The sequence below is a fragment of the Camelus ferus genome, chromosome 25 (genome assembly GCF_009834535.1).
Source record: "Camelus ferus isolate YT-003-E chromosome 25, BCGSAC_Cfer_1.0, whole genome shotgun sequence".
Lineage (NCBI taxonomy): Eukaryota > Metazoa > Chordata > Mammalia > Artiodactyla > Camelidae > Camelus > Camelus ferus.
Window position 1 is genome coordinate 25326078 of NC_045720.1, and position 123187 is coordinate 25449264.

The window sequence follows — 123187 nt, forward strand, 5'->3', positions numbered from 1 at the left end:
CCTCACAGAAATATATTCAGATGTAGCATTACTCAAGAGAAAAAAAAATCAAACTTAATCAGTACAGAACTCTTATTTCCTAGCAAGCAGTTTAATTTCTCTTTTCAGATTTTGCAAAATTCAGTTTAGATTTTGTCATTAATTTGAACTCTTAACTTGATACATTGAAGAAGTGTGAAATGGAAAGAAAGTCTCAAACCAAAGACTTTTTGTGGCTTATAGCAAAATTCCTTCTCAGTTCAAGGTGGTCTGCTCTTCTTTGACTTATGTCTTGAAGTTTATGAGTGTCAAGACAGAAACGTAGGTCAAGAATGCTTTTGTAACTTGACATAATAAAAGGATTAAAAGATTTGGGAAATGATCAAGATATGGATTTTACAATTCAGTAATCCCAAGTAATTTTGATAGTACGGGAAAGATGATGGTAGATTTCCTTATACACAGGGAATGAATGTGTCAATATTTTCATATTTTTAATTTGTCTAAAGGAAATAAATATTCTTGGAAGAGTGCTTGATATGTTATATACACACACATAAATGTCTATATGACAGAAATAAATTTAAAAGGGAAGAAAGAAAGAGAAAGAGGCAAGAGGCAAGGCAGAAAATATGGATTCAGATCCTTTTCCTTTGTGCCAGGGTTACCAGTTGATAAGACCTCCCTGGAAGGAGGTTTCTGAAAGGCATTCCAGACTTTTACCAATGACTGATGATGTTATAGAATTCAGGTTTAACCAATTTTCTGATGACATGAAGTAAAAGAGGCTATCTAACCTATTGACCATCTGTCAGATCTCTGTTTCAGCACTCAAAAAAATAAAAGATAAATGGGGTGAGGAGATGAATTTAATAAGATGTAATTAAAATTGTATTTTAAATATACAGGGACATAGTCACTGTAAAAAAAACAATTTAGAAAAATAAACAGAACAGAACAGTATAAAATAAAAATTACAGGATTCTCTCCCATCCTTCCCAACTCCTGCTCACTCCTCAAATATAATCACTCTTCAATGTTTCTTGCCTATCCTTTTAGACATTTTTATATGAATGTAAGTATATATATAGTTACATAAATATGTATGTATACATATGCACTCACACACTTAATTCTTACTAACAGTTGTATAAAAATATATTAAGTAGGGTCTCTTTAATTTCCTATAGATTGCAATTCAATTTGCTTATATTTAATGCTGAAATAAACATTCTGATACACAGATCTTTGTACATTTATGTAAACTTTCAAAAGTGGAATTATTACATCAAAGGTAAAAATATAGGTAAGCTACTAGAAAATCCCTAGAAATACCCCAATTTAATTCAGCTTAAAAAAAATTCCATGCAACAAATATGGATCTGAATAAAGTACTCAAAACACAACACAACACAAATATAAAATGGAGGTAATGAGACAGAGAGGACACAGTGAAATAGTCTAAAATGTTATATTCGAGAAGCAGAAAAATTCAGAGAATATGGGAGAGGCAAAAGTTGAAGATAAAATGGCTGAGAAAGTTACAGAACCAGTGAAAGGTATAAATGCTTAGATTCAGGAAAGACAGCAAATCTACAACTAGGGTTATCATAATAAAACTATAGAACACTAAATAAAGAAAATTTTAAAACAAGTAGAGAGAAAAGATGAATAATATAATATTGGAAGTAAAGTTAGACTGATGGTAAACATCCAAAAAGCAACGTTGACAGTAATGCTGAGAATGGAAACAGAGCACAGGTTTAAAAGCACAGGATTGCACACTGAGAGTAAACTCAATGTTAGCCAAAATTAAGAAATGACTTTTAAAATACACCTACATGAACTTAGACCTTATTTATAAAAGCATAGTGATGATAGTAGAATAAAGGAAAAAGGTTTAGAATTGGTGTACACATTGGGAATGTTAGGCTTAGCTCTGATTCTATCTTTAAGTGAAGAAACTCGAAGTTCTGTTATCCCAGGAGCAGGTGACGGAATTGGGGATGTTTAATGGAAGTAACAGCTAGAGATCATGCTAGTTATTTTTAAGTGGTTATCAGTTTGAATGGCTGCCGCACAGAAGACTGTTGGGATAGATCTGAATGACTGCCACACAAAACAGTAATTAACTATGTCCTGTACATGGGTACTACATGTGCATTGTTATATTTTGAGGGAAAATGACCTGATTATTAGAACTAGGCAAAGATGTTCATGGGAACTCTTTCAAAAGACAGATTCCTATCATTGCAGATATTCAAAGGAAGAGCTAGAAGATACTTGGCAAGTAGAGAGAATTCAAGACATGTATAAAAAAAAAATAAGCTTCAAGTTTTGCATTAGTTGTCCTGGAAGGATTTGAGCATCCACTGAGGGTAACTCTCTGGAGGAAAAATTAGAAATAATTGAAAACCAGCTTTCATAAAGTCCCATTTTACCCAGCAAAGACCTCAACCTGGCTACACCATCAAATAACAAATACTGTCAAAATGCTACTGTTAAATATTGGCCTCTTTTCTAAGCTTAAAAGAAAAAGAGTTCCTCCTATTTATGTGGATTTTTAGTTTTTAAATCTGTTAGGAACATTTACTCAGTTTTTTTAGCCCTATGAGAAGAGTCAGAGAAAAAACTATCAAAACTATCAAGGCACCAATGGCCAATGACAGTATTAAGAGTGCAGATTTCCATATTTTCAGTCTGGTGTTCTCTATTCTACAGTACATTATTTCTTTTGATAAAGGTAAATAATTTAGTGGAGCAGAGGAAAAGGCACTCTGAGCTACTGAATCAAAATTCTATAAAGCAGAGATGGCATTAAACTCAGGAGGGCTGCCCATCTATGGAATCAGCCCTGAATTCAGGCACTCACTCTGTCATTTATTAATTTACTCGCTGTGTGACCTTAAGCAAGTTCCTTCACTTCTCTGAGCCTCAGTTTTCCTGTTTATAAAATGAGGATCACGGTAACTACCTTGCAGGGTTACCGGAAAATTTAAATAAGAGGGGAAAATCCTAGCTCAGTCGTAGTACAGAGTAATTGTTATGTGTCTTTTTTTTCTTCAACTAATTGGTTATTAATTTGTTCATTTCTTTTCAAGCAATAAACAAAATAGTTTCATAAAACTAAGTTGAATGAGAGTAAAAACCAAATCTGGTTGTTTATCATTGAATTCCCAGGGCTTGGCACAAAGTAGGCCTTCAAAAATAAGCTAATACTATAATTTACAACATTTAAACTACATCATTAATTTGAAAAAAAAATGTTAAGATTAAAATTTCCCTGCCACTTTGTAATTTAAATTACTGTGCTAAAGCAACGATGCTTTCCCAAAATTAGGGGGGAAAGTAACTTTCTTGGACTTTTAAGTACTAGGTCTCTATATTTTCTTATCTTCCATTACAAGAAGCCAAATACACTGTAGGACAGTTCTTGGGACAGCCCAAAACCCCAAAAGCCCTAACATCTGACCAACAAAAGCTGCCTTTTAAGTGTGTATTTGTAGATGTCATTTACAAAAATCAACTTCCCATTTCAGCATGAGTCAAGGACCACATTTTCAACAAAATCCATCTGGTTTGCATTTCATTTCAGAATTTAAAACCAGGTGTCTTTCATGTGTGTGTTCAATTTTAGAGGGAGGGAGTACCACAAGACATGGAATGATTTGAAGAGGTTTAATAATACAGATAAAGGATACTCTGATATTGTATTGCCAAAATACAATTACTCCTTCTTGTTGCTCTTATTGTTGTTGGTATGGACTGAATTTAAATTTTCTTTCAAATTGTGAGCCTGGGATGTAAGACAGTAAGCCTGATGTGTTGAGCTCACATACATTCATAGATGATTCTCATTGCACTCAATGAGAATTTCAGAAAGTAGATTGAAAAAAAAAAGAGAGAGAGAGAAAGAGAGAGAGGAGGAAGGAGGAAAGAGGAAAGGTGGAGGCTGAAAGAAAGATCCTTCACTAACATCTTTATCAAACAATTAGTCATCCTTGGGGAATGTGGTTCAGTTTCTTTGACAGCGTGAAATTTAAATAAAAGGGTAAGTATTACACTAGTTACAGAAATCAAGCTATCTTGGGGGAAAACTTTTGATTAATGAAAAGCAATTTCATCTCCTTTTATACAGAGTGCTATAAAATGATTTCCACTGGGAGAATGAGTCCACTTTTAATTAAAATAGAGGCCATGCTATGAGTCCATACACAATGTTTTCACTCTGCCTCCCCAGCCCCATCGTCAGAAATCTATCACTAATCATATACAACTCTCCTAGTGTTAACACAACATAAGACATTTTATTTGTTCAAGCAAGTAAATACCACCAAGTAAGTGACCACCAGAGAGAAATTCCTTGTTTTGAAGAATCACTAACACTCAGAAATACTTAATTTTTCTTGAAAAGGTGAATCAATAATACTTCTTGAACATCCTAAAATGGAAATTGACATGGACATGACAGAACAGACATCTATGATCCATGTGGAATTAAGACAATATTAATTAAGCCTATTTTAACTAATTAATGGCTTAATATATTTTTAAAAACTAGAAGTATAATTTATTATAGGGCAACCAGCTCTGAATCTGAAATTTCTGTTCAAAATTGTTTTGAAACTGTATGATCTATTTTTAAGAGGCAAGCTTTCCAGAAATCCAGTCTTTAGTTGGCAATCACAAACCCTCTATCTATGTTTCTTTGTTGAAAAATAACCCTTCCCAGAAGGCAAAGATACAAAGGTCAAGTTTAGCAGGTATAATGACTCACGTCACGTTCTAAATATCTCTTTTATTTTATTATATGCTATATAAATACTTAATACAAGAACATATTTTGTGTTCAAGATAATTGTGCAGGAAAAGCTCAGATAGCTTCTTGCATGGAGTGACTCATGGTTACAGGGCTGGTGGGGGGTTGGAGGGGTATGAGAAACCTCTGGAGCCACCTCTCGGATGTATCCGGCAGCTTACGCTCATAGGTTAGAGAGGTGTGCCTATGCATTAGTCCTCTATCTGGCAGCCTTTCAGGGGGCTCAGCTTTGTGTTCAGCTCATTCATGCAATGCCAGCCCCATGGCTTAGTAGGTACGTGACACTGAGAAATCACTTCTTTGAACTTCAGTAATAAGTATTAAATACAAAATGTATTAAATACACTTGGCTCATTGTCTGGTCCGTGGTAGGCAATCATTTTGTTAGTAGTAGTACTATTGGTATTATTTTTGTTAACCCCCATCTCAAGGGGAGGATTATTGCTTAATAGGGCCTTATCAGAGTGCACAGGCTCAAGTATAAGCATTGTCAACCAACAAACTCAGACATTTTCAGTCATGTTGAAAGTACAGAAGAAAGAAACACACTCCTACAAGCTAATTAAGATTAAGGGTCACATTTTCCCTTAAGAAACACAAAAATAAATTGGACGTTTCTGCCTATCCCAGTTTAAAGACTATTAGCCTTATTAAAAACACAGTAAATAATGGCTTTTCATTAATTTGATTTATTCAGATGTAAAGAAACTGGGGAAATGCACATCCTGAACATATTAAATATCCCAAACTCCTGAACTACAGAAAGAATGGAGTAAGTAAGTATATAGTCCATAGTTCAGAAGCAGAAATCAATGTTTTAAAGGTTGAAACTATTTCACTTAAACTAACACATGGGAAGGATTTTTTCCAGATACACTGCAAATACTTAAAAATAAAGACTAATAATAGAAATGCAATACAACCCTAAGGTGAACTTGGTAGGTAAGCCAAGATTCGAGGGCAGAGAGTAATTTCCTTATGAGCAGTTCCTCACCCACCTCAGTCCCTTCAGTATCTGCAGGGCTTGTGGTAGGCAGGTAGTGGCAGCTGGCTTGATTAACAAAGACTCTAGCTGGATAAACATCCATTGAGTCTCTATTATATAGCCAGATGTTATGCCAGACTGTAGAGATACAAAGATGGCTAAGATGCTTCTGCTGCAGCCACCACTGAATTCTGCAGCTTTCAGTGGCCCTACAAACATACAAATGACGAGTTACTGTATCGCATGGGAACAAGATTTCTCAAAGAGCTATTGAAATGCAAGATGCCATGTATACCTACAGGAAGGGGCACTCCAGTCTACCCAAGGGACAGAAAATATTTCACTGAGGTTTTAGCACTCGAACCAGTGGATTTGGAATAACTGTCTATGAGAGTCTTAGGGGCAGCAATTTGGTCACAAGAGGCTGGCTTGGAGTTTTATTGCATAGCACTTTATAGACTGATAAAATGTTAGGTGTTCATAAGAGGGAAAATATGGAGGGGACATGACCAACACTGGGGAGTGTGCCAAAGTAACTCCATCGCTTTCTCCCCTCAACTAATTTCAGCTGAGTACTTACAGATGAACAGAGATTTCCAGGATTGAATGATAAGCAAGGGCATCCCTGGCAGAAAGGCAAGACAGAAAAAGAGAATTCAGGGAATTACAGTAGTTTAATTTGGCAAGAAGTGGGTCTCATTCTGGCAATACATTAGACTCCTTTGATGGGTTTTTTAAAAATACCAATGTCTAGGTTTCACTCAAACTCTTAGGCTCTGGGCATGGGGTCTCGGCATTGGTCTTTGTTAATAGCTCCCAAGGTGATTCTAATGTATAGTCAGACCCCAAAACTGTTGCTCTAGCATAGTGCACGTGGGGTGGAGAAAGGGGTGCAGAGGCAGCAGAGAGTGATGCTGGAGGTGGGCATTCCACGTTCAGATTTTCAAATGAAAATTAGGTCTCATCATATAAGCAAAGTAGAGAACACATCAGGAATTTTTAATGGGGGGTGTGATAGAATGCCCATCTTCTGTCATTTTGGAGGTAATGTGAAAGTTGAATTAAATGGGAATTGGATAGGAAAGGGTGACCAGGGTTTATTGATTCCAGCCAAGGGAGGATACATACTGCAGTGGGGGTGCAAAGAAGGAATAGATTTTAGAGATATTTGGGAGCTCAGAACCCATGTGCCTTGGAGTGTGAAGGAAAGAAAAATCAAGAAAAGAAACTCATTTCAGGTTTGGGCAATCTGATAGATGAGTGTTTTTGTTTTTGTTTTGTTTTTAATTGCCAGGTCACTGCGTAAAGAACAAAATCAGAGGAACTGGTCTGGAGATAAAGAGGGCGAGTGAGGCACTGGACAATTTGAGTTCCAGGTACATAAGGAATAACCAGATGGCATTTTTCAGGGCATGTGTGGATGTCTGGGTGGTGCTGAGAAGAAAAATCTGGGTTGGAGACCTAAACGTACGGAGATCTCAAAATCAGCAGGATAGCAGTGAAAAACGAGTCTCAGGTGAGGATGACAGCCCCTGGGGTGAAGGTGCGGTGAGGAGAAAAGAGGGCAGAGAATAAGCCATGCAGAAACATGGCTTTAAATTTCTTGTTCAATTAAAGAATGGCTCAGGGCCATATAATACTTCAATTTAAGAGCCTTATTATATAAAATATCATAGTACATAAAATGTTATCGGTTAAAGACTGGACATTGAAGCACTGCAAATTAGAATCAGCTCCCTTTTTAATCTATGTGACTAACCATCACCACCTCTCCTTTTAAATCTGAACTGCAAATATTTTTCTCTGATAGCACATCCTTATTTACAACTGATAGACTTGGTAAAACAATTCTAGACAGCATCTTAGAGGAATGAATCAAGAATCTAAAAATACAACATTATTTCTTTTTCTCTCTCTCTTAAGAGATGATTGACATACAGCACTGTATAAGTTTAAGGGGTAGAGCATAATGATTTGACTTGCATACGTCATAAAATGATTACCACAATAAATTTAGTGAACATCCATCACCTCATATAGATACAAAATAAAAGAAACAAATGTTTTTCCTTGTGGTGAGAACTCTCGGGATTTACTCTCTTAACTTTCATATGTAACATACAGCAGTGTTAATTATATTTATCACGTTGTACGTTATATCCCTAGTACTTATTTATTTTATAACTGGAAGTTTGTACATTTTGACTGCCTTCATCCAGTTCTCCCTCCTCACCCCCCACCTCTGGTGACCACAAATCTTATCTCTTTTTCTACGAATTGGTTGGTTGGTTGGTTGGTTGGTAGATTGATTTTTGAAGTAAATTGATTTACAACATTATGTTAGTTCCTGATATACAACATAGAGATTTGATATTTCTATAAGTTTCAAAATGATCAGCATGAAAACACGACTCATTTATTTTGTAACTGGAAGTTTGCAGCTCTTAATCTCCCTCATGTATTTCTCTCATCCGCCATTCCCTCCCCTCATTACAGGTAATCTAGCCTGAGGAACAATTATGAAAACACACAAAGGCCTTTATTAAAAGGATATTTAATTCACAGTAACATTTACTGTATGCAAGATATTATTTATAATAGTGAAAAAATCAGAAACAGAAGTATCTGTCATTTGTGCATTAATTAAAGATGCTGAAAATGGCATACTTTATATTTTAGTAATCAAGAGAACAGGTTCTGAAATAAGTCTTGGCTGCCTGTTGGCTGTGTGACTGTGGGAAAGGTTTAACTTCCCTAATCCTTCTTTACATTATCTATAAAAAGAAGAAAAGTAATACCTATTGCATAGACTTGATGTGAAAATTAACTGGGGAAAAAATAAAAAGTAAAATTGCTGACATTTATTGAGTGTTTACAACAATCCAGGCATTCGTCCAAGTATTAATATTTTACACATATTTTAAAATTTATTCAGTCCTTTTGAAACCATAGTAAAATCCTTGTTTTTAAAGATGAGGAATCTTATGTGCAGAGGGTTGAACAAGCTCACACAGCTGATAAGTGTAGGCGTATGGATACTTACCAGGCAGATTCCAAAAGCCTTGTCTTTAACTGCTGGGCATCTGGCATCTGGAAGGACTCAATGAATACAGATGATTATTACTATTATTAATTTAAAAGATCATAAACACATGAGAATATAAAGAGTGCTTGCCTTTGGGTAGTGAGCCTATATTTGCTCTTCTACTATTCTGTATTTTTTTTTTTGTTTCTAATTATTAACTCTTGACTTTGTAGTACAATAAAATAAACTTGAAATAAGATAAAACACAACAAGAATCTGAGTTCTATTTCTGCTTCCACCACTGTCAAAGAAATTTTACTGAGTTGTTCATTTGAGTGGTTCTTCAGTATTCTTAAACATAAAGTAGAAATGATATTTAACAATGACTTTCAGTATTTTTAAGAAAATCTGTTTTAGAAATCCAATCTGGTATACAAAGCAGCATATAGTTTCTCCAACTATAGTAAAAGAGATAGGAGGTTTAAAAAAGGGAAACATAGATTATGGAGGCCTGAGCTACCTACTCCCATGACACGCACACACACACACTCAGGGGGGCTTAGTTATGCTGTAGCAAGTGGTCTCAAATTCTCAGTCACTCTGGTCAGCAAGAGTTTTCTGCTCACACTGTGTGACTAAGACAAGTAACCGGGAGTGATGGGATGAGGAAAAATGGAAGCAGTGGATTAAGCTCCTCACAGTCACTCTGGGATCCAACTTTAAGGAGAATTCTCCATCTCATTACTTTGATTTCAGAAGCTCATGGACTTCTTGATTCAGAGGACAGGGAAAGAAAGAGACTGGATAATTTCATAGAGTCTTTATTCTATTCTCATTTACCAGGAAGTGAAATGTGTCACTTCTGCCCACACTTCACTGGCCACTACTCATCCCAATGCCCAGCCAGCAAGTGAGAGGACCAAGAAATAGAATCTTCCACATGCCTGGCAGAACAGGAGAAGCGGTTATTGAAGAAACCCAGCCACGTCCACCACACACATCAAGGGGGTTGGAAAGGGTCCTCAGAGCACAGTTTCAACACATCACTCGATGAGGTATTTAATTGTGTCTCTTTCCTCAAGTAGTCTGTGAGTCTTTGAGACCTACAAAGACTTTCCATAACTGCCCTTTCTGAACCCTGATGTTAAACAAGGGACGTGAATCTATACCATGTTGCCTCATTGACCTTTCCCATCCTTGGGTATAATCAGATGTCCATTTCCTTTCTTCATGTGAGCACAACCAGTAATGTGGTTCTGCACTCATTCAGTATCATCTTCCAAATGAAAAAATGATTTGATAAGGACAAAGAAAAGTCTAGGTTCAAATAAAATACTGGGTTTAAAATTAAATCAGTATATTTATTGCAAAATTCCTTGCTTTTAATATACTTAGTATAGTTGTAATTTTCCATGAGATGGTTATAATATGCAGAATTTCCTAGTATCAAAATACTTTTCTCATTGAACCATTATCCAAAAGTTTCAAAAGTTATGCTCCCTAGAACACATATATTGTAAAAAAAAAAAATGTTATCTACAGCACAAACAATATTATTATTCTCCTAGATGTGCTGTGAACCATATTTTGGCTCATCCTATTGGTTCTAATGCCTTCAACAGCCACAGGAATGAGGTACTGATAGCCAAGTCCCCAAATCTCAAATCCCACATAATAGTGGTTATGAAGTCACTTAGCAACAGTGCCCCTGACCTTACTGTAATGGTGTTACACCAAAAATCTGTGTGTGGTGCTATGTTACAGGGGATCTAGTTTTCAGCACCAACCCTAATAAAGAAATGAGAAATTCTTCCCATCTAAGGAGGAGAATGTAACCATCACCTGTGTCAATAGGGCATATCCAACAAAGAGTAGACAAAAGGAACAGAGTATTAGGGCCACAGAGAGCTACAGATCCAAGCAAACAGGCAAATACAACACCATGCCTGGGATTAACTGGCAGAATTCAACATTTTGAAAAACATTTTCAAGGTAGCAGTCTGAATAAACAAATTGATAAAAACTGAGGGACTTTTTCAAGTATAAAAATGAGGCCAGAAAATAAAGGGTTCCAAAGGGAGAAGTTACCGTGGTAACCTATATGGTGAAGTTTCATGAATTAAGAGCATCATTATGTTACTCAAAAAAGGTTTAGCAGAATTCAATAGATTAATACACTTTTGGCCAGAGCATCTTTCCTTAGATGGACTGACCAAGGGCTTCTGCTAATTTATTTGTGAGAAAAAGGCAGCAGTTTTATCAGAACCACCTCTGAGACAAAGAAGGAAACACAGCCAGGATGCAGAAGTGCCCCATCCTTGACCAGATGCCTTTTTCCAACACTGATCTTGGGAAGGATACAACTTGACACTCTGGGCAGAAATACACTTTGTTACTTGATAAGCATTAGGCCCAAGTCTCTCGTCTTCTATGCTACATACCAGGCTGGCTATTGTGAGAGACACATGGTTTCCTTTTGACACTCTTGCTTGAGGCTTGCATAAGCAGACTTGTTAGAACCTTTGTCTCAGATCCAAACTTGTTCTTTCTAGTCCCATTGCTGTAAATGGTAAAAGTCATGGAAAGATGAACCCAAAGGAAAATGAGCATATTTTCCTAAAGTCTGGGAGAGAGCTGTCCAAGTTTCTCTACATGCCTTCTTTCCTGTCATGGGTATTAAGAGGGTTAGAGAGAGGAGTAGGAGGCCCTTTCTATTAATGCGATAATGCCACCATTACTCCCCAGCCCTGTGGAGGATAGGACCCCTCGGGTATGAGTGTGTGACGTCAGACAGTGGATGTATCATATACTGGGCAGCCTCTACCTCCTATGAGATACAATGGAATAAATTACTTAGATAAGCCACATCTCCCACTCCTTCTCCTCAGTACTCCCACACATCTCTCAGCATGTCAGTAAGAGAACAGAGTATACGTCCATCTAAGTTCCAGTATGGCCTGACATGATGGTACCTGAGCTAGGAATGGTGGACTTCCCAACACTGGACCTCAGAATTAGTCAGGTTTACCCCCCGTTGTGGGAAGTGTTGAGCAACCTCATAACTCCCCCATAGCAGAGGCAGAACCTTCTCCTCTAAACTCATCCCATTGCTGAACACACACTCTCAATAGCCAGGATAGTCCCAGAGAGAAAAGGGAGCAAAAAGGACAATGTTACAGAGAGTCAGTCCTTCTCAAAAATTCTACAGTTAAGTCACCATACATGGTAAGAGGAAGAGTGAGTCAGGGAACAGGGGGAGGACTGGATGCTACCAAATGTAAAGAGAAAGCAGAGGGAAAGGAAGCTGCTCCATCCAATGCTACACACATTTAAGACTTAATGATGTCCTTTGTATTTAAGGGCTAATCAAGCACAAGTGGTCCTTCCCCTCCCCCCAGAGTTTGCTACTCACCCCTCCTATTGCCACTTCTAATTGCAATTACCTCTATATGGAATCTCATTTTATTGCTCTCTTACCTTGTCTGAACCTTTTTTCCTTCTTCTCGGCTCATTCACCTCTTGTTACTTCTCTCACAAGCCTCCCAATTAATGCATGAAAGAATGACATTTATTGACAACACCAACCAGCAGAAAATCCTTTCTGCATGGCAGCCTGAGTAAAGACAGGCCCTGAAGGTTTTCTTTGCCATTTAGGGCATCTTCTTCATAAGCATAGAAAGACTCATTTTAGGAGGCCGCTTAAAGGCTGTAACTTGTTAAAGAATCCTGAGCTTCCTGGAGAGACAATTCTTAGATAACAGAAGTTCCATGCTAGATTCAAGGTTAAAATTGATTCTAGTTTATAGTCAATTATGTATGTTATCAAGAATCTTCAGAGTGAGCACTACCAGGGTTCTCCAACAGGTGTAAGGGTCTGAAGGGTTTTACTACTATAGCTTACTTACAAAAACATATGGTCAACCACAGTACATAATTGACCTGTCTGTTCATTTGTGAATGAGAAGTGGACCTTTATAATTTTCTTCCCAAATCATGTATATCATAATTTTCATGTCAAATGATTATATTTTTGAAAATACAAATTCTACTTTAAATATTTTAGAAACTATAAATTTTTTATTATTCCTTACCATTCAAAACATTTGCTCTCAATGCCTATGATTTTCTTCAAATCACCTCTAATAATATATGTTTGAATGTTTCAAATATGATGAAATACAGCTACATTGAGAGATAGAGTGAGAATGATAAATATAGATACAGCTTCAAACAGGAGCACAGTTTTCATTTCACAAATGCTGATATAATAACATATATGCTGGCTCCATGTGGGCAGAGACCATGTTTTTCTTGCTCGTCTAAAACAGGCCCTATAGTAGATACTGAGTAAGTATTTGTGAATTGCTTAAGCAATTGCCTGTGAAAACAGAGACCTGGAATATACTTTTTTTCAGTTCGTCTCTACAGAATCTCTGCCATCAAAGATAAGCTGTTATTAAGAGCTTGGAGTGACTCAAACTGCTTTGATTCAAATTCTAACTCCACTATTTAAATAGCTATGACCTCAAGCCTTAAACTTACATTCTTTCTACTTCAGTTTTCCTTGCCTTTACAGTGAGGGAAATGGTAACGCTAACTTAGAGGGTTAGAATGAGGATTAGGTGACTTCACATGTTTAAGTATTTCCTGAGTAAGCCTGGATAAATGTTTCCTACTACCACTCCTATGATGACAATGACGACTATTACTTCTTTTTTCTATAAATTGCAGTTTCCTCATTTATGAAACAGTGTGTATGGGTGATGAATAGCTTTCAGATAATTTTAATATACCTGCTGTGGTTCTGTTAGAGAGGCATACGTCTTGAAATGATATGGAATAAGGAACTTATTTTTGGTATTATACTATATACAGAGGTGTGATTTGTGAAGACCTGTGCAGAAGGTGGTTGCATCTATGTCTGGTAATGGGTCTGAAGTCAGCAGATTCAGCCTTTCTGGGGAGAAATCCTGAACATGAAACAGAGAGAGCATGCACAAACTGAAACTCTCAAGGACAACAGAAAGCTGTGGGGTCAAACTGGAATTTGCCTCTGCTTCTCACCACCTCCACCCATGACTATGTGGGTGACCTGCAGAAGAAACTGGTACCCTGCACCATAGGAGGGTTGTATTGTGACTGGCAGAGGACACGGAGAAGCTAAAGGAGCTGGTGGACCACGTGCATTCATGCAAATGAAAGAATCTGTCAGGTCAGTGATGATGTGCATGAGCTAGCCCTACACTGAACTTCAGGGCATAATTATACCTCTCTACGTGGCTACCAAATCTAATGAAGACCTCCCTTGTGGCCAACACTAATCTAGAATCATACAAGGAAGGGATTGCTGGAAAATGTAGTTCTGGTTAGCTCAAGTTGACATAGTATAAAACCACTGCATTTAGCAACAGTAGAATATTAAAAGTCCTCCAGAAGGACCTGCAATATGAGAAAACAAAACTGCTTAGCTGAAAGAGGCAAAGGCCAAGAGTCCTAAACCCTTTGGCTTTTTCCTTATATCTCTCCCACAAGCTATCCCCTCCCCAGAGCTCTAAACAATTTGAAAGCTATTTTCAGTTGAGCTGTCTTTCTTTGGAAAATACAGATCAGTGTGTAAATTGTTGGATATGTCTTATCATATCATAGAAGTATACGATTAGGCATCAGACTGTTAAATAGCATATAATTGGATTTCCAGTCAAGATAATACAAATTATTAAAATTAAGTTAAATCTAGATTCCATCATTTTTCAGTAACGATCCAACATACCACTCTAATAGTATCAACCATCTGACAACAAATGTCCTAATAATGACTATATGATGTTTTAGTCCAATGGCAGGGAATGAGGAAGGAGAATATAGATGTTCACATATCAGTAACGTTTGTGACCCAGGATTTAAGTATATTTAACCCATGAGATTTATATTTGCACAATAGGTTGTCTTTAGTTTTTCAGTTTTTTTTTTAAACTGTCATGATCTTGATGGTAAAGATGGAAAATTGTTTTCTTAATAATTTTTAAACTTGAAAAGATATATTCAAAATGTAAAGTGATAGTTCCCAGGAATCAAAGTATTTGGAATGAAAATATTTTCACAGGACACACACCCAGGGTGCATTGTGTGTGTGTGTGTGTGTGTGTGTGTGTGTGTGTGTGTGTGTGTGTGTGTGTGTGTGTGTATGCACTTTAGTAGCCATCTGGGATTTAGAGGTAACTAGGTAACTATCTCTGGAGCCAGCAAACTTTCTGTAAAGGGCCAGATAGAGAATACTTTAAGCTTTGTGGGACATATGATCTCTGTCCCAACTACTCAATATGCTGTTATAGTGCAAAAGCAGCCATGGGCTACACATAAATGAAAAGACATGCTATATTCCAATAAAATTTTATTTATAAACACTAAAATTTGAATTTCAGATAATTTCCATGTGTTGTAAAATATTGTTCTTTAAATTTTTTTTCAACTATTAAAATGTAAATATCATTCTTAAATCACAAGATGTACAAACACATCAACAGGCTTAATTTGGCCATAGTTTACTAATTCCTGACCTATGTCAATAGAAGTCATTAGCCAATTAAGAAAACTAAAAAGTTTTGATGAACAAACTGCAAATATTTATTGAAATTTTCTCACGTAGGAGTAGATTTAAGAAACTTGATTTTTTTAAAAAATCTAATTTTGTGTCAGTAAAACATAGTGACTAAATACTAAAATCCATTTGGATACTCAAAATTGCAAGGTTTCCTTTCCAGCTGTACCAAAACAGTACATATACTTCACATGCATGTTGTTGTGCTGAAGAATCCATGATTTCATTAAAATAAGAAAAATAAATTTTTGTATTTGAGTTTGTTTTTAAATCAACGCAGGCCTTTAACAAAGTTAAGATTACTTCTTGGCTGCATAGAAGCATGTCAAGAATAATTAAATAATCTCTTGTCACATCATCACAGCTAGTCGTTGAGTATTTTGCTTTTTCTATCTTATGGAAAAATGAAAACCTAAGCATTCTGCCAATATGTTTCTTTCCCTAGTGCTTCAAAAATTTACAAAGCCATCAGTTGCCATAGAAACAAAAGAATATAAGTTATAACACATAAAATATGTCCAAACATGGTATGGATTATCAGATCAATCCAGTGTGTAAGAGAGACCTTCGCAACCCTGCCAGCTGATCATGGGTTTTGCGTCCCACGAGGGACAAGCTTGGTACTCCATGAGGAAATATCACATTACTCTGCTGATTCCATTGTGTTTATCTTCAGCAAGCGTTCTGGGCAATGTTATCAGAGACAACAATTTTTAAAAAGAGATTTCAATCTCTTCGCAAAAAGTCAGACTAAAAATAAATCAAGGTTTAGTTTTTTGTAAAGTGAACCCAGGATAAAATTTAATATATATTTCTAGGGAGAAATAAAACTCTCTTTTAAGTTCATGTTAAATTTCCTTTGTCCTTAGCCATGCATTCTAAAATTTTGTTGTTTATGTTAAATAAATAATAATAATATACAATGCAAATAACATAATTTTCCAAATAATTCAATTATTAGTATACAATTTCAGACACCAAAAATATTCACATTATTTTATTTTATTTTTCCCAAACTCAAGTAAATAAGTATTTACAATTATACATCTCTTGTTTTAATTGGAAACAAGCTGCAAAACATTAATTCTTATCAAATAATAGAGAAAGAAATGAAAATCCTTAGGATTTAAAAATAATACATCAAGTAGTCAGAATGTTCAGAGGGACTTAAAGTTAAAAGTGAATAAAAAGATATTGCAAAAATACAACATTTCAACTCATCCATTACAAATGAACTAAAAGTTGATCAATAAAATACGACTCTTTAATACTGTTCTAAATTCCTTATTGTTATCCAGTGAGTGCTTCTTGTATGGAGGAATATATGATAAATGAAAGTATATGCTTTCACTATTAAGTGTGATGTGCATTTATCAGAAATTCTATAAGGATAAGAACATGAAAGAAGGAGAAAAATTCTTTTTGAAAAAATAATATAACAGAGATGAGAAGTTACATAATGACAAATGTAGTCCCCAGATAAGTATTGTTCATCTCCCCCAAGCATGAATATATCTGACACCTCGTTCCTAATATGAAATTACCTATCTGTTGCCATCTTTTTTTTTTTTTAAGTAGAAAAGTCAGCTTATTTCTTTGCTAGGCAAAGGAGGTCACAGTGGGCTAATGCCTCCAAGACTGTCAGCCTGCTGGGGAGAGAATGTAGGGGGCTTATAGAAAAGTTCGGGAGGGGGGCGCTGGTTTCCAGAGGGATCAACAAATTGTTGCAATGTTGTTCTTGTTTTTGCAGATGTAGCGGTCCCCTTCCTTCGGCTGGTATATAGTTTATGTCCAGGTTTGGGAATCTCCTAACATTTTTGTTGTTGCCATCTTTCTTTCTACAAAGTATTATTAAATGACTACTTATTTTCTCTCCATAGAAAATTTAGTCAGCCATATTGATGTTTTCATTCTAACATGTTTGGTGTATCATCTGAACTTCAGTCTCTTTATTTGCAAAAGGAAGATAAGCACATCTACATCATCATACTTGGGGAGAATCAAGTGGGAGTATGTACATGAAAATATTTTTCAAACTGGAACACACACAGAGTAAATCATCTATTACTTGTATGATTGCCTGTACATGTAACATTTCCAGTTTCCCTTACTACACCCACTCCCCATCACCACTCTTTTGGCATGGTTAAAGTAAGTGAATGATGGGGAAATCCAAGCCCCCTTAATGCATTGCATTGTTAGCATTCTTTTGTGTATGTTTTTATCCATTTTGATAAAACCAATCAGGGAATCTGGGACCACATCCAGAGGGTAGCAATGATGGAGAGGCACGGCAGGCAAGTAGAACTTTCTTAAGCACATACCATATGCCAGGCATTTTGTTAGAAATGTTCACATATTTTTTCATCTTTGGGGCAACACATAAATAGAAGTAGTATCTCCATTTTAAAGATAGTCAAAGTGCTGCGCAAGGTTCAGGGTTCGGGGTGCAAGGTACAGTGCTATCGCATTGGTTCTGCCTCTTCCACACATTGGATAAAGAATTATTTTTTAACTCTTAACCAACACCTACCAAAAAAGTCCCTCTGTTGATAACTGCCCACCTAAGTGGAGGAATCAGAATGCCAAGTGTGGTTGTGAACAAAATCTACCTCGTGACAATCAAAGGGGCTTTTTATGAGGATAACACTCAGTGAATGAGTCCACAGTGATTCAGTAACTAAAAGAAGGGGGTGAAATATCATTTCTAAATAGCACTCCCCCTCACCCAGAAGTTAATTCCTTTCCAAATCCTTTTCTTCAGGCAACTCTCACCTGACCTTAGCCTTGCTCATACATACAACAAAAGTTCCCCTTTTTCCTCCACATACTGCAGATACTTATCTTTCATCTCCAGTGGAATGCGTTATCTTTCAAAACAACATAGTTACTGTAATAAAATGGCCATGTGGTTAGGTTAACACAGAGCATTTTTGTGAAGAATAGACTTACTTTGTTCCTATCTATTATATAACCAACATTCATTACCAAAGCCTTAAGTTTACATTTTAGATACCTAAGCAAAAATTTCAGAAAGGGGTTCCTTTATCTGTTTTGTCCTTATTTTTAATTTCCCTATGCCTTTCTAATTGAAAAATGAGCAGGGCTCCATAGGAGAAGGCACTTTCAGTTTAGAAAAAGTTTGGTTTTTAACAGAGCACAGGCTTTGAACTCGGATCTGCAATGGCTAGTCAGTATCTGTATGATCTTGGGTATAAATCTTAAATTTTAAAGCCTCAATTTCCTTATGGGAGTAATAATGACAATCTTGACCAACATCATTGCCGGGACTGGCAAATGGGAAGCATATGTGAGAAAGTCCTCTTTAAATGGTGAAGCCCTTACTTTTGACTCTCTGCTATGACTTGTTCTCATTCAGCCATTTGCTCACGGAACAAGAAATATTTCTGGAGTGCCTACTATGTGTGGGATATTGTACTACCTGCAGCGAATGATAACGTCTATTAATACTTGGACAAAACTAGAAAAAGAGAATGTGACATAGGGAGAGGTAACTGTGAGCTGAAAACTTAGCAAAGGACACAAGAGGGATATTTATATTGAATAAATAAAGACTGTGAATATGTGTTATGATATGAAAGGAAATGAAAGCTTTCTTTTATTTATATATATTATTTAGATTATTTTCCATTATAGATCATTATAAGATATTGAATATAATTCCCTGTGCTGTACAGTAAATCCTTGTTGTTTATTTTTTGTATATTGTAATGTGTATCTGCTAATTCCATACTCGTAATTTATCCCTCCCCTCCCCCTCTTTCCCCTTTGGTAACCATAAGTTAGTTTTCTATGTCCGTGAGTCAGTTTCTGTTTTGTAAATAAGTTCACTTGTATGACTTTTAAATCCCACATATAAGTGATATCATATATTTGTCTTTCTCTGACTTACTCACTTAGTATAATAATCTAGGTCCATCCATGTTGCTGCAAATGGAAATATTTCCTTCATTTTTATGGCTGAGTAATATTCCATTGTGTGTGTGTGTGTGTCTGTGTGTGTGTGTATACCACATATTCTTTAAGGAAATGAGTTTATTTTTATATTTATTTATATTCAATATAATTGACTTACAATGTTGTATTGGTTTCCAGTGTACAACAAAGTGATTCAGATTTTTTTTCAGATTCTTTTCCATTATAGGTTATTATAAAATGTTGAATATAGTTGGACTTCGCTGTTTATCTATTTTATGTATAGTGGCAAATATCTGTTAATCCCAAACTCCTAATTTATCCCTCCCCCACTTTCCCCTTTGGCAAACATAAGTTTATTTTCTATGTCTGTGAGTCTGTTTCTGTTTTGTAAATAAGTTCATTTATATCACTTTTTTATATTCCACATATAAGTGATAGCATATGATATTTGTCTCTCTCTGTCTGACTTACTTCACTTCATATGATAATATCTAGGTCCATCCATGTCGTTGCAAATGGCATTATTTCTATCCTTTTTATGGTTAAGTAGTATTCCATTGTACAAATATACACACACACACACACATCTTCTTTATCCAATTATCTGTTGATGGATATTTAGGTTGCTTCCATGTCTTGGCTATTATAAATAGTGCTGCTATGAACATTGGGGTGCATGTATCTTTCTGAATTAGAGTTTTATCCAGATATATGCCCAAGAGTGGGATTGCTGGATCATATGGCAACTCTATTTTTAGTTTTTTAAGGAATCTCATTACTATTTTCGATAGTGACTGCACCAATTTACATTCCTACCCATAATGTAGGAGGGGTCCCTTTCTCCACACTCTCTCCAGCATTTATTATTTGTAGACTTTTTGATGATGGCCTTTCTGACCAGCATGAGGTGATACCTCATTATAGTTTTGATTTGCATTTCTCTAATAATTAGTGATTTTCAGCATCTTTTCATTTGTCCAATGGGCATCTGAAGAAATGAAAGTTTTGACAGAGTGAGCAGCATCAGATATGTTCAAGGACCACCAGACTTGTTGTATCATGATTATAGTGATTCCAAATGGAGTCAAATTATACAGAACACTGAAAATCAAGCTAAGGAATATAGGCTCTACTTTAGTAGGAAATAGCCAGTCTCTGACAATTTTGAATGTAATAATGACATGATCAGAAATAGGACTTCCAGGATGGTAGTGCAAGGAACTCAAGGGACTCTTTGCCCAGTAAAGGATACAGTTAACTGATGAAAATTACAAGTGATAATTTTTTAAAAATCACTTGTCTGTGGAAGTTTTAAATATGGAAATATTTATTCAAGAAACTCTACCAACTCTTAGTAAGAAAGTGAGAGCCTGTGGCATCTTAGTTACAATCTACTCCCACCCCTCTTCCTTGATCAATGTAACAGAAGCTCCACACCAGGCAGGGGTGGCCAAGAAGATGGGGCTCCCTCTCCCCCCAACTCCTAGTCTAGGACTACAATTTCACTTCAGGAAGGGTTGCCACCCTCTCTCATTCCTGCATCCTCTGTTGCAAAAACTCTTCCAGGCAGGCACAGCAAAGAGAACTGAAGCTTGCTTCCCTATCCAACCGCACTCACAGGGCAGGGTCCCTACCTGGAAGTGATTGGCTTGGAAGACGAGGCCTTGACTGCCTCTCACAGGGTGGAGGATCCACACCAGAAGGGTAACCTGAGAGAACACGGCTGCCTCCCCATCCAGTCCTCCCTACTGGAAGAGCAGAGCATCTTTAGGAAAGAAGCAGGCCTGCATCCCCAGGCCCTGCTCCATTGCTGCGGAATAGAAGTTCTGCCCCAGGACTATGAGTTAATCAGTCCATAAGCTCAGAGAGCTCCGAAGTTCTCCATCTCTCTAAGGAAGCAGATTTCATTTGGAACAGAGCATGGGGAAGTTTATGCCTGAAGGAGTTGCAAACATTAGTGACCTTCGTCCTGAGCAGTTGAGAAAAAACTGCTCCATGATATTAGTAGCAACAAGGAAAATGGTAGATCAGCTTAAAAATAAACAGAGAGAACCAGGGGAAGAGACAGCTAAGAGGAGCCCTGCTGGGGTAAAGCACGTCTCAAAGTCTGGCAATACCTTACCCCTACAGAGGGCAGGACATTAATTGGATTAAACTGTGAAGTAATTTATGCCCCACGGCATTGTCAAAAACAATAGAGCAATTGGGTTAGCAGTTAGTAGAAGTCAACAGTCAGAGGTTATGTTGGAGATCCTCAAGACCCCCTCAGCCCACAATTCACTTGGACAACCAGGGGACGCAGCAGACAGTTGTATTTGGGGCTATAATTTATTGCAGTGAAAGGTGACACAATAAAATCAACAAAGAGAAAAGGTGAATGAAGTGTGGCACTGAGGAAACTGGGTACCAGCTTCCAAGAGTCTTTTCCCAGTGGAGTTACACAAGATACATAATTCTCCATCCACAGGTTGTAGCAACACACATGAAAGTTGTCTAGCTGGGAAGCTCTTAAGAGACTGGTTTTTATTGGAGGCTGGTCACCCTGGCTTTCTGCCTCACTTGTACAAAAATTCCAGAATCCCCAAAGGAAAGCAGAGTTCAGCATAAACCACATCCTTTGTGCAAACAGTTTAGGCATAATGAACCATTCTTATCCATTCTGCTAACGATGGAAAGCATCCCTTAATTCCAGGTTCCCCAGGGAAAATCCCATTGCACTAAAGCTGTTTAAAATGATGTAATCAAAGATGAACTTCTGAAAGGTTAATGCAAACTAGTCATGTAGTGCAGGAGGGACTAGAATGCAGAAAAACTGAACAGAAGAGAGAGTTAGTGGGTTTCTGCATTAGTCCAATCAAGAAGTACTAAGGAGCCGAAGGGCAGAGGAAGATAACCATCACTTACTGAGCATACGTCATGCTTGCTATGGCCCAAACCTTTATTCACGATCTTCTTTTCCACCACGTCTCTTCACACATCCTATACTGCAGCTAAACTCAATACCTCCCTTACTAAGGTGGTGACAGTAGGGATGGTAGAGACAATCACAATGAAGAATGTGCACTCAGTTTTACTTTTTCCATTTTCTGATGAATGGGATGACTGAACCTGATACAGCTTCAGCTACTGAAATGGGCTCGGCAAAAGATGTGAATGAAGAGCATGGCCCTTCAGAAACGGCAATAAATGGCCCAAGTAGTGCTTCTGGCGATGACATTTCGAAGCTACAGCAGACTCCAGGAGAAGAAAAGATGATTGCCTCAGGAAGAGGAAAATACTCAAGAAGCAGCAGTCCTGAAGCGTGTTTCAGAAACTGTAGAAGTTCCTAGTTTACAATTCTTTCACATTACATTTGACAATAGTGTTGGTACACAATTGCCGAAGACAGAATGTGGACCTCCAGTCTTTACCTCTCAAATCTCAGTTCCTCTATTTGCAATTCAGAAAGGAGAGGGATCCTGAAGAAATTGCATGTTAAACACACTGGGACACCAACTGTGTTATAAACTATGTCATCAGATGTGCCTTGAAAATAGTATATGTAACATTAAAAACATTGCTGGCTATAGGAAATGTTATTTTGTTTTTAAAATATGAGAGAGATGGGGAGGTGGGTGGAGTATGAAGGCATGAGCCACTTTTGTTATATTTTTAATAACATGCAACCACTTCTTCACCTGAGGAAAACTAGAAGGAAATACAGTCTAAGATATTTTGCACTGAGTTGTGATTTCTTCATTAGTTTAGTCTGGAAGCTGGTCTGTTTGAATGTGTTTTTTAAATGTTGTATGTAGAGGAAAATCTGCAGACCACTGGAATACATTTGTTACACTCTCATCTGCAGGGATATTGGGTTTTACTGGCAGTGACTGTTCTGTGTTGAGGCTTTGTTTAGTTTATTTATTAAAGTGTGCAGTATTTAAAAAATCAAACATAGTTTTAGTTAAAACAGTAAGCTGACTAAGTCATGCCCATTCGGATACAACCTGAACTACTGAAAAGATCAATTTCTAGAAGGTTTATGCTGTATAAACTATAAGTTAGTCTTTAGTAGATTATCTTTTCTTTATTTCCCTTTTTTTCTTTATTTCTCTCTCTTTTTTTTCTTTTGATTCTTTGATGTGTAATATCTTTTTTATACAGGTAGTAAATAAAATTTGATCTTCTACTTGCTGAAAAAAAAACTATATTTAGTTATTCAATAAGTTTAAAAAGCCTATCACCAAGTATTAGATGGGCCAGATTATGCTCCTGCCATGGTGTTCAAACTTTAGCTTGCATAAGAATTTCCTGGAGGGATTTTTAATATATAGATTTCTGGTCCAAAACCTCAGAGATTCTGACTCAATACTCTGGGGTGGGGCCTGAGAATTTGCATTTCTAATAAGCTCCTTAATGAAGCTGATGCCCTTGGTTCAGGGACCACACTTTGAGAACACTTGTGCTGTTTTAACAAATATGGCCCCAAATCCCTGTGGTTTACCACAACAAAAGGTCATTTGTCACACATGCTATTGGTCCAACACAGGCCGTCTGGGGTGGGGTGAAGGTTGGGGGGGGGGTCTCTGCTCCATAGCCACTCAGGGACACAGGCTGGGTCCATCCCTGTCGCTGCAGCATCAGAAACCCCCACAGCAGTGGCTGTTGAAGCAGAAGAGGGCCACAAAGGTCTCACAGCCAGTCTCTCATGTTTGGCCTTGAAGTGACAGGTGTCATGCCTATTAAGGGCCTTTTGGCCAGAACTAGTCATATGGTCCCTGAAGTCTTCAATCTGCCCAGAGTGACAAGAAAATTGGATATTGGTGAGGTCCAGTTCTCTAATATTGGAGTTATGTGTTTAGAGTAATTAGCTTTAGCTAAGTGAGCTCAGTGTTTATGGGACACAAATGATCTACTTATATAACAAAGCTGCTGACCCTCAATCTTATAGTGGCTGATTAGAACCTAGTTGTATAAATATTAACTTTCTACAGTAATAAAAAAAACTGTGATACTGGCATCACAATGGACATACAGACCAATGGAATATAATAAAGGGCCCAGAAGTAAACTCTTGCACATTTGGTCAAATCATTTTCCACAAATGTTGCCAAGACCATTCAGTGGGGGAAAGAATAGTCTCTTCAACAAATAGTGCTGGGAAAACTGGAAATCCACATGTAAAAAAATGAAGTTGGACCCTTACCTTACACCATATACAAAAATTACCTCAAAATGGATTAAAACCTAAGAGTTAAAACTATAAAACTATTAGAAGAAAACATAGGGCAAATCCTTACAACCTTTGATTTGGCAACTGTTCTTTAAAAATAATGCCAAAAGTTCTGGCAACAACAACAACCAAAAACCTTTTGTACATCAAAAGCTGCAATTAAGATAGTGAAAATACAGCCCACAAAGTGAGAAAAATATTGGAAAATCTTAAATCTGACAAAGATTTTATATATATAAAGAATTCCTACAACTCAACAACAGAAAGATCAACAGCCCAATTTGAAAAAACATGCTGAGGACTGATACAGACATTTCTTGAGAGACGGTATGTAAATGACCAATGTGCACTTCAAAAACCTCTTCATCAGTCATTAGAAAAGTGCATATTGAAATCACAGTGAGATACTACTTCACACCTACTAGGATAGTTATAGTCAAACAAAAACAAACCCAGAAAATAAGTGTTGCTCAAATACGGAGAAACTAGAACGTTTGTGCATTATTGGTAGGGGTGTAAAATACAGCTGCTATTGAGAACTACTGGAAGTTCTTCAAAAAGCTCAAAATAGAACTACTATATGACTTAGCAATTCCAAAATAATGAAAACCAGGGGCTCCAGCCAAAACATGTGTGTCAATGTTTATTCAGGCATTATTCACAACAGTCAAAAAGAGTAAACAACCCAAGGCTCTTCAACAGATGAACAGATAGACAAAATGTGGTATATACGTACAGTGGAATATTATTCAGCCATAAAAAGGGCTAAAGTTCTGATACCTACTATAATATGGATGAACTTTGAAAATATTATGCTAAGTAATATAAGCCAGTATAAAAGGACAAATACTATATAATTCCACTTACATGAAACATCTAGAATAGGTAAATTAATAGAAACAGAAAGTAGTTTAGTGGTTACAGAAAGAAGTAATAGGGAATTATTGCTAAATGGGTACAGAGCATCTTCTTGGGGTAATGGAAAATTTTAGAGATAGTGGTGATGGTTGCATATATTGTGAAAATAATGCCACCGAACTATATACTAAAAAAAGTTTAAAATGGCAAATTTTATGACATATATCACGGAAAAGAAATGCTAATATTATAGTACCTATGGATCATAGTAAAAATAATAATAGATGAAATTCTCATATACCTCATATATCTCTCTTATTGTTAATAAAATCACTTATCCTATTCTTTTATTATTAATGATATTTAATGGTACCATTAAATATCATTTATCTGTAATTTAAGTTTTTTTGAGAAGATGGAGTCAAGTAAAGAGCACAGGCCTTGTAGCTGGAATTCTCTGGATTGGAATACTCCCTCTGCCATTCCTTGCCTGAGTGATCTCTGAGAGGCCTGTGTCTCACTTTCCTCGTTTTGAAATAGAGCTAATAATAGTCCCTAACTCTTAGATTGTTTTGAAAATTAAACAAATTTAAAACTTACAAAGCACATAAAACAGTATCTATTTCATTGTAAATGTTATGTGTGTTTGTTAAATATGATAACGTTTCCCAGCACAGTAGGGTTGAAAGATTTAATCTGGGAGAGCCTCCAGGTTCCCAAAGTAACACTGATGTTGTGGCTGTAGTGGTACTCCACAACCCTTTACTTGAAAGAGAAATTTCTTGGAGGTTATTACAGTTTGACAAGTTTCTGTGTGGCAGTGGTACAATGTAATCACATTTGGTGAAAAGAATAAAACGATTAAATTATGTTAGGCCATCTCTGCATCTGAGATCCAAAGAAAATACAATTTGCTCTAGTCCTTCGCACTCAGATGGAAAACGATGCCCAAATCTCTCTCCTCTCAGGGGAAGGGGAAGAGGGATCGCAGTCCTTCCCGAGGGTTTTGCTGAAGACTGAAGAGACTGAAGAAGGAGCCTGGACACTGAAACCCCTCGTTCCACCAGCTGAAGCTGAGAGAGATGCTGAACAACAATTAGCTAAAATCTATGGGGTGGGAGTGGAGAGGGATCGCCACGGACTCCAGAGCCAAAAAAAGTGAACCTAAGAATAACAAGTCAACTGTTAACAGCAAAAGAAGTCTGAGTCAACGGCCTGTAATTTTCCTATTGCCTAAAACTTTCCTTATGTGCAAACCGCAGTCCTGAAACTAGGAGGCAGATTTGGTCATTTGTTCATTCAACAAGCACTTAGACGCGTACTGTACCCTGCTCTGAACACCGCACTATACATGAAATGGGATGTGGAGCCTTCAGACACACTGATGTATTGTGGTTAAAAAGGAACCACCTTTGAGACTTAGGAGGGACCTGGGGGAACACTAACATTATTGCTGTTGTTTTTAAAAGGAAGTGAAAAAGGATACCCAATATTTCTTGCATGATGTCCCAACAAGGAAATTCTTACACCTAGTTTAAAAAAAAAAAAAGAAAAGAAAGAAAGAAGCAAAAAAAGGAAGATTAAATCAACTTGGGAATAAAGCCCTTTTGACCTGGTGACTTATTGAAGCAGAAAGTCGCTTCCCTTGACGGTAGTTGAGATGCCTTGTTTGTACTCACTTGATCCCTGGTCTCTTTTACCCTGCCCTCAATTCCCATTTGCCTGAAAACAGTTAAAAGGCAGAGCAGTAAATCAGGAAGTCTCCAAACACAGCAGGGTTCAGTTTACAGTACTGCGGGGTTAGGGCTGAAAACTGGAGTCGTCTAATTCCATTTTCAAAGCTGAACATCTAATGGTGGATTATCATTAATGACAGACAGCGTGGTGTCAAAGGGTTGTGTCGGGTTCCAGACCTTTTCATGCTTTAAATTCCGATGTTTAATCAAAGGTTAACCAAATCATTGCTGGTAGCAAACTGCAGCTTCAAGGTACTGTGGGTGGCCGGTCCTTGCCACTGGCTGATAAGAAAAAGAATATTCAGATATACACATTCCTGGATGTTTACCACTTTTACAAAAACTGTAACAATCAGCTCATGAGAAATTGGGGCTGGAGAGGCCCTCCCATTTTATCTATGATTGAGAACTTATTTAACTATTTGAATATATGATTGTTAATTTGTTTAAGAATTTCTTTAATTTGTTTTGTCAAACAGAAATGTGTCCAACACATTTTGCAGGGGGAAATTTCTCACTTCCTTCCCAGACCTAATTTCAGCTGCTTCTCCAAGTTACTGATAACTTTAAGGAGCTTCCAGCTAAGCTCTTTGCTGGGCGTCTTTTTGAAAGTAGGAGAAAGTTCCTTAAATCAGTCTCAGCTGACAGCAGAGAGGAACCCTGGGCCGATTTACGCATTATGGTTTGCCTGGTAGGGCAGCAATTTAGGAGGTTGAATTATTTGAAGTGGCAAGAACAAAAGATGAAATTTTCCTAAATACATAGCAGGAGGTGTTTTAATTCTGTAAAGGTAAGGAAGCCATAAACTGCGGTTCTCAAACTTTGGAGCTTGTAAGAATCACCTGGCTGCTTTTTAGAAATGCAAAGTCCATGTGTTAACTCCTCGAGGATTATTTAATCCACCCCCTCATTTTAACAGGTGCAGAGGAGGAGACGGAGTCAAAGAGCCAAGGCACAGCCTGAGGGCACCCAGGGTCAGCAGAGCCAGGACAGCAGTCTGCGTCCCACTCTCCGATATGGGTAAGCATTCAGAGTTGAACGTGACAAGATTCCTGTCCCAAACCTAGGCCAACATATAAACAGAGCATTCAGTTCATTGCGACAGTTATTGTATCAGTTGGCTGAACAGAGGGCTTCGGGGCTGAGGAGAGAGTAACTGCCCGTCATGGTGAAGGTATGTTGAGGGTGGACTTGAAAGGAAAGGTACAGGTTTACCAGAGTGAGCGTAGTGCAATCTAGACAAGATCGTAGGGACACTAACACAAAAGCAAGGATGCGTTAAAGAGTTTGGCGTGGTCAGGAGACTCTGAAAATTGTGCGTTGTCTAAACTGTGTGCTCGGTGTCAGTTGGATTGTGGCCAAGGCAAGGGCTGAAGCTGGGGAAGTAAATTAGGACTAGACTGTAAAGAGCCTTGTATGACAGTCTAAGGAGCCATCACCGTGTCCAGTGAGTGCGTCCTTCTCCACTTCAGCGTGCATGAGAATCACCTGGATGGCATCTTTAAAACACAGCCCGCTGGGCCCCACCTGCTCTCTGGTTAAGCAGGCCTGGGGGGGAGGGGGGGCAGGAGAGTGTGCGCATTTCACAAGTTCTCAGGCGATGCTGATGCTGCTTGTCAGGGGATTACACTTGGCGATCTACTGTTGTGGGGATCACAGAGCCAGAAGCTGTTTAGAAAAATAAAGAATGTGATAGCATTTAAATTATAGAAAGAAAATTCAAGGAGGGAACAGAGAAATTAGGGTATATTGGTTGCAGGGACAGAAGAGGCCATGTTGTCCATTTATTGCCACTTACCATGTGCCGCATTCTGTGCTAAGAGCTAAGTTTCTAGCTTTCATTTAGCGTACGTGAGCTATGCAACTGCTAAGTCTAAAGCATAAGGCTTTGCTTGGTGTTGAGGCCTGGGATCAGCTGTTAGCTTCTGGGCAGTGGGATATTTCTACCGGAGTGAAGGGAGTGTGGGCACAGCTGGCCCTTCATGACGTGGGCAGGGACACTGCCCCGCCACCCCTTACCTCTTCTAGGCTCCCATGCTCCTCTAAGTCAGGGACCTTGGAGGCCTCCATCAGGCCTCACCTTCCAAACATTAGGGCAAGTCACCTGGAAACAGCTTAAAATCTGAACTCCTCATCCCAGGTCCCCAAGTTCTCCTTCATCGAAATTACATTAGCTCCCACAACCTTTAAACATACACCATTTATTCGTGAGAGCCTGGTTATCTTACTAGACCTCAAATATGTCATTTTTAATCTAATACTCATGTCATTTCTCATATTCATAATGCCTTTCTCCTTCCCTATCAAGTCCAATCCTACCCATCCTTCAAAGCCCAGCTTGGAGTCCTCTTCCTTAACCCCCACCCCCTGTACTCTTTTCTAGACTGCACTGATCCTGCGAATTATGAAATCCTGCAACCACAATAGACTTACAATTCCCAACTTAGTCATGAGCTATGCATACGTCTGGTCCCTTCTTAATATTTCTTCATCAGTCTTAGTTTCTCAGCCAGACTGCCAACTCCTCAAAGTCGTCTTCTCGCTACCCAGGACACTAGGGAGGTGGTCTGCACAGAATAGGAGAGTTCGATTCTCAAGTGCTGACCCACAATATCAATCCATAATGTTACTGTCATCAAGTACAGTTAAAACCTGAATCAAGCATACACTGTAAGTCGCACAGTAAGATATTGTAGCAAATTGCTCAAAATTAAAAAAAAAAAAATTTTTTTTAATAGTGTAGCCTGTTCAGTAGGCTCCAGCTAGACCAACCCTGTCTCTGTATTTCTTATGACCCAAGCTCCTTCTCCCCTCCAAGCCTCTGCGTGTAGTGTCCCCTCTGCCTGGTGTTTGTTCCTTTCCCACCCATACCCACTCCTGGGCAATGCTCCCCACAAACTAGATCTGTTCTGTGTTCTCACAGCATCGTCTGTCTTTCCCTTTTTGCATCCATCACAGTTTGAAATTACACATATGTTGGTGTGATTGTTCGATGACTTACTATTAACCGCACTAGGCTGGCCGCACCTTGAAGGCAAGAAAATGGTTTCAGTCCCTTTGCATCATCAGGTCATAGCACAAAGCCTAGGCACATAAGGTGTTAAGTATGTATTTCTTGAATTAAAAAATACGTGAACAAAAATTATTAAAGATTAAAGTGATGAAATCTATCTGATGGACATTCCATTCACCCTTTCTCACTGTGCGTGGTCTTCAGTAACAGCTCCATTTTCTGTTTGCATTTGCCTGTTCTTGTGATCATTTGTCTTCTATTCATTTTTGGTTTTGTTGTTGCTGTCATTGTTTACTTTTGCTAGTTTTCAGCTTCTGAAATGCAAAAGCCCTAGCCATAGGGAGAAGGCAGGATTAGTAGAATCTTGAAGCTCTAGCTCCAGAAGCGTGCCCTGTGCAGTCTCACCCCCGCCGCCCTCTCCCCGAGCCCGGGACCAGCTCTGCCTTGGCCTGGCTCCTGGAATGCATGACCCAGACCACCCGTCTCCCTGGCAGACTCCTGCGCTCTTTCGGCTACAAGGGCGTGATTTTGCAGATCATCCCCAGATCTACCTTTCTAGGCCAACCTTCCTACTCCTCCTGTCCAGACCTACACTTACAAGCTTTCAGATGCTTTTGCCCACACATTTCACAGCTTGCAAACCTATCATCATGTAGACAAACATAGTACTTGCTTTATCCCCCCAGGCTGTGCTTCTATCTTGCTTGTCTTCATTGGTAATAAGAGGGTCACACCCTTGCAGTTCTCATCGGCAGCCAAAGTGAGGGTCACTGAAAATACTTCTCTTGCTTCATTTTTGTCTTTCACATTTTGTCCGTAATATTTACGGCATATCCACACTTGCTATAAAAGAAGAAATCCATGCCTTGCTAATCACATGGAAGAATTATGGTAACACTGGACTTCCCTTTCTTTTGTTCATTTAATTGGGATTGATTTTTCTGTCCACATTAAATGTGGTTGTCAGAGATTCTAACATAATTAATGCACACACATACACACCGTTTCTCTACAGAATATTATAAACTCTTAAAAAATCGGTACCTTCAAAGGTGGCCTCATGTGCATCCTTATTTACACTCTTTGTCTTCTTTCTTCTGACTCCTGAAATCAAGATAGATATTGGCTTCCCTTCAGCCCTTTCATTCTGTAATTATCTCTATACTTTCTCTTATGACATCCTGAAATCTGATTAATTTTTCCCAGAGTTAGAAAGATTTTAGGACCCCTTGTCCAAAGATCAAGAATTGACCAGAGCAGCCTACTTGCAACACCAGTCTTAAAGGGATAGGGAGGCACATTGATTATTTCTAACCTGCCATTAATAATCAGCCTAGATGAACCATCCATACATTGAGCTGAATCTTTATTTAGATTCTGGCAGAAACTTCCTTTAGATTCTGTTGAGGGGGAAAAGAATCATGGGCCAGAGTCTGAAAACTTGGAAAGAGTTATCTTGAGATAATGGGAGAATGGATAATGACAAAAAATAATTTTCCTTTTCATTTCTTTTTGTGTTCTAGCATCTCTCATGGTCTTTGATACATAATAAGTACTAAATAGATATTTGTAGAATGAATAAATAAACATGAAAACAATACATGGAAAGTCATAGCATGTGTTCGTACTGGTTCCAAAGTGTGCAATGTTCTCAATTCAATATACTATAGTTTAATTTCTATGTTTTGAAAATAACACCAAGGATGCAGCCAAATACATCATATAAACTACATTTTGAAAATCTTATTAATTTATGTTTCATTCTAGAAGAATGGAATTTCTAATTTATTTCCCAGAGTCTTATTAAAGGGTGGTATTGATTATAATGTTTTATTTATACCTTGGAAATCTCTCTAAGGTTTAAACTCAGCTTGAAAGCAGGGTCATGAATCTGTTCTTAAGTAAGTATTAGACAAAGTTGTTATAATCAGATAAATTTAGTATTCACAGTAAAAAAATAAAAATAACATTGAAGTCATTTTAGGTAGACAGTTTGTGATGGTTCCCCTGAGTCCCCCGAAGTAATTTTACATTCTGAGATCTCCGTAACTTTGACTGATGCATTGATAAATGCTTTCTTCTGTTTTAGATAATAAAGCAACCAATGACTAAAACCATAGCCAAGTTTTGCCTTTAAAATATCCCCCAGAGAATGTCAAACTATATCAAAGCCTAATTCACACTGCAATGCCTATCATGAATATTGTACTGATCGTAAATTCCGACTTTAAGTCAAGATCTTATAAAGACAAGTCTGCTTTCAAAGAGTTATATTGTGGGTGAGATCTCTCTGAAGACTGACTGCAGGGATTACAGGGTCATCCTTGGTTCTAGTGAATTCCATAAATTTGTGAATAAGAGCACTTATTTTTCCAGGGTTTTAAGTGTCATGATAAGGAATGGAATATGTCAATAACCTGCTCTGTAGGTTTCCTGTCTTAGATGTCTGGATTTGATCACATCGCAGGTAATAGTTTTACCCCATAATTACTTAAGGTGGATCATTTGGAAACATGGATGACTAGAGTGACTCAAATAATATTTGAAGTTACTTGGAACTCATTAATCTCATCTACTGTGTTGATTAATCTCAACCCCAGGATAATCAACCAGAGTTAGTTGATTTAGAGCACTTCCTTGATTATTCATCTTATTATTAATGTTTGTTTGCCTCAAATTGTTCTTTCATAGGTGAGCTTTAACTGATACTGAACCTTGAGTCTTATCCAGATTGCAGTAACTAAATACACAAAAGCTTTCTCTGCATCAATTCTCTGGTTAGGAAACTTGAGTCTCTCTCTGTCTCACTACAAATGCCACTATTCCTAACCTAAGAATAACTGGTCCAGGGACACTTGAATGATGTCCTCCTTCTCAGCATGGGAAGCTGAGTCAGCCTTACCCTTTGGTGTATGTGCTTGACTCTCCTTGTTTCTGTGCCCCCTGCCTTCAGTGCCTTTCCTTTCCCTTCCTCAAAGCAGAAAAGCCTTTCCTGACAGTCTCAGCTCCAGGGTGCCGATCCCTTTATTTTGAGTTTCCTGACCCTTTTAGTTATTTGTATTACTCTTTATTTCATGTGTCACTGGCCTGTCTCTCATTCTCAAAAAGCCAGAAACAATGTGTTTCTTTCTTTGGTGTTTCACCCAGAGCCAAACTGCAATACTCCGTGTACAGTAGATACTTCAGATTCAGATTCAGAGAAGGGGCATCAGTGCAATTTGGGAAAACTGTTCAAGGGTATTGTCTCATTCCCTCAAAAACTCTTCTTTGGTTAACCCTTCAAACTAACTTTTAAACTATTTGAAAACAAATAGAAACATGAATTATTATTATTATATCCTCTCACTCTCCTTTCTGATCATTTACAATAGAAACTATCTGGAAGTATATTACCCATGTGCACGAACTTGGAGAAGAAAAGGAAGAAATTCAGGAAAATAGCTCATCTTCAGGCTAATGATTCAGGACTGGTCTTATTAATTAGCAATCATAATTTGTTATGGAGTTCTGATATTACAAGAGATCTTTTAGTTAAGACACATAGATTGAAATAAGTTATCCTATTTATAAAATTGTAAAAAGTAGGAGTTAGAAAATTGTGCCTGCCTGGTGTAGTTTGTTAGAATTTTCTAGCTAAGTCATTTCTGAAATAATCTAAATATGCAGAAGTCTAGTTACTCTTCTGTCTGATGTTATCATTTCTCAGACCTGGTAGCAGAGCAGAAGCAGGCTGCTGAATTAAGTGAAGCTGAAACCAAGGGCCTCCTACACCACACCTGTTAATCACTGAAATGAAAGGCCAGTTCAAACATTGCTGGTCATCAAAAACTGCCTGTGTTACCGCAAATTCACTTATGACTCTCTAGGGAGCATCACTGCTGTGAAATCTGTAGAATGAGAAACTGCCCCCAAATTCTGCTCAGCAAAGAATGCAAACATTTCACTCAAATGGCATTTGTTTGTCAAATGAGCGAGAGCAGGGAAATTGATGAAGGTACTAATTATTCTTGAAAGAGCCAGAGAGGAGTGGAGAACATGCAAAGGCTTCACAGTGAAGCGAGGAGCAAGGGAATGAATTTCCCCAAACTTTAAAAGGCTTCAGATCCACAGACAGCAGGGCTGTCTATGAATTAGAAACAGGTCTCCTCCTCTATTGCAATCCTAACATTTCCCTTGTGGATTAAGGCATCTGGAGGATAAATTTTTGAAAATTGTGAATATTTGTTTTCTTTCCAACACTGAATATCTATGCATAATAGGAGGATATAGACCATAACCACTTTGACTCATCTTTTGTCTTTGTGGGTTTTATGAAAATTAATGTGTGTTTTTTTTTCCCCTGAATACCAAAAAGGAACACCATGATAGTTCAAATGGTGAAGCCTTTCAGAGAAAGGCTCAACTACTCACTATCTAAGCAAACTATGCAAATGAGCAATCCTGGGCCTGAGTGAAATTACTCTGGACTTTAAAAAGGCCAAGTAGAATTTGGTTTTTAACCCATAGATGTGTCAAAGTTACAAGTCAAAAATTTCAAGAAGAGTAGAGCGACTTCTTTGACTTAATACACTAAAACAAATTGGCAACTATTTTAAGCTCCATGCAAGGGACAATGAAACATCCATGTTATCTTCTGCATCCCTTCTCCAGATAACAGATAAAGAAGATATTAGAAAGCAAGGACCTGAAAAAGAGAAATAACCTGGGAGAGCGGGCACACATTGCCAGAAGAGGAAACCTTGGGTTCACTCTGCCCAAGTTCACTCTGTATTTACATTTTTAATTAGACATGGTTAAAGACTGAGAAACTTTCAAGCCTAAAGAAATGCAGTTTTATTCCTGAGAAGTCCAAGTAGCATGACTGATATTTAAGATGGAAAAGATTTAAATGTACACCAGAGAAGGATGAGCTGCTTGAATCCCAAATTCATGCCAGTGAGTTAACAAAAAATTTTCAGTGGAAGTTTGCCATTTGCTGAGTGCTGTTATAGGTCCTTTGTCAACTTGAACTTGCCCTCAAATTTCTTATAATTCATTAGTGTCATAAGAGACACATGGCAGTCTTATGAGACAATGTTTAGTTTAAGATACAGCATAGAAGGAGATGTCACATGAAATTATGAAGTTCGGAGAAGCGATTCTCCATGCTGAGGTTGTGGAGAAAAATGCATGGTAATAAAACATGCAGTTACTTGCTTTGCCTAATTGTAGAAACATTCCTACTGGCTGAAATCTGATTTTCTGCTTTTGAATTGACCCTGTAGTCTTTCATTATTAATTTAATGGGGGCATAAGCAATCCTGAGAAATTCTCCCGTTTCTCACCTTCTGTGTCACCTCTTGACTATCGTGGTCCTCTCGCAAAGGGTGATTGATATCGTAAGAATCAGTTTAGCACGATGGCCATAACTTCTTTTCATCCACTATAAACTACCCCAGGAACTCAGATAGAACTGGGTATATCCAGATAAAAAGTAAGGCTTGGTTATCAAAAGATACTACCATGAGGAGTTATGGTTGGATGACCCCATTTGAGGCAAGGAAATATGTTGGAAATACGCTCAAGTAGGACAAAAAAAGACATGTTCTTCCCAGAGGCTTGCCAAAGCTTGTTCTAGGCCAATACATTTGATCTCAGCGATCTCCCACAACTAGGACTGTGGCTCAATAAAAAGGAGTGATGTTGTCCTTGGTTTCTGAAAGTAAATACAAAGAATGGGTACCATCTGAACATGCAGGTGCAGCTGAGAGTCTTGCTCGTCCTGTGCCCATCAAGCCAGGACAGCACATTCTGTCCAAGGAAGCCCTGATCTAGACGTCAAAGATGCGGCCAAAGTCAGGAAACTGTTTTCCAGGCAGGATGGTTTATTCAAGAGACCTGTAAATGTTCTGCGTTATTCAGTTTTACAACCACCAGGTCCGGATTACAGGAAATTATTCTAAACTGGGGCAGAAAATCAATAATAGAAGCAATCCAGCTAGATTCCAAGATAAGGATAGTGACTCAAATCTTTAAAAAGGTTTTAGTTTTTAAATTTGTTTTGTTTGTTTACTAGGGAGATGCTAGATTGGCCAAGCCTAAGTCCATGGAACAGCAGGCTGTACTCACTGTCTCAGGCAGATTATTGATTACTGACATTTAAAAAATTTCACATCATAAATCTTCATTCTGTTGATATGTATACTTGAGAGCTAATGATATGCATTGTGCTCCTTTTTTTCCCAGCTGTTGTCCTCTGACTGTTTCCTTGCATGTGAGAAAAGAATTCTCAAGCAACTAATTGGCTCAAAAAATTCCTGCCCAGTTTTGTGGGCCCAGGGGACATTAGATATAAGAAAGATTCAAGATAAGAGTGAAGAATGGATAGAAGAGCACTGTCCTTAGAAGCCTTCCTATGTGAATTTTTAGTTGTACATTATCTTTCTTCTACCATTTAAATCTTCTCTCAGGTGTCAAAAAAAGGGAACCCTCCTACAATTGATGGGAATGTAATTTGGTGCAGCCAATATGGAAAACAACATGGAGATTCTTTTAAAACTCAGAATAGAGTTGCCATATGATCCAGCAATCCCACTCCTGGGCATATATCTGGAGAAAACTCCAAATTGAAAAGACACATGCACCCCAATGTTCATAACAACACTATTTACAATAGCCAAGACATGGAAGCAACTGAAATGCCATGAAATGGATAAGATGAAATGCATAAAGATATTGTGGTGTGTGTATATATACAGTGGAATACTACTTAGCCATAAAAAGGAATAAAATAATGTCATTTGCAGCAACATGGATGGACTTAGAGATTATCATAGGAAGTTAGACAGAGAAAGACAAATATCATATGCCATCACTTACATGTGGAATCTAAAAAAAAAAAATAACAGGAATGCACTTATCTACAAAACAGAAACAGACTCAACAGACATAGAAAGCAAACTTACAGTTACCAAAGTGGGGAGTGGGGAGGGATAAATTAGGAGTTTGGGATTAGCAGGTACAAACTACTATATATAAAATAGATAAACAGCAAGGCCCTACTGTGTAGCACAGGGAACTACATTCAATAGCTTGAATAACCTATAATGAAAAAGAGTATGAAAAAAAGTATATTTACTTATAAGTGAATCACTATGCTCTATACCAGAAATTAACCCAATATTATAAATCAACTATATTTCAATTTAAAAAATCCTCCTGTCATGTGTTTTCTTTCCCTTTCTTTGAATTTTGGGCAGTAATCCAGCCTTCAGGCTATTTTGCCTCTTAGGGTTCCCTGAGATACTGGAGAAGCTGTAGGCTTAGACTGCCTACAAGCCACCTCACACATTTGCCATACAAACTGACTCTTCTCAAAACTGCCATGTTCTCAGGTCTTCTTTATAGAGGGATGGTTCCCTTTGTGGGAGGAGGTTTTTTCTCGGCAGAATTTTGGAATTTTAAAAAGAATTTCCTCATACAAATCACTTCCGAAGGGCCCAAATCATTCCCAACTTGAGTATGATTACAAATGAAGTCTCCTCTCAGCAGGCAGTGTCAGCTCCAAACCCACACAGATGAAGCAGTAACTGCACACACTCCATGTTTCCTCTTTTCTGAAAATAGCTTAGCACCTTCCCTTTCCTGAGATCCTCAAAATATTCTGATGAGCCAAGGAACGAGAAGAGTAGGAGGCTGGTCTCCATAAAACAATGGGCTTGATAACTGTACCTCTGTTGGTTTCCTCAAAAGGCTTGCACAGTTTCTCTCCCATATTAGATCAGAATAGAGCATAATTTCTGAGTAACCTGCCATTCCTTTCCCCCTTTTTCTCACAATGGGATTATTTTCATCATCATCTTTGTCTTCGGAGATCTCATTCTGAGCTCAAGAAAAGTTGTGAAATTATCGACTGACACTTCTCCAGTTTCTACTCTAACTTCCTTTATCAGTCTTGGATGTATAATGTTTGGCTTGATGCCCTGTTAATTGTAGCATCTAACGCTTGCAGAATCCCAGCCAAAGCTGTTCACACAGTCTTACCCTCCACTTGATATCCAGAACAACTTAATCCCTACTTCAGGCAAATCTCACTTATGTGTCCACCACTGCTGGTTTGGATGGGAAAAGAATGATTGTTCTGCAATTTTTCCTACTTCCTTGGATTCCATTGCTCTTATTTCAAAATTATGCTTCTTTCTCCTCTTTTCTGGAAAACAGTGTTTGCTATCACTATTGTATGTAAAAGAAACCTGATAAACTAAAAGTTTGATGGAAAAAAATGCATCCATCAGCACACCAAACCACAAACTATCTTGAGGTCTAAAAATATTTATTGTCCTTGGAACTGTAGATTTGAGGAAATGCAAATTAAAACAATAATTTTGTATAAATTCGGGCTCATCAACTTGGCAAAATCAAAAAGGCTAAATTATTGATTAAAATATAATTGGTACACACTTTCTAAGAAAAAGCAGAACATGTGTATGAAACACATATTATATGCACATATGTTTTAAACAACTTTGCCTCAAAATTTTTATCTTGAGATTATTATTAAAATCATAGGCAAAGAGATTGATAAACAAAGATGCATTGCTGAACCATTACTTGTAATCAAATGTAATCTCCTACAATAGGAGATTGATTAAGCAAACTGGTTATACTTATGGAATAAAATACGTGGGCATTAAAAATAGGTTTTAATGTAAAATTCTAATACATTTACGTGAAAATTGAGCAGACTAAAAAATTTTATATGTAGAAGGAAGATCTATGTATCTAATCGTGCACATATCTATACTGAAATGAAAAATTTTGTATCTCTAAAGGGAAAGTTATTTTGTTTTCCAGGTGTTAAGTTTTTCGAGCTTTTCACACTTCTCTTTTACATCAGAGCGGAGTTATATTTTCTCTATTTAAAAATATACAGAACAGTTATTTAAATATTTTTAAACACAGATTACAAGTATAAAGAGCTAATCATCTGCAGTTATAACTTGTAAAAAAAAAAAAAATCCGTCACCTCAGACTTCAAAAGCAAGGCTAAATGAGGTGTATAGCATATAATATATTATCATAATATGCTTTTTTCAAAACAGATTACTGATTTTTCTCTAAAAGTAGAAAACTAAAATAAATTATTTGAAGGAAACTGTTCTGTATTATTGAGTCATTGAGTATAAAGAATTTTTTACTTTTCAAATACTGTGGCTGTAAAGTTTTACAGAGACTATATGTAGTAGTTGTCTTTCTACAACCAGTTCACAAAATTGTCAGCAAGGTCTCTAGGTGTTAAGGTGTCCTAAAGGTTGATAGAAATTGCCCTAGGTGAACAAGCATAGTTACAAGCATAGTAATAAATAAACAGTGGATCTTCAGTAAAAAATCAACTAATTTCAAAAATCAATTAATTTCAACAGTTATTCAATGAGCCTCTGTTACATTCCTAACTCTGTCCCTTTTTTTCAATTTTATTTTTTATTGATGTGTAGTTAGTTTGCAGTTAGTTTCAGGTGTACAGCAAAGCGATTCAGTTATACATATATCATACATATACATTTTTTTCAGATTCTTTTCCATTATATGTTATTACAAGAAACTGATTATAGTTTCCTGTGCTATACAGTAGGATCTTGTTGTCTATCTATTTTATATATAGCAACATGCATCTGTTAATCCCAAACTCCTAATTTATCCCTTCCTAACTCTGTCTTAATCCTTGTACAGGTAAGAAGGCATGTAAGAACTGTTGCATTCTAAACTCAATGATTAAAATTTAACAAAGAATAAGGAGCAGCACAAATGAGAACATTAGTAATAACACAAACATACTTGAAGAGACAGGAAAGTCATGAAAATATCAGAGAAATGGTCAAAAAGGGAATCAGAAAAAGGTTATTGGGAAAGCTGGGTATTGTTGGTTGGATTTAAGTAGACTGTAGGATGCAAACTCGAATACTTCCCGCAGGGAAGGTAAATGAACAAGACAAGGCGCTGTAAAGATGTCACAGACAGGGATGGAGACAGTGGCAAAACGGAGTGGGGGCAGTCACTACTCTGCCCCAGCAGGTTGTTGTCAGAAGGTCAGTGAAGACCTGGTGTAGTCAGATCTTGGGTTTTTCAGTTCCAGTTGCCTGCCTGCAGATAAAAAAGTCGTGGCCAAGATAATGATGTTAATTGATTCTATTACCCAGTCCTAACCCCTTGTAGGGGCCAGGGTTCCAATCAGAAAAATAGAGCTCTAGGGGACATAGATATGACTATAGATATAGATACAATTTATTATAATTTGGCCTTATGCAACTTGCCAGAGCTAATTACATAGTCTGTTTGAAGCTGTTGTTTGTTATTTCTGTCTCACGCTGAAACCTGAAGTTCAGAAGACCTCGTTAAGAAGGGAGAATGGATATGAGGGGAAAACTAGAATCTATAAGGCTGAACTGGAACCCAGGAAAAAGAATTGGAACCTGCAGTGGTCCCTCACTGTTCCTGAGCCTCCAGTTTTAATGATGAAGGAGTCCTGCAGGAGAAGCTGTGTGCTGAGGTGCTGCTCCCCAACCAGCTGAGCCAGGGCATAAGCAATAGCATGTTTGAGCTGCATCTGCATCTGGAGCTCTGCTCTGACCTCCAAGCATCAAACATGAGATGGCTGCTGCCTGGTTCTCATTCAGCATCTCTCCTCTTGGGACAAATGTAGGTTAGTTCCTTGGCCAAAGGTGCCAGTGTCTTCTGCAAGACATTCCCTCCATCAAAGCTGGAGGCTTGGGAGAGGGGAAAGAGCTTGGATGAGATGTTAAGCAATTTCAGTTCTGGATCTTGCTCTTTGCTGGATTAAATGACCATAAACTATTCACTTAACTTCTTTGTTGCTCAAGTTTTCTCGTCAATAAGATGAAAGGATTAGGGTCAACTCTAAACTTCAAGTCTAAGAAAGAAATGCCTATGAAAAGGAAAATTATATGCAAAAATTGTACCAGGAAAGACGTCTCACAGCTTTGTTGTATAGTGTGTAGAGGTGCTGAACAGGAGATCTGAAATTAAGACCACCAGCAGGCCAGTTTAGAGGCAATGGTATGAAATAAGGGGGGTAGGGATGAAAGACAGGGATGTAGGAGAAAGAATAGGATGGAGAGTTGGGAGACAGGACCCTTGTCCTGGCTTCCCCACAGCCTCCTTGATCTAAACTCACTCACTCAGCTTATGAGGGTCTCAATTTTCTCCTCTGCAGCCTGAAAGCAGGAGGCGAAATTCCTCCTAATGGCTCACAATGGAATTCCCTCAGGTGCTTTAAAAAATATTGATGTTCCATCCCCAGAGATCTCGATTTAATGGGTCTGCGACATGACCTAGACATAAAGAGTTTTTAAAGCTCCCCAGTTTCTAATATGCAGCTAAGCTTGAGAACTCCTTGTTAGAATTTGCTTTGGAAAGTGGCAGTATGATTTAAAGGTTGAGGGGAGTCTCTCCCTCCTAACACGCACATATATGTCCATCACAAACCTGTCAGATTGCATGACAGTTCATCCTTAGAGGTTCATCCCATTGGGCGCTGAAACCTCTTCGTTACTTATTAAAATTCATATCCTCCTGCTAAATGTGACACCTTGAACTTAAAATAAGTATATCTTACCTAGAATCATAAAAAGTAATTTGGAAAGAATCTCAGAGGTCAAAAGTTCAAACTGGCAAGTATTTTTACGGTGACTTTAATAGATAAGGAAACTGAAACTCAGGGATGTCTTTCTCCAGCGTTAGTGTTTTCCATAGCATTTATTTTGGTGTGTATATGGGGAGAGCTTCAGTCAATGCAAATTTTTTACATAATAGTTTTTAAAACAAAAAGTTGTAGACTGTCATTGTTTGACCATGTGTTGTTTTTTTTTAAAGATCCTGTGCTTTTATGTCAATCTATTTTAGATTTAAAATAAGTCGTTTTGGGGGTGGGGACCCCGTAAGTGATGTTTTAGCCTTTAATATGCCTCATTTATCTAAATCACCATTGCCTGTTCTGTTTCATCATTGCCCTGTGATTGCATCCTGTGATCTACCTTTTACTTTTTGTCCCTTTCATCTTAATCCACAATATCTCTACTCTGCTGGTCAAAGAAAATAAATTCAAAAGCAAAAAGATCTTCCCCTTCTATTAAAAGACACAAACAGCTATCATATAATGTGCATGTCTATTCTCAAAGGCATGTTGGACATTTTGCCTGTCTGGGAATTATCTGAGGTTCCACTGGGATGAATGAATTGAACTCCATAAATTTATAACACATTAACTAAATCAATTCTAAAGATAAAGTTCTAGTCTAAGCTTCGCCTGCTCTAATTGGAACACACCCCTTCTCTTCCCTCTAATCAGCATAGTCCTGTCTGAATCAACCTATCTGAATCAAACCGATGATCAAATCAATTTCTAGGACCAGATGCTGGTGAAATGATGTCTGCAAAGCATGATCTCATCAGGAATTGCATACTCTAAGAGGCTCACACAAGCAGGAGATTATGACCAGCATATTTGTTATTCTTTGTGACCTAAATTCTGATCGGAATCATACAAATCTTCCTGTCAAAATTCTGTTGCTGGTTTACTTCTCCATGGGGGGAAAACACATTTCTGTACAAAACTGACTGCAAACCTTTAGATAACTTTTAAAAAGCCTCATAAACCTGGTGTTTTCTTCCTTTAATAGCTAAAGTTATAAGATTGAGTGCAGTGTTCGAGTATATCATATATTGTTCAAGGCACTATTTACATAAGGGACATTACTGTAATATATTGAGCTGAGGAATAACCTGGTGTGATATATTTTCCTGTCAGAGAGACAAGCAATCTCCTAAGATTTTTCATAAACGAGACCAAGATTTCTCCATTGACTGGCCTTATGCAATCATTTTAAAATAATTGAATGAGAAATAAAAATCTTTAGTGATATCTATACAGAAAGAATAAAAAAAAACATTATTTTCACTTGGAAAATTTGCTAACGTGATCTGAAGTGCTACCTTTTTTAAGCTTTAATATTTAAGAAATCCCAGGAATTTTCCCTAGGAACTTTTGAATTCATCTACAAATTCATGAATTTGACCACAAATTTCAATTCCTTCCCCTTCTTTTAGAATCAAGTAATATGCAAAAGATGTTTTAATAACATTTGTTCGTGGCTCTCACACAGTCTTAAATTCCAATAATCAGCATACAATGATGTGGTAAGCGTTCCTGAATTTTAGTCTTTAACTCCACCATGTATTTGTTATGTGAAAATTGGCAAAGTTACCTTTTTAAAAAGCTCTAGTGTTCTCATTTGTAAAATCTATTGTGTGAGTAAAACACCTTGAACAGTGCCTGACAGGATAGCAACTACCTTAGAAAAAGAGCCTTTTAAAACAAAACATGTTTATTCATGAGTTATTTAACCAATTACCCCACCATTAAGGATTCTGTCACGTTTCATCTTCTCCAGGATAGTCCCCCAGATTTGGCAATACCTAGATCTCTGTACTTCTTCTTCATGCTTAAGGTCTCTTTATACTTTGCCACCTGATTATATTCCACTTATCATCATAAAAATCTTAATTTTTTTCCCTGCTTATGTAATATGCTTATAGAATCACAGCATTTAACTTTAGGAACATTATAAGATAATCTACTTCTATAGAGAAAGGTATATTGTGTGTTTGTGCACATTTTGTTATACATTTTATTTATTAGTTTATTTAATTTAATTATTTAACAGTTAAATTAATATATAATTCACAAACCATCTAGTTCACCCATTTAAAGTATGCAATCCAGTAGCTTTTATATTCAAAGAGTTATGAACTCATCATAACAGTAAATTTTAGGACACGTTCACTATCCTAACCCAATAGGCATTATCAGTCACTCTCCATTTTGCCCCAACTTTACCACCCCAGGTGATTATTAATCTAATTTCTCTCTCAGTAGATTTGCCTATTCTAGACATTTCATATAAATGGAATCATATTGTATTAGATATACATATACACATATCATTCATTAGATAGATGATGGTCATTTGGGCTGTTTCTACTTTGGGGCTCTTATGAATAATGCTGCTGTGAATATTTGTGTAGAAGTTTTTGTGAGGACATATGTTTTCATTGCTCGTACATGTTTTCCTAGGAGTGGAATTGCTGGGTGATATGGTAACACTATGTTTAACCTTTTGAAGAACTACCAAATGGTTTTCCATCGTTTTACATTTCTGGTAGCAAGGGATGAGTGTTCTAACTTCTTCACATCCTTGTCATCATATGTTACTTTCTGACTTTTTAATTAAATCCATCCCAGTGCTTATGAAGTGGTATCTCTTTGAGATTTTGAATGTATCCTACATTTTCCTGATGACTAATGATGTTGAGCATCTTTTCATGTGCTTATTGGCTATTTGCATATCTTCTTTGGGAAAATGTCTATCCAATTACTTAGTGCATTTTTGATTGGGTTGTCTTATTGTTTAGTTGAGAGAGTTCTTTATATATTCTAAATACAAGTTACCTCTCTAGCATTATTTTCTTATATCATGTGGGTTGCCTTTTCATATACTTAATGGTACTCAAAATACAAAAGGTTTCAATTTTGATGAAGCCCAAATTATTAATTTTTTTACTTTGTTGCCTATACTTTTTGTGTCATATCTAAGAAGGCTTTGCCAAAACCAAATACCAAAATTTTATTCCTATTTAATTCCTTTAATGATATCATCACTATTTTTTTAGTTATTTCTCAGTGATTGCTTTAAGATTTATCATATATACCTAAACTTATCAAAATCTACTTCAGATTTATACTAACTTGATAGTAATTTTCTTATTTAATATTTCTTGACCTCTTCATTTTTTTCTATGGATTCCAGTTGCCATCTGGTGTTATTTCCTTACTCTACTATTGCTTTATTCCCGCCCCATCTTTTTGTGCTGTTATTGTCAAACATAGTACATTTCCATATATTGTAGGCCAATAGCATAATTTCATATTTATATATATAGTCTTTATATAGATATATCTATATGTATATCTTTAGTCTTATATGATTGCTTTTTAGATTAGTTTAAAAAAGAAAGGAGAGAAAATATGTAATTTTTACTGTCTTTATAATTATCTACATAATTACCTTTACCGGAACTCTTCTTTTTTTCGGGTGGATTGAATGACTTGCTTTTAGCATGGAGAACTTCCTTTAGTATTTCTTGCAAGGCAGGTCTGTTAGCAATAATTTTTCTTGGTTTTGATGGTCTTGCACTGTCTTTACTTTGCCCTCACTTTTTAAACATAGTTTTGCTGGATATAAGAGTCTCACAGGCTTACCCCACCCCCTACCCCAGCAATTTTAATGTCATCCTACTTTGGGCCTCCATTGCTTTTAATGAGAAGTTTTCTGTTAATAGTATTGTTCTCTTGTTTGTGACATGAGTTGTTTTTATCTTAGCTTTCAAGATTGTCTATCTTTGGCTTTTATTATTTTCTCTATGATACGTCTGTGTGTAGATCTCTTTCTGTTTATCTTACTGGAAATTCTTTGAGTTTCTTAGATGTGTAATTTTTTCCGTCAAATTCGGGTCATTTCCTTTAACTCTTTTTTTCTAACCTTTCTCTCTTTCCTCTCCTTTGACCCATGCTACAGGCATGTTGGCGAGCTTAGTGATGTCCTACACTTCCCTGAGGCTCTGTTCATTTTTCCTTCATCATTGTTTTCCTTCTGCTCTTCAGATTATGACAATCTGATCATCTCTATCAGTTTATCCTCAAGTTTTCTGGTTCTTCCTTCTGCCAGTTCAGATCTACTGTGAGCCCCTCATGCGGATTTTTCCTTTCAGCTATTGTACTTTTCAACTCCAGAATTTCCATTGATCCTTTAAATAATTTCTATTTCTTTGTTGACATTTTCTATTCTTTGAGACATTGTCATCATATTTTTCTTTACTTCTTTAATTATGATTCTTTAGTTCTTGAACTTGTTTATAATATTTGTTTTGAAATGTGTGTCTGTTAAGTCTGGCATATGGGCTTTCTCACATTGCCTTCTATTTTTTTTTTCCGTGTATGAGAAACACTTTCCTGTTTATTTGCATGTTTCATCATTTGTGTTGAAAACTGGATGTTTTAGAGCATATATTTCACTGGTTCTGGATATGACAATGCCTACATGTCCACCTCTGCCCTGGGCTTGTTGTTGTCTGCTTATTTGTTTAGTGGGTTGGCCAGGCCAGTGCAGATTCCTTGCAGTACAAAGTCTCTGTTGTTGCTCATTGACGCCTTGGGCATATGCACAGTCCCCCGCTGCGACAATAGTGGTGGCAAGGTCTCTCTCTGCTTCTTTTCCCTGATCTGCGTTAAGCTAGCTGCCTCTTTCGGTGTCACATTCAGTTGTTAGCTTCCAGTCATTGCTATCTGATTTCTCTATTGTTTTCAACAGTTCCCTGGGTCATAAACCACTCCACAGTGTGGTCCATTTAAATTCAAATGTCTTTGATGGGGTATTTTTTGAGGCCAGGCTTTGAAGTTTGTTCTGGACCCCAGGAGCACTCTTCTTAGTCGGCTCCTTTTCTGGTTCTCTGTGGTGAACTAGCTGGCTTGGAACTTAGTTTGTTGCTTTCGTGGAGCTACCAGCCTCCTCTTTATTTCTTACCACTAAAATCTTCATGGTTTGTTGTAAGAGTACCATTAGGCTTGAACTTCCCCAGTGTCTGTGCTAAACAAAGTCAGTTCCATGGGAAAAGCTTTGGGACTCTTTGTCATTATGTCCTCTTCTCACCCATGGTCAAAATCTTTGAGACCCTCCTCCAGGCCTGGAGTTACAGTCCTGCTTTATGAGCCTGTCACTCAGCAGGGACAGTAGTGTCTAGTCTTCTCAATTTCTCAACTTCTCAACTAGGCAACTCTCTCAGAGTGGAAACTCTGCCAAGAAAATGAGCTGGATGAGGTGGATCAGGGCCCCAATTCCTGGCCTGCCACACCTAGAGTACAGCTTCCACCCTATGAGAGGGGACTGGATGGAGGGAACTTCCCACTCTCAGCTTCTCAGCCTTGCTCACCTAGAACATAGCCTCTGCCACAAGAAAGCTGAGGGGGATGAGAAGTGCTGGTGTCCTGCACAAATTTGGGAGATACTGAGAGCTCGGTGGTGAGAAGAGAGGGAGCAGGAATCTTGTGCTCTTGGTTATATTGACCCAGAGGAGAGCTTCCCTCATGTATTCTGGGGGCAAAGGTAGGATAGAGTAGGTCATGCTGAAGCACCAGATTGCCACAGTTCTTACTGAGACTTAATAGAGTTCCTTGAATAAATGTTGGTGGGTTTTGTTAGCTATATGACCCTAGGAAAATTTACAGAGGTTAAAAAATTTTTTAAATAATTTTTATCATTTATGGTTGTTCTGCTGGGGAGCAGGTCTACAGAGCTTCTCAACCTCCATTTTGGAAGCGGATCACCTATTCAATGCATTTTCAGCTATACAAGGGGAAGACACCCTCCCATAAACAACTATTGCTAAACTCTTGCTCCATTTCCTTCCAGGATATTTTTCTAGACTTAATTTCTTTCATTTGTCATTCCTTCCTTCCTTCCTTCTTTTCTGTTTCAATGTTGAAAATTCCTGCTCCCTCTCTCTCCAGCCCCCAGCTCTCAGTTGAGGGCTGTGGTCTCTCCCCAGGTCAGGCCGGATGCCAGCACTTCTCATCCCCCTCAGCTTTCCTGTGGCAGAGGCTATGTTCTAGGTGAGCGAGGCTGGGAAGTTGAGGGTGGGAGGCTTCCTCCACCCAGTCCCCTCTCAGAAGGTGGAAGCTTTACTCTAGGTATGGCCAGGAATTGGGGCCCTAATCTACCTCACCCCAGTTCACTTTTTTGGCAGTTTCCACTCTAAGAGAGTTGACTAGTCTCTTTGTACAGTTTTATATATTTTATTAATTTAAGATTCTAAGATAAGAATTTTATTTAGACATTATTTAATATTATTTGTTTATGTCAATATTAATGAGTGTATACTATTCTGTCATGTGATATATCAGATTTAATAGTCATCTCCCTATGTTTAGAGATGAATTAGTAATATATTTCTGTCACTTATTGAGTACATGCTGCTAAGCATTTCATATATAGCATCTCAACATTCATACTTGTATGAGATAGAGGTCCCGCTCACCTTCTTATCATGTTTTACAGATTATGAAACTGAGGTTCATTCAGAGAGAAATAATGTTCAAAGCCACAGAACTAGTTAGGGAAGGAGCCAGGGTGATCACAAATCTGTCAGGTTCTGATGAATATGGTTGTGCATAATTTTTCTGCTTTTATTTTTATTTCTTTTTAAAGATAAGATTTTTAGAATTTAAATTACTAGACCAGAGGTGATTAATACTTAAATTTTTAATAAGAATTGACCCATTGATTTCTAGAAATTCACTTTTTATATCATTTTTCTGTGCTACAATTAATGGGGTCAGAACATCCCTTTCATCTTTCACCAGAGATAGTATTACATGATCATTTTCAGTTATATTGTTATTTCTGATGTTAAAAATGTTTCTATTCTCTCTGTACATTTATTTCTACATTTTGTACATGTGTCTATTGAGAATCTTGAGGCTTTTCTTACTTTTTTTTAATGAGTCCTTTACTTAATATAATATAAATAAGAGCTATCAGTATTTGCTCTAAGTGCTTTTGCTTAGCTTGATTTTCACTGTTTTATTTTGTCTGAACACATTTTTGATTATCTAATCAATTTGCATGTTGTCATATTTATTAAGGAAATCATCTGTTTGATTTTTGAGATGAAAAAAAAGAGGCCCAGAAAGACTTATCCTAGAGGTCACAATTCTGAAAACTACTGCGAGCCACCTTTGGTTCTCAGGGCACTTCCTGGGGAGTGACTCACCGTGGCTGCAGGAGCACTGCCTCCTCTGTAAGACGCACCTCTCTCTAAGGGTCTGGCATAACAGACTGATGAGATTCTTACCAATTCATGTTTTTCTGGTAAACTCCCTCTCAAGGAGCTATACTCAAGATTCTAATTCCAGTGGCCTGGACAGTAGATCAACTCTCTCTGAATTTTTTTTTTTAACCCAAACACTTTAGGAGCTGTGATGCTCTGTATTACAGACATCAGTTTCCCTTTATTGGGGAGGCACATTTTTCAACTTAGTTGATGGGTCAGCTGGGAGATGCTGACCAGGCAACATGAGCAAAGGCACATTTCTCAATTCTAATTCTCTCTCTTTTACCTGGTTGAATGAGAATACCTCCGTTCATCTTGAGTAAGTTTATGGTAACTAATCTCCTGAATATTCCTTAATAATATGCCTTCTAAAACACATACTTGGATATCAATTAAGAATCTTAGTTCTAAAGTCTTTCTTAGACAGCACCCCCCCCCATACATGTGCCTCCCATACATGTCCACATTTCTTCCCTTCAAGAGGGCAGCCATGTTTAGTTAGTCCATAGTGGTCATCTGTCTACATAGCAGAACCTAGGGTATTCTAATGACTGTATGCTCTGGGCAAGCTGTGTAGACAGATAACCACACATGATTTCCCCACCCTCAGATTCAAACTAACAGGCAAAAGAAAAAGCAGGCACATGCTCTGCAAGTTACCTGCTTCTTATTATTAAATTTGAGATAGGACTAGTGACAAACATGATTTGATTCTTTCCTTGAAATATTTGGCTGGTTGTAGTATTAATAAAAAATATTGATCAAAATAACTAACAGTCAAGTTCACTGGGGAGAAGAATCAGCTTCTACAAGAGAATAGTTTTACCCTGTTGGTATGAAATAATATATAATCATATTAATTTAGTCCAGAAATAAGTTGAAATTATGTGTTATCCCCCCAGTCTCCCTAAATACACATCATGGGCTATAATAACTTGCAGTTTTTCTCTGCCATGAAAACAAAACTTTCTAACTGAAAACTTTAGAATCATATAACCTATATTTTATTGGCAGGGGCAAGGGGTATCTTAAATATGAAAATTCCAATCTGGCATTTTCTCCAGAATGCAGAGAGGTCTCCTTTTTCAGATGTGACCGTATCCTGAACTTCTCTGAAATAGCACAGTGAACTGAATGTATTTGACTTGATCGGTTTATTGAAATTTGGAGACATATCCATTATCGGTATAGTTATAGAGAGAGGTGCATATCTATCTATCTATAGGTATACGTATCAGGCATTCCTGGGGAATTGATAGTCCAAAACTTTAGATATTCAAAACCTCTTCACATGAAAATATGAATAATTGTTATTACTAACTGAAAATGTTCTACCTGTTATTTTCTGTTTCCGTGTAGGTCTTCCCTTCACAAGCAAAAACACTGAAAGATTAAAAATAAAAAACATAACAACTAATGTTAAAATTCCCAGACGTATACCGTTAGCCTTTATCCACTTTGAAGAGGGAGAAAAAGATCAATGACCAATTTTGTTTTAGGTAATTGCTATGACCACAGTTACCACAAAGAACAGAAATTCTTTGAAAGCAAACTCACAGTAAAGGCAGTGATTTTTCCCTCAGTGTGTTCCACAGAATAGGTGTTTGACAAAGTTCCCACCCAGCGGCACCGCAGCCTGCCATGCTCCACCAACACAGCCTCAGCAGAGCCATTCTCAGAGGCTCAGAGGAAAAGCAATAGAAATTCTTCTGAGCAAAAATATGAACCAACAGGTCCCAAACTAGTGAAGAATGTTTGAAAACCTTTAAAAGTTCAATATTCTTATGAAAGCGGTTTCATAAACTTTAATATACAGTTATCATACAATTTGCTAGTGATGTTTTAAAATAAATATTCCACAGATTTAGTTTATAAATCCAACTTTTGACAAGACTGAGAAGAAATAAAACCCTCTAAAGGGAAAACATGTCCATCTTTTGTTGTGAATACTCATATACCTAAAAGCAGTTCTACAGAGAATACCTTTTAGCGAGCACACTTGGCCCAAACATCTGTGTTCTATTGTGTTTTCCTGAACAAGTGAACCCATTCAGAGACTATAAAACAAGAATTCATATAAAAATGTGTGTCAGAAAGACACATTTCTCTCTTTAAAGTTCATTCATCCATGAAGAAGCTATTAAAAGACGGTTCAAGTTAACAATAAAGAACAAGGGATAACTGTGTGAATGTCTGTGGTGCGAAGGTCCAGACAAATGGTGGTGGGGTTGAAGTGATGGAGACCTGGCGACCAGACAGACCACAGGGATGTCCTCTGGGGGCTTATTTGAGTAGAACTGAAGAGAAGGAGATCTATACACATGTTCCCAAAGTTCATGGTAAACAGCTGGCAGACATCCCAGTTAGTGAGGAAAGCTTGGTGCTGGGTGTGCTGGAGTTACGAGAGGAGAGGCCAGGCTGAGTGCAGGGGTGGTGGTGGACAGGAATGAGCAGCAGGCAATACCCAGAGGTTGAGGAAGAAAAGCAATCAGAATCTGGGAAGTACAGCGACAGCTCGTACCGGGGAGGTATGTTAAGGAATAAATCTCTGATACCCCAAAGGGCCCCTGTTCTAGAGATGCTGGGATAACGGAGAGACTCACAAAGCAAGGAGTAAAGCCCAAGTGACTCTCCTTCTGAAATCAAAAGGCCTTAAAAGGATTCTTGGAAACAGAAGGGAGCATTTTCTCCTAGGGGATCCATGCCAGAACCCGCTTCCCGCCTCCACCCTGTCGTCATACGCCACTGTTACCGATAGGAAATCTTATTGAACAGCTGTGTTGGGACAAATAAAAAAGGTAGAATGCTAAACATCGTTGAAATGGGGGTTTGGTCATTAAAAAAACAAGCAAAGGGCTCAGTACAGTTTCAGAGTGCAGTGTAAAAAATACAGTTGCATTTTGGTCAGTCTTGATGCGGAGCCATGAGCAACAAGCAACTGGATGACAGCAAGGTCGTGCACCTTGGATTCTGGTTGGCCAGGGTTCAGTTCCCAACCTGCCATGGACCATGGGCATGTTTTTAAGCTCACGACTCTCATTTTTCTGCTACTCCTCTAGATTCCCACAACCATGTACTTAGAGAGAGGTACACATCCCGTGGTCTGACATGCAATTCCAGAAGCCCATTTTCAATACTTGAGCTTTTCAGTGGTTTATAACATCCATCCCACCACCCCTCCATAATCGGTCCCTTCTCAACCAGCTGGAAATGTCCCTCCAATCTAATTCCCTGGGGGTGGGGCTCAGGCGGAGGATGCAGCAGAGAGAGGAAAAAAAAAATGATGAAGAATAATTTAGAAGTTGGGTGGGAAAGAAATGATCATGAAAGTGGGCTCTCAGCAAGTCAGGGGAGGAAGGTGCTGGAGGATCCGGGGCCCTTCTGGTGTAAACCCCAAAATGCAAGCAGTCTGAGATGGTCAGATGTCTTCCTTTGTGTTCTTCTCAGGTCCCTGGCACCACCTGCCATCTGTAACAAGGGTCTCTTTACCCCTCTCCTCGTTGGCTGTCTGCAGAATGAACTCGTATTTCAGACTTTTAAAAAAGAATAACACAAAAAGCATATGATTACAAATCAAGATAAGTGCTAAGTAAGCAAAGGAGAGGATGCAATGAGAGAGTATACTGGGGATCTGATTTAAGTATAGGGGTTGGAGCTGAGAAGGGGGAAGTAGAATCAGCAGAAGTTATGTGTAAAGAGTAGGAGGAAAGGGGCTGTGAAGCAGAGGGAACAGCAGGATTTCTGTTTCGCCACCACTGGGATCATAACTCTGAGAAGTAGTTTCTTGGTCTGTCTTGTCTCTGTTATCCAGAAACCAAATGGGCTGCTGAACCAATTCACCTATGAATGGCTTGATGCTTACAAATTTTAAAAAGTAATGATAAAATCACAGCATTTAAATTTTTAAAGAATGAGACTAAATCAGCAATATCAAATGAGATTAAAATACTCTAACTAGTAATTCTATGGGTACAGTCATTTCCATTGTGATCTAACATGTTTCTATCACTTTTCCTAGGTCCCAACAGAGGGAAAACAGAGAGAAAGGTAAGCTGTTTGAAGTTCTCCAACCTGTTACTGATGTTTAAGCAACTTGGACTCCCTGAACCTCCTTCCAGAACAGTGCCATAAATCCTGGGCAGATGGGCTTCCCTGTGCTCCATAGGCAAGGACTCTTAGCCTCTTCCATTTCTTTCTTCTTCATTTTCTTCTTCTGGCTAATGAGCCCGGAATCAGCAGCTCCCCTGTGTACGCACTTTCACTCCGGCTGGGGCTGGCCAAAGGCTGATGGGCACCAAAGAAGGCTTTGCCAGCCAGTGGTAGTTGTCTGGAGGCAATAAATTTCATAACTGTAGCTGAGAGTGGCTTCTGTCATTATAGAAGCTTCTGGAACTATTTCTCATCATTGAAAGTTGTTGAAAGATACCGGTCTCACTGTTTCAAGGAGATTACATTGAAAAACAAAAGTTTTACTCACTCTCTTCTATAGAGCTCCTCCCATGAGGAATAAGTCACAAGTCCTTTGGCACTCGGCTGGTAAGACAAGCCCACCATATCTAGTGACAAGCATTAAATATTTTCTATATGCTCTTCCTTTTGCCTTTCTGAATATAAGTTCTTCACCTCTGTTGCCCCAAAGTATCTGTTTGCCTCGGGATGTTTGGATATTGTGAAGAAAAAGGGCAAGTTAATACTTGGCTTCTGAGATAAAGAATAGACAGTGTTGTTATGAGACTAGAATTTTCAGGTTCCACGAGACTTTGGTTATGAAAATACACCCCAGGGGCTCACTGTGATGTGGAGAGTGTGCTCCATCTGGGGTCAGGTGACTGTAAAGAGAAGATGTGATTTGACGGGAATGGAAGCCATGTCCAGCCTTTCCAGGCCTAGGGTGTTTGTAGGAAGAAGAGAAAAGGGAGAGCGTACAGCATCTTCTGCCGTCCTCTTTGTGGGGAACAGGAGAGAACATTCTGGAGAGGTGACAGAAACACTGGAGGCAGAGAAGGGCTGCCTTCTCCACACTGAGGCCTCTAGAAAGAGGGCACCTCTGAGACATCGCCAAGCTGGGAAGTGGCCACAGCAACTGGGCAATGTTAGGTGGCCAGGCAGAGGGAGGCCTCAAAGGTTAACTTGGTGGAGTCACCCTGGGTTTCAAAGCAGCTGAGACTCTGGCTGGGGGGCTTGCCACACAGGTTTGACAACGTGACTTTGTGTGAAGGGTTGCCAAGCAGCCTGCAAGGCTCAAGGCTGCCTGAGTTAGATCCAAGCAAGGTCTATACACCAGCAGAGGCCAATACTAGGCTTCTTTGCCAGGGAGGCCTGCTCAGCCCTGACCAGGCTGGCAGAGATCAGCTCATGAATGTGGCCAGCTGCACACTTCAGCTGCAAATGACAAGAGGACTAGCAGCACTGCTGGATGAGGGACATTGTCCTAGAGCCCCAGGTGGCAGACAGCTTTGAGCCTGAGGGCCCAGCCCTTTCCGTTGACTTAAGGTTTTGTGCTTGGCATCCCTTTCTCAATATGCTCAGACACTAACTTAGGGAGAGAAAGAGTGAAAAGAGATGGTGTTTGAATGACTATTTTATGATGTTTAAATGGACTATTTAAATCAGACTAATATTTATACGCTATGGTTTATTCTTATTATTTGGTTTCTTTGTGAATAGTATGAGCATCTTCATGTCAAGGATCAGGCTGTCTACCTCTTTGCATCTCTTTCAGTATCTGACCATGCCTCTGCATGCCCAGATGGAAGGAAGGAAGCCGGGGGGAGGAGGGGGATAATCCCCTATAAACGAGTAGTGAATAAATAGATATTTTTACATTTCAATGGTTCACAAATCCTAGAAAGTTGCTCACAGTATCTTAAAGTGTGTTCCCCTATTTCCACACTTTCCTAACTCAGCACTCCAGAGACATAAATCACCTTGAGTAAGAAGAAACCACGTCTATAAGACTGGATTTCCAAACTTTAAGAGCTTTCTGTTTCCCAGTTATTTTTGTGTTAGAGGGAGGCAGTCACATCTAGTTTGTGAAACTTTGGCTAGGGGAGATTTTCAGTCAACACACAAAGGTTCACAGAGGTTGTTCCTTCCAAGAATAATCTCCCAGGGCCCCATTCAACAATAAATATTGCCCAACTTCCCTGTTCAGAAGTCAGCGTAAGGCCACAAACACTAAGGAAATTGCCTCTGCGTCCAGCCGGCTGATTTGGCAGGCCCAGGGCCAACGCACAAAGGAGGCCTGTTTCTGTTTGTTTTCCTCATACTTTTCCTCCTCTCCCAGCAGTAAGCCACGGAGAGTTCTGGAAAAGCCTGGGAAGACTCCCTTTTTTCCGCAGACCCACTAATTATGAAGAACCAAAGGTTTTTGCTTAAACTTTCTGGGCAGTCATGATTCTGATCAGTGCACATCCCGCAAACATGGACTTCTGTAAACCTCACTCAAGAAAGAGTCTGGGGGGAGAAGCCTCCAAGTCATTACTCACTTTATTTCATTTCTCAGCTCTTCTCCCAGCAAAATTAAAATAAAGACAACAGCAATTTTCTGATGTGTTGCCCTTGTAACCCAGGAGAACCCTAAGGAACTTTCTCCTTCCAGTGTCATAAAAGGAGCACCAAAATAACAAGCAGTTTGTTATCTTAAAAGGACATAATTAGCTTGTGATTCCAGTGTGAGTAAAGCCACTGGATTCCTGCATGACCTGGGCCAAGTCCCTTTCCTTCTCTGGGTCAGAATTTCCATTCTGAAAAAAAAAGGATAGTGTAGTAGTGTTGGAAATTCTGTCATACAGGATATTTTTAAAATTAACAGGATATAAGTCTTGACATTTTGGTCTGAGTTATACTTTTTTTTTTTCAAGAATATTTTAGGTGATTTTCTAAATTTCATTTCTTGAGTTGATTAGTTTGTGTTATTCTATAAACAAAAACTTTCCTTTACCAGCTATTTGGAGATCTTAAGATAAAATTCATACAAGAAATACAGGATAAATATTTCTTTCCCATTATTGTACTTTGTCTTATCACAGCCAAGAGGACTGTGATTTATACCTAGAGTTGTTCATTTGTGATTTTCTCTTTGGAGTTCTGAGAAGCTGTCTCTTCTAGGTGACTATGTTTTTATGCACAGGGAAGCAGGATGTACTTTGTTGGTGGTATCAGTTGAAATCAGGTATTTGCTGGAACCTACCTTGGTCCATTTACTAATTTCTGAATTTAAAAAAAGTGCTAATAGCTTTATTAATCAAAAGGCTCTCATGTTGTATAATCTTCATTCTTGGCCATAAAAAATATATTCAAGTAATCTAGGTAATTTTAATAAGAGAAATGACATATTTGTTAGTGAAGAAATAACAAATAAAAAAGATATTGAGGTCCCAGCTCAGAAATGATAACTTTGATGTTAAATGCCATGAAAAAGAGCTTTGCTGTACACACTCAGAAGTATATGTACAATGTGATTAAACAAAATTGTTCCACAGTTTGCACTCTGTGCAAAATGTATGTCAATTTGTTTTAAAATTGTGTAAGTAATAGGTATTTCAACAAAAGAATTCTATTTATATTTTTGGAAATATTAGCTCTATATATTCTAGACATGCTGCTGTATTCACGATAACCACTTGGTTTTATTAAGTTCTCAAGAATATCTGTTGGCAACATTCTATACCTACACTTGGGTTAAACAAGTGCAAATATCTAACAGATCAATGAAGAACATGACATGGAACCATTGCTTTTTCAGTTACAGGTGATTATGTTCAGAAAAGAATGCAATAATTTCTTTAATGTTAACTCTACTTAAATGTCCGTTTTCCACCTTTGTCTCTTGCCAGAGGCACAATAATTATTCTAGACCCGGGCTATGGAATAAACGTCTGGGAACAGTTTACTTGATTGAGCTGTTTCTCATACTAAAACATAGAACATGTGGTATCCCACCATCTGGGTCCTTTGTATGTGACTTTTCCTAGTTCTCCACCAGAGTTTGTCCCACGCTCTGAAATACAATAATGCAAATAATAAGATGTCATTTCACCTTTGGCTCAACTTATTATTCAAAGAGTCTAAGGAAGCCAATTAAACTGTTCATTTGATGTAGGATTGAAAAAAAAAAGATATGTTGGAAAATAACGCAGAAAGTGCATTTGTACTTTAAGTTTCTAAAACTATTACCAAAGTATTAGGGTTTACAACTTGATGGTAATCCTCCGACAAAAACCAAGTAGAAGAGGAGGATTTAGGAATCAAACGATCACATTTTAACATGTAACCAGGAAGGGTGATGAAAGCATATTAAGAAAAAAAGAGCCAAATACAAACAGATGTGGAATATTGTACGAAGTATTAACCCAATAGGCATCCACATAGGAAAGAACTGTGGGAATGGGAAGCGCAAAGGAGTTATCTTTTACAGGTTGTTTCAGTCTGTTTTCAAGTAGGCTGGGCTCAGCCACATTTGCTGAGAAATTTGCATTGGCCTGCCTGAGTTAGACGCCTGGTAAATAAGTCTTGATGTGGAGTTAGGTGGTTGGCCCAATGGGTGGAATATATGGACTAGGAATAACATGGGGAGACATGCCAGGTGCTGGAATGTACATCACTGTATAGATTATGTCACACAGTGGACTCTGAAAATGAGAAAGCTGGTTCTTCTGGGCACTTCTCTGAGGACAGCAGTCCTGAGAATGGACTTCCTTGAGTTTCTCCCTTGATGCCCACTTTAGGTCTAGGATGAACATGTCTACACATAATCTACCAAGCAGGTGATTTCCTTGGACTTATCTCATGGTTTTACCTGTCAGTCACCAGAGCCATCACAAGTTTGTCCTCACAAAATGCTTACCACTATTCTTTAAGAGTTTGCTCTGACCTCCAGGGCTCACTTATCAAGCTCAATCACAAGCACTCTGTGTTATCCACCAGCTACCCTGGGTTTCTGCCAGTCTCTAAAACACGACAGGCTTTTCCCCTGCCTTTCCCTCTACCTGAAGTGCTTCTTCCCTGGGTTCTTTGCATGTTTCAATTGACCTTACTCTTCAGGTCTTAGCTTAAATAGAACTCTTCAGAGAAAGTTTTCCCAAACACGAGGTAGAGTGTTTCTTGAAGTAGAAAGAAACCAGTCTTGGTTAGTTTCTAAATAGCAACCCATCACTCCCTTGATTATGGCTTGGTTTACCTGTTTGCTGTTGGTTTTCCTCACTGAAATGCAAACTGGGCCGGGAAAGGCTCCGCCTTGTTCATGACTCCATCCCTAGCACCGAGTACAGCTTCTGAAACACAGCAGGCCTTGGTATAATGTTGTTAAATGAGTGAATGAAGAGAAGAATGAAAGGTTTTGTAGTGAAATGCAAAGATGAGAGGAGAGACACCCATGTACATGGTGGAGGAGAGGAGAGAGAATGAAGATGAGAGGTGATTTATTTCCTGCGGGTCATTTTAAAATCCTTTGTTTCCCCCCAAACCTAACTGGCAAGGTGAAGGTGTATGTTAGCATATCCTGGGGTTCTCTGGGGATATAACTATGGGATGTGACCTTAGGAAGGAAAGGAAAATCAGAGGGGAATATCCAAAATACCACAAAAACAAAAAGTCTTCAAATGTTCTGTAGGAACAAACTGACCCTCCTGACTCACTCATAGACTGGTTACTTAACCGTCTACCCTGTTTATAAACTAGGAAATTCAGCTCAAAGATTAAAGCTTAAACTTCTTAAGGGTGTTGACTCAAATGATTAATGAAAATGGCGACAAAAATTGAAACAAGCTTTGTTAGAAGAGAGAAAAAAGACAGAAGAGTACTTATTATATCCATATTATTAAAGCTGTGGAAATAGGGTTAAGATTAGAGGTGTACAGGGAAGAAGTGAGTAGGACTTAGAGCCAGGGCCAAGAGGGGACCGAGGGCAACCTGGTGAGGTGTATTCGGACCCCCTCAGTTACGGAACACCTACCATCCCCTGTTGGTTGGTTCAGGAGTTCAGTGACCTTCAGCTGAGCTGTGTTAATGCACCGTGCCAGTGAGAATGGATGTTTCTGCCGCCTCTGTGGATGGAGCAGCTTTTTTCTGATGATTCTTAAGTGGAACTTGAACTGAAAAGCAACAACCACAAGAAGAGAATAGACAACTTGAGCATTTTCCCATAAGTACAAGGCTCTCCTTTGTCCCAGCCAAGGGCTCCATGTCAGTCTGCATTGAGCACTAGCTGGCACCCGCCGGGCTGACGGCTGCTGCTGGCCGGGAGCCCACGGCAGACCTGCGGAGAATAATGCCCCCCACTTCATTTGGGGCTTAAAATGCAGCTGAATCACTACTGTGGAAATGCAGAATGTGTTAACCCCAGGGAGGGCCGAGGTCACTGCTTGCCGCCCTCTTGGGCTGGACAGTAACAGAGGCCTTCAGGAGATACGTGAACCAAGCAATGAACTCTGTTACTTCAGTCCTCCAATTTGAAGTATTTTCCTGTTTTCTATGCAGAAGATGGATAGATGGATTTTCCATAATTAGTTTTGCTTCTCCACTGATTTCGGAAAATTAAAGATAACTTTCCAGACCTTGAAAAAAATTCTGAAATGAAGCTTTGTGAAGAGATCCTGGAGGTTTGCAGGGTTCAAGGATAATCAGGAGGAATCCCTCCATTTCCTTCCCCCTGTGCCCCAAAGTGGTGGCAGAATTTCAAGAAATAGATTCAACACGTATTTTCACAAATGAACTTTGTCAACCAGAGAAAAGATGAGTATATCACTTTATCAGACACCCAAATAATGTAATAATAATGTAATTACAAAGCTTTTCTGGGATGTAGCTCCCAGGGATTCATCTTCCTTTTTGACAAAGGATTCTTAAACACATATGATAATTCACTGTATATGAAGAGTGTGTGTCATCAGAAACAGTTTATGAAGCAGCAGGAGGTTGTATATGGCAGTATATTAAATGCTTTTCAAACAGCTGGATGGTTTTTTCACCTGCAAGTAATTTAAGTTTTCTATGAGTCATCTCATGAAATTTAGAGGAAAACGGATACCATGGAAGTGACATGGGGGCACTGGAAGATACGAAAACACCTCATGGATACATCTAAGAGACTAGAAAACATTTAAATGATGTATATTTTGTTAGACTGGTTCTTTGAAAATTAGCAAACTATTTTTGTCTTCAATAGAGGGATACAGATGGAATAGAATGTTCCAGTCTCTTTCTATTTTTTTTATCATTCATTTATTAAATATTTTTTGATATCTACTATATGCCAAGCAGTGCACTGGGGACTAGGTGTATAAAATGCAAGAAAAGGCAGACAAAATCCATGCCCTCATGCAACTGGTTATCAGAGGAAGCAGACTAATGTAATTATGCCTGTGAAAGTGACCTCCCAAAAAAATGAGTGACACTAAGATAACTTGTAACCCAATATCCTGACTTCATCTAGAAGGGCAGATGAGGGTTCTCTGATGAAGCAGTATTAATCTGAGTTATGAAGGATGGATAGTATTAGATAAAGACAGAGAGGAAGAACATTTCAGGCAAAGCCACAGCATATGCCAAAGACCTGGGTTGAGAAGAAGCTTAGCAAATTTAATAACTGAAAGAGAGCCAAACGGGCTAGAACATCAAAAGCCAGAAAGAGAGTGATGGGAGATGAAGGTCTTAATGTAAGCAGGCTTTTGCTGATTTTTGTTACAATAAAATTTGGGATTTTATCTTAAAATTCAATGAGAAGCTTTTGAAGTATTTGATACACCAGAATGCTATGATTAGAAATGCATTTTAAAAAGTCCATTCCTTTGCTATTAAAAAAAAAAATGAAAGAAGCAAGAATGTATGTAGAGAGATGCATTCAGCAGCTATTGCCAAAGTTCAGAAGAGAGATAACAGGGGCATGAACTTGGGTGGTAGTAGCAGTGGAAATGGAAAAAAGTAAGTGACTCTTCACTAGAACGAAGAATATTTGATTTACTCGGCACATGGTGGGCTTCAGTAATATTTGTTGAAAAACTGATTAGCTTTGCCCTTAAAAAAAGAATCAAAGATACTGCTTACACTGGTTTAATTAAGAACTTACTATACATAAAGCTGTTCTCTATTCAAAGTGTTGTCCACAGAACCAGCAGCATCAGCAACACTGGAAAGTTTGTTAGAACTAGCCCACCCAGACCTTCTAAGAACGGGGCTACCAACGAAACCTCCAGGTGACTTGTATGCTCCTCGAAGTTATCCGAAGTTGGGCAACACTGGGCCTGAGACATACACGATCTTAAGAGAACAGATTAGAATCAAAGCCAAAAGAAGGCGATGCAGAGACAAATTTCAATGATGCGTGGTTCAGTAGTAAGAGCCTATTCAGGATGGGTTTGAGTACATAATTAGGTGAGACTTCTTAGGGGAATTCATCACCAAAATAAGTAAATTAAATTTTCACATTCCCGAATGTGCTAAGAAGGTGCTGGTGATGACTGTTTCTCTGCCTAATAACATCAATAAACATAATAACTACAATAGTAATAGTAGTTATGATGACTTAGACTGTGTTTTATAGTTACTCAGTGCTTGCTTTTGTATACTTTTTCTGTTAGAGAAATTCAAGTTAAAAGAAAAACCCTTAAAAGTATTGGTTGAGGTGGCATTGTATTTTATAGTGTGTGCAAGAAAATATAGAAATTCTTCTTACTCCGTGTATTTTGACAGAGATTAATTTTTTTAAAAAACCCTGAGATCACTACTAAAGCTCTGTATAATATCATAAAATCTGTATGCCGTGTGTATAAGAAAAGTTGTATTGAGTGATTTCTATAGTGTGAGCACAGAAATATTGGAACATAGAAAAGAACCAGGATTACTGTGTCATTATGAGTCTTAATGGGAAGAAAATGACAAAAGTCCATACTATGCAAAGCAATCTACAGATTCAGTGCAATCCCTATCAAGTTACCCATGACATTTTTCACAGAACTAGAACAAATAATCCTAAAATTTAGATGGAATCACAAAAGACCCAGAATTGCCAAAGCAATACTAAAGGAAAGGAATGAAGCTGGAGGAATAACCCTCCCAGACTTCAGACAACACTACAGAGCTATTGGCACAAAAACAGACATATGGATCCAAGGAACAGAATAGAGAACCTAGAAATAAATCCACAGGGTTATGGTCAATTAATCTTTGACAAAGGAGGCAAGAATATACAATGGAGAAAAGACAGTCTCTTCAGCAAATGGTGTTGGGAAAACTGGACAGCAGCATATAGATCAGTGAAGTTAGAACACTCCCTCACACCATACACAAAAATGAACTCAAAATGGCTTAAAGACTTAAATATAAGATAAGGCACTATAAATCTCCTAAAAGAAAACATAGGCAAAATATTTTCAGACATAAATCTTAGCAATGTTCTCCTAGGATAGTCTACCCAGGCAATAGAAATAAAAGCAAAAATAAACAAATAGGACCTAATTAAACTTATAAGCTTTTGCACAGCAAAGGAAACCATAAGCAAAACAAAAAGGCAACCTATGGAATGGGAGAAAATATTTGCAAGTGATGCAACTGACAAAGGCTTAATTTCCAGAATATATAAACAGCTCATACAACTTAATAACACAAGAACAGCCCAATCCAAAAATAATCAGAAGACCTAAACAAGCAATTCTCCAATGAAGACATACAAATGACCAATAGACACATGGAAAAAAATGCTCAATATCGCTTATTATCAGAGAAATGCAATCAAAACTACAATGAGGTATCACCTCACACCAGTCAGAATGGCCATCATTCAAAAGTCCATAAACGATAAATACTGGAGAGGATGTGGAGAAAATGGAGCCCTCCTACACTGTTGGTGGGAAATGTAGTTTGGTGCAGCCATTTGGGAAAATCGTATGGAGATTCCTTAAAAAATTAAAAATAGACTTTCCATATGATCCAGCAATCCCACTCTTGGGCATATATCCACAGGGAACCTTAATTCAAAAAGATACATGCACCCCAATGTTTATAGCAGCATTATATACAATAGCCATGACATGAAAACAACCTAAATGTCTATCAACAGATGACTGGATAAAGAAGATGTGGTATATTTATACAATGGAATACTACTTAGTCATAAAAAGCAATAAAATAATGCCATTTGCAGCAACATGGATGGACCTGGAGATCATCATTCTAAGTGAAGTAAGCCAGAAAGAGAAAGAAAAATACCATCTGATATCACTTATATGTGGACTCTTAAAAAAAAGAAAAGAGAAGACACTAATGAACTTATCTACAAGACAGAAACAGACTCACAGACATAGTAAACAAACTTACGGTTACCGGTGGGAAGGGATAAATTGGGAGTTCGAGATTCGCAGATACTACTATATATAAAATAGATGAACAGCAAGTTTCTACTGTTTAGCACAGGAAACTATATTCAATATCTTGTAGTAACCTATAATAAAAAAGAATAGAACAAATACATGTATTTATATGTATGACTGAAACATTATGCAGTACACCAGAAATTGACACATTGTAAACTGACTATACGTCAAAAAAAAAGAAAAAGAAAATGCCAAAAGTTGTTCTGAGCCACACTCTAACTCGAAGTATCATGCAATCAGGTTTCCTAGGCTGCTTGCCATTATACGTAGATCAGTTCTATATGCCCCCAAAGCATAGCGGGCAGGGAAGGGAAGCCACAGTATTTCATGTGTCCTTAGTATATTGCCAAAAACAGACAAGGTTCAGTTGTGCTCAGTGGCTCTTGAAGTTACAGAACATCATCCTGTTCTAAAGTTCCAGCTGGCAGTGACTTCCCTGTCCTCTCATCTGCTCCCTTGTGTTTATTTAATATTCACGCACATGACAGCAGAGTTAGCAAATTGGCCTGTGCAATCTTGCAATTATTGTTTTCAGAAAAATGCATATGACAATTACTAGATCAACAATTGAATGATTCAGAGCAGTCACTTAATATTAATGGTATGTGTGCATAACTTGAAGAGAGCACAAAGAGGAGTGGTAATAATGTTGCAAGGCCTGAAAATTTGACCTCCAGGAAAGAGTGATAAAGGTGGTTTGTTTGACCTTAGAGACAGGAGGCTGGGGGAGAAATCAGAAGCTTAAGAATTTATGAGTCAGGCTGTAAAGGGAGAGGTTCTATGAGCTGTCAAGAGGGCGACAGAGGGACACAGTGGAAATGGGTTGTAATGACTACAACAGAAGCTGAGGGCAGACCTTCATGGGCTTAACAGGCTCTAGCAGAGTGGTTGCTAACACAGCTTCGGACTTCAGTATTCCTGGACTTAAATTGTGGCTCTGCAGGTTAGAGTAAATCTGATCAGAAAACTGTGGATGGAGGGAAAACGCGGACTGCTGTTTTTGTAATGGTTCAGCAAGGGTTAGAGCTTGAAAGATGAGGGTTAGATTATTTGACTACTTTTGTAGTGGAAGGTTGGAACCACATAATTTTAACCTCTGTTCTTTTTTTGGTATTGATTCTGTTAATTTGTGGGAAAATTCTTTTTTTTTTTTCTGATTTAATATCCCTTTTTTTTTTTTTTCCCAAAACAGCCCCATCTCTGAAATCACACTGTCTGGGTTTGAGTCTTGTGTTTGAATATTTATTAGTTATTCATTCTCTTTAAGTCTCTGATCTCCCACTTATGAAAATAGATATAATAATAGCACTTCCCTTGCATGGTTTCTGAAGTATTAAATGACACCCCTCAGACTGATTGGCACATAGTAAACTCTCATTAAATGTAAGCTCTCTTCATGATTATTCCTGGCTGGTGTACAGCACAACTTCAGCCCTATGAAGAATTCAAAGATGAGTCAGATAATGAACCTGAAAAGTAAGAACTTTTGGAATCAAGTAGGGGAAGTAAGACAGGGATTCAAATGATCATAATAAAGAGGAGTAAATCTGCTTCAAGAAAGATACAGGTAATAATCTGGGCATTTGAAGAAGAGAACTGACTTTAAAGGAGCAAGGAGAATATGGGGGGAGTTTGTGGAGAAGGTGGTATTTGAGCTGAATTTAGAACTATAAGAAGAGTGTGCCCAGTGGGAGATGGGGTGGTGGAAGAATAGTGAGGTTGTGCATTCCTAGCTAAGAGAACAGAGCAAGCCTTCATTGTGCAAGGTTTTCTGATTCTAACGCTGACTCTAAAGATTTTTTTTGACCAATTTTCCGTCTTAAGATGTCCTAACAGTCTGCTAAATTTTCAGCAGTCCATCAGCCTCCCACACTCCAGACTCAAAAGCAGTGATACGTCATTTGTCAAGAAGCAACAACCATTTCAATGAAATACCTCGCCCAGCATCAATACAACCCTCATGTGTCTTCAGTGTTATTCCATGATTGAATTCACTTCCAAGCTTTGTCATTTAATCATCCAGATTGTGCAAGAACAGTAGTTTATTCGTGATTGCTAAAAGAGGAAGAAAAACCTCAAATATTCAAAACAACCTATTTAGACTCTTACCGAGTACAAAATTCGAAGTGCATCTTTTTGGAACTAATGTTCCATTTCACACTTTGATTCAAAATAAAATGCCGACAATCATGAACACCAACAAATTAAAGATGTTAGAAAAGAATGGATTCATTTTCTGAGACACCCAGAATTAACTGAGATTAAAATACTAGAGGGAAACATTCTTGGCAAAATATATCCTTGAGTTTCCTTCGGGCAGTTGGTTTGGAAACTTTTATGTAACTGTAAGGGACTGACTCCCAGGCATAAATTTTTTTTCTCTCTTCCTTCTTCTACACGTAGTTTTTAAAAAGTATACATTTACATAAGTATAAATCTGTGACATTTGTGCATTCCAGCAAAAACCCTATTTGTGTAACATGGGGATTTATATTCTTAACCCAACTAGGATTTATTTTCTGAAACTTCACTAATTTTTAGCCGGTCAGAATTAGGTACAGGGAAGGAAAGATGGAGTCACTTTACTAACTTGACTCAATCAGTTCAGACAGGCTGAGAAACAGAAGCAGGTACAGATTAAAGCAGCCCTCCCTGATTAGTATATATAAAATAGTTAGCCAAAAAGGGCCTATAGTATAGCACAGGGAACTATATTCAACATCTTGTAATAACCTATAGTGAAAAAGAATATGAAAAAGAATAGATTAATATATATTTGTGTGTGTTTATATATATATATCTGACTGAATCACTTTATTATATACCTGAAACTAACACAACATTGTAAATCAACTAGACTTCAATTAAAATAATTAACTAATTAATTAATTACAAAATAAAGTAATCCACCCTGGGGAAAATTCACACCCTCAGCTGAGGTGTCCAAATGAATCAGATATGCTTCCCTGACCCACATAGAATCAGCAAACAATTGAACTAAGGTTCTCAGTGAAACTTTGGCCATAAGCAAGGGTGTTCCCCCTTCTTGGGAATGAATTGAAGTTTCTTCAAATTATGGTATCATAAATTACCCAAAATTAAATTTGATGCATCATCACATTTCCTATGACAAAAATCAAATTTACAATTTCATCAGAATGGATTTGAACTGAATCTAATATAATGCAGAATCACCTGATTGGATTATATTTCAACTGAGAATATTATAACACCCTCTCTCCTTCCTACTTTTGAAACACAATTTCACTTTTTGTTTTTTTTTTTTTTTTTAGTATAAGAAGAGGTTCAGAGAATTTCTTCAGTAAGATAACGTGCAGATTTTTGAAGCATATAATGTCTTGGGAAACACACTTTGTTGTAAACATGAAGAAATTACTTCTGTGAGGCTAGACTGTGTACTGTGGGAAATGGAGGGTCTAGCTCATCTGTCTGCCATATGAGCTGATAGTGAACAACTGTAGTATACACACGCCTTCATCCACACATTAAAAGTGATAGCTACATCTGAACTCACGGTTTCTAAAGAAAACCACATTGGGAATCATGAGATTGTAGCAGCATTCAGAGGTTTATCTAACTTGGGTGAGGACAAAAGTCTTTCACTGGGGACTTCATTTTATGAAAATATCAATGAATTCTAATTCCTAGGTCATGAGAAATGCCAAGCACTGAGAAAGGAATGCCTCACCTGTGTGTGTCAAACAGGAGACACAACAGTATTCTTCCCCCATCATTCTGGGAAGACAGCATGCACAATGAAGAGAATATGAACTTCAGAGTCAGAAATAGCTGGGTTTGAACCTCGGGTGTGCTACAAACAAGAATCCTTGTCTTGAGTAAGTTATTTATCTGAGTTCCTTTTTTTTAGACTTCTAACACAGAAATAACAGTGCATACCTTGAAAGCTAATTGTGGATAATAGATACGATCATCTGGGCATCCAAAATGGTTCTAGACTTCACAAAGCAGTAAGCACTATGGAATCTCACTAATCATAATAATACAGATTTCAGTGTCTCCTGCCCACTCCCTCATAACAGAGGACCGTTTATCCAAGTCTCATCTGGTTACCTCTTGACATTTCCAGAGAGCTCTCCCCAGCAACAGTTAACACCCCAAAGCTTTCCTCATCAGCACACTCTGAGCCTGAAGCCTTTCCTGTGTCAGTGCTGCTTCTGCCCCTCATGATGGCCAACAGATGTGCTAAGAATGGTGGCTTTCAGAGCTGCCCAAGCGGAACCCTCTAAGGTATTTAAGCCACTGGCTTCCCCTGAATCCTCACTGCACTGAAGCCAGAATGAGATCCACTCCGAAGTGAGAAGGGTGTCTGTCTCTCTTACTCTGTGTCACACTATCACCTGAGCCCCCAAAGCTGCCTGTGCCACCCTGGTTTTCAGAGTCACTCACAAAACCAGTGTGTTCACCTTTTGCCTGCAGCATCTCTCTCCATAAGCCTTAGAGTGATGCACCCAGGCCGTAGAGGCCAGCTGTGTGATCTTAAGCAAGTTTATTTAATCCTTCTGAACCTCAGTATCCTGCTGTATTAAGTAGGTATTATAATATCTACTTACAGGGTTGTTGTCATAACCAAATGCATTAATGTACTTTTAATGTATACAAAATGCACATAGTAAGCACCACACAAGTGCCAACAAGCTATTAGAACTTTTATTATTCTCTAAATTATTCTACAATGTAGACCCTGGGAACATGAGGACGTTACTGAAAGAGGTTGGATGATGACCAAAGCTATTTAATTGAAATAGTAAAAGGAAATGTGCTTTATACTGCACCCCAAACTGGTACAGTTATCTCTAATCAGAAGATACAGTTCCGAACAATGAAGTATTATGGGAGCATAGAGGGGAAATTAATTTGTTCTGGAGGTGCTTAAAGGAAAAGGGAAAAGATTCATGTTGGAGTTGGTGTTTCCAAAAGACAGGAGAATTAGAGTGACTTTGAAAGGAGGGAAGATGTGAAGGTAAAGGCTGACTGACAGCAAGTCATAACCACAGAAACAGGCATGACTACCAGGCACACTTGAGAACGGTTGAGTCGTCCATGGGGAAAAAAGAAGTGGGAGAAAGTGAGAGCCCAGCTCGAGAAGTAAGCTGGGATTGCAGATGGCATTAAATGATGTGCTCCAAAGTTTAGGTTTGTTTCTAAGGGAATGAGGAAGCATCAAAAGCTTTTGTAAATAGAGCCCTTGACCATTTTGATATCTTCAAACAATACTCACTTTCAGACATTATGTTTGAAAAATCTAAAATTACCTTTTATGTTCTAAATTTACATGATTATACCCCATTCAATAAATTACCTTTGTTGTGGTGGTGGTGCTTGCTTTATAATTTATAAGAATGTCAGCATCTTAGCACAGAAATTTTTTTAATTGTATATTTAATTGCATTTTACTCTTATTATTATACAAAGAGAAATATTACCCCAAAAAAGTGCTGACACCAGTAATAACAAGCAAAGATCTCATGAACTTAATAAACTTGAGACAAAGATGGGAATCATTAGTCTAAACACAGAGACTCATTGAACCTAAACCTGTTGACTACATGAGTAATTAGGAAAGAAGGGAACAAAGTAAAAGAACACATATGATATATTAGTTATAAATTTTTAAAGTCTGTGTCTAAAGGGTAAACTGCAATTAGGAATTTGGGATCAATTTTTAGTCCTCCAGGAAGAGAGTTTTTCTTATAATACATAATTCTATTAGTGGCTTGCACATATTTGCCTTTGATAAGTTTTCAAGAGTATTATGTAAGAAAACAGGGGACTGTCTGAAGCTGGTAACTTGGATAGCTACAATATGGGTAAAGGAGGAAGCCTTTGTTAGAGCCCAAATTAAAGATGGTGGGGATCTAAGGCAAAGGCAAAGAGAATGAAGAGATTCTATAGTAGCTGCTCAAACAAAAAGACAAGAAGGCCAGAAGGAAAAGGAACTGGGATGATAGATGTGGTCTAACTCTTTCCAAGATGTTTCATAAGGTTTGCATAAGCTCAAAACTAATACCAGATAAGGACAAACAAGAAGAGAATTATAATTTAAATTTACATGTATTGTACATATACACAATAACGCTAAGAAAATATTGGCAAACCAAAGATAACAGTGCATAAAAAATCTCAACCGTGTCCCAGGAGTAAAAGGATGGTTTCATATTTTTCAAAATTAACATATAGCATTACATTATCAAATTTAAAACAAGAGAGACATCATTATTTCAATTTGTGCAGAAAAGGCCTTTGATTAAATTCAGTGCCTGTTCATACTGTTTACAATAAAAATTTTAGCAAAATTGGTATAGAAGAAAATTTACTTAACCTGGCAAATCAGTCAGGGTCCAATTAGGAGACAGAAACAACACAGCAATTTGAACAGGGAAAGCTTAAAGAATTTTTAACTATAACAAGCTGTTGGAATCAGTGAGGGACTGGTTAGCTAGAGGTAAAGAGAACGCCAGAGAACATGGCAACTATGAGAGGCAGCACCACCCCTATGGCAGAGACCCAGTGCCCAAGGAAGACCCCATCTCTTCTCTCCCCAGCTCAGATCCAGATTTCCTTAGAGGAAGGAGGGCACAGAAGTTAGTGTAGTGTCATACCAGTGGAACTTGCTGGAAATAGGCCCTCTAGAAACGGCTGAATACGTACTCTAGGATTTTGGGGAAAGCATTCATGGGAAGATGTCTTGTTGGAAGAACTATGCAATGAAATGATACAAAGGGATGTCAGTGGAAGCTGTTAGGCACTGGCTGCTCCTGACCTCCATGCACAGCAGGAGCATCATGCTGCAGAAGTAGCTTGTGCTGCAGGAGCTGGACATTGGGGAGCTGCATGTGCCATAGGAGCCTGGTGTTGGAGAAGCTGCCTGTTCTGTAGAATCCAGACCTTGGAAAAGCTGCTGTGCTTCAAGGGCCAGATACTGGGAGAGCCACCTGTACGGTAGGAGACAGGCACTGGAGAATCTCTGCGAGCTGCAGGAACATGCCCAGTGAGCACACTGCAACCAGGAAAGATAACCCTTTCCTTCTGCAATGTCTCCCTACTGCTCTCTACTGCCAAAGTTTAACGTCATGCCAGCTGTCAAAGGAAAAACATTTAAAGGGCCCATCTCCATTTTCAAAGAGCAGGCAAGAAAGTATATATTTGGAGCCAAGAGGAAATAAGTTGACAACTGGCACAATTACCGATGGAAATCTAACAAGAATATACAACTTTTGTAATTTATTTTAATTAAAGCATTTGTTTTACAATCAAGAACAGAACAAGGATTCTAGCTATTACTGCTTCTATTCAACATTCAAATGGAAGCTCTAGCCAGTGAAATACTCATAGAAAATGGAACGAAAAATATCAACGTTGTAATCAAGGGAAAGAAGATGCTAATATAGCATGAGAAACGTAAAGAGAATATAGTAACTAATTAGGAAATTAGAATTTATAGGGATTTTAACCTAGGCTGCCAGACTAACAGCTCATATTTTTAATTGTTTTCATATGTTGTCCTTTAAATAATTTTCAAAGGCAACTGGTGCTTTAAATATTTGTCTTTGGCACATTTTCAGACTCCATGCTACTAAGATTGGAGAAAATACTTGAATGTTCCCCTACAGACATGGAAGTTAAACCTCTGTTAGTACACAAACACATATATACAAATGCCCACACACATGCAGATGGATGCAGAAAGGAAAGAACTGGGAAAACAGATTAATTACATTACCCATGGGACCACAGCCTGATTCTCATTTCATCTGGGTATCTGGCACAGAGCTTATTTTTACGGCTGAAATTCAATATGAAACTTTAACATTCAGTGAATATTCATTCAGAATGTGCCATGGGTCAGTCAGTCTTTTAAGATGCCCTGAAAACAACAGTGAAAAGACAGGCAAAGTCCTTGCTCTCTTCAGCTCACATTCACTTTGGAGAAGCACTGTGAGGAAAGTAAAGCAGAATGATCCTCTCAGAGTGTCTTGGTGAGCTTTGCAGAAGTCCTTCTTCCAACTCATCAGTCTCCTAAGTTTAAGTATTGGTTACAAAGCTAAATTTGATAAAGCAGCCCTTGCCCAAATGCTCTAGCCCATCACTTTCAGGACTATGTAATGCCTCATGAGCTCTTGAATATGCATACCTTTGAAGCTCAGCTCACTGCTTACTGCTGTTCATCAGACCTGTAAAATGGAGATGTTAGGAACAAAGACAGTACATGCCTCAATACATAACAGTGTATAATCTCATAGAGTGGTTGTCAGGATTGAATGAAACACTATGTTTAAAGCACTGAGCACAGTTCCTGAAAGATAGTGTTCAATAATTGTTAAAGATAATGACGGCGATGGTTTTTTCCTTTTATTAAAAGCCGTATAACTTGAATCACAAGAAGCCATATAACTTGAACGCTATCAAAAACACGCAGCCAATCCAATGACGCACCTATCCAACAGTTACATCCAACTGGGTGAATGAATTTGTTGATCTGGGTGAAAGAATTTGTTGGTCTACATCCAACTAAGACCTAAAGGGCCCTTCTGTTGAAGAAATCATTAAAGCTAGGGAAATGGAGTTCTATATGTTTCTCACCACTGGGTGTATGCTGGCCAGATTTAGTGGAAACACATTTGTGGGCAAGCTTACATGGAACTGTAGTTTAGATTTACACAAAACTATATATTTTCAAAGCATGTTATGACTATTTACCTCATTACCATGACAAAAAACTCAAAGCTCTTAAGTTAGCTTCGTATGGGAAATAGTTACAGATTGGCTCCAATGAACATATTAAAGGTGATTCTAGAAGTTTTAAGGGAAGGAGAAAAAATTCCCAGAAATCTCTGAATAGTATTTCAATTTTTTGTTACATTGTCGTTTTGTGGTGATCATTTGGGTGAGAAGCATAGTTAAGATTGCAGGAAGTTACTTCACACGTCTTCTGCCCGATAGCAGATACTAGGGAATGGATATTGGTGACAAAATGAAGTTGAAGAGAAAGGCGAGAGAGAGACAGAGAAGGGGAGTGAGGGAGGAATGAAAGAAGGATGAGAGGTAGAGGGAGGGAGATTCTTTCAGTTCATGATAATGATTCGTTTGTTGTCTTCCACTGGAAGCTGTTTCTGAGGCATCATTGTAAATGGAAATCTTTTTCTTTTTTTTCTTTCCATCTCACACTTCTGACTTCCTCTCATTCCCCTTCTTTTACCTGTTTTTTCTGTATCTCTTGATTCTTCTCCAAACTGGGTTTCTTATGTTGGCTGTAACATTTCACTCATTTTCTATTTGCTGATAGAAACGAATGATCTGTGCAAGTGGGCAGAGGAACTGAATGTCGATGTGCTCTCTTCTCCCATGCATTTAATGTAGCCCAACTAAAGCACAGAAGGAGGAATTAAGTACATTGTCTTAAAAGTTCTTTCTTGATGGAAGGATTTGGATGGAAGTGATTTTTCCATTTTTAATCTTCAGAAAGAGGTTATGGTCATATATTCCCCAATAGCACCTTAATGATATCTCTAGCCCTAGGCAATATTATATATAAAATATAGAATCAGAATTGTGGCAGTGGGCCTAATCATTTTGCCTGTCCATGAGTTCTTTGACTACCTAATCCCACCTTGATTTCTGTTCAAGGAGTAATCTCTCCCCCATTGTGTGCAGTCTTGGTGGGAAGTAGCTTCTGTTTCCTGTTGCAGAGTCATGGGAATCAGATAACCCCTCTCTTTGGCCCACTGCATGCAGTGGCTGGAATGTCATCTTGGCCAAGCCAATGGGATGCTCTCCCTGGACCTAAGTAAATGATGCAGGGATGTGAGTCATGGTCAGAGGTTATTCTTTACCACTGTAGTGGTAACAGGCTTCCCAAATTCCTGATTTATGCCATTCCATCTGTGAGCCCCAGATGTCATCCAAGTAAACCCTTTGTGCTTAAAATTGCCAGGGTAGATTTTGATGCTTACAGTCAAAGACTGAATTTTACAATTGCACGTTGGAGGAGCTCTTGAAAATTCTGTCTTAGGAAAAGATGTAAACAAGGTGAGAGTGGTCACCTGGAAAACAGGATTCAGAAAAACTAACCTGTTGAGGTACAGCCTTCACTATTCCGGAAAGACTGACAGTCGGCCTGGAGCACAGAGCAGCAGAGGGCAGTTCAGACATCAGCTGTGCGGACTGGGCTCGCTGCTTTGGAGAAAGGAAATCACACTGCACAGGGAAGAATCAATTCTCAAAAAAAAAGGGGGGGGGCTTTAAAATGTGAAGCAAAGGATGTAGGATATAATAAAGGATTTTTGAGTTCCCTAAGCCTGGCTTTTGAGGACCAAAATTCAAATCATGGTATGTAACCAATAGAGTTGAAAAAAATGCATGTAACATAAGAGCCAGTTTTTCTACCCTAAAACCATGAAAAAAAAAAAAAAAGTTCGGGCTAAAGCAGCAGAAGAGCCTGAGAAGAGGGCAGTGGGGACTCGGATTGGGTATGTTCTGAAGGAGCGCCTCATCCCATTTTCTCTGTACTGTCCCCCTTCCAAAAGAGGTGTAGAGGATCAGAAAGCAGGTTTTATGTGTGTAGCCTCTGAGTGAGCCTAAGGAGGCAGGAAACCTTCTTGTGATCCTCACCCCCAGGGTGGTTCGCAGGGGAAGAGTAGACACAGGGCCACACTGTCCAGGTAGAGGGGCTGGATGTACCCTACCACCACCACCAAGTTTTGATGGTACTGGAGAGAATCAGAAAGTTTCACTGGTCCACAGAAAGGTCCCGAAGAGTCCCAGAGAGGGTGAATTCCTCTGAGGATCCAAGAGGATGCTGTGTGCATGGACCAGTGCCTGCACACCAGATGGGAACTTGCCTTCTCCATAGATACAGTGGAGACAGATGCCAAAACATAAAAAAAGAATGGAGATGAAATATATTCTGGTGCATGTCAGAGCAGACACATGAGGATCTTGGACCATAATCCTGGTCCCCCAAACCCAACCTCACAAAGACACGGTGCTACATAGGCCCACTGGCATCCAAATCATTTCAGCTGGAAAGAGGAATGAAGTAAAGGGGGAAATTGCTCATTTGATTGAGTTTACTGGTATTGATAAGATTATATTTTCTGCCATCAGGGAGAATGGCAGCTCAAGAGAGGATATATTTTAAATTATAGAAAAGTTTTTAAAAATATATATTTTTGGATGGACAAATTATGGATCAAAATTATTATGCCTAATAAATATAACCAAGAGCATATAATTTACCCTTCAAATATCCGATAGAGATCTTTTGCACTTACCTGCCAGAATTCACTTCTTTATTCTGCTAGGAGCACTTAACATTTTTCTTTGGGAAATTTCCATTCTGTGCATGTTGCGCCTGTGAGACTGACCCCACCCTGTGACTCTAGGGTTGGCAAGTCACCCAGGCACGGCAGATTGGTGGCAAAGCGACTGCTTCCAAAATGAGTTGTTGTCATGAGACAATCCAAAACTAGGAGTTATCTTGAGGTATTTTCACTATAACTGTTGGAAAACAAATGCTGGTGTGGAAATTCTGGTGGCTGTCCTTGCCATGGGAAGGTAAAAGCCTGTCTGGGAGTGGAACCAAAATAGAGAAAGTAAAGAGATGGTGAAACAAAAGCTGTCCCGAAGTCCTTACTGAAGGTCTAGGTCTAGTTCTGCCTGGATCAGAACTAGAATATGTCTTGAGTAGGTGCAGCGAGATTTTTTTCTTTTTTGTTTTTTCCTATTCTTTAAGTAAAATGTATTGACTTGTAACCAAAGGAGTCATAATAGAAATGTACTCTCTTTAAAATTAAAAACAAAACCTCTACTCCTTAGCAAGCCCTACCAGCTCCTAATCATCAGCTCCTCGTCTGACTCTGCAACCTCATACCGTCCCCTTCCCCTCCAGCAAAGCTCCACTCTCACTAGACTGTTCTCCCTCAGCTTTCTAGCTCTCCTCTCTGGGCTTCAAATGCAAATATTAACTATTAAAGAGAGCTTTTCTGACCAATACCTGCTCCCTATCTCTCTACCTCAGATCTTCTCATTTCATCACTTACTTTGAACTTTATTGTCTTCACAGAAGTTTTCAGTATCTGCAATAATCTTGTCTATTTAATTGTTTACTTTTTCATTGTCTGCCTTCTCCAACCAGAACGTAAGCCCTGTGAGGGCAGGTACCTTCTCAGTCTTGAGCAACTCATGGTGCCAGACATCCAGTAGGCACCTAGTAAGTACTGCCAGAACAAATCAATGAATTTCGCTTTTATATTCAGCAATGATCTAGTGTTTACTATACAATGTCAGGCACCATCCTAAACGTTTTCTAATTAATACGATTTCTAATTCTCATAGCAATCCTGTGAGGTTAGAATTGGTATTACCTCACTTTAACTGATTGCGAAGCTGAGTCACAGTGGTTAAGCCATATGCCCAACGGGGAGCACCAAGGAAGAGTCACATCCAGCAGCTGGCTCCTGATCTCCTTTCTCTCGTCCTCTGTGCCGTGCCTCTGGAATGATTTACTGAATGATTTGATGAGCAAGTTGGCTACTAAGAAACTGATCATCTCCAGGTGGGCTGAGAATGCCCAGTTCTGATGCTAAGCAGCAAGCATTGACCACGGAATCCATAGCTCAGCCCAGATACTAGTGCTAAGAGGTCCAGCCAGTGGCTGCAGGAGCTCCTCTCTCATTTACTGCTGCTGCACAACGCAAGCTTGGAAGAGTTGTTAATTGGCAGTGGTGGGTTATGAGTGCTCGTAAAGTATTTAACATCTATTTAATATGGTTGTGTAACTTTGGTCAGTTGAAAATATACCAATTAGTTCACTCATGGGGAAAGACTTCTAGGGCTGTCAATGAAAGGAGACCTCAAAGGCATGTTTTTACCATTCTTTATAAAGCAGCCATGCCATTTTACAAAGTTTGATCAACCGCTTTACTCCTGTTGAATTTTTGCAGTGTACACCAAACCCTACTCCTGCATTTCCTTTAGTAAATTTACAATCTATGGTCCAACACTACTAATCACCTGGAAATAAGATGAATCATAGTAAAAAGGATATTCCTCGTTTAATCTTCAAAGCCATTTTTATGTTATCCAACATTTTAAAAAGCTGTAGGTATATTCATTTCTCTCCATTGACAACATTAGTCTTCCCTTAGTACAGACAACTTTTTTTCTTTTGTCCTTCTTTGGGTAAAACTTAGCCCTACAGAAACAAGTTGCAGCTGTTCATATTTTTTATGCTGATAGGAAGCCATCAGACATTTCAACTATTCCATTTTGTTTAAAAGTAAGTTAACAGTTCAGTTCACTCTTAAGAAGGCACTGATGAAGAAATTGTACAGGAATGTGTTTGTGGCCAACTGAATGTTTGTGATTAAAACTACTTGTGAAAGCAACACTGCTAGACTTGAAAAGAGTTATACAGTCCTGCCTGGGAGAAGTTCATTGAGGGAGAACCCACTAATGCTTGAAGTGGTAGCTTTTGACCTCTGGCACTGGTGAATACCAACCAAGTGATGCTCAGACTTCACTTCGTAATGACTAGCCCTTATATAACGTCCTTTCCTTCATAACTCCACGAAGTCTCCGATGTTTAAAATTACAGAGAGCTGACATAACGGGATATGTTTTGGTAACCAGCCCCCTAAATACCGACCACTCTCTCCTCCTATCTCCATTCCTAACCCCAAATTACACTGATTTCCTTTTCTGGAAAATTGAAAAGTGTTAGGAAAATCAGTATTTTGTAGACTTTCTCTATCTCAGAGTTCCCACTAGCAAATCATTTTACCTAATCTTACGAATTAGGGGCTAAACGGATTAGAGTCAGCACCCAGCTGAGGGAAGTCTATTAGACAGTAACCTCACCACTTAATAGCTGTCTAATTTAAGGTGAGTAACAAAAGTTTTCTAAATATCAGCTTATTCATCCGGGGATAACATTGCCCACTTCATAAAATGTAGGGGCATTCAAGAAAATAATCTGTGTCTAATACCAAGTCTCTATTAATTCATCAACAAAAAACCCTAATAGTTACAGGAAATATTAAAAGCTTAGCTTACAATCAAACATATTTGGCTCCAGTTACCACCAGCTGGTAAGGGTTAGAACAAATTCAAATTAACTTAAGGAAAGAAATAATTAACTAATAATAATTCAAAATAATACTGGGGAGTTTCTTAGAACCCCGGGACAGGAGTGCCGCTGGGTCTCAGGAAGAATTAGAAGAGGAATTCCACAACCAGCAGGAATCTCTCTGTCTTTTCACATTCCTGAATATCCACTTGAGCCTTCTCCCTTCCTTTTTATTTTCTCCCCTTTTCTTGATCACAGAGTGGAAGTCATGACCATAAACATATTCCAAGGGTTGCAAGGTCAGCCATTCAAGAGGGAGAAATTGCTAATGCCGTATCCAAATTTCTGAGGAAATGGTTACTAGTCTACTTTGGCTCATGAACCCACTCCTGGTCTAGTAACTGAAGCCAGGTGGCTCCTTGCTATAATCATGTCGCTGGATGGGGTTAATGGTAGGAAGGAACACCTTAGTTTCTAGGAAAGGGCTTTCACAGGTAGCCATGTAAATCGCCAGCTTTCTCCAACTGTCCAGCTTTCTTCTTATGTTAGACAGCATACACTTGAGAGGAAGAGCTACCTTCTCCCTGAGTCATTTTTTCCTTCCAGTTTTATTGAGATATAACTGATACACAGCACTGTTTGTCAGTGCTATACGTTTAAGGTGTACAGCATAATGATTTGACATACATACATCATGAAATGATTATTGCAATAAATTTAGTGAGCAGCCATCGTGTTACATAGATATAAAATTAAGGAAATAGAAAAAAATATTTTTTCCTTTTGATGATAACTCAGGATTTACTCTTAACAACTTTCATTCATAACATACAGCAGTGGTAATTATATTTGTCATGTTGTGCATTGCATCCTTAGTAAGTTATTTATAACTGGAAGTTTGTACCTTTAGAACATCTTCATCGAATCCCCACCCCACTTTGGTAACCACAGATGTAGTCTCTTTTTTTAATTGTCTTTTGAAGTTTAATTGACCTACAACACTGTCTTAATTTCTGGTACACAACATAGTGATTCTCTATTTCTATATATTTCAAAATGATCACCATGATAAGTCTAGTTAAGATCTGACACCATACTTAGATACCCATAGTAATTGACTATATTCCTCACACTGTACATTTCATACTTGTGACTCATTTATTTCACAATTGGAAGTTTGTACCACTTAATCTCCCCCGCTTCTTTTCTCTCCTCATCCCATTCTGGCAACCACCTGTTTGCTCTCTGTATCTAAAACTCTTTTTGTTTTGTTGTGTATTGTTATGTTTGCTCATTTGTTTTGTTTTGTTTTGTTTTCAGATTCCACATATAAGTGGAGTCATACAGTATTTGTCTTTCTCGGTATGAATTATTTCACTTAGCTTGATACCCTGTAGGTCCATCCATGTTGTTGCAATTGCAAGATTCCATGCTTTTGATGGCTGAGTAATATGCCATTGTATGTATATACCACACCTTCTTTATTCATGCATCTGCTAATGGGCACTTAGGTTCGTTTCATATCTTGGCTATTGTAAATAATAGTGCAGTGAACACAAGGGTGCATTATCTTTTCTTATTAGTGTTTTAATTTTCTTCAGATAATACACAGAGTGGAATTGCTGGATTATATGGTAATTCTGTTTTTAATTTTTTGAGGAAACTCCATACTGTTTTATGTAGCAGTGGCACCAATTTACATTTCCAGTAACAGTGTGCTCAGGTTCCCTTTTCTCCACATCCTCTCCAACATTTGTTATTTCTTCTCCTTTCAGTATGGTGGTTTGTGATATGTGTAAGGTGATATCTCATTGTGGTTTTGATTTGCAATTCCCTGATGATTAGTGATGTTGAGCAACTTTTCATGTTTCTGTTGACCATCCATGTGTCTTCTTCAGAAAAATGTCTGTTCGGGTCCTCTGCTCATTTTTCAATCAGGTTGTTTGGGGTTTTTTTTTTTTTTTTCCTATTTTTAAAATTGAATTATAGTCAGTTTACAATGTTTCAATTTCAGGTGTACAGCATAATGTTTCAGTCATATTTTAAAATACTGAGTTGTATGTGTTCTTTGTATATTTTGGATATTAACCCCTTATGAGATATATCATTTGCAAATAACTTCTCTCCATCAATAGGTAGCCTTTTCATATTGTTGATAGTTTCATTCATTAGGCAAAAGCTTTTTAGTTTGATGCAGTCTAGTTAGTTTATTTTTGCTTTTGTTTCCCTTGCCTGAGGAGACCAATCCAAAAAAATATTACTAAGAGCTTACTGCCTATTTTTAATTCTAGAAGTTTTATGGATTTAAGTCTTACATTTAAGCCTTTAATCCATTTTGAATTTATTTTTATGTATGGTGTGAAAGTAGTCCAGTTTGATACTTTTGCATGCAGTAGTCCAGTTTTCTAACACCATTTCATTGAAAAGACTGTCTTTTCCCAATTGTCTATTCTTGCCTGCTTTGTCATAGATTAATTTCCCATGTATGTGTGGGTTCATTTCTGGGCTCTTTGTTCTGTTCCTTTGATCTGTGTATCTTTTTTGTTGTTGTTGTTCCAGTATTGAACTGTTTTGATTACTATAACTTTATAGTATAGTTTGAAGTCAGGAAATGTGATTGCTCCAAGCTCTGTTCTTCTTTCTCAAGACTGTTTTGGCTATTTGGGATCTTTTGTGTTTCCACACAAATTTTAAAATTACTTGTCCTAGTTCTATGAAAAATGCCCTTCACGTTTTTATAGCGATTGCACTGACTTTGTAGATTGCCCTGGGTAGTATGGGCATTTTAACAATATTTATTCTTTCAATCCATGAACACAGTATACTTTCCATCTCCGTATTTCTGTGATGTTGGTAGTAACTTCTTTTTCATTTCTGATTTTATTGATTTGGGCTCTCTCCCTTTTTTCTTGATGAGTTTGGCTAAACATTTATAAATTTTGGTTATCTTTTCAAAGAACCAGCTTCTAGTTTCATTGATCTTTTCTTTCTTTCTTTCTTTTGTTCTCGATTTCATTTATTTCTCCTCTGATATTTATGATTTCTTTCCTTCTGCTAACTGTGGGATTTGTTTGTTCTTCTTTTTCTAGTTTCTTTATGTAAGGTCAGGTTGTCTATTTGAGACTTTTTTGTTTCTTGAGATAAGCTTCTATTGCTATAAACTTCCCTCTCAGAACTGGCTTTGCTGAGTCCCATAGGTTTTGGATCATTGTGTTTTTGTTTTCCTTTGTCTTTAGGTGTTTTTTGATTTCCTCTTTGATTTCTTCAGGGATCCCTTCATTGTTTAGTACACATTGTTTAGCTTCAGGTGTTTGTGTTTTTTGCAGTTTTTTTTTCCTTATACCTGATATCTAGTCTCATAGTATTGTGGTCAGAACAGATGTTTCATGTGATTTCAGTTTTCTTAAATTTACTGAGGCTTGTTTTGTGTGTTAGCACATGATCTATCCTGGATAACATTCCATGTGCACTTGAAAAGAATGTGTATTCTGCTGTTTTCTGATGGAATGTTCTATATTTATCAATTATATCTATTTGGTCTAATGTGTCATTTAAGGCCAGTGTTTCCTTATTGATTTTCTGTCTACATGATCTGTCCATTGATGTAAATCGGATGTTGAAGTAGTCCCCTACTATTATTCTGTTACTGTTTTCTCCTTTTATGTCCATTAATATTTGCCTTATATATTTAAGTGCTCCTTTGTTGAGTGCATATATATTTACAATTGCTATATCATCTTCTTGGATTGATATCCTTTGATTATTATGAAGTGAACTTTGTCTCTTGTAACAGTCTTTATTTTAAAGTCTATTTTGTGTGATACAGGTATTCGTACTCCAGCTTTCTTTGGATTTCCATTTGTATGAAATACCTTTGTCCATTTCCTCACTTTCAGTGTGTTTGAGTCTTTAGATCTAAAGTGAGTCTTTTGTTGGTAGTACGTATATGGGTGTTGTTGTTGTTGTTGCTGTTGTTGTTGTTGTTTTAATCCATTCAGCCACCCTATGTCTTTTGATTGAAGCATTTAATCCATTTTCATTTAAAGTAATTATTCTTAGATGTGTACTTTATTGCCATTTTGTTGATTGTTTTGAAGTTGTTTTTTTAGTTCTTTTTTGTTCATTTCTTCTTTTGCTCCCTTTCCTTGTGATTTGATGACTATCTTCAGTGTTATGTTTGAATTCCTTTCTGTTTTTTGTATATAGTGTATTATTGTAGCTTTTTGGTTTGTGATTACCATGAGGTTTATATATAGCAATCTCTATATATACATGATTATTTTAATTGGATGTTCTCTTAAGTTTAAACATGTTTTAACAACCCTGCATTTTTTACTACTCCCTCACCATGTTTACTGTTTTTAACATCATATTTAAAATTTTTTCTTGTGTATCCCTTAACTGCTTATTTTGGATATAGATGATATTACTGTTCTTGTCTTTCAACCTTCCTGCTAGATTTGTACATGGTTGATTTACTGCCTTTACTATATATTTGCCTGTAGCAGTGAGATTTTTTTCTTTTGTAATTTTTCTATTTTTAGTTGTGGCTTTTTCTTTTTAACTTAGAGAGATCTCTTTAATATTTCCTATAAAGCTGGTTTGGTGGTGCTGAAGTTTGTGTTTGTCTGTAAAATATTTGACCTCCCCATCAAATCTGAATTAAAGCCTTCCTAGGTAAGTATTCTTGGTTGTAGGTTTTTTTCTCTTCCTCACTTGAAATATGTCATAACACCTCCTTTGGGCTGCAGAGTTTCTAATCAAAAGTCTGTTTTTACCCTTATGGAGTTCCCTTTTATGTAAATTGTTGCTTTTTCCTTGCTGCTTTTAATCTTCAGTTTTTGGTATTTTCATTACAATGTGTCTTTGTGTAATGCTCTTTGGGTTGATCCTGTTTGGGACTTTCTGTGCTTCCTAGACCTGGATGAATATTTCCTTTCCTCAGTTAGGGAAGTTTTCAGCTATAATGTCTTCAAATATATTCTCTGCTCTTTTCTCTTTCTTCTCCGTCTGGGATCCCTATAATGTAAATGTTAGTATGTTTGATGGTATCCCAGATGTCTCTTAAACTATTCTCATTTCTTTTCATTCGTTTTCCTTCTTCCAGCTCACAGATCCTTTCCTCTGTATCATCTAATCTACTGTTGATTCCATCTAATGTATTTTTCATGTCAGTTATTGTATTATTCATCTCTATTTGGTTCTTTCTTATACTTTTAACTGTTAAAAAAAACCTCTAACGTCTCATTCTATTCATCCAGTCTTCTCCTGAGTTCTTTCAACAACTTTAAAATAATTACTTTGAACTCCTTGGTAGGTTGCCTGTCTATACTTAGTTCTTCTTTCTATATTTTTCCTTTATTTTAAACATATTACTTTGTTACCTCATTTTGCCTAATAAGCTATTTTTATCTTTATATATCTGGTAGGTTAGTTATCTTTCCCAACCTAGGAAAAGTGGCCTTTTGTGGGAGCCCTCCTATGCATCCCATCAGTGTACTCCCCTCTGGTCAGCAGAGGTACATGCTCCAGAGGTGCCCACTCTCTGGGTACTGTGGGTCCTTCTATTGTAGAAGGCAGTGGCTGACTACTGTGGGTGGTCTGACAGGCATGGCTTGTCCCAGTCTGGTTGATTGTCTGGCCCCACCTTGGGCAGAGGCTGCTGGCTACTGATGGGCAGCACCTAGTCATAAGGCTGCTGCTTCTGGGGTCCCAAGGGGTCACTGGGCTGTTTCTTGCCCACTGGTGGGTGAAGCCAGATTCTGGAGTGAGTGGTTGCAGGGCTGGTGGTCCAGGATCCAGTGTCAGCCTGCTGGTGGACAAGACCAATTCCTGACACAGCTGGCTGTGAGGTTCTGGGTGTCCTAAACTAGTGTCTGCCCACTGGTGAGTAAGACTGAATCCTGGAGCAGCTGGCTGAAGGAAATAAGGGGTCTCAGAGTTAGTGTTGGCCTGCTGGTGGGTGGTGCCAGCACCAGGAGGTCCCAGGGCTAGTACCATCCCACTGGTGTGTGGATCCAGGTCCCAGGGTCTCTGGCTGAAGGACTATTATTTCCTGAAGCTGGTGTCAGATTACTAGTGGATGGGGCCAGATCCCAGGACAGCTGGCTGAGGGACCCAAGGTGTCCCAGAACTGATGTTGGTCTTCTGGTGGGTGGGCTGGGTCCTGACATGGCAGATGCAGGGCTGCAGTGGACCTGGGGCCAGTATCTGCCTGCTGGTGGGTAGGGCTAGGGCCCAGGGGATCCCAGGGCTGGTGCCTGCTCACGAATGAGTGAGTCTGGGTCTTGCTATAGTGCCAGGGGTACTAGAACTGGTGTCAGCCTGCTCATGGGAGGGACCATGACCAAGAGGATCCCAGGACTAGTGCTGGCTCATTGGTGGGTTGAACTGGGTCTCTGTCTGCATGGCCCTGGGGGTCCTGGAGTTGGGGCCTGCTGGTGGGCAGGCCAAAGTCCTGACAGCTGACTATGGGGCCTCCCATGGTTCTGGTGCTAGTGGTTGATGCACTGATGTGTGGGGTCAGGTCCTGGTTCCTTCTTTTTATATTTAATTGTAGAAGGTTTTTTCTGCTAGTTTTCTGGTCTTTATCATCAATAGTTGCTCTGTAAGCAGTTGTAATTTTGATGTGTCTATGGGGGGAGTTGACCTCTGGGTCTTCCTACTTCACCATCTTTGTCACCCTCCCTTCCCTGAGTCATTTCTTGGGGATCTTGGCTGCCAGTGCTGTTGGTGCCATTCTACTCCCAGGCATGGACCCCTTCTGCTGTATTCATTTTAGTAGCAAAGCAACTGCCCTGATGCAATTGTACAGGTTCTACAACCTACTTATCTGATCCATGTGACTTTATCTCTCTTCTGTATTATAGAACTATATTATAGAATCTCAGTACTTAGAAGTGAACTTAGAAAACAGAAAACACACACACACACACACACACACACACACACACACACAAGTTTTCAATATGAAAAAACTAAAGCCCAGAAAGGTGAAGTCCTTAGTTTTAGCTAATAACATACAGCAAGTTAATAAACCAGGACCAGAAGCCAGGTCTCTGTATTTGAAGGCTAGTCTTCCTAAACTAGATTGGTTATTTCTCAGTCATCAGTCAACACTCGTGATCCAATTATTTCTCCATAAGATGCAGTTGTTTCTGGGTCTAAAGCACTGTTCAGTAAGTGTATCTGCCTTTCTCAACCTACTCTAATTACAATTTTGCTGATTATAGCCAGCTTCAGAAAAAGCAGCTGCTGTACACAGTTGTGAACTTTACTTACCTCTGCCTTAGGGGCAGCAAAGTACACCTGAAAGGGACTGAAGTTGTAGATTGTAATAATCATCTTTGTTATTCATTTTTTCTTTCATACTTTCCTTGCTACTAGTGCACATATTAAGAAGTTAAGTATCCCATTAGTGACACTTTTGAAAGATATATACAGGTGAGAACAGGAAAAATGTGTAATAGTGAAGAGTTTGGATGATTTTCTGAGATTTATATGAATGTACCTGTGCCTTGGAGGTAATCTGCCTTTATTTGCCCATGTCAAGAGCGAAAGGGATCACTGGTTCCTGAAAAAAACAATTGAAAACTTGTTAGAGAGGGCTTGATGGAAAAGTCTTTCATCTACTTTTTTGTGATTCTCTAAATAAACCCAAATATTATGTATTTGGAAAAGTAAGGATTACTCTATGATTACTGCCTGATGTCACATATTCCCAAGACTATGTCATGATGTACTGGGCTTCATGACTATTTGTTTATATTTTATATACACTCCCTTATTGTGATAATATCTATATACATTTCTTCCTTTCACATAGTGTTCACATCTGTTGGTTTGGGATTCTCTGAATAGTACTCTAATCTTTTACAAGCCATTCTTTCTCTACTCCGGTCCATATGGTTCTATAGAAGATGTTTCCACCCTTAGATCCAAGAGATGGCATATAACCAAGATATGGCCAGTTAGATCACTGAAGTCACTTGGCCATGGTGATGGGCTCAAGAATAAGCATGTGTCCCAATCAGAGCCTGTGAGATTCTATTTTAAGTCATTTATTGGAACCATTGGGCAGAATGCTGAGAAGATAAATGGTAAGTTGAAGATGGTGATAACCACCAGGAAAAGGAAGTCTTTCTGAGATGTGAGCCAACACAGAAGGAAGCAAAACTGAAAGTTAGAGTAAAATGGAGTTCAATTGATATTGAGTCCCTGGATAACCACACATAAAGTTTTATTTTATTTTTAAGCTTGAGACAGTTTCAGTTATTTCTGTCTGTCACTTGCATTGGGAAGAATCCTGACCGATGCCATGTAAAAACTTCTTTTACAAGTCTGCATCTCATATAACACTCTTGATGTATCCATCCTGCTTTTAGAGAAGTGGAACTCATTGAAAAGTATAATTGGAAACAGTGCAAGATCCCAAAGTGGAGGATGTCATGTTTTCCAAAATGAAGAGAAAACACTGCTAATTAATAATAATGGGTTGGTATCAGAATTTAATTTTTTTAAAAGTAAACGTTAGTAATCAAGATGAGATCTAAGCACACCTTAACTAATGAAGGTGGAGAGGGAGAAATGCACAGTGTAGATGCTTAAGAGGAAAAATATCAGCCCTTAGTGATAATAATATTTACACTTGGGTTTTGTGATTTTGGGTGATAGGTACATGATTCGGTGCATTTGGAAACTGAGGAGTTGGGGGGCAATTTTGAAAGGAAAATTCACTGTTCTATCGTTGCTGAGTTTCCTTAATTTGGCACCAAGACAGTTTAAGAACTCTGGGAACTGGATCATAGGTGGATAAGCCCCTGTGTATATCATGTATGCAACGAAGACAGTTTAATGAGAGTAGGAGGAACTCATAACATCATGGCCTATAGACAGAACACAAAGCTCAGGCGGGATGGTAGGAGCCCCCAGAAATTGTGAAGAGAACAGGATAGAGCTTGCCATGTAAAATCTTAATAGGTGGGGAGGTAAGCTGGAGAAGGATTTACTTTTCTGTTTTACCCACATAATGAGGCTAAGGAAGATCAGCCAAAAGTAATGGTCTAGCCCACAGCCTGTGTTTTTAAGAGGCTTCTCACATTATGACATAAATTAAGAGAAAGAAAATCAGAATTCTTGAGTTTTATTTTAATGTGAATTTAGCCATCATATCAGTCAACTTTTTTTTTTTATAATCCCATTTTTGTTTGTTTGTTTTAAAAAATAATGTGGCACTTGCGACAACATGGATGGACTGGGAGGGCATTGTGCTACATGAAATAAGTCAGACAGAGAAAGATAAATATTGTATGATCTCACTTGTATGTGGAATCTAAAAGAAAACAAACAAAAAATATAATGTGGCAGATTAAAATCCTCAGATAGGCACTCAATGCAAAATATGATACCAAACAAAACATGACGATTGTTTTCTTCTTGTACAATACCACATGGTGAGTGTAGTTAACAATACTGTATTGTAGACTTGACATCTTCTGAGAGGGTGAATCTTACATGTTCTTAAGAGAAAGAAAGAGACAGAAAGGAAAGGAATGAAGGAAAGAAGGAAATGATAACTGTGTGAGGTGCTAGATATGTTAATTAGTTTGAATGTGGTGATAATTTCATAAAACATACATATATCAAAACATCGAGTTGCATACCTTAAATAAGTACAATTCCTGCTTGTCCATTATGCCTCAATAAAACTTAAAAATGCCATGTTTCTGAACAACTAGATTCATGGTGGAAAAACCCTTCTTAAAGTTTTTAAAATTAATGTTAGTTTAATAATATCTTATGATTTATACTATACGGCATTGCCAAAGTTTCATGATACTGGTATCTGTTAAAAAATATGTTTACACTAATATATCACCTTAGCATAATTTAATTAACTAAACATATATAAACATTAATACTATAGAGTGCAAGAATCTATCATTTAAAGCAAGGAATAAACATGGTGTAATACTTAATTTTCCAGGAATTATTCAGAAAATAGAACATTATTCCTGTATGTGTATGGTTTGAATTAATATAACTTGATAATTTTTTTAAACATTTCATTATATGACCAGGACTTTATGCATGGGATTTTGTATGATTCAGAAATAATCTCAGTAGTTATGTTAATAAAATAATTCTAGTAGAATTTCCAGCAATGCCCTCTTTACTTCAGAGCCATATGACAATTAGTTGTTTGCTAGCTTCTTTTCTTGCAAAGTCTAAAGATACAGATATTTAGGAATAATCATCTGTATTTTTAGATTTTAGGAATAAACTCGTAAATTTGGCCTTTTACAAGAGTACATAAACCAATTAAATGTCAGGATAACTGTGGATATGTTATACACTAAGTGTTTTAATATTCAGTCACTGCTAAGGAAAAAGTACACTTATACAATATTTATGCTTAAATTCATTGACTTTCAAACTTCTATATGTATATACCTAATTTAGAAGGAAAAAAAAGAAAGAAACAAAGAAACAAAGGGTACATACTTGACTTTCTCTTAGCTTCTAAAGGCAAATCCAGTTTTGTGCTTTCACTATGAAGAGAGAGGAATTCAGAGGGACACAAATATCCAGAATGAAATCAGAAAATATAATCTAGCTGTGGTTGTCTGCCAGTCTAGATATCCTTAAGAAATTTGCTACAGGGCCATTCTTGGGATTTGAGGCAAATAGGACCTGTTTTTGAGGTGTGAACCGTAAAATTCCAGTTGCCAAACTACTTTCCCTCACTGTTCGACATCCTACTAGGATTCTCTACCATGCACTCCTAACAGCCCCCTTTAGAAAAATTCCCCGAAGTCTCATTTCATCCACAAATTCCTCCCTAGCAGTTCTTGCCCTGCTATGGCCTCAGCTATATTTAGATGACAGTCATAAAATGAGGAACAAAGTATAAATGACCAGAGTGTTAACCCACTCTCTCTAAGACTAAAAATATGTTGCTAGTTGATGTTGTAAGGGTCATAGCTTTTCCTTGACCTGTAGTTTTTATGCAGGCTCGACCATTTATCTAAGTCTATTTTGATCACTTAGACCATATTATCTTCTCATAGAAGAACATTTTTTCCCTTTTATACTTCTAAACTTTATATGCGCAGGACTTTGACTCACTGCCTCTTATAAATTCCAATATTTATTGCTATCTTAAAAGTACTCTAGAGGACATTTTGATTAAAGAATCTAATCATAAAATCATTTTTTATAATCCTGAAGATTTATATTTCTGTAAAGGCATATATATTATATATTCACACAAATATGCATACATATTATATATGTATGTGTATGGCAGGGCTGTTGACAATAATTTCAATGAAGCACACGACATCATTTATTTAGTAACTCACTAGTCTAGGTAGGATAATTTCCATGCAGATGGAAAGGACCAAAAAAAAAAAAAAAAAGAAAAAAAAAAGAAAAAGTCATGAATGGAGGTGAATTGTTAGTAGTAGTAATAACAGAAGTATCCTATTTCATTGTTCCATAATTTTTCTACTTTCTGTAACCACCCAGAAGCAACAAAAAGCACATTGTTTTGTGCTATTTTAAAACCTTTATTGCATTTCCCTTTTATACTTTTAACCAGAAATGCAACATAGTTACTTCAAAAATATCCACGTAATTTAAAACACTAAAATTAAAACAAAAAAAAAATCTGTTCTGTAGTTTTGCCCTCTGCCTCTCCAGCATTGTTCCTGCTTGTAGTGGTCATCCTAGATTTCTGTTTGAGAATCCAAATAGTCAAGGCTGCAGGTTACCTAGGCCTCAGTCCATCAATATATCCTATTACTTTGGTTACTCTGGTGACTGGTTCCCAGATGGGCATGTCAATGAGGGGTACCAAGAGGCAATGGAATTTTTCTGGAAATGTTGTGAAAGAGACCTCTTTCCCACCGACGTGCAGTCTGGGAGCATGTGAGGAGATGATTCATTCGCCTTGCTCCCACAATGGAAAATGCTGGAACTTCTGGGATCACATTAATGAGCCTCAGAATAAAACTAAACAGGGCTAGTCGATGAGTCCTAGTGATGTTTGAACTCCAAATCTGTCCGTGTTGGCAGACCTCCTTCTGAATGTTTCTGATACTGATTCACGAGTCTGAACCGGTCAAGTCTCTTTTCCTGTTTTCTGTCACTTACCATCTGAGGACACAATCCTTGGTTAGAGTAGGATTTCTTAAAGTATTGTCAGTGTGGTTTCCAAAGATACTGCCCCTAGGACATTTATCAGCCGAATGGTTCCAAGGGCAAATATAGTTGGGGGTGATAAATGTAATACCTTATTTTTCTTCAGGAAAATGGTATTTTAACAGGAGTTCCCTCATTAAAACCCTTTGCACTTAAAATAAAAATCGCCTTTCACACAGCCTATAAGATTCTGCATGGATTTGCCCTTCGTTATTTCTTCTGCTTTTTCCATGAGCCTCTTTGCACTTTTGCGACATTGGTCTTTTCTGCCTCCAGTGTAGCAATCTCTCTCCTGCCTCAGGGCTTTGGATTTGCTGATCGCCCTGCCTGGAATGCCCCTCTTTAATTCCTACTTCTTTAAGCTTTAGCTTAAATCTCATGTCTTACCAGAGTCCTTGCCTAAATCCATCCTCCAATTAAATTGGTACCTCTTGTTCATTCTTATGGCATCTTATTCTTTCTCTTCATAGCACCATACCATTTAAATATTTATGCAATCTAAATATTTATGCCATTATTTGTTTAATCTCTCTCTTCCTATTACTTTGAAAACCCTGGGAGGACAGAAACCATATCTGATTTGTTGACATTTGTTTGAGCAAAATACAGTGCTGTTCCTGGCACATAGTAGGGACTGGATAAATATTTATTGCCTGAATGCTATCTAGAGCCATGAGGCATTCTAACATATGATACAGCCCTCAGTAAAGAATCCTGTTTAAATTTGTTTAATCCAGAATTTCCCCAAACTGAACTCGTGTGAGTGATTCACATGTATGAATATTCCTGGATACAATTATTCTATAGCTCATATTTCAAGAAACACTGTTTACATTGTTTAGGTCATTTGTCATTTAAAGACTGAAAGCCTAAACTTACACTTTTGTAAGCATTTGGATGTTTCTAAGCTTCAGAGGTTCAAATGAGACACAGCAACAAGAACATTTGAGGACAATAACCCCAGTCATTTTAGGGAAACTTCTGTAGCATGCATATGTCATTTTTCCTATGCTGTTTTTCAAGGGGGGAGGATTTTATCATGTTTATCTCAAAAATCATCAGCATGAGATTTGTATGATATTAGACTGTAAAGAATTAATGTGTATTCTAGATAAAGAAACTACTTAATCATGGTACATTGATTTGTATTGTTCTCATTTTTTAGTTTTTAGGCATCCCTTAAATTAGATAATGACAGTCAAGTACATTGTTAAGAGGATTAAATACTACCCCAGGGCATGTTCTAAAGTTCATATGAAAATAGATTCAAATCCCAATAAACAATGACGACTTTAGCAATGTCCCCATTTACATTTGAAATGTATATTTTACCAGTACAGAAAATTCCATATAAATGTCTTTTAAAAAAATCTCCAAAGAACATTGAAAGCTGGCACTCACTTTGCTTTCCCTACAGAATTTTGAGCTTAACTTTATAACTTCACTCTGCCAAAAACAGAAGAGACAAGTCCAGGAATATTTTAAATGACCACATACATCAGCAATCAAATCTTCAAGCCCAGGTTCCTAACTGCAGAACACCCTGGGTGCAGAAAGCATTGAAAATGTCCATTACATTGAGCAGGTGTAGACTGAACTAGTATTTGCTCAAACAGCTGGAATTCTGCCCTCAAAGCAGATTTCTTTCAAAAGCCACAAGCTCCTCACTAACCACACACAGGCATGACTTGCTCAGGGAAGGGCTGGGAAAATGTCTCGGGCTGAACCCGATACTCCTTTTCTCATCTGCCCATATAGATCTACTTTCCCAACTCCGTGTTAACCTAATGGATTTCAAACCAAGACCTACCAAGAAATGTTACAGTTTTCTACTTGTTTGTCCAACGCCATCTGTGATGGCTTTGTCCATGTGCTCAAATTCATTTTCAACAGCTGTGGAATATAAGAGGTCTTCCTCTTTCATGCCCCCACACTGGAACACAAAACACACCCATTGCCCTTCTGGGACTTGCACTTAGAAAGCCTAGACAATGGAAGAGTTTCACTGCACCTAAGAAAGACAGGAGGCAGAGGGTCTCTTTGATAAAATAGTGCACAGGAATCCTGCAAAAGACATACCTTAGCTCTGCCAAGATCTGTTGGTCTTGTAGAGATATGGCACTGAGATCAGACCAGGAAGAGTTTTTCTAATTGGCTCCTTTCAATTTCCCCAAACTTTCTTGGATTTGAAGCCTTTCTTGTTTCATCCAGAAGAAAAGAAAAACAATTGGAACTGCATGACAGGTATCCCCAGTGAAGGGAAAAGAAAAAGAAGGAATAGGACTGTGGGAAGAGGGAGGAGGTGGGGTGTGAAAGTGGCCAGTGGTGAAGGGGTGGTGAGAGCAGAAGCCTCAGAAGTAACAGGCTCCATGGGGAGCACAGAGGGAAAGACTGCAGAGAGCGTGGTTGGCAGAAATGGGTAGAAAAACTCCTCCATGTTGGCTGCCAGGGAAGACACTGCTGAGAACAGTTTGGTGAAAAGGCTTGTTCAGCACATTCCTATAGATGACTTGTGTCTGACTGACGAGCAATCACTAATACATTTTCTGTGACGGTTGTACTGTCCCTAGTGTCCAATGTTAAGATCAGAGTAAGGAGGTTTTTACAAAGGTTGCAAACAAACACCTCATGCAACCTGGCAATTTAGGAATAAATGTATTGAACTCTTGTCTGTAAAATATATGCATATATTTAAGACAAAATTCTAAATCACTTTACGCAACATTGAACATACATTTACCGAAGTATATATAGAATTCCAGGTACAAGAAGTATAAGAAGCTCAATACCTGGCAGAATTAAAAAGTGGCTGAGATTCTACACACACACACACACACACACACACACACACAGATACACAACATTATTGCCTTTAAGAGTGCTGATTCCATGGATAAAGCTTATTCGTGTTTCATGTGTTCTGATGGTGCTTTGCGTTCCTAAGATAAATGTGATTATTTAAAACAGGGAGTTATACTTTTGGACTCTGATATTAAAGTGAGAACAAAGGATAAAACATTTATATTTCTTCAAGTTCAAGCCAAGTTTTTAATATATATTACAGATTCCACTTCTTTTGTTTTCTCAAAAGTCAGCGATGGTCTCACCGGTGGTGGCCAACGTTTCTTGAGCTATGAGTTGAATATCATTTTACGAGGCTTTAGCTGCAATACAATGAACGTGGTCCTTATGTTCATTTGAGAATGCAAAACAGATTAAATAATATTTATAAAGCTTCACATTAAGTTTAAGTAAAAGTTGAAATAAAAATATGTCTAAAATAGGACAGACCAAATTTCTTCTGCAAAATCTTTATTCAATTAATTTTTAAGTATGTCAAAAGGACCAGGGAGTAAATCACCTAAGAAAGTCTTAACAACATCGGAAGAAGGATAAGAAATACAAATAAGCACAAAAAATTCTCGAATGGAAAAACAAAAGATAAAAGAAGAAACAGACATCAAGAAATTCAGCTTTCAAGATGTGAAAACGCAATCAGCTAAAAAATATACAAGTAGAAAACAGGAAATTAAAAAATAAAAAAAAATCATTTTTTAATGTAGAAGAAACCATCAACAAGTGGAAGAAAGAGGGGCTTAATTATATTTAAAGGACAGGAATGGAGGTCAAAGTCAGCTAAATAAACAGCATATGCTTCGATGCAGAAATTTTAGAAGAATAATACAAGTCTTTGTATCTAAGTGTAAAGCATATTAAGAGAGATGCAGTAAAGAATGAGATAGAGTGCTATGCTAAAATAAGGGTATAAATGTACGTATAAAACATCCAATTTATGCTGTTCAGGAGACTCCAGCTTTAATTTATCCCCAAATCTTCAGCCTGGGATTCAGGTATGCTTGGGTTTGTAGGGAAGGTTTGTAGGGTCTGCCAGGAGGCTATTTGCCTGATGGAAGAAAGAGGTATCTGGGAAAGATCTTATTCTAAAGAAGGAAAGGACAGGCATTTGAGATTATTGAGTTAACAATACACCAGTCATCTGAGGTGCAGGCCTCTTAAAGGAGCATGGTGTCTCTTCTCCAGCACCTGCCATATCTTGAGCTTGCCCACAAACCCCCGCAGCTGAAGTGTATTCACCATTCACCTGCCTGCCGTCTGCCCCTTCCTCTCCACACTTACATATGAAGCTTAGGAAAGGAGCTTGATCATACTAAGAACAATTAACAAATACAACAAGAGTCCAAAAATGTTTCATCGCAATCCTTGTGAGATCTTGTTCCTTTTCTGCCAGTGTAACATAAGAGAAAGAGAGAGAGATGTTTCTCCCTTTCATGGATCTCTGGAGAATACAGCCTGTCACAGACACAAGAAGAGCACCATCAGGGGCCTGGAGATGAGGGACCCTGACATGGCAGGAATCTTAGACCTGTGTGGTGGGCACACCCAGCAGAGGTGCATCCTCCCATGAGGGTTTATAGGCCATGAGACCTGGAGGAGGCAGAGAACCTGGCAAAGAAAATAGCTCCCACTACAAGAGGCCAGTAGGGAACTCCCAGGAATAAAGACTCAGAAGGAGAAGCTGGGTTTCCATTAACTTTGCTGGTGGGACTCGAGTCAAGGAAAAAATGTATGTCACCACACTGTAACCCAGCCTTGGTTTAAGACTGAAATGGCCTATAGAACTGGGGCCATGATTCAAATGATAAAAAGCATAGAATGGGCAATAACACAGTGAAAGTGCAGAGAAGAAGAAGTAATGGCATTTAGAATATACGCCAGTTGCTATAGCAAATAAAACCATCTTTTAAGAAAAAGGTCAAAATAAAGACAACTTCGAGTAAAGAAAAATTGAGAGATTTATTACACAAATATCCTTGTGAAAGTAACTAATAAAGGGTTTCCTTACAGACAGAGATCTAAGATATGAGATGAATGGTGAGCAAAGAAAATTTTCAGTGGATGCAAAAATATGATTTAATAGAAATGTATCAAATTTTAACAATAATGAATCATTACGGGATTAAAAATTCAAGACTGAACTGAATGAAGCGTGTATCTCTACCTTAAGTGGATGATTGAAGTTAAGTCACTTTAAAATGGTTGTATTAGTCAAAATAAAGGCATTTATTATCTTTAAATTTTAACAGGTTACTTTAGTATTTTTAAATGTGTAGTGTTGAAACTATAAAAATAGTTTACATTGAAACTATAGACTGTAGAAAACTATAGAAAAATAATTTATATCTCCCAAGCTATCAGAGAAAATATAAAATGTTGGAAGAAGAAAACATCAATCCAACAAAAAGAAGAATAAAATTAGAGAAGTGAGCAAATAGAAAGTAGGATATAAGATGGTAGGAGTTAATCCAAATATATCAATAATTATAATATATGTAAATAAAATGACTTCTTAAAAATCAAAGTTTGCTAGGCTGAATAATAAAATCTAATTTTGTATTTTTTATAAGAAACAAACAAAAGTTTAAATTTAAAAATGAAACATGCTACATAAATGTAAATCAAAACAAGTCTAGCTTACCTATATTAATAACATATAAAATGTATTTTAAGGCAAAGACCATTATGTATCACATAATGATAAATCTTTAATTCATAAGGATAATATAACAATTCTAAACTTTAATGCATTTATAAGAAAACTTTCAAAATATAAAGAGAAAGGATTGATATGTCTACATAAGAGGTTGACATATTGACTGTGAATATTAAACATTTTAATACTTCTCTCAGTATTGATATATAAACAGGTAAAATATATGAATAAGACCATACAAATTAACACAGTTAATATGGTTGAATATGATTAACAAAATTGATTTTACAGACATATTCAGAATACCGGACCCATCACTGCAAATACATAGTCTTTGCCAACATAAATTGTGTGTGTGTGTGTGTGTGTGTGTGTGTGTATACATATATATATATAATTATATATATGTAAGCTCATATAGTATTTCAAAACAAATTTCAAACATCTTTATGTACAGACATATGTATCTATCCAATTCAGTTTTAGAAGTTAGAAAATAAGCCTTTAAAAATGTTAGCATTTATGTATCAAAGAAGAGATAGTACTGAAAATTTTTAAATACTCAAAACTGGTTATTATTTAATAATAATAAAGGTGGCAGGATTAGAGAGGAAACAAAGACACAAAAGATAAAATAATATTATAAACAACTTTCAAGAAAAATATTGAAAATTTAGCTGAAATTAATTCTTAGATTTAAAAAGTACACAAATGGTCATAAATAATAAATAAAACCAGAGCAATCCTACAGCAGTTTAACAGTTCTTTTCAGTCATTTAAATTTTTCCCCCAAATACATTTCTTGGCCTTGATATTTTGGTTCATATTACTACCAAATACACCTTCAAAGAATGTCCTTTTTATTAACAAAGAAAGATCATCTCTTAGACTACACAAAAATATTAAAAATAAATATATAATAATTAGAAAGGAATAAATAATTCTTTTTTTGGCAGATTCTGTGATTGTATACGCAATAAAAACCCAAAATTTTAAGTGGACGAATTATTATTAGACTTCACTGGAGATTTTAGCAACATTGATGCCTAATTAATACACAAGAGTCCGTTATATTTCTGTATACCAGAGAGAACATTTTAAACAAGAAATTTTTTAAAATTTTGCAGTAGCAACTGAAAATATAAAGCACTTCAGAGTAAATCTAGTAAATGATGTACAAGACTATTTTAGAGAAATTTATCAAACTATTAAAAATACTTTAAGGAAGACCTACATAATGGAAAAGTATAGCAAAGTTATGGGATAGGAAGTAGCAGCTTTAAACTCATCACTTTCCATTCTATTCAAATTGATCTATAAATTTATATAAAGTCCAATTAAAATTCAATAGGATTTGTAAACTGACTATAACACAATAAAAAAATTCAATAGGATTTTTTTTGATGAATGTTAAATTTATATGAAAGATCAAAGGACCAAGAAGACCTAAAACGTTCCTGAAGAATTAGCTGGTGGGCAATGACGTCCTAGATATCAAAACGTTTTAAAGCTACAGTGAACAAGACTGTGACAGTGGAAGAACATGGACAGGTTTTCTCATGAAATCAAATCTCGGGCTTGGAAATAATACAAAATCCATGGAGACAGAAGCAGGGCAGAGATGTACTGCAGATAGGTGCGGAAAGGAAAGACTACTACTCAGTAAATGGCACTGAGAACAAAATATCTGTGTATCTGTGTGTGTGAAAACGGAAATGGATCTCTGCCTCACAATACACACAAAAAATAATTCCAAATGGATTACGGACGTAAATCTCAAAGACAAAACTTTCAGAAAAATATGTAGGAGAAACTTTACAAGCCTACAGTTAGGGAAAAATTTCTCAAATAAGACCTTAAATATGTAAATTGTAAACTAGTTCTTCAAGTCTATAAGGAAAAGATAATTCAAGGGAAAAATAAGTGAGGAAATATACAAACATTTCACTGGAAACCTAAGTGACCAATAAAAATGTGAAAAATACTCAACTTTGCTAATAATGAAATAACATTTCACACTAAACTGAGTAGCAAAAATGTATGTTGAATGTCAGATCACATGTTGATAAGATTATAAATCAAAAGGAATTCTCATTCATTATAAGTGAATATATAAATAGGGTTAGCTTCTTTGGAAGATAGCTGAGCCTCACCTAGTAATGTTAAACTAAAATTTTATTAACTCTACAACAGTTATTTTACTTCTAAGGCATATACCCTAGAGAAACACTTGTACATACTTACACAGAATTCCACAGGATATGAATGTTCACAAGAGAATCATTCAGATTATTAAAAACACTGCTGAGAACCCACAAGTCCAACAAGAGATGAAGCAATTTTTAAAGTGACAATCCATATAATAAAATATTATACAGACAAGGAAAATGAATAAACCTCAGCTATACACATCAATGGGAATGAATCACACAGATGAATGTTGAACACCTATTAGAATGGCCAACATCCAAGAACATGGGCAACACCAAATGCTAGCAAGGATGCAGAATTTTCATTCATTGCTGGTGGGAATGCACAATGTTTCAGCCACATTGGAAGACAGTTTGACAGTTTCTTACAAAACTAAACGTATTCCTATCATACGATCCAGTGATCACAGTCCTTAGTATTCACCCAAAGGAGCTGAAAACTTATTTTCTCACACACACACACACACACACACACAAGCCCACACACAGTTGTTTATAGCAGCTTTATTCACAATTTCCAAAACTTGGAAGCAAACAAGATGTCCTTCAGGAGGTCAATGGACAAATAAACTGTGGTGTAACCTGAGAATAGAATATTATTCAGCACTAAAAAGAAATGAACAATCAAGTCATGAAAACATACAGAAGAACCTTAAACCCATACGACGAAGTGAAAGAAGCCAATCTGAAGTCTCTATCCTGTATGATACCAACTATGTGACATTCTGGCAAAGGCGACAGTTTGGAGACAGTAAAACATCAGTAGTTGCCAGAGGCTGGAGACAGGGGCAGGGAACCTAATCAGTAAACATTTAGAACAAACAAGGATACAAGGATGATTATCACAAAGCAGAAAAAGATGAATCCCTTAGCTTCTCCTGCATGCCCGGGAGAAACCAAACACTACTTAAACTGGAATAAATGTTTTAAAACACACAGGTTTCGTTGATACTGCTGGAAAGGGGCTATCGTCAAAAGCTATTATTTTGTTTATGATCTTCAGTGCACGACAGGCTGCAGTGGCCTAAAGAAAAGTAAGGTAAATAAGTAAACATAATTAAATGAAGAGTAAATATTTTCCACATTCAGTTACTTAACTATTTCAAGTTTTCTTAATCACTAGGTCCTTCACCTTTTAAAGCAAAACCCACAAGGCAACCTGTATTTGGAAAAATAAAAGTCTATATTGGTCACATCGAATTCTGCTGTCCGTATACACAGTTAAAACAAGAATGATATGAAATTATTAACATTCTCCAAGAAGCTAATCTTCTTCCAGGAAGGCTCTTAACTCAGAAGAGTAAACCCTTCCTGTGTCTGCTTCCACAGCTGTAAAATGTGGCTAACATTTCCCGCCTTCCTCAAGAAATGGTAGTAATTAACTACTGAGATACTTTAAAAAAATAACTCTATGGTCCTGTGGATGAAAGGACCAGCAAAGTATTGTCATATTTGGGCAGTTTTTCCTCTAATGAACTCTTCAGATTTTTTTTTCTTTTTGTTGGTATCATTCCAAAAATTATAAATTAGGAAGAAATGTGTGTTCTCTCCCAAAGGGCAGTTGAACTTTGTTCAGAATGCTTAAGAAAACATCCGGTGGGATGTTTGCTGATGGAGCTATGTCAGCTCGTCCTAGAGATTCCCTTTCTAGAATAGTGCGGCCGTTGTGAGTCCAGATGCCGTGAATATTTTAGCAGCACTGAAATCTCATCTCCCAGTGGCCACTGTGCAGTTCTAAACAGCTACTGCTGGAGGCTGGGCGTGGTGTTTATTCAAGAGGAAACTGAAGGTTAGAGGATAATGTAAAATTGTAAGAGTTACGCTTAGGCACAGAAACTAAACACAAGAGACATCTTCAGCAAATGAGAAATGCGTGTGTGTGTGTGTGTGTGTTTAATTCTCTTCCATTAAGAATCATTTAAACTTTGAACAGTTAATAAATAAAAATGTCTAAGAAGATCTTTCCAGACAAGAGCTGAGCCATAGAATATTCTGGTGTTTGCTGGAAGAGATGAGGTTACTATTTGGCCCAGAGGTTCTGTTCCATCTTCCTGGTGCCTCATCCCCCTCCAGGGTTGAAGCAGCAGGCATTTTTCTGACAGAGGGATTCAGAGACAGGAACAAAGGTCATGAATGTGTGACTCCACAAAGAATGGAATTCAAAAGGAGATTACTTGGATATTTCTTCTGTGCTTTTGATCTCTTAATCAAATTATATGTAAAAAGTTACATGGCTCAGGCATTCTAAAAACAGTCTTGATATATTATTCTTCATTTAATTCCTTTCAACAAATACAGTTGAGAGCCCATTATGAGCAAGTCTTCAAGTGGAGGCCAACCACAATCATGAAAATCACCAGATCTAAATATAAATCAGAAAAGTTTAGGGTTATTTATACAGAAGTAGTTACTGATCACCTGCTATGTGCTCAGCACTGGGGAATGTAGTCATTATACACTTAGAACTTATAGTCCAGTGTGATGAGTTGTTATCACAACCTCATCTAGCATCACACAAACGTGTAATTAGTAACTTAGTGCTCTGTGAGAGAAATGGGGTAAAGCGTGTGTAGCAGATGGATCTTGATCCAGACTGGACAACAGGGGAGGCTTTCAAAGGAAGTGATGGCTGAGCTTATATCCAAGAATGAATACATGTTATCTTGGCAAAGGATTAAAGATGAAGGGATGCATAAAGACAGTTCATTTTCAAATTTTTCAAAATTCAAAAGCGGGACGGACTTTACATTTCAGAGGAGTTTTAGAATAGCGTCACTCACCCTTACAAACAGAACTGAATGTGCTCTAAGCTGAGAACGACTGCGGCGGAAGCCCTCAGCAGTGACTGTTCCCGGTCTTTCCATATCCCGGTCAAGGTCTGCTGCCAGCTACGTGGAGTGATTGGTGAGACTCTGCAAGATCCAAGTGCCCTGAACTCTTCTGACATATTGCTGTCTTCCCATGCCACGTTTCTAGTGGCCAGAAATTCCTACCATTAATTTCATTCCTTTGGATTTCACAACCTCAAGACAAGTAGGGCACTGTCTTTCTAAAGCCACAAAGACTTGCCATGACTTTTCAAGACCCTGAGAGATCTGGCCCCTGGTCTCCCCACATCCACCCCCCAACCCCAGCAGTTTTCTTCTCTCTTCTGTGCTCAGTACAGCCCAGTCATACCAGTCCCTTAGTTCATGCAAATCACCACGTTCCTGCTCACCTCAGTCTTCACAGACACTTCCCTCTCCCTGGTGTGCTCTCCATTTTCTTCTTTTTCTAGTTAATTACTGTTTTTCATTTGAATCTCAGTAAGTATCTCGATCACATTTTTCTCCAGAAAGCCTTCCGTGCCTTTCAAGTTCAGGTTACTACCTCTCTACACACTGTGTTAACATCCTATACTTCTGCTTCTTAATATTTATCACAATTGAAGTTAAATAAACTGAATAATGACCTAGTCATTTGATGTCTCTCTCCCCTAATAGTTGACTAAGCTTCAAGGAAGCAAGTTTATCTATGTTTTCTTCTGGACTCTATTTGTAATAACTAGCACGTAACAGACATACAGTAACTATTAGAGGAAGGGAAGAAGGCAGGGTTGGAGAGAGGGAGACAGATAATACAAATGGGGCCCAGGAGGCTCCTCTGCCCATCACCCTTCCTTTACCATTCCTTAAGAGGGCATGGTTCCACCCTGGACCTGTGGTCCAAGCCTCTCCAAACCCCTGGTCACCATGATTCATTCAGAAATGGGCATGTGGCTCAAAGAGAAGGGTCAATTAATGTTATTTCCAAGATTTCTTCTCCAAGAGCATTTAGAGGGGATGCTCTTGTTTTTTTTTTCCCTAAATCACAAGATGAAAGGAAATGCAAATGAGGAGATTTGCAGTCACTCATTTGCCAAATGGAAGAAGTCAGAAGCAGGAAAAAATCAGGCCAGAACTCACAATGTGGCAAACTGAGACCTGGAGACAGAAAATGTGTAGAAACAGGTTGCAAGAGCAAGAGAGGTAAACTTGATAACATCCTCCAGGCTTCAGACTGAGCCACAAATGAAGGCTTGGCTTCCTACCTGTAGAGTTTTCATTTACACAGATAAATCCATTTGCTTTAAATTTAATTGAATTGAAGTTGAATTTCTGTTTCTTGGGGGAATCATCCTGACAAAGACACAAGTGACGGGTCTGTTTAAAAACAATCTAACCCTTCTCTCAGTAGCAATGAATACTTTGTACTCACGATACCTTAAATGCCAAAAGCAGAGCCCAGCATTTGACAGCAACCCAGTAGATACTTTGTGACTGGCTGATGAAATAATGACTGACCCAATAGGAACTGTGAGGATTTTCAAAGGCACGGACAGAAGAAGTCGAGGGAATATAATTTCAGTATGAGGTACAGAACTGTGCATGGCAGGTTCGAAGTTCAACGTGAGGAACCACAACAGGTGGACTAGGCACCAGTTCTGAGCAGCGCACAGCACTGCACTGGGACGCAGGGGACCGGGGCTCTGTCTCCGCTCTACCATTTACCCAGTTATCGGCCCCAGGGCAAGTTAATTAATTCTCAGCGTCTCAGCTTCCTTATGTGCAAACTGCTGATAATGATTTACCATTAGGAGGACTAGAGAGTTGTTGCTAAAAGGAAAACATGAAAAGAGTACAGAAATCTATGAGAAGGTAAAAAAAAAAAAAAAAAGCATGTAAATCCAGCCAAGCATTCCTTAGACACACACACACACACACACACACACCAGAAGAAGTAGGTTATAATTTCAGAAGTAGGTTGCAATTTCCGTGGAACACAGTGCCCCACGGGCAGTACTAAAATAAATGACCTGACATTGCAACTGTGATTCTAGGAGGGTTGTCTGGAGTCTTTTTGCTCCCAGGCCCCATGTTCTCGGTTTTGATTTTTGATTGAGAAGTAACTGTACTGTGGTCCTGAGTTTGTGGATTGATAACATCAGTGTATCTGAGATGATAATTCTCCTTTATTTGGGCGTGTTAAATTCTGGGAACACTTAGAAATAAAAATCAAACTCCATCTTTAGTATTAAAAGATTATGCTAAATTCCAAATAATCTGTGTTTGTTGTTTAAGGTATTGTTTGAGAGACTCTGACATACCAGTTTTGTCATTTTTAAGTGAAGGTTAATAGCAAGTTTAAGTTAGTCAAAAGTATTGGCATGACTGAGAGATTTATTTTACTGCTAAATTCATTGTTTTAAACTAATAAGAACCTTGCCACTTATTATCTGTGTGACTTCCAGCAAGTTACTCAACACTTCAATATCTCAGTTTCCTCAACTGTAAAATGGAAATCAGAATAGTTAGCTACCTCATAGGATTGATGAGGGGATTAAATAAATTAATATATGTAAATGCTTAGAACATTATCTGGCATAGAGTAATCACTATATAAATATTGGCTGCAAGGGTTTAGAAAGTTTTTGCAAGTTAAGCTCATAATTGTACCCTGACATATATTTGAGTCACTTAAGAAAATCAAATAACTAAATGCAGATAAAACATTTAGAGGAATTTAACTAAACTTTAAATGTAACTAATGGTTTGAGGTGATTTAGCCTGTTCGAATTGAGTTAATTTGTACTTTGATACCAATGACAGTGAGTTTATTCTCATAGTATTAATAGTAGATGTATAGAGAGAAGATCAAGAGACCTATAGGTTGAATCGAAAAGCTAAAAGAAAGCTACGTGTTTAAAATTTGTCAAGTTCAATAAATTCAATATTCATTTAGATCCCAAGTAACCACAAAGACTTATTTTTGCTCACCAGGAGATATTCCTGCCACTAACCTCAGAAGAAAATTTACATGAGCAAATATCAGTTTCTATTAGTCAGTTGCAGGTAAAACAGAAAGTCACATTTTAGCATTTCTCAACCTCTCTCTCATTAGGAAACTATTCCTCTTGAAGAATCAAGTGCTTGTTAGCATGTTGGTAAACCTGTTTAAATTTATTCATCCTGGATTTCTCAACATGACTTTCCATGAGATGGAGCACTTTATTTGTGTACATCTACCATCCATTTAGGACAGGACTTTGTGACTCGTAAGCCTTAGACCAATGGAAAGTTTATAAATCAGCCATGTCAGTGTGTTTGAGACTGTAACTCTTCTCTCATCTAGAGGTGAAGGGGGCAAGTGCCTGAGGAATGAAGGGGAACCCTAGGGGGCAGTAGAGAGATCCGCAGATGGAGGGGAAAACCAGAGAGAGGGGAGACCTCTGAGGAGCATTTTGCTTAGGACCCCGTCTCTGGCCATGCTTACGTGAATTTCTTCCTGTAAACGTTCTCATGGATGACAAGATGACATAGCCCCAACCCTCCTCAACTCTTCATCCCAATTTCTACTGCTCCTGGAGAAAATATCTAAAATATTTTATTCCTAGTTTTATAAATTAATGGTTTTAATAATGTGTCATTTCTGTGATTGGTGTATGAAACTAGCAAAAGCTTTTGCCTGAGCCATAAAATTCTGGTGCATGTGGTCAGACTATGATGGTGGAAGCTGGGGAAGTCTTTGTTGCGCGTCTCCATGCTTTTCTGATGTTCATGCTGTAGTCCCCCGGACATTCAGTGTTTGGAGTTGGGGGCTCCCTCTGCATTTTGTTGAGGCCCCTCATGTACATACTGGTTATCCTGGGAAAGGAGCGAAAGCCCTTTGCTCCTCAGATCCTATATATGTCCAGGGAAGAGGGGATATCTTCCCATTCACTTGAAGTCCCCAGCCCATCTCCTTTCCAAATGTCTTCCACTGTAACCTTTCCAAACTTGGAAGCTGCCCCTTTTATCTTCCTGTAGAGGCCTCCCCCAACCCCAGTCAGTCTCCACTTTCCCTCACAAGGAGCATCCATGATGCATAGTTGTGGGTTTGCTATTTTTTGAGGCATTATACTTTACATAACAAGTTTGGCCACAGTCTGTGTTTGCCAAATAAAATTATGCATCTTTTTTAGTTTGTGAGTATGTGTGTGTTCTTTGAAATTGCTCTAACTGCTTGTTGCTGCGATTTTGTGTAGTTGAGGTTAGCCAGGGGAAATTATGGCCAAAAAAAGGGAGGACTGTCCATTTGAAGAATTTTTGATCTGTCTGTTTTTTTAATTATTCCTCACAATATTGTGAAAACAGAAATGAGATATTGTTAGAAAATCTGAGAAGTAAGAAACAGTTAAAATCTTCTTTGGAGAACTACTCTTCAGAAGTTGAGAGTAATTTTGTAAAGAATCTGAACAAGATTTCCTGCTTTGAATAGCTGTTTGGGGTCACAGTGAAGGGTTGGATAGCAGTCAGTGTGTGACTTTTGATTTATATATTTGAGGCATGTAAACAACAAAACAAACTATACACTCTTAAAATAATGTTGGCTGCAAGCAATCTAGTGGACAAATTTTTGTGCTGACATCTTGATCTAAATCATACATAAGCAAGAGGGGGCAATGTGAACCCCAATGGGGCAAAAAAATGGTTTTTGCAAGGTGAAAGAATCTTAGATGTTACAGTGGTTTGCAGTTGTATCTAAACAAATAAAATATGTATGTGGTATTGAAATTTCATGGAGGAGCAGAGGCAACTAGGACAAAAAACGTCTAAAAAGGCTCTTTGGCAGGGGAGTGATAATGAAAATCAGGTTGAGAAACACTAATCTAAACTGAGCCTTATGATGAATTGGTGAAATGATTGAAAGTTCATTTCTCCAACATTTATCCGTTCTTGTTCTGAAGGGTGTGCTTCACAAACAGAATCCGCTGCCTGTGTGGGTCTTGTTTCTTTGATGTTGAAGACTTGTGTCATTTCTCACTGCTGTGAAATTTCTGGTGTTTCTTAGATGGTATGTGGGGAGAAGGCTATATATGTGAAATTCAAAATGGCATATTCCAGTGGTTCCCTTGACTGAACCAAATTTGACCTTTGCATTGGTCTAAGAAAACCCTAAATGATGGGGCTACTTTGCCACATGTCACCACTTGTAATTTGTAATACTCATAATTTGTAAGAACTCATAATTTTCATGCCTACTCAATCTTCAAGATCCAAATCAGGCATCACCCTATTTTTGAAACCTAAATAGAGTTTCAAGGTCCAGAGAGTAATTATTCCTTCTTGAGAGCTGGCAGTATAGCGTATATACATCAATTATTATGCTAACTATACTGAGTTATGATATTTGTTTCTCCCTTTCTACACTGAGAGCTCCCGTGGGTGGACAGTGGTGCCTTATCCACCTCCACATTCCTACACCTTGCATGCTAACCCGTAGATGCCTCAGTGATGGGACATGGTGTTGCAGCTCAGTAATACTTGGAGTGTAACATACAAAGACACCTGCAGTCCAGTGGGAGTGGCAAGAAGCCATGATCAAGGATCTCTTTTGGTTTTTTTGCAGAACTTTTACAAGAAAGGCTTCTCCATTAAACTGTTTCCGTGTCAAACTGCACCACAACCTTGCAGCATTTATTGGCAAGTGTCATTGCTATTTTTTTATGCTATAAATGTTCAGAATCCAATTTGTTTTCTTCCTTATCCATCCCTGCTCCTCTTCCTTCCCCCTTTTTTTGGATAATGGCACCACAATTCCCCAATTGCTCAAACCAGAAACCTGGAAGTCAAACTCTCCTCCTCCCAATCTCCACACCCCATCAATCTCTTTTCTATTTAATATTTCTTCAGTCCTTCCTCAAATTCCAGTGTGACAGAAACAGCTTCATAAAAGCATACCCCCTCACTGGTTGGAGTATTAAGTCTGCTGTGCATTTAGTGATATTGTTTATTTCAAGCTCTGCAGCAGGAAAGGGGTGATGGCCACTGCCATGCAGCAGGTCAGTAACGTTTGGAAAGACATGGACATCAATTGCAGAATCAAACTTCGGCCATTTTTATTGCACACAGGAAGGGAGAAGGCAGGAGAACAGTGCATGTTAGCTAGACGACTTTAAAGGATTTTTTAAAAATTGAAGTCCCACTTATTTCTCCTCTATTCCTAAGACTTCTCTGCTGCCCTGGGAAATTCTATATGAGAGGGGGGAAATAGAACAACTGATTATAATACTATTAATGCACAGTCATTATTTGTTTTGCTTTTTTTGAAAATACCAAAAAGTACAAAGAAGAAAATAAAAAACATCCAGAGTTAGTGCACACACGTTACGTAATGTGACAATGCTCATCATTTCATAGTTACTTCCATTTTTACAAAAAGGAGTTCAAAGTGATCATATTTTCCAAAATGACTTTTTCTGTATTTAAACAAGTATAGACATTTCCTGATATCCATATCCCACATCACATGATTTTTTAATGACTACATAGTATCCTAATCTGTGAATTTATTTTATTTTTACTTATTTATTTTTTATTGAGGTATAGTCGATTTACAATACTATGGAATTTATAGGAACAGCCTTTCATTATGTGGCATAATATTTTTCAATTTTTTATTTATACCTAACACTTTGAAGAACTATATGTATAAATCCTAACACACTTTTTTTTCCTTCTGATAAATGCCAGGAAGCCAAACTGCTGAGTCATGGAGTGTAGGCATTTTTAAGACTCTGAATGGATACAGCTGAATTTCCCTTCAGAAGAGTTCCCTCAATTCACAGGCAAAATATATTAAAGACAGTGTTTTATTTAAAACCACAGTGTGACCTACCTTCACAGCATGGCACAGATGTGGGCTTCCAGGCCAAACCACAGCAGATTGAAAGGCTTGGTTTGTGGCAATGAGGAAGGTTCTCTTCATGGAAATGTCTGAGGCAAAGTTACAGAGTAGCTAGCAGCAACAACCCGGATCTGGAGTGCAAACCACAGACAAGTATCCACACCTCCCTTGCATGCCGGTCACACAGTCACATGCTTTTTTTTTTTTTTTTTTTTTTTAATTTTCCCAGCAAGGTTAAAACTGTCATTTTCAGGATCACATATTAATCCTGTAGGATGACACCAGCAGAGCAAAGAAGGAAATAAATAAAAACAGGCACAGAAGACTCCAGTGAGCCTCCAAACTAAGATTCTAAAAGCTACATTTGCAGGACATGCCTGTCTGTGTAGATGGTCTCTGTGTCTACAGGTCAGATATGTTTTAATCCTGCACTGTGGAAAGACCTGGGCCCTAATCTTAGTCTCAGCAGCCATTTTCTCCCTAGAAATGATGTACAGAGAATGGACCTTGTAGACCCATATCTTCTCAATGCTCAGAGCGTTCCATGTAGGTAACAAATAGAATCATTTGTTAATGGTAAATACTGCCTTCATCTCCATATGACAGTTTTATCCTGATGGAAACATACTTTCCAATTCCCTCCCTGCTCCCATTGTTGATAATGAGAGAGTCTCCAAATCAGGAAAATGTCCATAGCAGAGACCTGACTTACTGGAGAGTTAATGTCACCGTCTACTTATGGTCCATGAGTTCTTGGGCCAGAGACAGTATTCTGGCAGACAATGGGTAATGTGACACTCCTAGGCCTCAGTCAGTAGAATCCATCAGCCTCGTCGTCCTGCACAACTCAATTTATAGACAAAACCCATAAAGTTTTGCAGTCAGGAAAGAAACCTTCAAAGAGTTTCATGACTTCAAAGGATCAGTTTTCACAATTAAGCCCCCAATTTAAGGCAGCAGAGTATACTTAGTGGAAATGCAGCCTGGTAATTATCTGTACAAAATAAGCAGCTTTCAACACAAAAAGGAATTTGCACGTGCACACTTCTGTTTGTATAAGCAATCTTCTATTTTGCACTTGAGGCCATATACTGTGCAGACGCAGCTCCTTAAAACATCCTGGAGCCACTGTGATTTAGCTGGTTGGTATTTACCTAATGTCAGCAATTAGAGTGCAACTGCTGACCCAGGGGCAACTTCAAGTTCTTTATTGTCTTAGAGCTAAATATGTGTATCTTAAAAAACAGAGTGATTTAAAAATGGATAGGTTTACAGTTAAAGTGTTTGGGGAGAAATACTCAAGAAATCCTGTGTCTGGAATAATAAATTCTCCTGGCTTGATTCTTTTCAAGACCCCCCAACTTATAAGCATCCAATTCTCAAATTACCCAAATCTATAAACAGTTCCTCCTTTAATGTTCTGCTTCTGAAATACTAATCCAAGGGTCCTGCTGTGAACACCTAGATGATACTTATAGAAAATTTGTTGGTTCAAAACTGGCATAAAAGAATAAACTACAAAGAGCAGAAATCACCAAGACTGGCTGATTTCAAAAGGCAACCACTAGGCAGAAGTGCCCTACCCCCACTTTGCATGTGTTGAACAGAGCCTTCCTAAGTCTACCCAGGCCACTGGACTGGTTTTCTCCCTTCATTTGGTCCCATCCCTTTGCATTTCGAAGGTCAGGAATCTACTCTGGAAAACGTCTTCCTGCAGTTTTCCTGCAGATAGCACTGAGAGTTTTCTTTCTTTAAAAACTTACACTTTTTTTTTTAAGAACCCCATAAGATAAAATCCACAAAAGTGCTTTTTGACCTTTGATGCCCTTTATAAATGTACTCTGCTATTACCAAGCAAACCTGAGTTATTCATTAGCTTCCTTCTCATCATGTGAGAAGTTTGTGGTTTACACACATTTTTTTTTTAAGTTTTCCAAATTTAAACAACTTCCCTGCCGGAAACTTGGCAACATAGATGTCAAATGTGCATATATAGGGTGTACTCTTTAAAAAAGAAATCAGCAGATTTAATGCTGATTAAAAGAATTAATATATCCACTTAAGCTTAGCTTAACAACACTGAAGCGATGGTGAATTAGGGACAGGAGGATGGTGCAGGAATATTGTAAATCTTTTTTAAACAAAATAACTCTACGGAGACAGTATATTTTCTTAGAAAACAGTTTTATTTAATAGTTTCTTGAAATTCTAGTGACAGATCTGACTGTTCACCAAGTAGATTAAAAAGTGATAAATGAGAAAAAGCAAAGATAATAGCTAACAGAACAGGGCAGTAAAATTTATCATCAGTAATAAGTGCAGCTCATGGATCAAGACATTAATGCTCTGTATCAGAGAGAAAACAAATAGTGCGACTTGTCTGTTCATTCTGACACAAAGCAAGAGAATTCCAGGCATCTCCCCAAGATATTTCTAGTATACTTTTCTCCTAAGTAGCTAGAACAAATCATATAATGAGCAGTTGAAGCAACGGGGACATTTTTTCCCTGGAGTAAAGTCAGGGTCCAAGGGGCAATATGAGAGTACCAAGAAAGGGAAGGAACTTGTTCTTTATTAATTCAGAAGACAGAAAAGGGCAGGAAGACAGCCTTCAGATCAACAAATGCTAAGAAAGAATATTAAACAACTAGAGCTGGCCACACAGTGAGATTGACTCCTTCTGAAGCTGTGTGTTTTCTGTCCCAGGTGATAGTCTCTGGCATTCTAGCAGAGCCCAGATGTCCATTTGTCAAGGAAGCTGTGTGACGGCATCTTGTATTTCATTTTCTGCATATTTATTGATTGTCTATTAAATACCAAGCATGCTGAATTATTAGTACCAGGTGTTACTAAACAGGCAAATCCATTTTGCATCACCATTCATCACTGGTAAATGCCACATCCTAGAGTACGGGGGAGAATGAGGCTTGACCTCCACTGATCCTAAAACCCTTACCAGTTGCAGGAGTGTTGAGCTACCAGTACAGTACAGAGCAGGCCAAGACCTGCCTTGGGGGCCACAACATGATAAATGTCAAGCAGTTGGCAACTGAATAGGCCAGCACGCTAAGTAATCATCTCAAGGCCATGCCCTGTGTCTGGACAGAGTTCTTGGCACCCATGGTGTTGTCTACCACTTCTTTTCCATTCACCTTTGGTTTCATCTGGTTAGAAACCTAAGATCACAATGACCATATTTTTTGCCTAGAACAGTTCTTAGTTATACAACTGTTGTCCCAATGTGATAATTAACAGAGCCCACTTTCACTTTCAAACCCATCCCAGTGTGAATAACAAATTATATTGTCCCCTACCTGCGACCCACCATGTCCTGGAGGAATTACCGGTAGTTGCCACTTTGCGTGGTATTATGTTAATGGGAACTCATGCATGTCAGACCCATTTCCTGTCTTTGCACAGTGGGACCATACAAAGCAATCAAACTGTTTTGGAATACACAAGTGTCATTAGCACAGTGCCATGCGAAGTGAGGAATGCCTGTATTTACTGTGCTTCCTGACAGAATACTTGTGAAGCAGTCATTTCTGGCCAATTGAGATTGCAGGTCTAGTCTATCCTTTACTCTAGATGTTGCCTAAATATATGAGATACCAAGGAGTCTTTTCCAATTAGGAAGCTAAATATTAGGCCTTACAGCACAACTGTTATTTTGCAATTGACCTAACGTCAAACAAACAAACAAACAAACACCAGGAGCCTCTGGCCCAGTGGGTCCTCCTTGGATTCAGTGTAGTTACCAATGCAGTTTGGTTTGTTTACCTGTATTAGAGAATCCTATGTCTACAAAAAAGCTGGCCTTCTAGGGTACCTGCAAACTCCTCTGGGTTCTGCACCTAAGCCAATTCAAACTTCTTGATGCCTATAAACCATTGTAATATTGTATCCCATTAGTTAATGAGTGGTTTACTCCATGAAATTCTGCCCCAGGAAAGACTAGAGTTAAGATGTAATATATTTGGATGGTTTTCTAATATACTATTCAAACTTTCTTGCAGAAATCCTCAATCTACATAAAGCCCAGTCATCATAATTTTTAAGCTAACCCCAGGTAATGTTTGCATCCAAGCAGTGGAGCTTCAGGGCATAACTTGTCCCATTTATTCATCGACATCTGTATCTGCCTTCTTGGTACATCAGACTGCTTAGACTAATGTATTTGAAGTTTCTATGTTTTCAGCAAAACTCCATATAGTCCAAGTTCTGTTTATCTACCTTTCATGTTTCGTTAATGAGCTCATTTAAAAGGGACCCCCCCCCAAGAGAAACAGTAGACCTTCTTTTAAGAAGACCCAAGGACCAACTACGCTTATGATAATGCTAGTTCTTGGAGGATCATTAAGTCTACTTAATCCTGCTATATTCGCAATTCAGGCATCCAATGATTCAAGTTTGGAGCAGTGTTTTGCCATCTTCTTAGACATCTTAATTCCTTTTATCATTTTCACACAGACTTTTCAAGATTTTTAAAACTAGTTTGTTTATATTTACATCCAACTTAATTTTTTCATAAATATTTATATTATTTACAGAATTTCAAAAATGAAAACATTGTTTTGTCTTTGTATTCATCCTTTCCTTTTCTTAACCTTTGGGAACTTAATAATATATTATCTAAATTAAGAAAGAGGATTTTGCCCACATTTTAATTATTTTCCTTTACTTATTTTCAATTGCTTTAGTAAGTATTTAACACTCACAAGGTACTTCAGATTTAAGCTACGTAATCATTAGAGGATTAAATCAGCAAACTGTTTTTAGGTGAAATAAGTTTTAATTTGAGCTTTTTTTGTTTTTTCTCTTCCTTCCTCCCTCCTTCCCTCCTTCCTTTCTTCCTTCCTTCTTTCCAGTATCACTAGGCAGACTCATATTTAAAACTGTAGTACCAGATGGAAAGCAGAGGTTTCTTCATCCATAGAAATCCACCCAGTGAAATGTCCCCACAACAGACTAATTGAACTTGGAATCACATAGGCAGGACAAATTCTCTCTTGGTACATAGTAGTATATCTATTCCAATTATGTATAATGGGTACATTTTCCAAATTGAGCCAGTATCTAGTCCGATTAGTTGATACTTGTGTGATATTAAACTTCACTACGCTTTTCCACTGAGAATATATCATTCTTAAAAATTTTCTACAGCCACTAATTCAACCATAACACTATACACCATCACAAAACTGGATGTGAACTGGAATGCTGGCATGCTACGTAGGAAGATGAGGACACACCATCCAACGCACCAACAGGTAACACAATCAGCATAAACCGCAGGTAGATGGACAGCCATGGAACATCAGGAGAGACACCAGTTTCTGAAAACTTCATGTTGTAGAGCTAACAGTAAGAATTCAGTTTATATGATCCAGACACACTTTTCATTTGTTACATGAATATCTTTTAAAATAATGTAATAATCCTTTGAGGTAGATACTTTTATTATCCCAATTTTACTAATGAAGAAACTCAGATTCAGAGAAGTTAAGGCATTTGCCTATGAATCTGTTCACTGATGTTACTTTTCTCAGCTTCGCTCAACCCCCATGACTTCTCCTAGTCTTCTGCCATCCACTGCTTCTGTACCCAGCACACATTACTGGAGCAGCTGCTTCCTTTTGTTTTTTAAAATGCTTTCTCTAACATCTTTGACTTAGCGCCGGTGAGGCTTGGCTCTGATCACATGCTGATCCTTGCTTCCGGACAGCAGGAGAAGCTCTAGTGCATCTTACATCTTTCACTCAGCTCTTAGGAATTGCTCTAACTCTTCACTGAAGTCTTTGGCTTCTTCAATCTTGACTCCTGGCTTTTCTGGAAAGTTTAAAGATCCAGGAACAAGAGGGTTGAATAATTAAGGCTTTACTTTAACAAAATGGACAAAATGTATTTGAATATCTTAAGGGTACAAATAGAAAATGATCTCATTTTCTCTAATGGAGTGTATTGGTATATGTATGTGTGTGTATATATGTATACACACACACGTACTTGTATGTCTATATAAATATACACATATCTATTTTTAGGATAAGAAAATATTTTCAGAAAACTAAAGTTTAAGAACCCACTGCTTTCCCATGTGTGGCTGTGTCTCTGGGGAGATTTGTCATCTCTTTCATTGCTATCCTGGCTTATAGACCTTCTTAGTTATAGACATTTCTTTATTTTGGAATTTATTAATTCATGTGTGTAATCAAATGTCTCAGGGCACATTGCAGAGTACTATTTTTTCCTGAGATAAAATGAGAAGCAACTAAAGTAGCACGGTGATGACAATAAACCTCAACCTAGAGTGGTTCCCCAATCAATTTAAATAAAACTTCCTGTCCAACAAACTTTCTTTAGGCAAAGGCTTGTCTAAACAGAAGCTTTGGCCTTTCTTTCTTCCTGTCCACTTTCCATTTCTATCATAGAGTTTAAGACAATTGGATGGACATTATAAATTATGTCCTCTGTAAGTTGTGGTTACAGATAAAGCAAAAAAAAAAAAAAAAAAACCCAAAAAGCTAAATATACGCACCCATAAGAGTTCTTTCTGAAGAGAATTGATGAGACATCTGTCTACTCCAATCCAGTGATAACAGTAGGTAGGGCCAGATTAAAGAGTCTACAGATTGTGCAAATGTAATTGCCTAGATTTGATGGGTCAACATGGTTGAGCCTCAGCCATCCCCTTGTGATACCACTGCAGTGGCAGATGGTGAAGAGCCTAGGCTCCCAGGGCCATCTCTATGCCTGCATCTTGGGTGAGGTCTAGACAGCCAGTTGAAAATAGAAACCACTCAGTTTTCAATCAGTTGTGTTTTCAACACTACAGAAAACTGATATAACTGATTCCTGCTCAGAGAATTAGCCAAGCCATTTAGCTGACTTACCATGGGCTTTTGATTCTCAAGTGAAGTCTGAAAATCATTATTTAAACTTAATAGGGAAAAGGAGAAACAAACGTTTATATCGTTTGTATCGTTGCTTGAGTAGTGGAGTAGGAATCGCTGGCTGATCACGTGCACACTGCAGAATGTTCTTAGGTACCAGAGAAGAAAAGTGGGTTTTAAAAAATGACAAAAATTTACCCAGAATGTTGAACACTAAGCATTTCATCTCATCAAAATCTTTGAAAGCAAAAAGATATTCTTGCTTTCTTAATCCTTTAAAAGAATTATAGGTTTAAATAAATTAGGTACATTATTTACCAAAAGTAATGTAATGACATGTATCGAAGTAGTGATTAACACCTTTTGAAGCATTTCCCAAGCATTCTAAAGAGTCATCATTCCTGGTATATAAATATTTTGAAAACATGTTAGGAACCTTTCAGTATTTTTTAAAGGAAAGAGAAATGGTACTTTGACATAGGCAGCCTGACAATTCATATCCTTTGCCTTCTTTTTTTTTTAAATAGTGGATTGTATTCTTTGACATGAAATCTCTGTGGCCAAACTAGATTTCTGAATATTATTTGTAAATATATCCATACTGAATTCTCATATCCTTTTAATCATTTGCTGGACAATTAATATATTGAGTACACATTTATTTATATGAGTTATTATTATGTAATAACTTAAATGTTCTTTAGGTGTTACACACCCTTACCACAGATATTTTCCTAAATACATTTGTACTAGTACTTTCACATATGAATGTGATTTTAAAGATCAATGCAATTCCTCCAATTTTCCATATAACTTTCTATATTAATAATTATTACTATCATGTTCATGCAGCTTTTGTTGTTGTTATTATTAACAGTCTGATGTGATTTGGGCTCCTCCTCATTGCTTAGGACTGGGGACAGGTCTAAATAGCTGAACACGACTTCTTCCATCTTCACTGCTCTTATTTTCCAAATCTCTCGCCTATGGTGCTCTGTTTAAAGTTTTTTTCCCTGGATGTTAATATGACACTTCTGTGTCACACAGCCCACCTTATGTAGAAATATAGGAGCTCTTGGGTTGGATTCATGCTGTCCTCTGTCTCCTGCATGTGACTATCCCAATAGAACCAGCTTTGAGGCAGCTTTGTCAGCATTCCGATGACTGGCTTCTTCCAGAATTTTGTTTTTGGTAACCTCATCCTATTTATATGAAATTAAGCCAGAATATAGCTGATGCTAGTAAAATGCTTCAGGGATACCATCCGCAAAGAATTTTCCACGGAGAGCCATACAGCTCTCAAATCTTTTGGACTTGGATTTTGATACATCTTTAAGTTACTAATTAAAGGAAAAGTCGAACAAACAAATGTGAATGCCTCTTCCATGCATTTGATAAATAACTACTGAGCAACTACGCTGTGCATGGTACAAGGAGAGAAAAACATTTATTGAGCACTCAGTGCTTTACACAAGTACCACTCTCATCACTACAACCCTAAAATAAATTAGTAAGTTAGTTTGTCTCACCCATTCTGTGGGCAAACTGAGGCTGAAAGAGGTGATAAAATGGCCCCGGCACAGCTAATAATGGAGGTGTCAAGATTCAGATCTTAAGATTGTCTGTTCTCAAATCGATGCATTGTTCTATGCACAGTATTCCAGAGGTTAAAATATACAGTGTCTGCCCTAAAGGACTCTGAAAACGAACAGTTAAATGACAGCCCAAGAGCTAAACTGTAGCACATTACAAAGGCATAAGATATGTCAAAATGTATTATGGGATTAAGTTTAAGATATTGATATAACATGGTAAATGCTTGGGAGGAGAGGTTAGTGCAGTTTGAAACCATCAAAAAGGAGGTGGGAGTTGAATGGGACCTGGAAATAAAGGTGATTGGAATGATTACTGAAATGAAAGGTGATCCAAATTGAGAAGAGGGACAAAAATTCTAATCAAGTATAATTGAGAAAAATGCTACAAAAGCAACAGTGTTTCTCCTTTAAGAGACAGTGAACAAGTTACACTGGCTGAAGAAAAATGTAAGAAAGAATAATGTTATATTCAGTGTCAAAGGTCATGTTGTGCTTGGATATGTAAAGCTTTTAAGAGCTAATAATAGTTTGGACACTCGATACAAAACAAAGATCTGTGAGTGATAAAATGACATGATGAGAACAAATTGAAATTAGTCTGGATATAATAGGAAAGAACATAGGAAGCAGTGAGAGAAGTTAGCAAGCTGGGTGATACTAGGTACGGTTGTTGCGGGCTTGGATATGATGGTAGTAGCAGGCATTTTAAAAAAGGCTTGGGGGACCCATGAACTGTTTTAGACAAGCATTCACTTCGGTAAAGATACATGGTCCATTCTTAAGTGTGTGAAGTTAACATAAGCATTTTTATTAGTCTATGTTTTATTTTTTTTAATTCACTGTTTCACATATATTAATTGCATATTTCATAAAACACAATACCATAATCCGTTATGCTAACCATGAACTAATTACAAACTGAAACCTATTTTTAAGGCTTTATTACAATTTCTTACAAGTTTTCAGCTGTCCTTGAGAAGGGTAAATTTTTTTTTTACTGATTCTTTTTGGAGGGAGGACACTAGAATTAAATGTCATGTATCAGTATTAAATTTGATGAAAAATACATAGTATCATGAGACTTTGAAATAAAACAAAATGTACATATTATCCTTATTTTTCCATTGTTATAGATATTTAATTTTTAAAAATATGACCCTATTTTTAAACTTGGAAAATGCCACCTGAATAATGGCATAACAGAATTTTTGGACGGAATAATAAAAGGGTTCTTTGATTTGCAATGTTAAATTGTGGGTTACTATTTACTTTACTACCACAAGGAAATAGTATTGATTTTTGAATGTATTAATAATTCTTATTATCAAGAGAAGCTTCCCATATGTAACTCACTCTATAAAGATAGGTTCCTGAATCTATTTCATAAGGCTTATAATCTTTAAATGTGTTTCATGTTCTTATTTATGAGCTTCTTATCATAGTGGCATTCACATTTTAAGTAAGATTTGTCATTTAAACTTCTCTAATCTAAATGTGACTATGCAGAGTGGAGTCTACGTGATCAGAAACAGGCAAATGTCTGCTTCCTTAAAATTTCATCTACGAGTAATAAGATGTGTGTCAGTTATGAAACTTAGCCAAATTTCTGGGTAATGTTAAATCTCAATTTATGTAGAGCTACTTCATTAGATAACCAGACTTCTTAGAAGCCAGACCTCCCAAGCCAGAATTTGTAATAAAGAAAAGAGGGCTGTTAACAGTAATTCCCTCACTGTTGTCAGTGGTAGAATTTTCTGTTTATATTTGGTTTGGTTTTTCTGTTTTGAGGGGAATTTTTTAATGACCATCAGGACCAGGAGATCTTTCTTATATTGAAATGGAGGGAAAAAGGATTTAAAAAGTTAAGAAATAAGGAACATCTTCTAATTTCCAAACCCTAACCAAAAGAGCTATCATCCAATGTATAAGCCTGAGAACTAAAAAATTGTCCTGCCATTTATTTTTTTGCCCATTATTATTATTTTGGACAATAGTAGCCAGTAAATAACATGGTTATGATGATGGTGAGGGAAGTCTAACAATTAAACTCGAAGGACTTATATAAATATGTATGTGTGTGTATTCACATATATATGAATAAAAAAGTAGTATTGTCGGGGAGATGTACAGATGAGAAATAGTGAAGTAATCCAGCAGTAACAACACTGGGAGTATTACATATTGACTGAGGTGTGTGAGGGAGATTAAATCTATATGTAAAGCAAGAGAAAAACCACTCACCTATAAGAAAAAAAAAAAAAAAAAACAAGATATAACTGTACATGAGTGATTTCTGGTCCCTCCTTTCCAACAAGGACTTCTAGAAAGCAGTTTCCTCCGATCATTTTTCCCCTAATCTTACCTACAGTTTCTCTAATTCTGATGCTTATCTTTATGGTGCTCTGTCCTAAAATACTATCATTGTTGGCCCAGGCATTACAGTTGATAAAATTAAATTTATTATACTATATTACATTACACTCTAATATATACTATTAGATGTGGGGGATATACATTCTCAAAGGCCCTGGTAGGGAAACTCCCATACATCATTCCTTCTTCTCCACAAGCTGGATTCCATCAAACATAGACCTTGATGTAGAGACAGCTGCCTGACTCCTTGTTTTTAAAAGCCGGTTCTACTGGAGTGCCTGCATCCAGCAGACATCCCACTCTCACATTAAAGAAGGACTGTAATCCTCCACTCAAGATCAAGTGCTCCTGAAAATACAGAACCCTGACCACTAGATTTCAAAATACCAAAATAGAAAGACCAAAGAAGCCTGGTGATCTGATAGCAAAATTATACTTGGCATTGATAAAATATTCTTTTTTCCAAATATTGCCTTGAAGGAACATTACATATTTGGTATTCTCAAATTTAAATTCCCCACTTTGAGTATTCCTGAGTGACCTCACAGATGCATGGTGTCTATGTCTGTGTATCCTGGCTGACCCCGAACCTGTTATAAAGGATGTCTGCTCGCTGTGCCGAGTGAGCAAGTGAGTTAATGAGTAAGCCTAGCATCTGTGAGCACACACATCTTCATGAGACTTTGTGTTTGCACACTGAAGTGAGCTAATCCTGAATCTGGACACCAGAGAAAATCCCTATAGATTAATGATCATTCATTCCACATGCTGTGGTGGATATGACCAAGTTAGAGTGAGGAAATCCACTGCAGAATCTCAACGGTTCTCCTTTGACACACTTTGATCTTGACTCAGTATTTAACAACAATATTCTTAAATCAAGAAGTCTTTCAGAGGTCCCTTACATGCAGCATACTATATTAGAATATATCGAAGCTAGAAATCTAACTCACAGTAATTTTAAGTTAGGATGCCAGGTAACAGGAAAAAAAATTATGACATTTAACATATTGTCTGCCTTCTATAATCAACAAATTAATCAGTCCTGAACTGTATCTCATAACCATTGCAGTTCTCAGTGTACCACAGTTGAAACTCCTAAAGCTTAATCACAAAAACAACAAAAAGCAATTAGGAGCATCTCTAATTAGGAGCATCCCTTACTATCTATTCCATGAAATGTAAAGTTACCTATATATATATATATATTATATATAATATTGTACTCTGAAATAACTGCTTTATATTTTTTCATCTTATCTCACTGGCAAACATTACAATTCTTCAGTGCAGGAATTATGTTTTTATTTGTTCAACAAGCATGTGTATTTCTATTTTTCTCCATGCCAAAATGGACTGTAGAGTATTATACAGATAAAGCTCATTAAGTAATGATTAGCTATATTTTCCTACATGACATTTTGCTAGGCTCAGACAAAGCTTTCAAAGATTAACAAGTGTCTTGCAGGCTGGCATCTCACTTAAAGCGATGCATGATTATTCCTAACAATGCATTCGCAAACCAAAGCTAATGTCCCGGTGAGGGCTATTACTTCTATTCACCAAAAGGCAGTTGATTTGTGTAAATGTATGTGTGAATAATTCTCAGAGTGAGTGAGGACAATTTCTTTCCTTCAGTTTTCTTTCTAAAGCTCACACATCTCATACAGAGTTGCCTCTCTTCTCCCAGAAGGAAACGCCACTGTGCCCTACAGAGAAAAATAAAAACAGTGCTGACCCTCGGTTGCAAACAGTAGAGCATTTAACCAAAAATGAATTGGCCCAAATCTCAAACAATTTGAACAGCAAAATAATTAACAATAGGATTGTTTTATAACCCAAAGAATAAAAATGCATATTCATAAGCCCATACCGATACAAATAAATGATGAGAACAAACAAACTGGGGTGCAGGGACAGCTCTTCCTCACAGAAGAGTTCTAAGTAAGAAATCTTGAATGAATGAAGGAAATAGAAGATCACCTACTAGAATTCCACAGTGACAACTTCTGCAAGCAAGATTCAGGGATGAAGACTCAAAAGAGAAACAGGCAATCTTCATGGCCTCAAAGTTCCTCCCTTAAGATAATTATTCATTACGGTGATGGTTTTAACATATACCCACAAACTCTTTGATACTCCTCTCTAGGAGGTGAAACTAATTCCCTCTTCCCTTGAGTGTGAGTTGGAATTTGTGACTGGAGTCTAAAGAACACAGTAGCGAGTCCTGGCAGGCACCACCTTAACCAAACGATCAAGGTTAGTATCACTTACAATAAAACACTGATATCATGAACCTTCTCAGATGATGATGAGAACACATCTCTGTGTTTTCTTCCCTGAAATCCATAACCACAATCTAATCATGAGAAAACAGACAAACCCAAACTGAGAGATATACTACAAAACCTCTGAAAGAGAAGGCAAGACAGTGGGACGGTCACAGATGGGAGGAGACTAAGGAGACGTGACAAGTAGCTGCAGTGTGATATCCAGGCTTAGACGTGGAACAGCTAAAAGACATTAGGGGGAATAGGGAAATACAAATAAAATCTGTAATTTGGTAAATAGTACTGTACAAACGTTAACACCCTAATTTTGGTCATCTCACTACGCAAGATGTAGAATGATAGCCTTAAGGGAATGAGGAACCCTCTGTACCATCTTTGCAACTCATCATAAGACTGAAATTATTTTAAAACAAAAAAAGTTTTAAAAACCTGAGAGGCATCTTCAGTGAAAAATTCGTCCAACTGCCTGCCATTCAATCAATCATTTATTCCTAGAATGCAAGGAATTTATCTATGTGTTCGTCACTATAGCCCTAACATCCAGGTGTAATGTATAAGAGGATTTTTTTTAAATTGAACTAAAAAAAATTGGTATCTTAAAAGTAAATAATGACCATGGCAACAACAGCAACACACCCTGGGTATCAAAAAGTGTTGTCATACTGTATTTTTTTAAGCTATCGAATTCTCATGAGACATTTCTTATTTTCCTGGTTTGTGGGAGGTGAAGTGAGTTTGCTGACAAGGAATCACACTGAGCCTTGTTCCAAGATTCTTTAATCATGAAGCTAGATACCTCCTTCCCAAGATGTAAGGCATAGCTACAGTGGCCTGGGCGATAGACAGGCGGTCGTATGGAAAGCGATCTGGAACTCATTCCCGATCACCAGGAACTTGTTACATGATGCACTCGGTGACCGCTGGAGGCTTTTGAGTTAACACTCTGCAGGAAGTTGACAGGGCACAGGTGACACTCTGCTTTATCTTCAAACAGGTTTGGGGAGGAAGGGAAAATTGCAGAGAGATTACAAACACCTCTGGTGAGAATTCTTTAAATGTGAGAGTTTCACCCTGCTGTCAGAAAGCTTCATTCCTGACACTTGCCTCTATCTAAACAGAATCATCTCTGGAGCGTAAAAAGGACAGGATATGGCTTTACAGTCACAGAAAGGGTAACTATTGGGGAAGCAATTCAACCCCTGTAATCTGACACATCGAGAAAAAATAAATATTCTGATCCACATTCAAAATGTGCTACTTTCAACCCAGGGCATAAATAATGAGTTGGCTTAGCAAGTGAATTGGCCAAAATAAATAATATTTTCTCTTCTGCTTCTTACCTCTCCCTAATATATATAATTCTTGCTGAAAACCAAAGAGAACATACCATATGGATTTTTTGTGTGTAGTTTAATCTCATAAAATTACAAATAAAATATTCACAGGATCGTAACATCTGCTTCAGCTTCCCCTGGAGAAAAGTCATCTTTGCAGCATCACATGAGGATATATAGTTTAATGTCCAAATTGCCTTCCACATTTGGCATTCCAGTTGCCTTTGAGAGGGCTTGGAGAGCACAGCGATAAATGCCAGACTAGGGAAATAAATCTCTGGAGAGAAAAAGGCATTTTTTGCCTTTTGTTACTGCTAGTATGATCAAAACTGAAGTACAGTGTTATTCATTTGTTCAGAAGAACCTACGGTAAGATTTTTTAAATACACATTTTCTTAAGAAACAAATGGCATGACTGAACGTGAAACAGAATGCCCGAAGAGTTTGAACTTTGCTTTCAAACTGGAGCTACTTAAAGGGTGTCAAGTTAGAAGTGCATGGCAGGCTGGAATCTAGTGTATATGGTGACTTTATGCTATTGTTTTATCTCTGTGTCTGCTTCCACAGAGACAGGTCATACCTAAGTATTTCTCAAAGGTAACCACTTATTTTCATTCCTGTCACTACCACCCTGGTCCCAGCTATCATGTTTCCCATTGTCTCCAGTCTTGCTTACATCTATCCAGAGAAGTGCTGGTAAACTAGCCTTCCAATACCAAAACCCCTACTTGTGTTTGCCAGTTTCCAACATGTAAATTTTCCCACCATGTTCTTCTGTCTCAAGCTACCCACAGCTTAACAACCAGTTAACGAAGTTCCTGAATACTTAACAATTGGCGTTCCTGTGCCCGTGTGAGCTGGTTCAAGCCCATCACTGCCTCCATGTGCTGTTTCATGCAGCTGGTCATCTGTGATCTCCTTGCTTAAAACCTTCAGTAGCTACCATTTCCCTGAGCACTAAGTGGCAAATCCCTCACTGAACTTACAAGACCCTCCGCTTTCTGGCTCATGTCCATCTCTCCAATCTCATTTGATGCTCCTCTTTAATCATTCACCAGCCATATTGATTTTTTTTTTTTTAGTTCCTTTAACTTATCTATCATGATATCTTTGGTCGTTGGACCATCAAATACAGGTTCCCGGCTCTCTTCATCTTGATAATTTCTCCTTCTTCAGGTATCAGCTTAAACATTTATTATCCAGGAAAACTAACCAGGTAGGCATTTTTAATAGCTACTCCACCAATTTCCCTCACATCAGAAAATACTTGCAAGTCCATTAGGATTACTTGTTTAATTACCTTTCTACCCTCAAAACTACAAGCTTTCTGAAGGCAGGAGCCATAGCTTTGAGACTGTCACTTTATTTCCAGGGCCTAGAAAAAGTGTCTAGTACCTAGAAGGTCCTCAAATACTTGTTGAATAATAAGGAAGTGGAGATTTTCATTTCACATACCCTGGCCTTAGGTATAGGTGCATATTTATAAATAAAAGAAAGTCATAGTTATATTCA

General features: G+C 37.8%; 1 long non-coding RNA gene across 4 annotated transcripts; it reads right to left on the reverse strand.

Annotated features, from left to right (window-relative positions):
* Positions 1–50224: 50224 nt before the first annotated feature.
* Positions 50225–107708, reverse strand: LOC106730179. Of its 4 annotated transcripts, none has more exons than XR_004315142.1 (9): positions 107181–107708; positions 85090–85152; positions 74785–75075; positions 73583–73687; positions 71646–71685; positions 59059–59197; positions 58285–58378; positions 53175–57105; positions 50225–52636 (listed from the first exon to the last, which is right to left on the reverse strand). It is a non-coding gene; the product is annotated as an uncharacterized LOC106730179 (long non-coding RNA). The 4 variants fall into 4 exon arrangements; XR_004315140.1 differs by having other exon boundaries at positions 73583–73684; positions 74785–75079; XR_004315143.1 differs by having other exon boundaries at positions 53175–53537; positions 74785–75079.
* Positions 107709–123187: the final 15479 nt, after the last annotated feature.